Source organism: Manacus candei, unplaced genomic scaffold (genome assembly GCF_025592945.1).
Source record: "Manacus candei isolate 608988 ecotype Guabito, Panama unplaced genomic scaffold, ASM2559294v1 h1tg000298l, whole genome shotgun sequence".
Classification (NCBI taxonomy): domain Eukaryota; kingdom Metazoa; phylum Chordata; class Aves; order Passeriformes; family Pipridae; genus Manacus; species Manacus candei.
Genome location: NW_026138346.1, coordinates 1 through 125,177, shown reverse-complemented (window position 1 = coordinate 125,177; position 125,177 = coordinate 1). Strand labels below are relative to the sequence as shown.

General features: G+C 63.9%; 8 protein-coding genes and 6 long non-coding RNA genes across 73 annotated transcripts; 10 read left to right on the top strand and 4 right to left on the bottom strand.

The window, feature by feature from the left end:
* The first annotated feature begins 7,033 nt into the window (after positions 1-7,033).
* On the top strand, positions 7,034-55,430 carry NRBP2 (nuclear receptor binding protein 2). Of its 50 annotated transcripts, none has more exons than XR_007901770.1 (21): positions 7,034-7,532; positions 29,841-29,963; positions 31,055-31,156; positions 31,300-31,389; positions 32,621-32,661; positions 32,746-32,840; positions 33,869-33,892; positions 35,242-35,325; positions 38,167-38,222; positions 39,909-40,004; positions 41,397-41,529; positions 42,082-42,184; positions 42,510-42,560; positions 44,622-44,757; positions 46,481-46,534; positions 47,560-47,623; positions 53,345-53,400; positions 54,226-54,681; positions 54,715-54,778; positions 54,842-54,873; positions 55,034-55,118. XR_007901770.1 is itself a non-coding variant. In XM_051775433.1 (18 exons), the coding sequence occupies exons 1-18, from the start codon at positions 7,416-7,418 to the stop codon at positions 54,292-54,294; spliced, it is 1,494 nt and encodes a 497-aa protein (XP_051631393.1). In that variant the 5' UTR covers positions 7,034-7,415; the 3' UTR covers positions 54,295-55,124. The 50 variants fall into 50 exon arrangements, 2 of the variants coding, with proteins under 2 accessions (XP_051631393.1, XP_051631395.1); XR_007901747.1 differs by having other exon boundaries at positions 54,938-55,118; XR_007901760.1 differs by lacking the exon at positions 54,842-54,873 and adding an exon at positions 54,810-54,841 and having other exon boundaries at positions 55,002-55,118.
* Positions 18,537-20,463, top strand: LOC127464964 (uncharacterized). Of its 4 annotated transcripts, XM_051775436.1 has the most exons (4): positions 18,678-18,713; positions 18,807-18,854; positions 18,900-18,995; positions 19,179-20,463. In XM_051775436.1, exons 1-4 carry the CDS (start codon positions 18,692-18,694, stop codon positions 20,087-20,089), a joined length of 1,077 nt encoding a protein of 358 aa, XP_051631396.1. In that variant the 5' UTR covers positions 18,678-18,691; the 3' UTR covers positions 20,090-20,463. The 4 variants fall into 4 exon arrangements, 3 of the variants coding, with proteins under 3 accessions (XP_051631397.1, XP_051631396.1, XP_051631398.1); XM_051775437.1 differs by lacking the exons at positions 18,678-18,713; positions 18,807-18,854; positions 18,900-18,995 and adding an exon at positions 18,537-18,617; XR_007901772.1 differs by lacking the exons at positions 18,678-18,713; positions 19,179-20,463 and adding an exon at positions 19,044-19,079 and having other exon boundaries at positions 18,776-18,947.
* A 215-nt stretch (positions 55,431-55,645) lies between the features above and the next one.
* On the top strand, positions 55,646-58,893 carry LOC127464968 (uncharacterized). Its single transcript, XM_051775441.1, has 3 exons — positions 55,646-56,680; positions 57,888-58,080; positions 58,795-58,893. The coding sequence occupies exons 1-3, from the start codon at positions 55,812-55,814 to the stop codon at positions 58,891-58,893; spliced, it is 1,161 nt and encodes a 386-aa protein (XP_051631401.1). The 5' UTR covers positions 55,646-55,811.
* A 2,711-nt stretch (positions 58,894-61,604) lies between these two features.
* On the top strand, positions 61,605-96,521 carry PUF60 (poly(U) binding splicing factor 60). Its single transcript, XM_051775431.1, has 11 exons — positions 61,605-61,700; positions 70,909-71,004; positions 73,904-73,993; positions 74,876-74,926; positions 82,378-82,539; positions 84,536-84,628; positions 86,109-86,322; positions 87,471-87,661; positions 90,184-90,319; positions 91,804-92,039; positions 95,867-96,521. Exons 1-11 carry the CDS (start codon positions 61,674-61,676, stop codon positions 96,164-96,166), a joined length of 1,596 nt encoding a protein of 531 aa, XP_051631391.1. The 5' UTR covers positions 61,605-61,673; the 3' UTR covers positions 96,167-96,521.
* Positions 71,143-73,182, top strand: LOC127464953 (uncharacterized). Its single transcript, XM_051775428.1, has 3 exons — positions 71,143-71,974; positions 72,107-72,510; positions 72,572-73,182. Exons 1-2 carry the CDS (start codon positions 71,167-71,169, stop codon positions 72,313-72,315), a joined length of 1,017 nt encoding a protein of 338 aa, XP_051631388.1. The 5' UTR covers positions 71,143-71,166; the 3' UTR covers positions 72,316-72,510; positions 72,572-73,182.
* On the bottom strand, positions 76,678-78,512 carry LOC127464958 (uncharacterized). 2 transcript variants are annotated; one of them, XR_007901718.1, is made up of 8 exons: positions 78,442-78,512; positions 78,076-78,165; positions 77,657-77,718; positions 77,353-77,532; positions 77,174-77,293; positions 77,114-77,143; positions 76,906-77,025; positions 76,678-76,815 (listed from the first exon to the last, which is right to left on the bottom strand). It is a non-coding gene; the product is annotated as an uncharacterized LOC127464958 (long non-coding RNA). The 2 variants fall into 2 exon arrangements; XR_007901719.1 differs by lacking the exons at positions 76,678-76,815; positions 77,114-77,143; positions 77,174-77,293 and having other exon boundaries at positions 76,884-76,995; positions 77,443-77,532.
* LOC127464956 (uncharacterized) lies at positions 78,355-80,496 on the top strand. Its single transcript, XR_007901717.1, has 3 exons — positions 78,355-79,570; positions 79,661-79,729; positions 79,912-80,496. It is a non-coding gene; the product is annotated as an uncharacterized LOC127464956 (long non-coding RNA).
* On the top strand, positions 82,587-84,519 carry LOC127464952 (uncharacterized). 4 transcript variants are annotated; one of them, XM_051775425.1, is made up of 2 exons: positions 82,587-82,712; positions 83,300-84,519. In XM_051775425.1, the coding sequence occupies exons 1-2, from the start codon at positions 82,614-82,616 to the stop codon at positions 84,329-84,331; spliced, it is 1,131 nt and encodes a 376-aa protein (XP_051631385.1). In that variant the 5' UTR covers positions 82,587-82,613; the 3' UTR covers positions 84,332-84,519. The 4 variants fall into 4 exon arrangements, with proteins under 4 accessions (XP_051631385.1, XP_051631384.1, XP_051631386.1 ...); XM_051775424.1 differs by lacking the exon at positions 82,587-82,712 and adding an exon at positions 82,747-82,990; XM_051775426.1 differs by lacking the exon at positions 82,587-82,712 and adding an exon at positions 82,747-83,140 and having other exon boundaries at positions 83,310-84,519.
* Positions 86,536-87,413, top strand: LOC127464960 (uncharacterized). Its single transcript, XR_007901722.1, has 3 exons — positions 86,536-86,994; positions 87,242-87,288; positions 87,347-87,413. It is a non-coding gene; the product is annotated as an uncharacterized LOC127464960 (long non-coding RNA).
* On the bottom strand, positions 96,426-96,976 carry LOC127464959 (uncharacterized). Of its 2 annotated transcripts, none has more exons than XR_007901721.1 (3): positions 96,881-96,976; positions 96,750-96,832; positions 96,426-96,514 (listed from the first exon to the last, which is right to left on the bottom strand). It is a non-coding gene; the product is annotated as an uncharacterized LOC127464959 (long non-coding RNA). The 2 variants fall into 2 exon arrangements; XR_007901720.1 differs by lacking the exon at positions 96,426-96,514 and adding an exon at positions 96,546-96,607.
* Positions 96,977-99,502: 2,526 nt separating this feature from the next.
* On the top strand, positions 99,503-108,032 carry LOC127464954 (erythroblast NAD(P)(+)--arginine ADP-ribosyltransferase-like). Of its 2 annotated transcripts, none has more exons than XM_051775430.1 (3): positions 99,503-99,926; positions 105,945-106,758; positions 107,820-108,032. In XM_051775430.1, the coding sequence occupies exons 2-3, from the start codon at positions 106,023-106,025 to the stop codon at positions 107,906-107,908; spliced, it is 825 nt and encodes a 274-aa protein (XP_051631390.1). In that variant the 5' UTR covers positions 99,503-99,926; positions 105,945-106,022; the 3' UTR covers positions 107,909-108,032. The 2 variants fall into 2 exon arrangements, with proteins under 2 accessions (XP_051631390.1, XP_051631389.1); XM_051775429.1 differs by lacking the exon at positions 99,503-99,926 and adding an exon at positions 105,616-105,735.
* A 1,911-nt stretch (positions 108,033-109,943) lies between these two features.
* Positions 109,944-125,168, top strand: GPAA1 (glycosylphosphatidylinositol anchor attachment 1; the record flags this gene model as incomplete). The annotated part of the gene is given in 11 exon segments (XM_051775440.1): positions 109,944-110,043; positions 111,194-111,367; positions 112,219-112,330; positions 113,166-113,313; positions 114,298-114,399; positions 116,521-116,717; positions 118,463-118,663; positions 120,332-120,484; positions 121,958-122,034; positions 123,244-123,441; positions 125,143-125,168. Coding segments are annotated over 11 exon segments (1,462 nt in total), but the record flags the coding sequence as incomplete, so codon positions are not given.
* Positions 114,556-115,785, bottom strand: LOC127464966 (uncharacterized). Of its 2 annotated transcripts, none has more exons than XR_007901775.1 (3): positions 115,750-115,785; positions 115,542-115,613; positions 114,556-114,578 (listed from the first exon to the last, which is right to left on the bottom strand). It is a non-coding gene; the product is annotated as an uncharacterized LOC127464966 (long non-coding RNA). The 2 variants fall into 2 exon arrangements; XR_007901774.1 differs by lacking the exon at positions 114,556-114,578 and adding an exon at positions 114,618-114,640.
* Positions 114,681-115,437, bottom strand: LOC127464965 (uncharacterized). Its single transcript, XR_007901773.1, has 3 exons — positions 115,366-115,437; positions 114,889-114,950; positions 114,681-114,764 (listed from the first exon to the last, which is right to left on the bottom strand). It is a non-coding gene; the product is annotated as an uncharacterized LOC127464965 (long non-coding RNA).
* Positions 125,169-125,177: the final 9 nt, after the last annotated feature.

Below are 125,177 nucleotides of genomic sequence, written 5' to 3'. Positions count from 1 at the left end.
AGGAGCTGCAGGTGAGGAGCTGCGGGACAGGGGAGGTCCCAGCCCGGGGTGGGAACTCGGGTCACCCAAACAGAGCCCCGGGGAGTCCTGTGGCTGCCGCGCTGGCCCTGGGAATCCGTGGACAAACACACCGGGAGGGACAGAGCAGCGGGAGGGTGTTTGTCAGGTCCACGGAGCTGGTTTGGCACCTGAACCTTCAACCCCGACACGGTGCGAGCCGGGCAGCGACACGTGGTGTCCCCACACCCCAACCCCATCCCAACCCCATCCCAGCCCCATCCCAGCCCCATCCCAGCCCCATCCCAGCCCCTATCCCAGCCCCATCCCAGCCCCTATCCCAGCCCCATCCCAGTCCCATCCCAGCCCCATCCCAGCCCCCATGCCAGCCCCCATCCCAGCCCCCATGCCAGCCCCATCCCAGCCCCATCCCAGCCCCATCCCAGCCCCCATCCCAGCCCCATCCCGGCCTCCATCCCAGTCCCCATCCCAGTCCCCATCCCAGTCCCCATCCCAGCCCCATCCCAGCCCCATCCCAGCCCCATCCAGCCCCATCCCGGCCTCCATCCCAGTCCCCATCCCAGCCCCATCCCGGACCCATCCCAGCCCCATCCCAGCCCCAATCCCAGCCCCAGTCCCAGCCCCAGATCCCAGTCCCAATCCCCCAGTCCCCAGTCCCATCCCATCCCAGTCCCAATCCCAGCCCCATCCCAGCTCCCATCCCAGCCCCATCCCAGCCCCAATCCCCCCATCCCAGCCCCCATCCCACCCCACCCCATCCCAGCCCCAATCCCAGCCCCATCCCAGCCCCCATCCCAGCCCCATCCCAGCCCCATCCCAGTCCCATCCCGGCCCCATCCATCACACAGGGTAAAAACAGGCACACGCCAAGAGGGGCCTCCTGGCAGGGAGGGAGGGAGGGAGGAGATGAAGGTTCCCCCAGCCCTGGGCACCTCTGACCCCAGAGCCCTGCAGAGCCACTGCTCCCGGTGTGGGGTCGGTGCCATGGGGGGGTCTGCTCCTCAGGGGGCCCTGGTCCTCTGGCACAGAATTGTCAGGACGTTCCCAAAACCCCAGGGCCTGCAGAGTGTTCTGGAAGGGGATAAAAGCAAACTGACCCTGAGAGGGGCTCAGAAATCCCCCCAGACCCCGGCAAGTCAAAGTCAGAGGGCTCTGTGCCCGGGACCCACCTTAAACCAGACAAGGAGCCCCGGGCTGGCTGCACATCCCTGCAGGATAAACCCCCTGGAGCTCCGGGCTGGGAAGCAGCTCTCAGACCCCCTGTGCCCCTCCCAGCTCTGACCAACAGGCCCAAAGGTCCCAGCCCAAGTCCAGTGCCCAGGTCACCTGATGATGGGATGGCACCAGGCAGGACCCCTCTGGGTCCCAGGGATAGCAGAGCAGGAATGGGCCCTTCTCCCTTCCAGGAGGTGGAGAAGGAGAACTCATCCCCAGGAGAAAATCCCCCCCTGCCTGGCCTCCCACACACGGGAATGCTGGGTGGAAACCACGGCCTGAACCTTCAGATAAAAGGTCTCTGCAGCTGCCCCACAGCAGGGGATTCCTGATGGAAACAGCCTCATGGGGCTGGGGAAGGAAACACAGCCCCCCCCTGAGCAAGAGATACCTGGAACCATGGAATTGTTGGGGTTGGAAAAGCCCTCTGAGTCCATCGAGTCCAACCCTTCCCCCAGCACGGCCAAGGCCACCACTGCCCATGTCCACAGGGATGTTAAATCCCCCCAGGGTGGGTACTCACCCCTGTTCCAGGGCTGGACAGCCATTTCCAGGAAGAATTTTCCCATCCTGACCCTCCCCTGGCCCAACCTGAGGCCGTTCCCTCTCCTCCTGTCCCTTGTTCCCCGGGAGCAGAGCCCGACCCCCCCCCGGTGTCACCTCCTGTCAGGGGGTTGTAGGGAGTGAGAAGGTCCCCCCCGAGCCTCCTTTGCTCCAGGCTGAGCCCCCCCAGCTCCCTCAGCACCTCCTGCTGCTCCAGCCCCTTCCCAGCTCCGTTCCCTTCCCTGGACACGCTCCAGCCCCTCCATGTCCTGTACTGGGGACCCCAGAGCTGCCCCAGGACTGGAGGTGCCCCAGCAGTGCCAGCACAGGGGACAGGCTCTGCCCTGGGCCTGTGGCCACACTGGGGCTGCTACAGGCCAGGTGCCATTGCCCACCTGGGCATACCTGGGCACACCTGGGCACACCTGGGCCCACCTGGGCATACCTGGGCACACCTGGGCCCACCTGGGCCCACCTGGGCCCACCTGTGCACACCAGCAGGGCTGTGCTGTCAGGCCCTGGCCCCAGGCAGGCAGAGCCCCGGGCTCCTGGGGCAGGCCTGGAGCAGCCCGTGTGTCCCACGTTCCCAGGGCAGCAGCCCCGGGGCAGGGGCCGAGCACGGGGCAGGGTGTCTACACTTCCCAGCCCTCTGCTCCTGCCAGAATTCCCAGCTGGAGCCCCAGGGAGCAGCAGCAGGTCACGCTCAGCAGGAGAGCGCCGAGGCCACCGGGGCAGGGCCCGTTTCTCCTGCCCGTGGGTGGTGTGACCATTTCTCCTGCCCGTGGGTGATGTGACCCTTTCTCCTGCCTGTGGGTGGTTTCTCCTGCCCGTGGGTGATGTGACCATTTCTCCTGCCTGTGGGTGGTTTCTCCTGCCTGTGGGTGATGTGACCCTTTCTCCTGCCTGTGGGTGGTTTCTCCTGCCTGTGGGTGGTGTGACCATTTCTCCTGCCCGTGGGTGATGTGACCGTTTCTCCTGCCTGTGGGTGGTGTGACCCTTTCTCCTGCCTGTGGGTGGTTTCTCCTGCCCGTGGGTGGTGTGACCGTTTCTCCTGCCCGTGGGTGGTGTGACCGTTTCTCCTGCCCGTGGGTGATGTGACCCTTTCTCCTGCCTGTGGGTGGTGTGACCGTTTCTCCTGCCCGTGGGTGATGTGACTGTCGGGAAAACAGGCGGAGGAAGGAGCGTGCGAGCCCTGCCTGAGCAGGAACGGGCAGGACGGGGGGTCACTGCTGTGTCTGCAGCAAAGGAGAGCCATGGACGGACCCTGAGGGTGAGGGACAGTGGGACACCGACTGCACAGGGCAGTGAAGACGCGGGAGAGGGTCCCTGCTGTGGGAACAGCCCCTGTCCCTGCTGCCCGAAGGATCCCAGGGTATCCCACTCCAGGAATGCTGCACTCAGGGTGTCCGAGTTCGAGCAGACCCAGGGCTCAGGCAGCTCCTGCTGCTGGATGGGAGTTCTGTGCCTCAAGGGGCGTTGAGATTCCTGTTGGACCAGGGACAGGGGGGGAGCTCCAGCCCAGGACGTGCCCAGCACGTGGGGGACAACGGCAGGGACCCACGGAGAGCCCGTGAGCACCAAGCACTCCCTCTCCAGAAAGGTGGGAGCAGGGAGGGCACGGGAGCAGCTCCTCGGCTGGGATCTGAGCCCCAGCATCCCTGTTTCCTGTTCTGGCACGCTGCCAGCGGCGGATCCCGGCAGGAAGAGCGCGGGGAGCGGAGCAGGGACGGAGCAGGGTTTCACCAGCTCCTGGCAACCCACGGCTCAGGGCCTCGGGAGCCAGAGCCTGCCTCTGCCTCTCTGCTTAATAGCCCTCAATCAATTTTTCTCCCACGAAATTTGCCTAATGGCTTTTAAAATCCCTTTAACGTCTGCCCGGGGCTGCCGCAAATGCCCCGCGGCAACGAATTCCGCCGCGCGTCACCCAGGAAGGCTCACCCCGAGGAACACGCCGGGAAAGATTTCCCCCCATCCGTGCATTTTACGGCTCAGGAGGGCATCCTGAGGGCATCCCAGCTGCTGCTCCGCGTGGGATGACAGGCCCGGAATGAGCAGGCAGGACGGATCTGCTCTGCTGTGTCCTGCCAGCCAAGGCAAAGGGGGCTGCAGGAGGGGGGTGATGTGTGGGATGGGGAGGAGCCGCTCCCTCCCATGAGCTGTCCCCACGCTGTCCCCGCTCCGTCCCTGCCTGTCCCCGGCTCAGGTGTTCCCCGAGCTGAGGAACTGGTTTCACTTGAAACCTCGTCCACACCTCTGCCACCCCTCCCTGTGGCCGCAGAGCCAGCGCTGGGGCTGAGCCGCCCCGGACGCTTCGGGGTCAGCACACGCTGACAGCTCCTGGTTGGGCCCGTTTCAGGGGGGTTTGGAGGGGATGAAAGGCAGAGCTGGGTCCGAGCCCGCCCCAGGCACTGCAGGACGTGCTGTGGTCAGTAATGTTTGCGTCCCTCCGGACCTTGGGGGGACACCTGAGCCTGGCACTTTGTCCCATTCCTGTCACTGATCTGTTCTGCTGTCTGGAGAGGAGAAGGCTCCAGGGACACCTCAGAGCCCCTTCCAGGGCCTAAAGGGGCTCCAGGAGAGCTGGAGAGGGACTGGGGACAAGGCATGGAGGGACAGGACACAGGGAATGGCTTCCCACTGCCAGAGGGCAGGGACAGGTGGGATATTGGGAAGGAATTCCTCCTGTGAGCTGGCGAGGCAGCCGTGGCTGCCCCATCCCTGGAAGTGCTCGAAACCAGGTGGGACAGGGCTTGGAGGAACCTGGGAGGGTGGGAGGTGTCCCTGCCCATGGCACGGGTGGGACAGGGCTTGGAGGAACCTGGGAGGGTGGGAGCTGTCCCTGCCCATGGCACGGGTGGGACAGGGCTTGGAGGAACCTGGGAGGGTGGGAGCTGTCCCTGCCCATGGCACAGGTGGGATGGGGTTTGGAGGAACCTGGGAGGGTGGGAGCTGTCCCTGCCCACAGCACGGGTGGGACTGGGTGGGCTTCGTGGTCCCGTCCGACTCAAACCATCCCGGGACTCGACGATTCAACGATTCCTTTGCCACTTGGTTTTGAGGCAACGTCCATTTGAGGACTGTCCCCCTGTGCCACAGAGCCACGGGGAGCTGGAGCTGGCCAAGGATGGGGCACGGGAGTGCCACGGGGGCCACGGGGCCGCGGCAGGCGGGAGAGGTGCCCGGGTGGGGTGCGTGGTTCGTGTTTGGTTCCAACCCCTTCCGTTCCCCGTCCTTTAAAATTCCCAGACGAACTTTTGCCTCCGCTGTGATAAGAAACCGGGGACCGGCTTCCCTTCCAGCCCCGTCTGGCACGGGCAGGACAAGGTCACCCACCCTGGGAGCTCCTGGCACGGCACGGGCACGGAGCAGGGCGGGGAACGGGGTGGGGAGGGGTCCCTGGAGGGGGGGTAATGGGGCGGGGAGGGGGCCCTGGAGGGGGGTAATGGGGGCAGGGAGGGGTCCCTGGAGGGGGGGAAATGGGGCGGGGAGGGGGCCCTGGAGGGGGGGGGTAATGGGGGCAGGGAGGGGTCCCTGGAGGGGGGGTAATGGGGGCGGGGAGGGGCCCTGGAGGGGGGGGTAATGGGGCGGGGAGGGGGCCCTGGAGGGGGGGTAATGGGGCGGGGAGGGGGCCCTGGAGGGGGGGTAATGGGGCGGGGAGGGGGCCCTGGAGGGGGGGTAATGGGGGTGGGGAGGGGGCCCTGGAGGGGGGTAATGGGGGCAGGGAGGGGTCCCTGGAGGTGGGATAATGGGTTTGGGGAGGGGTCCCTGGAGGTGGGGTAATGGGGGCAGGGAGGGGGGGCCTGGAGGTGGGGTAATGGGGTCGGGGAGGGGTCCCTGGAGGTGGGGTAATGGGGTGGGGAGGGGGCCTGAAGGGGGGTAATGGGGGTGGGGAGGGGGGCCTGGAGGTGGGGTAATGGGGTCGGGGAGGGGTCCCTGGAGGGGGGGTAATGGGGGTGGGGAGGGGTCCCTGGAGGTGGGGTAATGGGGGCAGGGAGGGGACCCTGGAGGGGGGGTAACGGGGGCGGGGAGGGTCCCTGAAGGGGGGTAATGGGGGTGGGGAGGGGGGCCTGGAGGTGGGGTAATGGGGTCGGGGAGGGGTCCCTGGAGGGGGGGTAATGGGGGTGGGGAGGGGGTCCCTGGAGGTGGGGTAATGGGGGCAGGGAGGGGTCCCTGGAGGTGGGGTAAGGGGGTCGGGGTGGGATAATGGGTTCGAGGAGGGGTCCCTGGAGGGGGGGTAATGGGGTCAGGGTGGGATAATGGTTTTGGGGAGGGGTCCCTGGAGGTGGCCGTGGCTCGGGGGGTGACTGTGGGGCCTGGCAAGGCCAGCACGGGCTCACACACCGCTCACTGTGACACGGCCACACCGGGGGCCGACAGCGGGGGGGGGCTCGGACACGGGGACACCACGGGGGCCCTGTCACAGCGCCCACGGCAGCGCCACGGGGCCGGTGGCACCGATTTTCCCGGTGCCACGCTCAGAGGCCCGGCGGGCCCCGGTGGTGGCACTTCCACAGCAGGAAACGCCTGTGGCTCCCTCCTCCCGCGCCAGGGTGGGATGCCGCGCGGGATACCTGCTGTGCACCGCCCGTGTCACTCGCCCGGGGCCGCCCCCGCCGCGGCTCCCGCGGTCAGACCGCAGCGGCCGAAGGGGCCGAGCGGCTGGAGGGGGGGACGCCGCCCGAAGCCAGCCTGGCGCCGGTGTGGAGGAGGGTGGGACGGGGAATGGTCGGGATAAAGTAACAGGAGACGGCCAGAAAGAGGAGAAAAACATCCAGCGAGCCAGAGACTTGCCAGGGGAACGAAAACATCCGTCGGGCGCCGGGGAGGGGGGGGGGGGGGGGGGCTGGAGCGGCCGTTTCGGGGGGCGCGGGGCCCGGCGAGGGGGGTCCTGCGGGGGGTGCGGCGGGGACGTGCGGGCACGTCCGGGGACGGGGAGCGGGGGAGACCCCCGGGACGGGGACGGGGCCGGAGGGGGCAGCGGGCGGGGGGAGGCCGGGCAAGGAGGGGCCACGGGGGTGGGACACGCCCGGGAACGGGGCCCCGAAGGGTGGGACGAGCCCCGGGGCCCCGGGCGGGGGCAGCGGGTGCGGGAGGGGGACCCGCGACACGGACCCACACCGGGCGGCCCCCGACGGCGGAGCGGGGCGGCCCCGGGGCGGGCCGAGCCCGGCGGCGCATCCCGGGCCGGGGCTGCGGGGGCTGCGGGGGGTGCGGGGGGCGCCGGGGCCGCGGGGACCGAGGGGCGGGGGGGCCCCTCCCGACGGGGCGGGGCGGGGCGTGCGCGGCCGCACGTCCGGAGCGGGGCGGGACGAGAACGGGCCGGCCCCGCGCGGCCCCGGCGGAGCGCGGCGGGCTCGGTGCGGGTCGGAGCGGGGCCGTGTCCCTGGCACCGGGCAGGGAGGCTCCGCTCCCTTCCCCTCGGCTCGGCTCGGTTCCGTTCGGTTCGGCGCGCATCGGCTCGACGTGGGTCTGAGCGGCTCCGACCGGACCGGAGCGGATCAAATCGGACCGGAGCGGAGCGGCTCGGCTCGGCTCAGCACAGCTCGTCACAGCTCAGCTCGGCTCGGCTCGGCTCGGCACAGCTCGTCACAGCTCAGCTCGGCACAGCTCGGCTCGGCACAGCTCGGCTGGCGGCGGGGATGGCGGTGCCGGAGCCGGACGCGCGGCTGGCGCAGGAGAAGGAGGAGGAGAGCGAGGAGGAGAGCGAGGTGCTGGAGGAGAGTCCCTGCGGCCGCTGGCAGAAGCGCCGCGAGCAGGTGAGAGCCGGGCGCGGCGGGGCGGAATGCCGGGGACGGGAACGGGAATGCCGGGGACGGGAACGGGAATGCCGGGGATGGGAATGCCGGGGATGGGAATGCCGGGGATGTGGATGCCGGGGGATGGGGACGCTGGGGATGGGGATGGGGACGGGGACGCCGCCGGCGGGCCCTGCGGGGCCCCGGGCTGTGCGGGGCGGCCGCAGCCCCCGGGCACGTTCGGCGCGGAGGGACCCGGTGAGAGCCCGCGGGTGGCCAGGGCAGGGCGATGGCCGCGGCCGGAGGCGATGCCGAGAGCGGCTGCGGGGGGAGCGAGACGGGTGTGCCGGTGCGGGGAGCCCCGGGCTGGGTGTGCCGGTGCGGGGAGCCCGGCCCCGGGTGTGCCGGTGCGGGGAGCCCGGCCCCGGCTGTGCCGGTGCGGGGAGCCCGGCCCCGGGTGTGCCGGTGCGGGGAGCCCGGCCCCGGGTGTGCCGGTGCGGGGAGCCCCGGGCCGGGTGTGCCGGTGCGGGGAGCCCCGGGCCGGGTGTGCCGGTGCGGGGAGCCCCGGGCCGGGTGTGCCGGTGCGGGGAGCCAGGCTCGCCGTGGCCCGGAGCGGGGTGTCCGGTGCGGGGTGTCCGGTGCGGGGCTCGCCGTGCCCTGGTGCGGGAAGCCCCGGTGTGGGCATCCGGGTGCGGAGAGCTGGGCTCCATAGCAGGGGCCCAGGAAACGGGCTCATCACGCTCCGGTGTGGGAAGCCCTGGTGCAGGAAACCCTGGCGTGGAGAGCTGGGCTCTGTTGAGGGGCCTGGGAGCTGAGCTCCCCCTGCCCTGGTGCAGGGGACCCTGGTGTAGGGAGCTGGGCTCTGTTGAGGGGCCTGGGAGCTGAGCTCCCCCTGCCCTGGTGCAGGAAACCTGGTGTGGGGACTGTGCCCTGAAGGAGCAGGGCAGTCCCGGGCACATCCCGCCCCCGAGGGCTCCACTGCCCCTGGGACCAGCCGTGCTGGGCTGCCCAGAGCTGTCCCGAGGGGCTCCCAGAGCCAGTGCTGAGCCCGGCCCGGGGGTTTGGCTGGGCTGGGTCCTGGAGCTGTGGCTGGTGGCAGCAATGCAGGTCACAGGATGGTGACCCTGGCTGGGTCCTGTAGCTGTGCCCAGTGGCAGTGGTGCAGGTCACAGGATGGTGACCCTGGCTGGGTCCTGTAGCTGTGCCCAGTGGCAGTGGTGCAGGTCACAGGATGGTGACCTGGGTCCTGTAGCTGTGCCCGGTGGCAGTGGTGCAGGTCCCAGGATGGTGACCTCGGGCAGATCCTGCAGGTCACAGGATGGTGACCCTGGGCTGGGTCCTGGAGCTGTGCCCGGTGGCAGTGGTGCAGGTCCCAGGATGGTGACCCCGGGCAGCTCCTGCAGGTCCCAGGATGGTGACCCCGGGCAGCTCCTGCAGGGACAAGGACTTGCTGGGTCAGTGGTGTGGTGACAGGGCTGGTCCCCACAGCCCCCCATGGCTGGAGGACACGGTTACTCCGGAGGTTACTCCTCTCCAGAGCAGGGCATTGGTTCCCTTCAGCTCATCTTCCCGGGCCAGGGCTCAGTGGGAGGATCATCCCCTCTGAAAATGGAGCCGGAGTCTCCCTGTCTGTGCCGGGACACCCGGGAATGGGGAGCAGAGTCAGCGGGTGAATCCTGACCCCAGGCAGGGTGGGACAGGCAGAGCTCACAGCCACTGTGGGCTCCTGAAGGGGAAAAGGCCCATCCAGAGGCCAGTCTGTTCACCTGCCATTGTCTCCCCTCCCCTGTAAGGACCCGGTCCCAGCGCTCGGCTCTGCCTCTGGCTGCACTTCCCAGGCCCAGTTCCCAGTCTGGGCTTTGCCAAGGCCTTGGTAACCTGCTCCTGTCTGATAACCTGCCCCTGCCAGTGCCATCAGCACCTACCCCTCTGGCCCTCGGTGCTGCCGGGTGCTTCCACACCCACACATCCTCCCTCCATCCCCATTCCTGCTCCCCTTCCCCTCTGACAGACACCTGCCCTACACCTGCACCTGCCTAACCCTGACCCTCAAGATAAGGACATTGGGGGGCTGGAGTGTGTCCAGAGATGGGAAAGGTCTGGAGCAGCTGAGGGAGCTGGGGGGGCTCAGCCTGGAGAAAAGGAGGCTCAGGAGGGACCTTCTGGCTCTGCAAGTCCCTGACAGGAGTGGGGAGCCGGGGCATTGGGTTCTGCTCCCAGGGAACAAGGGGCAGTTCAAGGGGAAACGGCCTCCAGCTGTGCCAGGGGAGGTTTATTTGGGATATTGGGAAAACTCCTCCCCGTCTGCTCTGCCCAGATGTTGATGTTTGATGATGAGGACTTCAATTTAGCACGGGAGCTTTCTGGGGCGGTGCTGCCGTGGCTGGAACTGGCCTCGAGGTGTTCAACCCCCTGTGGGAGAAGTGAAACCCCCCCCCGGTGCCATCTCCCCACGGGTGCTGTGGGAGCTGTGCCCTGTCCTCTGCCCGCGGGGATTTTCCTGCTGGAGCGCTGGGAAGGGGGGGTTGGCCCTTCCAGGGCGGCCAGAGAGGCAGGAAGGCTCCCTGATTGCAAAGTGGAGGAAGTTCGGTGCAGGAGAGCCGTGTTTGTGTGAATTCCCAGCTGCCTCCTGACGTGCAGGAAGGGACTGAGCGGGAGCAGCTCAGCACGGGCCCCGAGTGCCCTGAGCACCCCTGGGGTCTGCACCAGCAGGGATCTTCCTCACTGCCCCGAAGATTGGTTGCAGTTATTTGTTCTCCCTGGTTTGGTTCTGGCAGAAGAGCCAAAGAGCCCCGTGTGGGGCCCGCGGGGCTGAGCCTGATCTGGGGTTGGGAGGGGGGGCCCGGGGAGGGGGGAGTGTCCCGGTGGGCAGAGCCAGCCTGGCACACCCTTGGGGCGGTGTGGGGGGCCTGCAGAGCTGACAGGACACGGGCAGGTCCCCCCTGGACCCGGGGGGCTCAGCAGGGGCTCAGCCTGGAGAAAAGGGGGCTCGGGGGGGACCTTCTCACTCCCCACGACTCCCTGGCAGGAGGTGACACCGGGGGGGTGTCGGGCTCTGCTCCCGGGGAACGGGGGGCAGGACAAGGGGAAACGGCCCCAAATTGTGCCAGGGGAGGGTCAGGTGGGATGTTGGGAAAATTCCTCCCCGGAAAGGGCTGCCCTGGGGGGGGTTAACAGCCCTGTGGACGTGGCACTTGGGGACACGGGCAGGGCTGGCCTTGGCCGTGCCGAGGGACAGGTTGGACCCCGTGGTCTCAGAGGGCTTTCCCAACCCAAACCATCCCGTCATTCCATGCCCTCCATGGGCTGAGAGGCAGGATAAGGTGCACTGACATGCCCATTTACCACGAGCACACCAGGACTGGCCCCTGTTTGCACCCAGGACCGGGCAGGGTGCAGTTCCTGCACCATGTGTCAGGTACAGGCAGGACCCGAGCGCTGTGCTGGGCCTGCCCCCGCCCCCCCAGGGAACAAATCCCTCCCTTCCACAGCCTCCTTTGCCTGTTTGTGATCACCCCTTCCCGAGGGACCCGCAGTCACAGGTTGCCACCAGCAGTTCAGGAAACAGAAGCACTCACACGGGGTGTGAGGTGTGAGGAGAGGCAGCAACGTGACCCCTGCAGAGACACTCGGGCCCCAGCCCAGCCCTGTTCTGCCCCTCTCAGGCCTTCCCAGCCCTGTTCTACTCCTCTCAGAGCTGCCCAGCCCAACCTTGCCCCTCTCAGGGCTGCCCAGCCCATCCCTGCCCCTCTCAGAACTGCCCATCCCATCCCTGCCCCTCTCAGAGCTGCCCAGTCCATCCCTGCCCCTCTCAGGGCTGCCCAGTCCATCCCTGCCCCTCTCAGAGCTGCCCAGTCCATCCCTGCCCCTCTCAGGGCTGCCCAGCCCTGCTCTGCCCCTCTCAGAGCTGCCTAGCCCTGCTCTGCCCTTCTCAGGCCTTCCCAGTCCAGCTCTGCCCCTCTCAGAGCTGCCCATCCCATCCCTGCCCCTCTCAGAGCTGCCCAGCCCATCCCTGCCCCTCTCAGGGCTGCCCAGCCCAGACTTGCCCCTCTCAGAACTGCCCAGCCCATCCCTGCCCCTCTCAGGCCTTCCCAGTCCATCCCTGCCCCTTTCAGAGCTGCCCAGCCCATCCCTGCCCCTCTCAGGCCTTCCCAGTCCATCCCTGCCCCTCTCAGAGCTGCCCAGCCCATCCCTGCCCCTCTCAGGCCTTCCCAGTCCATCCCTGCCCCTCTCAGGCCTTCCCAGCCCATCCCTGCCCCTCTCAGAACTGCCCATCCCATCCCTGCCCCTCTCAGAGCTGCCCAGCCTTGCCCCTCTCAGAACTGCCCAGCCCTGCTCTGCCCCTCTCAGAGCTGCCCATCCCGTCCCTGCCCCTTTTAGGGCTACCCAGCCCAGCCCAGCCCAGCCCAGCCCATCCCTGCCCCTCTCAGGGCTCTCCTGTTCTTTGTGAAACGCCCCTGGCGCAGAATTTTCCACGTGGGAACGCCCGGGACTCTTTCAGCTCTGCTCGGATGAGCTCATTTACCTCCCCCACCCGCCCCGGGCCGCGGGAGCAGGAGGCAGGAGGAGGCAGGAGGAGGCAGAAGGAGGCAGGAGGAGGCAGAAGGAGGCAGGAGGAGGCAGGAGGAGGCAGAAGGAGGCAGAAGGAGGCAGGAGGAGGCAGAAGGAGGCAGGAGGAGGCAGAAGGAGGCAGGAGGAGGCAGAAGGAGGCAGGAGGAGGCAGAAGGAGGCAGGAGGAGGCAGAAGGAGCTCAGGGTTCTTTTGCACCTCTGCTGGTCCGAGCAGGAGCTGTGGCCGAGCCCCGGCACCCCGTGCTGGGACCAGGCGGGTTTGTCGGGGTCTCTTTGCTCTCCCAGACCCTCCATCCATTGGGAATTCTGTGTCCAGCAGCTCTGCTGCTCAGCAGTGCTGGTCCCAGTCGGGTTTTTCCGGGTCTCTTTGCTCTCCCAGACCCTCCATCCATTGGGAATTCTGTGTCCAGCAGCTCTGCTGCTCGGCAGTGCTGGTCCCACCACGTTCCCTGTCCCGTTTTCCAGGTTCAGGCCGTGATTCCCACACCCCCTTTGTCCATCTCCAGGTGTCCCCCCCTGTAATTCCCTGTGGGAATGTCCTGGACCTGTTTTCCAGGTTCAGGCCGTGATTCCCACACCCCCTTTGTCCATCTCCAGGTGTCCCCCCTGTCAGTTCTGCTCCCTGTGGGAATGTCCTGGACCCATTTTCCAGGTTCAGGCCGTGATTCCCACACCCCCTTTGTCCATCTCCAGGTGTCCCCCCCTGTAATTCCCTGTGGGAATGTCCTGGACCCGTTTTCCAGGTTCAGGCCGTGATTCCCACACTCCCTTTGTCCATCTCCAGGTGTGTGGGTGTGTCCCCCTGTAATTCCCTGTGGGAATGTCCTGGACCCAGCGTGGCCTGTGCTGTTCCCCAGGACCTTTCCCTTTCAGTGTCACTTTGCTTTCTTTAAATTGTGCTTCAGTGTTTCCTCTCTTGATTTCTGTGACTGTTCCCTTTTCTTCCTTCTTTTCATCCCCTTGGTTTCAGAAGTCAAAGCTCAGGGTCAGAACTGCAGAATCCCAGGATGGTTTGGGTGGGAAGGGACCTCAAAGCCCACCCAGTGCCACCCCCTGCCCTGGGCAGGGACACCTCCCACTGTCCCAGGCTGCTCCAAGCCCCGTCCAGCCTGGCCTGGGACACTCCCAGGGATGAGGGTGGTTTGTGCTGGGGCAAAACTCCGCCGTGGTTCGTGGACTGAACTTTGCAGCTGATCTGGAGTTTGTCCTTCCAAGGAGCCCCAAAACTGCCTCTTGCTGGTAACTCTGGTGCTGCTCCTGACCTGGCTGCAGTGAGGGAAGGGATGGGCCGTCCAGGGGGCCCTGGAGGGGCTGCAGAGCTGGGACAGGGTGGACCTCGTGAGGCCCAGCAGAGCCAAGGGGAGGTGCTGGACGTGGGTCAGGGTGATCCAGGCACGGACACGGGATGGGGGAATGGGTGGGGAGCAGCCCCGGGCAGGAGGGCCTGGAAATGAGCCATCCCAAAACCCCCTGTGTCCTGGGCTGATCCCACAGCGGGGGCAGCAGGAGAGGGGGGGACTCTGCCCCTCTGCCCCCTCAGCTGCCTCCAGCCCTGGGAACAACACAGGAAGTGCCAGGACACAGGGAATGGCTTCCCACTGCCAGAGGGCAGCGTTAGGGGGGATACTGGGAAGGAATTAGGGTGGGCAGGCCCTGGCCCAGGTTGCCCAGAGAAGCTGTGGCTGCCCCTGGATCCCTGGAAGTGTCCCAGGCCAGGTTGGACGGGGCTTGGAGCACCCTGGGCTGGTGGGAGGTGTCCCTGCTCATGGCAGGGGTGGCACTGGGTGGGCTTTAAGGTCCCTTCCCACCCAACCCATCCTGGGATTCTACAGTTCTGACCCTGAGCTGTAACTTCTGAAACCAAGGGGATGAAAAGAAGGAAGAAAGGGGAACAGTCCCAGAAATCGAGAGAGGAAACACCGAAGCAGAATTGAAGGAAAACAGAGTGACATTTAAAAGCTCTGCCCGAGGGGGTGGGTCTGGGGTGTCCTTGCAGGTTCCCACAGGATCAGAAAAAGGGAAACAAGACATGGAAAAAAGGGTGCAAGCTCTGGGATCCCGTGGTGTGCAGGGGGTTCCCATTTTTAGGCATCAGCGAGGTCTGCAGCTGGCAGCAGGATCACCCTTCCGTGGTGGAGGAGCTGGGCAGGCTCCAGCAACGCAATATCTGCCACCAGGGTTATTTTTAAAAGCCTCTTTTGTTGCCAGCCCTGCCCAGGGACCTGCCAGGAGCTTTTCCAGCACGGGGGGGGGATCAGCTGGAGGACTTGGCTCCTTCTTTCCCTGCCACCCTTGTTTTTCCTGCCAGTCCCTGCCCCTCTCTGGGTTTGCAGCTTCTGTTTGCAGGGGGGGTTTGAGGTGACAAACCCACTTTCAGGGGGGGTTTGTGGTGACAAATCCACTTTCAGGGGGGGGTTGAGGTGACAGACCCTTTTTTCAGGGGGAGTTTGTGGTGAGAAACCCTCTTTTCAGGGGGGGTTTGAGGTGACAAACCCTCTTTTCAGGGGGGGTTTGAGGTGACAAACCCTCTTTTCAGGGGGGTTTGAGGTGACAGACCCTTTTTTCAGGGGGGGTTTGGGGTGACAAACTCTCTTTTCGGGGGGGTTTGAGGTGACAAACCCACTTTCAGGGGGGGTTTGTGGTGACAAACCCTCTTTGCAGGGCAGGTTTGAGGTGACAAATTCACTTTCAGGGGGGATTTGAGGTGACAAACCTACTTTACAGGGGGGGGTTGTGGTGACAAACCCACTTTTTGGGGGGGTTTGTGGTGACAAACCCACTTTTCAGGGGAGTTTGTGGTGACAAACCCACTTTCAGGGGGGGTTTATGGGCACAAACCCTCTTTTCAGGGGGGGTTTGTGGTGACAAACCCTCTTTGCAGGGGGGGTTTGAGGTGACAAACCCACTTTCAGGGCAGGTTTGAGGTGACAAACCCACTTTCAGGAGGGGTTTGAGGTGACAAACCCTCTTTGCAGGGGGGGTTTGGGGTGACAAACCCACTTTCGAGGGGGTTTGTGGTGACAAACCCACTTTCAGGGGGGGTTTGTGGTGACAAACCCTCTTTCAGGGGGGGTTTGTGGTGACAAACCCATTTTCAGGGCGGGTTTGAGGTGACAGACCCTTTTTTCAGGGGAGGTTTGTGGTGACAAACCCACTTTCAGGGGGGGTTTGTGGTGACAAACTCTCTTTTCAGGGGGGGTTTGAGGTGACAAACCCACTTTCAGGGGGGGGTTGAGGTGACAAACCCACTTTTTGGGGGGGTTTGTGGTGACAAACCCACTTTCAGGGGGGGGTTGTGGTGACAAACCTTCTTTTCAGGGGGATTTGAGGTGACAAACCCACTTTCAGGGGGGGGTTGTGGTGACAAACCCACTTTCAGGGGGGGTTTGTGGTGACAAACCCACTTTCAGGGGGGGTTTGTGGGGTGAGAAACCCACTTTCAGGGGGGGTTTGTGGTGACAAACCCACTTTCAGGGGGGGTTTGGGGTGACAAACCCACTTTCAGGGGGGTTTGAGGTGACAAACCCACTTTCAGGGGGGGTTTGTGGTGACAGACCCTTTTTTCAGGGGGGGTTTGTGGTGACAAACCCACTTTCAGGGGGGGTTTGAGGTGACAAACCCACTTTCAGGGGGGGTTTGTGGTGACAAACTCTCTTTTCAGGGGGGGTTTGAGGTGATAAACCCACTTTCAGGGGGGGTTTGAGGTGACAAACCCACTTTTTGGGGGGGTTTGTGGTGACAAACCCACTTTCAGGGGGGGTTTGAGGTGACAAACCCACTTTCGGGGGGGTTTGGGGTGACAAACCTTCTTTTCAGGGGGGGTTTGAGGTGACAGACCCTTTTTTCAGGGGGAGTTTGTGGTTAGAAACCCTCTTTTCAGGGGGGACTGTGGATACAAACCCACTTTCAGGGGGGTTTGAGGTGACAGACCCTTTTTTCAGGGGGGGTTTGTGGTGACAAACCCACTTTCGGGGGGGTTTGAGGTGACAAACCCACTTTCAGGGCAGGTTTGAGGTGACAAACCCTCTTTTCAGGGGGGGTTTGAGGTGACAAACCCACTTTTCAGGGGGGGTTGAGGTGACAGACCCTTTTTTCAGGGGGGGTTTGTGGTGACAAACCCTCTTTTCAGGGGGGGTTTGGGGTGACAAACCCACTTTCAGGGCAGGTTTGAGGTGACAAACCCATTTTCAGAGGGGTTTGTGGTGAGAAACCCACTTTCAGGGGGGGTTTATGGGCACAAACCCACTTTCAGGGGGGGTTTGTGGTGACAAACCCACTTTCAGGGGGGGTTTGAGGTGACAGACCCACTTTTCAGGGGGAGTTTGGGGTGACAAACCCACTTTCAGGGGGGGTTTGAGGTGACAAACCCACTTTCAGGGGGGGTTTGTGGTGACAAACCCTCCTTTCAGGGGGGGTTTGAGGTGACAAACCCTCTTTTCAGGGGGGTTTGAGGTGACAAACCCTCTTTTCAGGGGGGGTTTGAGGTGACAAACCCTCTTTTCAGGGGGGTTTGAGGTGACAAACCCTCTTTTCAGGGGGGGTTTGTGGTGACAAACCCATTTTCAGAGGGGTTTGTGGTGAGAAACCCACTTTCAGGGGGGTTTGAGGTGACAAACCCACTTTGCAGGGGGGGTTTGGGGTGACAATCCCACTTTCGAGGGGGTTTGAGGTGACAAACCCACTTTCAGGGGGGGTTTGAGGTGACAAACCCTCTTTCAGGGGGGGTTTGGGGTGACAAACCCACTTTCAGGGGGGGTTTGAGGTGACAAACCCACTTTTCAGGGGGAGTTTGAGGTGACAAACCCACTTTCAGGGGGGGTTTGTGGTGACACTGCTGAGCTGAGCTCGTCAGGGGTTCACAGCCAGGACTTGGGGGGGGGATATCCCCCGTTTTAGGGTTAATATCTGAGACTTTGGGGTTAATATCTGAGACTTTGGGGTTAATATCCTGGACTGTAGGGTTGGTATCTGAGACTTTAGGGCTAACATTTGAGATTTTAGGGTTAAGATTTGAGATTTTAGGGTTAATATTTGAGACTTTTGGGTTAACATTCTAGACTTTATGGCTAACATTCGAGATTTTAGGGCTAACATTTGAGATTTTTGAGCTAACATTTGAGACTTCAGGGCTAACATTTGAGATTTTAGGGTTAACATTTGAAATTTTAGGGTTAACATTTGAGACTTTGGAGTTAATATCTGAGACTTTAGGATTAATATCCTGGACTGTAGGGTTGGTATCTGAGACTTTAGGGCCAACATTTGAGACTTTAGGGTTAATATTCGAGACTTCAGGGCTAACATTCTAGACTTTAGGGTTAACATTTGAGACTTTAGGGCTAACATTTGAGATTTTAGGGTTAATATCAGAGACTTTGGGGTTAATACCCAAGATTTTAGGATTAATATTCTGGACTGTAGGGTTGGTATCTGAGACTTCAGGGCTAACATTCGAGATTTTAGGGCTAACATTTGAGATTTTGGGGCTAACATCTGAGATTTTAGGGTTAATATTTGAGACTTTAGGGCTAACATTTGAGATTTTAGGGTTAACATTTGAGACTTTAGGGCTAACATTTGAGATTTTAGGGTTAATATCAGAGACTTTTGGGTTAATATTCGAGATTTTAGGGTTAATATCAGAGACTTTAAGGTTAACACTCAAGCCTTTTGGGTTGATATCTGAGCCTTTGGGACAGCGAAGGCCCCACCTGGGCTGTGCTCCAGATGGGGGGGAGGGTTGAGGGGCGCCCCAGGGGCTCCTAATTGGGGATAAATCCCGAGGAAACGGGACTCCAGTGGGAAACCCTCCTGTGGGTGCTGGAAGCAGCCGGTGGAGTTCCCTGCCCAGCTCGTGCTCCGGGGGTCTGGCAGGGAACAAACCTTGGCTGTGCCAGGCTCTGAGCCCTCCCCACGGCCCTGCCCGGGGCTGCTCTGCCCGTGCCACCTTCTCCATTCCAAGAGCCTTTAATCCCTCTGGGGTGGTGCCCCCTTCTCCATTCCAAGAGCCTTTAATGCCCCTGGGGTGGTGCCCCCTTCTCCACTCCAAGAGCCTTTAATGCCCCTGGGGTGGTGCCCCCTTCTCCATTCCACGAGCCTTTAACCCCCCTGGGGTGGTGCCCCCTTCTCCATTCCACGAGCCTTTAATGCCCCTGGGGTGGTGCCCCCTTCTCCACTCCACGGAGCCTTTAATCCCCCCTGGGATCTCACCCGGCCCCGACAATCCCGGGCCTTGTTCTGCTGCTGGGCAGGGCTGACGTCAGCCCTGGGGAGGGCTGGGGCAGGATCCGGCCCTGCTCGGGCAGGGACACGGCCCTGTCTGTGTCCTGTATGGGAATCCTGGCTGCAGCTCCTTCATCCCTGTCTGTGTCCTGTATGGGAATTCTGGCTGCAGCTCCTTCATCCCTGTCTGTGTCCTGTATGGGAATCCTGGCTGCAGCTCCTTTGTCCCTGTCCATGACCTGTATGGGAATTCTGGCTGTTCCAGGTCCCTTGTCCCTGTCCGTGTCCTGTATGGGATTTCTGGCTGTTCCAGGTCCCTTATCCCTGTCCATGTTCTGTATGGGATTTCTGGCTGCTCCAGCTCCTTCATCCCTGTCCGTGTCCTGTATGGGAATTCTGGCTGCTCCAGGTCCTTAATCCCTGTCCATGGCCTCTATGGGAATTCTGGCTGCTCCAGCTCCTTTATCCCTGTCTGTGTCCTGTATGGGAATTCTGGCTGCAGCTCCCTTATCCCTGTCCGTGTCCTGTATGGGAATTCTGGCTGTTCCAGGTCCCTTATCCCTGTCCCTGTTCTGTATGGGAATTCTGGCTGCAGCTCCTTCATCCCTGTCCATGTTCTGTATGGGAATTCTGGCTGCTCCAGGTCCCTTATCCCTGTCCATGTCCTGTATGGGAATTCTGGCTGCTCCAGGTCCTTCATCCCTGTCCATGTCCTGTACGGGAATTCTGGCTGCTCCAGGTCCCTTGTCCCTGTCCATGTCCTGTATGGGAATTCTGGCTGCAACTCCTTTATCCCTGTCCCTGTTCTGTATGGGAATTCTGGCTGCAGCTCCTTTATCCCTGTCCCTGTTCTCCATAGGAATTCTGGCTGCAGCTCCTTTATCCCTGTCCCTGTTCTATATGGGAATTCTGGCTGCAGCTCCTTTATCCCCATCCCTGTTCTCCATAGGAATTCTGGCTGCAGCTCCTTTATCCCTGTCCCTGTTCTCCATAGGAATTCTGGCTACTCCAGCTCCTTTATTCCTGTCCATGTTCTGCATTGGAATGCCTCACTGCAGCTCCTTTATCCCTGTCCATGTTCTGTATGGGAATTCTGGCTGCAGCTCCTTTATCCCCATCCATGTTCTGCACAGAAATGCCTGGCTGCAGCTCCTTTATTCCCATCAATATTCCCCACAGAGATGCCTCACTGCAGCTCCTTTATCCCCATCCATATTACCCCCAGAAATTCTGGCTGCAGCTCCTTTATCCCCATCTGTATTCCCTCCAGGAATTCTGGCTGCAGCTCCTTTATCCCCATCTCTGTTCTCCACAGGAATGCCTGGTTGCAGCTCCTTTATCCCCATCCGTATTCTCCACAGGAATTGCTGGCTGCAGCTCCTTTATCCTCATCCATATTCCCCCCAGGAATTCCTGGCTGCAGCTCCTTTATCCCCATCCATATTCTCCACAGGAATTCTTGGCTGCAGCCTCTTTTATCCCCATCCCTATTCCCCCAGGAATTCTTGCCTGCAGCTCCTTTATCCCCATCCCTATTCCCCCAGGAATTGCTGCCTGCAGCTCCCATATCCCCATCCCTATCCCCCCAGGAATTCCTGCCTGCAGCTCCTTTATCCCCATCCCTATCCCCCCGGGAATTCTTGCCTGCAGCTCCCGTATCCCCATCCGTATTCCCCCAGGAATTGCTGCCTGCAGCTCCCGTGCCCCGTCCCTGCTCCCTGCCGTGCTCCGGGCAGTGCCCGTGCCCTGGATCTGCTCCCTGTCCCGGCTGGACAGGGACTCTAACCCTAACCCTAACCCTAACCCTAACCCTCACCCTCCCTGTCCCGGCTGGACAGGGACTCTAACCCTAACCCTAACCCTAACCCTAACCTTAACCCTAACCCTCCCTGTCCCGGCTGGACAGGGACTCTAACCCTAACCCTAACCCTAACCCTAACCCTCACCCTCCCTGTCCCGGCTGGACGCGGCCCGGCAGCTCCGGGGCTGTTCCCGCTGCTCCCTCCTCCAGCCGCGTTACAATCCCTGGCACCGGCCGCCTTTTCTTCCCTTTCCTGCTTTTATCCCGGCCCTTTTGGCCCCTCCCTGCCTCTCCCGTGGGGGTGCTGTTGTTGGCAGGGCCCGGACGTCGCAGCCAAGTCCCGCAGGCTCAAACCCCCTCCATGCCCCCTCCGTGTCCCCTCTGTGCCCCCTCTGTGCCCCCTCCGTGCCCCTCTGAGCCCCCTTTGTGCCCCCTCCGAGCCCCCTCTGTGTCCCCTCTGTGCCCCCTCCGTGCCCCCTCTGTGTCCCCTCTGTGTCCCCTCCGTGTCCCCTCCATGCCCCCTCTGTGCCCCCTCCGTGTCCCCTCCGAGCCCCCTCCGAGCCCCCTCCAAGCCCCCTCCCCAGGCTTTGTCACCTCCTGGGACCCTGCAGGGCTGTCCTTGAGCTGTGTCACCTCCCTGGGACCCTGCAGGGCTGAGCTCAGACTGTGTCACCTCCTGAGACCCTGCAGGGCTGCCCCCAGCCCATGTCACCTCCTGAGACCCCACAGGGCTGTCCCCGGGCTGTGTCACCTCCGGGGACCCTGCAGGGCTGTCCTTGAGCTGTGTCACCTCCTGAGACCCTGCAGGGCTGTCCTTGAGCTGTGTCACCTCCTGAGACCCTGCAGGACTGTCCCCAGACTGTGTCACCTCCTGAGACCCTGCAGGGCTGTCTCTGGGCTGTGTCACCTCCTGGGACCCTGCAGGGCTGTCCTTGAGCTGTGTCACCTCCTGGGACCCTGCAGGGCTGAGCTCAGACTGTGTCACCTCCTGAGACCCTGCAGGGCTGCCCCCAGCCCATGTCACCTCCTGAGACCCCACAGGGCTGTCCCCGGGCTGTGTCACCTCCTGGGACCCTGCAGGGCTGTCCCCAGACTGTGTCACCTCCTGAGACCCTGCAGGGCTGTCCCCAGACTGTGTCACCTCCTTGGACCCTGCAGGGCTGTCTCTGGGCCGTGTCACCTCCTGGCCCTGGGGGCAAAGCAAACACTGCTCGGTGCTGCAGGAGCAGCCTCTCCCAGGTAACAGGAACCCCGAGCAGGATCTCTCCCGGGCAGGATCTCTCCTGGGTAGGATCTCTCCCAAGCAGGATCTCTCCCATACAGGATCTCTCCCGTTCAGGATCTCTCCCGGGCAGGATCTCTCCCGGGCAGGATCTCTCCTGGGTAGGATCTCTCCTGGGTAGGATCTCTCCCAAGCAGGATCTCTCCCATACAGGATCTCTCCCGTTCAGGATCTCTCCCGGGCAGGATCTCTCCCGGGCAGGATCTCTCCTGGGCAGGATCTCTCCCATACAGGATCTCTCCCGGGCAGGATCTCTGCCAGGCAGGATCTCTCCCGGGCAGGATCTCTGCCAGGCAGGATCTCTCCCGGGCAGGATCTCTCCCGGGCAGGATCTCTCCCAGGCAGGATCTCTCCCGTACAGGATCTCTCCTGGGCAGGATCTCTCCTGGGCAGGATCTCTCCCGTGCAGGATCTCCCCTGGGCAGGATCTCTCCTGGGCAGGATCTCTCCCGAGCAGGATCTCTCCCGTGCAGGATCTCCCCTGGGCAGGATCTCTCCCGTGCAGGATCTCCCCTGGGCAGGATCTCTCCCGGGCAGGATCTCTCCCGTGCCGGATCCCTCCCGTGCCGGATCCCTCCCAGCTCTCTGGGCAGTGGAAAAGTACTCCCCTGTCACTCTCCCGGCCGTGGCAGCAGAACAGGGATGGCAGTGTTTGCTCGGCAGCTGCTGGGCAGGAGGGAAGGGCGGCCGTGGGCAGGGAGGGCAGGGAAGGTTTCCAGCCCTGCCACCCACAGCCGGGGGCACGGGCTGGACGGTTCCCAAGGAGCCAGATCCGGCTGGGAAAGGCAGGATCCCTGTGCACAGGGATCTCACAGGGACCCCCCGACTGTGGCTGTCGGGCAGGGATCCCCTGGGCAGGGACAGTGGCCTCCCAGTGCTGGAGGGCAGCGTTGGGTGGGATATTGGGAAGGAATTCCTGGCTGGGAGGGTGGGCAGGCCCTGGCACAGGTTGCCCAGAGAAGCTGTGGCCACCCCTGGATCCCTGGAAATGTCCCAGGCCAGGCTGGACGGGGCTTGGAGCAACCTGGGCTGGTGGGAGGGGTCCCTGCCCATGGCAGGGGTGGGACTGGGTGGGCTTTTGGGTCCCTTCCCACCCGAGTCATCCTGGGATTTGGTGGTTCTGTGACAGGCAGACTTCATGGGCAAGGGCTGGGAGCCGTGGATGCCCCTCCTGCCCTGGAGGGGGGAGCTCTGCCCCTGCCCATCCCGCTGCGTGTTGTCCCTGAGCGTTTCCCTCCCTGTTCTCCGTGTTCCCGGAGCACAGCTGGGGCCAGGTTGGGTTTCCTGCCTCACTGCCCAGCCCTGCTGGTTTCTGGCCCAACCCTGCTCATTCCTTCAGGCTCCTCCAGCCCAGCTCGGTGTCACTCTCTGGCTCCCCGTGGCTGTGCCAGAGCCAGAGCTCATCCTATCCTGTGCCAGAACTCATCCTGCCCCGTGCCAGAGCCAGAGCTCATCCTGCCCCGTGCCAGAGCCAGAGCTCATCCTGCCCCGTGCCAGAGCTCATCCTATCCTGTGCCAGAGCCAGAGCTCATCCTGCCCCGTGCCAGAGCCAGAGCTCATCCTGCCCCGTGCCAGAGCCAGAGCTCATCCTATCCTGTGCCAGAGCCAGAGCTCATCCTGCCTGTGCCAGAGCCAGAGCTCATCCTGCCCCGTGCCAGAGCCAGAGCTCATCCTGCCCCGTGCCAGAGCTCATCCTGCCCTGTGCCAGAGCCAGAGCTCATCCTGCCCCGTGCCAGAGCTCATCCTGCCCCGTGCCAGAGCCAGAGCTCATTCTATCCTGTGCCAGAGCTAGAGCTCATCCTGCCCTGTGCCAGAGCCAGAGCTCATCCTGCCCCGTGCCAGGGCCCGCTCCCTGCCAGCTGCTCGGGGCTGGGTTAGTGCTGGGGCCGTGGGTTCGTGAGAGACAGGATCAAATGCTTCACTGGAACCCGAATATTTTCCATCTCGTGCCTTCCCTTCACCTGCTCGTTGTGTAACAGGGCTGCAGGGGCAGAACAGGTTTGTCTGGCACCGAGGAATCCGCGGGTGGGGCTGCCCTGCCCTGGGCACCCCGGGTGTCCCCAGCCCCCTGTCACAGCCCCCTGTCACAGCCCCCTGTCACAGCCCCTGTCCCAGCCCCCTGTCACAGCCCCCTGACACAGCCCTTGGGGCTCCCGACGTGGGGACAATTCCAGCTGCTGAGGGACAGGTGGATCTGTCACCACTCAGGGCTGCTGGTGGTCCCAGTCCCACCCTGGGGACAGAGGGGCTGCTGGTGGTGGTTCCTGTCCCCTCCTTGGGGACAGAGGGGCTGCTGCTGGTCCCAGTCCCTCCCTGGGGACAGAGGGGCTGCTGGTGGTCCCTCTATCCTCCCTGGGGACAGAGGGGCTGCTGGTGGTGGTTCCTGTCCCCTCCTTGGGGACAGAGGGGCTGCTGGTGGTGGTCCCTGTACCCTCCCTGGGGACAGAGGGGCTGCTGCTGGTCCCTGTCCCACCATGGGGACAGAGGGGCTGCTGGTGGTCCCTGTCCCTCAGGACAGAGGGGCTGCTGCTGGTGGTCCCAGTCCCCTCTCTGGGGACAGAGGGGCTGCTGCTGGTCCCTGTGCCCTCCTTGGGGACAGAGGGGCTGCTGGTGATGGTCCCTGTCCTTGGGGACAGAGGGGCTGCTGGTGGTCCTTGTCCCACCCTGGGGACAGAGGGGCTGCTGGTGGTCCCTGTGCCCTCCCTGAGGGGCTGCTGGTGGTCCCTGTCCCACCCTGGGGACAGAGGGGCTGCTGCTGGTCCCTGTGCCCTCCCTGAGGGGCTGCTGGTGGTCCCTGTGCCCTCCCTGAGGGGCTGCTGGTGGCCCGGCTGGTGCTGAAGGGGCCCTGGGCGCTGGGATTGGAGCCCGGGATCCCGGCCCGTGTTGCTCCAGCCCCTGCCCGCGGGCTCTGCCTGCGCTGCCTGTCCCTGTCCCTGCCCCCCCGGTGACTGCGGGACAGGGTCCAGGGGTCCCTGACCGGGCCCTCGGCCCTCTCAGCTCACGTTTTCTCCCTCTCCTGTGTTTTCCAAAGCGATTTCTGTGTCGCAACAGCCAGCCCTGCCCTGCCCGGGGCCGCGGTGTGGGCAGGGAAGAGGGGCCTCGGTCGGGGCCGGGGGACGAGGTTTGGGGGGAGAACGGCGGGGCCCAGCACCGGCAGAGCCTGCAGGATCGGTCCCTGCTGCCCAGGGGGGGTCCCCGTGCCCTGCCCGTGGGGCACCCCCCGGTCCTGAGCCCTGGACAGAGACCTGGACAGAGCCCTGGACAGAGCCCTGGACAGCCCTCCCTGTCCCAGCCCCATCCTGTTCCCTGCTCAGCCCCATCCTGTCCCTTCTCAGCCCCATCCTGTTCCCTGCTCAGCCCCATTGTATTCCCTGCTCAGCCCCATCCTATTCCCTGCTCAACCCCATCCTATTCCCTGCTCAGCCCCATCCTGTTCCCTGCTCAGCCCCATCCTGTTCCTTGCTCAGCCCCATCGTGTCCCTGCTCAGCCCCATCCTGTTCCCTGCTCAGCCCCATCCTATTCCCTGCTCAGCCCCATCCTGTTCCCTGCTCAGCCCCATCCTATTCCCTGCTCAGCCCCATCCTGTTCCCTGCTCAGCCCCATCCTGTTCCCTGCTCAGCCCCATTGTGTCCCTGCTCAGCCCCATCCTGTTCCCTGCTCAGCCCCATCCTGTTCCCTGCTCAGCCCCATCCTGTTCCCTGCTCAGCCCCATTGTGTCCCTGCTCAGCCCCATCCTGTTCCCTGCTCAGCCCCATCCTGTTCCCTGCTCAGCCCCATCGTGTTCCTGCTCAGCCCCATCCTGTTCCCTGCTCAGCCCCATCCTGTTCCCTGCTCAGCCCCATCCTGTCCCTGCTCAGCCCCATCCTATTCCCTGCTCAGCCCCATCCTGTTCCCTTCTCAGCCCCATCCTGTTCCCTGCTCAGCCCCATCCTGTCCCTGCTCAGCCCCATCCTGTTCCCTGCTCAGCCCCATCCTGTTCCCTGCTCAGCCCCATTGTGTCCCTGCTCAGCCCCATCCTGTTCCCTGCTCAGCCCCATCTTGTCCCTTCTCAGCCCCATCCTGTTCCCTGCTCAGCCCCATCCTGTCCCTGCTCAGCCCCATCCTGTTCCCTGCTCAGCCCCATCGTGTTCCTGCTCAGCCCCATCCTGTTCCCTGCTCAGCCCCATCCTGTTCCCTGCTCAGCCCCATCCTGTTCCCTGCCCAGCCCTGTGGCCCCACAAATCCCCCCCGTCCCCAGAGCGAGTGGGGGCACGAGGGGTGGGGTGATGGGGGCACACAGTGAGTGGGGAATCCTGGAATGGTTTGGGTGGGAAGGGGCCACACAAACCCCCCTGCCCTGAGCAGCTGAAAAGCCTCTTCCCATTGCTCCAGGCCCTGCTCCTACCCTGTCCCACAGCTGCTCTCCCAGCCCCAAATCCTCACCCCTCAGCCCATCCCTGTTCCTGCCTCATCCCACAGCTACTCTCCTGACCCCAAATCCTCACCCCTGTTCCTGTTCCTGCTCCTGCCTCATCCCAAAGCTTCTCTCCTGGCCCCAAATCCTCATCCCTGAGCCCATCCCTGTTCCTGCCTCACCCCACAGCTGCTCTCCCAGCCCCAAATCCTCATCCCTGAGTCCATTCATGCTCCTGCCTCATCCCACAGCTGCTCTCCCAGCCCCAAATCCCCATCCCTGTTCCTGCCTGGTCCCACAGCTGCTCTCCTGACCCCAAATCCTCATCCCTGAGCCCATCCCTGTTCCTGCCTCATCCCACAGCTGCTCTCCCAGCCCCAAATCCCCATCCCTGTTCCTGCCTGGTCCCACAGCTGCTCTCCTGACCCCAAATCCCCATCCCTGAGTCCATTCCTGCTCCTGCCTCATCCCACAGCTGCTCTCCCAGCCCCAAATCCTCATCCCTGTTCCCATCCCTGTTCCTGCCCCGTCCCACAGCTGCTCTCCCAGCCCCAAATCCCCATCCCTGTTCCTGCCCAGTCCCACAGCTGCTCTCCCGGCCCCCCGATCCCATTCCCGTGCCCGGTTCAGCCCCGGCTGACAAGAAAATCTCAAAAGGATCGATTTATCGGGAGCTGCCACCCGACCCTCGGTCGGGCTCCAGTGCCCGGTCCCGGCGGTGGCTCCGGGCCTTTCTGGCCACGGTGCCCACCGGCAGCACCCCGGGACCGCGGGGAGGGGGGCGGGGGGTGCCCGGGGGTCCGGTGCCGGTGCCCCTTGTCCCACCGGGCCAGAGGGTGCCCGGGGGTCCGGTGCCGGTTCCCTTTGTCCGGCCGGGCCGGGGGGTGCCCGGGGGTCCGGTGTCGTGCCCCTTGTCCCGCTGGGCCAGGGGGTGCCCGGTGCCCCTTGTCCCGCCGGGCTGTCGATGTTGCCCCATTTATTCCCCCTCGGGGGCGGCCCCGGGGCTGCGGCAGCTGCCGGGGGTCGGTTTTGTTCTCCCCCCTCCCACCCCGGCACAGGACGGGGCAGGTCCGTGTCCGCACGGAGAGGGGGATGTGCCCCCCCCGCGGGCCCGCCTGCTCTTCCCACCCCCTTCCAGAGGCTCCAGAGGCTCCCGGATCCCGGCGGATCCACCGGGATGGCCCCGAGCACCGGGATGGCCCCGGGGCTCACGGGGCAGCTCGTTCGGGGCTGGCAGGGACCACCCCGGGCTCCTGCTGAGGGTCCCCGGGACGAGATGGGCTTTAGGGTCCCCCCAACCCGAACCATCCCGTGGTTCTGTGACAATTCTGTGATCCCCACTGGCTCTGTGTGCACTGGGAGGCTGCTGGGATCACTGGGAGGCTGCTGGGGTCACTGGGATCACCAGGAAGGCTGCTGGGGTCACTGAGGTCACTGGGGTCACTGGGATCACCAGGAAGGCTGCTGGGGTCACTGGAGTCACTGGGATCACTGGGATCACCAGGAAGGCTGCTGGGATCACTGGGGTCACTGGGAGGCTGCTGGGGTCACTGGGATCTCTGGGATCACTGGGAGGCTGCTGGGGTCACTGGGGTCACTGGGAGGCTGCTGGGATCACTGGGAAGGCTGCTGGGGTCACTGGGGTCACTGGGATCACTGGGAAGGCTGCTGGGGTCACTGGGGTCACTGGGGTCACTGGAAGGCTGCTGGGATCACTGGGGTCACTGGGATCACTGGGAAGGCTGCTGGGGTCACTGAGGTCACTGGGGTCACTGGGGTCACTGGGGTCACTGGGGTCACTGGAAGGCTGCTGGGGTCACTGGGATCACTGGGGTCACTGGGGTCACTGGGGTCACTAGGAGGCTGCTGGGATCACTGGGGTCACTGGGATCACTGGGGTCACTGGAAGGCTGCTGGGATCACTGGGATCACTGGGGTCACTGGGGTCACTGGGAGGCTGCAGGGATCACTGGGGTCACTGGGGTCCCTGGGGTCACTGTGGTCACTGTGGTCACTGGGGTCCCTGGGGTCCCTGGGGTCACTGGAAGGCTGCTGGGATCACTGGGATCACCAGGAAGGCTGCTGGGATCACTGGGGTCACTGGAAGGCTAGTGGGATCACTGGGGTCCCTGTGGTCCCTGGGGTCACTGGGGTCACTGGAAGGCTGCTGGGGTCACTGGGATCACTGGGATCACTGGGGTCCCTGGGGTCACTGGGGTCACTGGAAGGCTGCTGGGGTTACTGGGGGCACTGGGGTCACTGGGGTCACCAGGAAGGCTGCTGGGATCACTGGGATCACTGGGGTCCCTGGGGTCCCTGGGGTCCCTGGGGTCACTGGGGTCACTGGAAGGCTGCTGGGATCACTGGAAATGCTGTTGGGGTCCCTGGGGTCACTGGAGGGCTGTGGCCAGCGGGGCCAGCCGGGGCCGTCCGTGCTGGGCTGTGTGTGGAGCACGTGGAGCCTGTGCCGGGCAGGAGGAGGAACAGAGGGGGCTTTGTGTGCCCACGGCAGGAACTGGGCCACGAGCTGCCCGGGCACACCCTGCCAGTCAGCTGGGGGTGCTGAGCCTGCCCCGAGCCCGGGGGGGTCAGTCCCGAGGGAGGGATCAGCCCCCAGAACCGGGTGAGCCCCCAGAGCTGGGTGAGACCCCAGAACCGGGTGAGACCCCAGAACTGGATCAGCCCCCAGAGCTGGGTGAGACCCCAGAGCTGGATCAGCCCCCAGAGTTGTGTGAGCCCCCAGAGCCAGGTGAGCCCCCAGTTTGGTGAGCCCCCAGAGCCGGGTGAGCCCCCAGAGCCGGGTGAGCCCCCAGAGCTGGGTGAACCCCCAGCCCCAGCAGCAGGATGAGCCCCCAGAGCTGGGGGGATCAGTCCCCAGGGAGGGATGAGCCCCCAGCCCCAGCAGTGGGACCAGCCTCAGCAGCAGGATGAGCCCCCAGCCATGGGGGGATCAGTCCCCAGGGAGGGATGAGCCCCCAGAGCCGGGTGAGCCCCCAGAGCTGGGCGAGCCCCCAGAGCCGGGTGAGACCCCAACCCCAGCAGTGGGATCAGCCCCAGGAGCAGGATGAGCCCCCAGAGCTGGGGGAATCAGTCCCCAGGGAGGGATGAGCCCCCGGAGCTGGGTCAGCCCCCAGCCCCAGCAGTGGGATCAGCCCCAGCAGCGGGATGAGCCCCAGAGCTGGGGGAATCAGTCCCCAGGGAGGGATGAGCCCTCAGAGTTGGGCGAGCCCCCAGCCCCAGCAGCACCACCAGCCCCAGCAGCAGGATGAGCCCCTAGAGCCTGGTGAGCCCCCAGCCCCAGCAGCAGGGTGAGCCCCCAGCCCTGGCAGGGAGTGTAAGAACAGGCAGACTTTGCTCTTCCGGGGCAGGAATCGGCTTTCAGTGGGATTTATTTGTTGTTTATTCAGTCGGTTGTTGGTGTGTTCAGCGGGATTTATTTGTTGTTTATTCACTCGGTTGTTGGTGTGTTCAGTGGGATTTATTTGTTGTTTATTCAGTTGGTTGTGGGATTTATTTGTTGTTTATTCGGTTGGTTGTTGGTGTGTTCAGCGGGATTTATTTGTTGTTTATTCAGTCGGTTGTGGGATTTATTTGTTGTTTATTCAGTCGGTTGTTGATGTGTTCCCGCTGGGAACTGCCGGTCCTTCCAACAGCACCAGTGACAGGGAGGTGACTGTGCAACATTCACGGTGTGCACAGCAGAGCCCGGGGTCAGAGAGCCCTGAATGGATTCCCAGTGGTGGCTGGAGGTGGGTCAGACAGACCAGTCCCACAAACCAGTCCCACAGACCAGTCCCACAGACCAGTCCCACAAACCAGTCCCACAAACCAGTCCCACAGACCAGTCCCACAGACCAGTCCCACAAACCAGTCCCACCAACCAGTCAGGGCTGTGCCACGAGCTGCTCTTGTGCCACCTAAAGGTAAAAACAGAAAAGGGTTTTGCTTTGGGGGTTGCCTGTGGAGCAGGGGGTGCCCTCCCATCCCGGGGTCCCCCCAGACCGCCCCTGTCCCCCCAGCACGTCCCTCGGGGGGGTCTCACCCCCTCCCTGCCCGCAGGTGAACCAGGGGAACATGCCTGGCATCCAGAGCACCTTCCTGGCCATGGACACGGAGGAGGGGGTGGAGGTGGTGTGGAACGAGCTGCTCTTCACCGACAAGAAGGCCTTCAAGGCACACGAGGTGAGTGACCCCCCCGGGGGGGTTCCTGAGCCCCCCCAGCACCTTCCCCCGGTGGGCACTGCGGGCACAGCCCGGCAGGGTGGGCTCCTCCCTTCCCTGTGCCTGCCTCGTTAGCCCTCAGAGGCAGCCCCAGTGTCCTCCAGACCCCACACCAGTGTCCCTGTGACCGGGGCACAGTCCCTTCCCGGCTCTCAGGGGTGTCCTGGCACATCCCAGGACCTGCCACATCCCAGACCCTGCCCTGCCACCTCCCAGGCCCTGTCACATCCCCTGTCCTGCCACATCCCAGGACCTGCCACATCCCAGACCCTGCCACCTCCCAGGCCCTGTCACATCCCCTGTCCTGTCACATCCCAGGACCTGCCACGTCCCAGGACCTGCCACGTCCCAGGACCTGCCAATTCCCCTACCCTGCCACCTCCCCTGCCCTGTCACATCCCCTGTCCTGTCACATCCCCTGTCCTGCCACCTCCCCTGTCCTACCAGCTCCCCTGTCCTGTCACATCCCAGGACCTCCCATGTCCCAGGCCCTGCCACCTGCCCTGTCCTGCCACATCCCCTGTCCTGTCACATCCCAGGACCTGCCACCTCCCAGACCCTGCCATGACCCCTGCCCTGCCACCTCCCCTGTCCTGTCATGTCCCAAACCCTGCCACATCCCAGGCCCTGCCACCTCCCCTGCCCTGCCACATCCCGGGCACTGCCACCTCCCCTGTCCTGCCACCTCCCAGGCCCTGCCACGTCCCCTGCCCTGTCACATCCCAGGACCTGCCACATCCCAGACCCTGCCACGTCCCAGGACCTGCACCTCCCCTGTCCTGTCACCTCCCCTGCCCTGTCACATCCCAGGCCCTGCCACATCCCCTGTCCTGCCACGTCCCCTGTCCTGCCACATCCCAGGACCTGTCACATCTCAGGCACTGCCACTTCCTCTGCCCTGCCATGTCCCAGGCCCTGCCACCTTCCCTGTCCTGTCACATCCCCTGTCCTGTCCCATCCCCTGTCCTGCCACCTCCCCTGCCGTGTCCCAGGCCCTGCCACCTGCCCCCCCTGTCCCCGTGCCCCCCGACGTGCCCCCCGTGTGCCCCCAGGAGAAGATCAAGACCATGTTCGAGCAGCTGGTGCTGGTGGATCACCCCAACATCGTGAAGCTGCACAAGTACTGGCTGGACGTGAAGGACTCCAAGGCACGGGTAGGGGGGTCCTGGGGGGAACGGGGTGGGGGTCCCAGGGGTCCCGGGGGGAGCAGGGTGGGGGTCCCAGCTCCAGGCCCTGCCCCCAGCAGCCCCTGAGCCCTGCAGGGCCGGGGGAGCTGACCCTGCTGTCCCCTGCCCAGGTGATCTTCATCACAGAGTACGTGTCCTCGGGGAGCCTCAAGCAGTTCCTGAAGAAAACCAAGAAGAACCACAAGGCCATGAACGCCCGGGTGGGTTGTTGGCAGCTCTCGGGGTGTCCCGGGTGAGGGGGGGGCTCCAGCAGCACGGGGAGGGTCTCTGGGATCCCCCAAGGCAGGGCAGGGGTGGGTTGTTGCCCCCTGGGTCACCCCAGGACCCCGCTGTGGGGAGGGGGCTGGAGCAAGGGCAGAGCTGCCCCAGGAGAGCCCAGACCTGGCCCTGCTGATCCCGAGGTGGGAGCACCAAGGGTGGGGGACACTGTCCTGGGGAGCTCTGGGTGCTCCCACCACCCTCACCGGGGCTGGAACAGGGCACAAGAGACCAGTGTCACTGCAAACCCACTGCCCAGCCGTGGTGTCAGCACCTCCAGGACCCTCCAGTCCCACCCTGTGCACCAGCCCAGGGTGCTCCAAGCCCCGTCCAGCCTGGCCTGGGACACTTCCAGGGATCCAGGGGCAGCCACAGCTTCTCTGGGCACCCTGTACCAGGCCCTCACCCCCTCACAGGGAGGGATTTCTCCCCAGTGTCCCATCAAACCCTGCCCTCTGTCCATGGAAAGCCATTCCCTTGTCCTGGCACTCCAGGCCTGTGTCCAAAGTCCCTCCCAGCTCTCCTGCAGCTCTGAGCCTTTGCTGGACTCTGGGAACAGGGGGAACAGGGGGCTGCTGTGGTGGGACAGCGTGGGATCCATCCCTGAGCCTGGGCAGGGGGATGTCCTGCCCCTGGGAATGGGTGGGATCCATCCCCGAGCCTGGGCAGGGCACAGGGGGATGTCCTTTTCCCCGGGAATGGATGGGATCCATCCCTGGGCAGGGCACAGGGGGTGTCCTTTTCCCTGGGAATGGGTGGGAAGGACCCTGAGCCTGGGCAGGGCACAGGGGGATGTCCCTGGGAATGGGTGGGATCCATCCCTGAGCCTGGGGAGGGCACAGGGGGTGTCCTTTTCCCCGGGAATGGGTGGGATCCATCCCTGAGCCTGGGCAGGGCACAGGGGATGTCCCTGTCCCTGGGAATGGGTGGGATCCATCCCTGAGCCTGGGCAGGGCACAGGGGATGTCCTTTTCCTGGGAATGGGTGGGATCCATCCCTGAGCCTGGGCAGGGCACAGGGGGTGTCCTTTTCCCCGGGAATGTGTGGGAAGGACCCTGAGCGTGGGCAGGGCACAGGGGGATGTCCTTTTCCCTGGAATGTGTGGGAAGGACCCTCGGCCCGGCCGTGGGCTGCCCCGGCTGTCCCGGCTGACCCAGCTCGGTCCCTCTGCAGGCCTGGAAGCGCTGGTGCACCCAGATCCTCTCGGCTCTCAGGTACAGCCCAGCCCTCCCCCGGCGCCCTCCCCGGTCCCGGGGGGTCCCGCCTGTGCTCAGGACCCCCCCCGTGTGCCCCCCCAGCTTCCTGCACTCCTGCGAGCCCCCCATCATCCACGGCAACCTGACCAGCGACACCATCTTCATCCAGCACAACGGGCTCATCAAGATCGGCTCGGGTGGGTCAGCGCCGGCCCCGCCCGGCATCCCGCGGGAAAACTGCGGGAAAACTGCGGGAAAACTGCGGGAATGGCGGGGCTCAGCCAGCCAGGCCCGGAATGGGGGCCCGGCCACGCCGGGGGGGCTCTGGAGGGGGCGGCTTGGGGCTCCGGAGCGCCCAGGGAACAGGGGGGGAATGGGGGGAAAAGGATCTTTGGGGGCTCAGGAGCACTCAGGGAACACGGGGGGAACGGGGGGAAAAGGATCTTTGGGGGCTCAGGAACACCCAGGGAACAGGGGGGGAATGGGGGAAGGACCTTTGGGGGCTCAGGAACACCCAGGGAACAGGGGGGGAACAGGGGGAAGGACCTTTGGGGGCTCAGGAACACCCAGGGAATGAGGGGGAAAAGGGGGGAAGGACCTTTGGGGGCTCAGGAGCACCCAGGGAACATGGGGGGAACGGGGGGAAGGACCTTTGGGGGCTCAGGAACACCCAGGGAACACGGGGGGGAAAAGGGGGGAAGGACCTTTGGGGGCTCAGGAACACCCAGGGAACACGGGGGGAATGGGGGAAGGGCCTTTGGGGGCTCAGGAACACCCAGGGAACACGGGGGAACAGGGGCTCAGGACCTTTGGGGTCTCAGGACCTTTGGGGGCTCAGGAGCACCCAGGGAACACGGGGGAAAGGACCTTTGTACCACGGGGAAAGTTCAGGGTGCCCTTGGATCCCCTTGGATTCCCCTCCCCGGGAATAATTCCGGGCAAATTTGAGGGGAATAACGGGAAAGGTTCGGGCGGAGAAGTGAGGGAAGGGGCGGGAGGGAAGGGCTGTGGGGAGGGGAGGGCAGGACAGGGCAGGGGGGGCAGCGCCGGCTCCGGTCCGAGGGCTCCGAGGGGGTCTCAGGACGGGGACAGGGGTCGTGTGGGGGGGTCCCGGCTGGGCAGGAGCTCGGGGGGTCCCTCTGGGGTCCCTCCAAACCCCGGTGTTCCCCTCTCTCCTCCCGGTGCCCCCTCCCCGTCCCGCCCGGTCCGGATCGGCTCCCCCCAGTTTGGCACCGGGTCTTTGCCAACGGTGAGTGTCCCGCGGCCACCCCCGTGTGCCCCCTGCCCCGGGGGGACCCCCGAGCCCCCCCCAGGGAGGCTCCGGGCACGGGGGGGGTCCTGGGCTCTGCGAGGGGGGGGACCTACATCCCTCCGGGAATTGCTGCTCCTGTGTGGGATGGGGGTGGCCGGGGGGGACTCTGGGGGACACACACGGACCCCCCCTCAGAGCCCCCGTGGGTCGGAAGGGGCACACCCAGACCCCTCAGAACCCCTGTGGGTGGGCAGGGGCACACACAGACCCCCCCTCAGAATGGGTGGGCAGGGCACACACCCAGACCCCCCCCCTCAGAGCCCCCGTGGGTGGGCAGGGGCACAGACAGACCCCCCCCTCAGAATGGGTGGGCAGGGGACACGCACAGACCCCTCAGAGCCCTCGTGGGTGGGCAGGGGCACACACAGACCCCTCAGAATGGGTGGGCAGGGGCACACCCAGACCCCCCCTCAGAATGGGTGGGCAGGGGCACACACAGACCCCCCCCCCTCAGAATGGGTGGGCAGGGCACACCCAGACCCCCACTCAGAGCCCTCATGGGTGGGCAGGGCACACACAGACCCCCCCCTCAGAATGGGTGGGCAGGGGTACACACAGACCCCCCTGTCCCCTCAGAGCCCCCGTGGGTGGGCAGGGGCACACCCAGACCTCTCAGAATGGGTGGGCAGGGGCACACACAGACCCCCCCCCGAACCCCCGTGGGTGGGCAGGGACACACACGGACCCCCCCTCAGAATGGGTGGGCAGGGGCACACCCAGACCCCTCAGAGCCCCCGTGGGTGGGCAGGGACACGCACAGACCCCTCAGAGCCCTCATGGGTGGGCAGGGGCACAGACAGACCCCCCTGTCCCCTCAGAGCCCCCGTGGGTGGGCAGGGGCACACACAGACCCCTCAGAATGGGTGGGCAGGGACACACCCAGACCCCCCCTCAGAGCCCCCGTGGGTGGGCAGGGGCACACCCAGACCCCCCTCAGAGCCCCCGTGGGTGGGCAGGGGCACACACAGACCCCCCCCTCAGAATGGGTGGGCAGGGGCACACACAGACCCCCACCTCAGAGCCCCCGTGGGTGGGCAGGGGCACACACAGACCCCCCCTCAGAGCCCCCGTGGGTGGGCAGGGGCACACCCAGACCCCTCAGAATGGGTGGGCAGGGCACACCCAGATCCCCCTCAGAGCCCCCGTGGGTGGGCAGGGCACACACAGACCCCTCAGAGCCCCCGTGGGTGGGCAGGGGCACACCCAGACCCCTCAGAGCCCTCATGGGTGGGCAGGGGCACACCCAGACCCCCCCCAGAGCCCCCAGTGATCACGACCCCCCCCAGCCCTCCCGGACGACCTGAGGAGCCCCATCAGGATCGAGAGGGAGGAGCTGCGGAACCTGCACTTCTTCCCGCCGGAGTACGGCCGTGAGTGGGGAATGGGATGGGGTGGGATTGGGGGAAACACGGCCGGGAGTGGGGAGGGGTGAGGGGGGGAAACACGGCCGTGAGTGGAGAGGGACGGCGGGGATGGGATGGGATGGGATGGGATGGGATGGGATGGGATGGGATGGGATGGGATGGGATGGGATGGGATGGGATGGGATGGGATGGGATGGATGGGATGGGATGAGATGGGATGGGATGGGGTGGGGGGAACACAGCTGAGATGGGATGGGATGGTGGAACACGGCTGTGAGTGGGGCTGGGGGGGGACGGCTGGGGTGGGGTGGGATGGGATGGGGTGGGATGGGGTGGGATGGGGTGGGATGGGATGGGATGGGATGGGGTGGGATGGGATGGGATGGGATGGGATGGGGTGGGGTGGGATGGGATGGGATGGGATGGATGGGATGGGAATGGGGTGGGATGGGATGGGATGGATGGGATGGGATGGGATGGGGTGGGATGGGATGGGATGGGATGGATGGGATGGGATGGGATGGGATGGGATGGGATGGGATGGATGGGATGGGATGGGATGGGATGGGATGGGGTGGGATGGGATGGGATGGGATGGGATGGGATGGGATGGGGTGGGATGGGATGGATGGGATGGGATGGGGTGGGGTGGGATGGGATGGATGGGATGGGATGGGGGTGGGATGGGATGGGATGGATGGGATGGGGTGGGATGGGATGGATGGGATGGGATGGGATGGGATGGGATGGGGTGGGATGGGATGGATGGGATGGGATGGGGTGGGGTGGGATGGGATGGGATGGATGGGATGGGAATGGGGTGGGATGGGATGGGATGGGATGGGATGGATGGGATGGGATGGGATGGGATGGGATGGGATGGGATGGATGGGATGGGATGGGATGGGATGGGAATGGGGTGGGATGGGATGGGATGGATGGGATGGGATGGGATGGGGTGGGATGGGATGGGATGGGATGGATGGGATGGGATGGGATGGATGGGATGGATGGGATGGGATGGGATGGGATGGGATGGGATGGGATGGATGGGATGGGATGGGATGGGATGGGATGGGATGGGATGGGATGGGATGGATGGGATGGGATGGGATGGGGTGGGATGGGATGGGATGGGATGGGATGGGATGGGATGGGATGGGATGGGATGGGGTGGGATGGGATGGATGGGATGGGATGGGGTGGGGTGGGATGGGATGGATGGGATGGGATGGGGTGGGGTGGGATGGGATGGGATGGATGGGATGGGGTGGGATGGGATGGGATGGGATGGGATGGGGGAAACATGGCCGTGAGTGGGGGCTGGGGGGGGACGGCTGGGGTGGGATGGGATGGGGTGGGATGGGATGGATGGGAATGGGATGGGATGGGATGGGATGGGATGGATGGGATGGGATGGGATGGGATGGGATGGGATGGGATGGGATGGGATGGGATGGGATGGGATGGGATGGGATAGGATGGGATGGGATAGGATGGGATGGGATGGGATGGGATGGGATGGGATGGGATGGGATGGGATGGGATGGGATAGGATGGGATGGGATGGGATGGGGAAACACGGCTGGGATGGGGGAACAGCTGAGAGTGGGGTGGGTGGGGAAACACAGCTGGGATGGGGGGAACAGAGCTGGGATGGGGGTGAGGTGGGGGAAAACACAGCTGGGATGGGATGGGATGGGATGGGATGGGATGGGATGGGATGGGATGGGATGGGATGGGATGGGATGGGATGGGCTGGGAGGAATACAGCTGTGATGGGAGTGGGGTGAGATGGGGGCACTGGGGTGCTGGGCACGGCAGGACAGGGTTGTCAGGGCTCTGGGCACGGCAGGGCAGGGGTGGGGGGACATGGGGACAGCAGGATGGGGGCACTGGGGTGCTGGGCACGGCACAATGGGGTTGTCAGGGCTCTGGGCACGGCAGGGCAGGGGTGGGGGGACTCTGGGAATGGCAGGATAGGGGCACTGGGGTGCTGGGCATGGCAGGACAGGGGCTGTGGGATAGAGGGGACAGCAGGACGGGGGTGGTGGGACATGGGGACAGCAGGATGGGGGCACTGGGTGGCACTGGGGTGCTGGGCACGGCAGGACGGGGGCAGTGGGATAGAGGGGACAGCAGGACAGGGGCACTGGGGCTGGCAGGATGGGGGTCCCAGAGCACTGGGGGGAGCACAGTGGTGGCACTGGGACCATGGGGACAGCGGGATGGTGGCACTGGGACCATGGGGACAGTGGGATGGTGGCACTGGGGCAGCAGGGCCGGCAGGATGGGGCCAGACCCCCGGTGAGGGTGGGTGATGGGTCCCAGGTGGGTTCCAGGCCCCGGGTGAGGGCAGGTTGGGGGTCCTGGGGGGTTCCAGTCCCCAGGTGAGGGCAGGTGGGGGGTCCCAGGTGGGGTCCAGGCCCCGGATGAGGGTGGGTGGGGGGTCCTGTGGTGTTCCAGTCCCCAGGTGATGGTGGGTGGGGGGTCCGGGGGGGGTCCAGTCCCCAGGTGATGGTGGGTGGGGGGTCCCAGGTGGGTCCAGGCCCCAGGTGAGGGCAGGTTGGGGGTCCCAGGTGGGGTCCAGTCCCCAGGTGAGGGCAGATGGGGGGTCCCAGGTGGGGTCCAGGCCCCAGGTGAGGGTGGGTGGGGGGTCCCAGGTGGGTCCAGGCCCCAGGTGAGGACAGGTTGGGGATCCGGGGGGGGTCCAGTCCCCAGGTGAGGGTGAGTGGGGGGTCCCAGGTGGGTTCCAGTCCGCGGGTGAGGGCAGGTTGGGGTTCCCAGGTGGGTCCCAGGTGGGTCCCGGGTGCCCCCATCCTGACGTGTCCCATCTCCCTGTTGCAGAGAAGACGGACGGGACGGCCGTGGACATCTTCTCCTTCGGGATGTGTGCGCTGGAGGTGGGGCGGGGACGGGGACAGGGACGGGGATGGGGACGGGGACAGGGACGGGACAGGGGACAGGGACGGGGATGGGGACAGGGATGGGGACGGGGACAGGGATGGGGACAGGGACAGGGACAGGGACGGGACAGGGACGGGACAGGGACAGGGATGGGGACAGGGACAGGGACGGGGACGGGGATAAGGACAGGGACAGGGATGGGGACGGGGACAGGGATGGGGACAGGGACAGGGACAGGGACGGGACAGGGACGGGGACAGGGATGGGGACGGGACAGGGATGGGGATGGGGACAGGGACGGGGATGGGGACGGGACAGGGACAGGGACAGGGACGGGGACAGGGACAGGGACAGGGATGGGGACAGGGACAGGGGCAGGGACAGGGACAGGGACAGGGACAGGGACAGGGACAGGGACAGGGGGACAGGGATGGCACCGGGACCCTGCGGGACCTGCTGGGGGGGAAGGGCAGCTCCTGCTGGGACAGGGGTGGGCTGGGAGGATCCGGGGAGGATCTGGGCCCTTGGACTTGTCTGGGGGTGTCCCTTGTCCAAGGGTGTCGCTTGTTCGGGGGTGTCCCTTTATCCAGGGGTGTCCCATTATCCAGGGGTGTTCCTTATCCCTGCCTTGTCCAGAGGTGTCCCTTTATCCAGGGATGTTCCTTGTCCCTGCCCTACCCAGGGCTGTCCCTTATCCAGGGATGTCCCTTGTCTGGGGGTGTCCCTTGTCCCTGTCCTGACTGGGGATGTCCCTTATCCAGGGGTGTCCCTTGTCCCTGTCCTGACCAGGGATGTCCCTTGTCCAGGGGTGTCCCTTTATCCAGGGGTGTCCCTTATCCAGGGGTGTCCCTTATCCAGGGACGTCCCTTGTCTGGGGGTGTCCTTTATCCAGGGGTGTCCCTTATCCCTGCCCTGTCCAGGGGTGTCCCTTATCCAGGGACGTCCCTTGTCTGGGGGTGTCCCTTTTTCCAGAGGTGTCCCTTGTCTGGGGGTGTCCCTTATCCCTGCCCTGTCCAGGCATGTGCCTTATCCAGGGGTGTCCCTTATCCAGGGATGTCCCTTGTCCAGGGGTGTCCTTTATCCCTGCCCTACCCAGAGGTGTCCCTTGTCCAGGGCTGTCCCCTGTGCCTACCCTGCCCGGGGGTGTCCCTGGGCAGCCCCCCTGGATCCCCCTGGCTCTGTGTCCTGTCTGGGGGTGTCCCTGGGCAGCCCCCCTGGACCCCCCTGGCTCTGTGCCCTGCAGGGGTGTCCCTGGTTAGCCCCCCTGGACCCCCCATGCTCTGTGCCCTGTCTGGGGTGTCCCTGGGCAGCCCCCTGGATCCCCCTGGCTCTGTGCCCTGTCTGGGGGTGTCCCTGGGCAGCCCCCCCTGGACCCCCCATGCTCTGTGCCCTGCAGGGGTGTCCCTGGGCAGCCCCCTGGACCCCCCATGCTCTGTGCCCTGCAGGGGTGTCCCTGGGCAGCCCCCTGGACCCCCCTGGCTCTGTGCCCTGCAGGGGTGTCCCTGGGCAGCCCCCTGGACCCCCCTGGCTCTGTGCCCTGCCATGTCCCCTGGGCAGCCCCCCCTGGACCCCCCTGACTCTGTGCCCTGCAGGGGTGTCCCTGGGGAGCCCCCCTGGCTCTGTGCCCTGCAGGGGTGTCCCTGGGCAGCCCCCCCTGGACCCCCCCTGCTCTGTGCCCCCAGATGGCCGTGCTGGAGATCCAGACCAACGGGGACACGCGGGTGTCGGAGGAGGCCATCGCCAGGGCCCGGCACTCCCTGGACGACCCCAACATGAGGGTGAGCGGGGCTGGGGGGGCCTGGGGGCCTGCTGGGGGTCAGGCAGCCCTGCTGGGGGGAGATCCCTGTCCTGCATCCTTCCTGGGGGGAGATCCCATCCTGAATCCCTCCTGGGGGGAGATCCCATCCTGAATCCCTCCTGGGGGGAGATCCCTGTCCTGCAGCCCTCCTGGGGGTAAATCCCAGTCCATCCTTCCTCTGGGTGTAAATCCCAGTCCATCCTTCCTCCTGGGTGTAAATCCCATCCTAAATTCCTCCTGGGTGCAAATCCCACCCTGAATCCCTCCTGGATGTCAATCCCACCCTGAATCCCCCCTGGATGTAGATCCCATCCTGAATCCCTCCTGGGGGTAAATCCCATCCTGAATCCCTCCTGGGTGTAAATCCCACCCTGAATCCCCCCTGGGTGTAGATCCCATCCTGAATCCCTCCTGGGAGTGTAAATCCCATCCTGAATCCCTCCTGGATGTAAATCCCACCCTGAATCCCCCCTGGGGGTAGATCCCATCCTGAATCCCTCCTGGAGTGTAAATCCCATCCTGAATCCCCCCTGGGTATAGATCCCACCATCCTCCCTCCTGGGTGTAAATCCCACCCTGAATCCCTCCTGGGAGTGTAAATCCCATCCTGAATCCCTCCTGGATGTAGATCCCATCCTGAATCCCTCCTGGATGTAAATCCCATCCTGAATCCCTCCTGGGAGTGTAAATCCCACCCTGAATCCCTCCTGGGGGTAAATCCCACCATCCTCCCTCCTGGGTGTAAATCCCATCCTGAATCCCTCCTGGGGGTAAATCCCAATCCATCCTCCTTCCAGGGGTAAATCCCATCCTGAATCCCTCCTGGATGTAAATCCCACCCTGAATCCCCCCTGGGTGTAGATCCCATCCTGAATCCCCCCTGGGAGTGTAGATCCCATCCTGAATCCCCCCTGGGAGTGTAGATCCCATCCTGAATCCCTCCTGGGTGTAAATCCCACCCTGAATCCCTCCTGGGTGTAAATCCCACCCTGAATCCCTCCTGGGTGTAAATCCCATCTTGAATCCCTCCTGGGTGTAGATCCCATCCCGAATCCCTCCTGGGTGTAGATCCCATCCCGAATCCCTCCTGGATGTAAATCCCAGTCCATCCTCCCTCCTGGATGTAAATCCCACCCTGAATCCCCCCTGGGGGTAGATCCCACCCTGAATCCCTCCTGGGAGTATAAATCCCATCCTGAATCCCTCCTGGATGTAAATCCCATCCTGAGTCCCTCCTGGGTTTAAATGGCAGGGGATGTCCCCACTGCAGATCTGGGAGCAGGGATTGCAGGGGGTGTCCTGCAGTCCCCCAGGAGCAGGGGCTCTGGCAGGGGCTGTCCTGCCCCACTGCAGCCCCCCCTGTGCCCCCCAGGAGTTCATCCTGTCCTGCCTGACCCTGAACCCCGACCGGCGCCCCAGCGCCCACAACCTGCTCTTCCACCGCGTGCTCTTCGAGGTGCACTCCCTGAAGCTGCTGGCGGCCCACTGCTTCATCAACCACCAGTGTGAGCCCTGCACACCCCCCGGGGGGGCTCTGGGGGGGGGCTCAGCCCACCCAGCCGGGCTGGGAGAGCTGGGGGGGTTCACCTGGAGAAGGGAAGGCTCCAGGGAGAGCTGAGAGCCCCTGGCAGGGCCTGAAGGGGCTCCAGGAGAGCTGGAGAGGGACTGGGGACAAGGCATGGAGGGACAGGACACAGGGAATGGTTTTAACTGCCAGAGGGCAGGGAGAGATGGGATATTAGGAAGGAATTCTTGGCTGAGGCCCTGGCACAGGGTGCCCAGAGAAGCTGTGGCTGCCCCTGGATCCCTGGAAGTGTCCAAGGCCAGGTTGGACGGGGCTTGGAGCAACCTGGGCTAGTGGAAGGTGTCCCTGCCCATGGCAGGATGGCATTGGATGGGCTTCCAGGTCCCTCCCCACCCAACCCATCCCGAGATCCCTCGTGCAGGGCCGGGGAGGAGGAGGAGGAGGCAGTGGCTCAGCCCTTCCCTGGGCTCTGGGCAGCAGCTCCCAGCTCACAGGACCCCCCCAACCCACCCCCCCTCTGCCTCTGCCCCAGATCTGATGCCAGAGAATGTGGTGGAGGAGAAGATAAAGGAGCTGGACCTGAACATGGTGATGGCCGAGATCCGCAGGGAGGGTCGGCCCGGAGCCCAGTGGAGGTGAGGAGGGGGAGATCCCAGGGGTGTGCTCCCAGGCTGGACATCCCAGGGCTGTGCTTCCAGACCGGACATCCCAGGGCTCTGCTTCCAGACTGGACATCCCAGGGCTGTGCTCCCAGACTGGACATCCCAGGGGTGTGCTCCCAGACTGGACATCCCAGGGCTGTGCTCCCAGCCTGGACATCCCAGGGCTGTGCTTCCAGACTGGACATCCCAGGGCTCTGCTCCCAGCCTGGAGATCCCAGTGCCAGGTGCTCCCAGGCCTGGAGATCCCAGTGCCAGGGCCCAGCAATCCTTCACATCCCTCCTGCTTTCCTTCTCCCAGGTACTCAGAGGTTTCCTTCCTCGAGCTTGACAAGTTCTTGGAGGATGTCAGGTGGGTTGGACGTGGTTCTGGCTGTGCTGTGTCTGCCCAGCTCTGCTCCCAACTCTGTTCCCATCTCCATTCCCAGCTCCGTTCCCATCTCCATTCCCATCTCTGCTCCCATCTCCATTCCTATCTCCATTCCCATCTCTGTTCCCATCTCCATTCCCATCTCCGTTCCCATCTCTGTTCCCATCTCCATTCCCATCTCCACTCCCATCTCCATTCCCATCTCCATTCCCATCTCTGCTCCCATCTCCACTCCCATCTCCATTCCCATCTCCATTCCCATCTCCATTCCCATCTCCATTCCCATCTCCATTCCCATCTCCACTCCCATCTCTGTTCCCATCTCCACTCCCATCTCCATTCCCATCTCTGTTCCCATCTCCATTCCCATCTCCACTCCCATCTCCATTCCCATCTCCATCCCCATCTCCATTCCATCTCCACTCCCATCTCTGTTCCCATCTCCATTCCCATCTCCATTCCCATCTCTGCTCCCATCTCCATTCCCATCTCCATTCCCATCTCCATCCCCATCTCCATCCCCATCTCCATCCCCATCTCCATTCCCATCTCTGCTCCCATCTCCATTCCCATCTCCATCCCCATCTCCATTCCATCTCCATTCCCATCTCCATCCCCATCTCCATTCCCATCTCCATTCCCATCTCCATCCCCATCTCCATTCCCATCTCCATTCCCATCTCCATTCCCATCTCCACTCCCATCTCCACTCCCATCTCTGCTCCCATCTCCATCCCCATCTCCATTCCCATCTCCATTCCCATCTCCATTCCCATCTCTGCTCCCATCTCTGCTCCCATCTCCATCCCCATCTCCATTCCCATCTCCATTCCCATCTCCATTCCCATCTCCATTCCCATCTCTGCTCCCATCTCCATTCCCATCTCCATCCCCATCTCCATTCCCATCTCCATTCCCATCTCCATCCCCATCTCCATTCCCATCTCCATTCCCATCTCCATTCCCATCTCCATTCCCATCTCTGTTCCCATCTCCGTTCCCATCTCTGTTCCCATCTCTGCCCTCGGCTCCCCTGGTCCCTGGAGCCCAGCTGGGCACACGGGGCGTGTCTGTCCCCCCTCAGAGGTGCTGGGTGTGGTGTCCCCTCCATGATGTCCCCTCCATGGTATCCCCCAATGCTGTCCCTCCATGGTATCCCCTCCATGGTGTCCCCTCCATGATGTCCCTCCATGCTGTCCCCTCCATGCTGTCTCCTCTGTGCTGTCCCTCCATGGTGTCCCCTCCATGCTGTCCCCTCCATGGTGTCCCCTCTATGATGTCCCCTCCATGGTGTCCCCTCCATGGTGTCCCCTCTGTGGTATCCCCTCCACGGTGTCCCCTCCATGATGTCCCTCCATGATGTCCCTCCATGCTGTCCCTCCATGATGTCCCCTCCATGCTGTCCCCTCCACGATGTCCCCTCCATGCTGTCCCTCCATGATGTCCCCTCCACGATGTCCCCTCCATGCTGTCCCCTCCATGATGTCCCCTCCATGATGTCCCTCCATGGTGTCCCCTCCATGCTGTCCCCTCCTCTGTGTCCCCTCCACGATGTCCCTCCACGATGTCCCTCCACGATGTCCCTCCCTGGTGTCCCCTCTGTGCTGTCCCCTCCATGATGTCCCTCCCTGATGTCCCTCCATGCTGTCCCCTCCATGCTGTCCCTCCATGCTGTCCCCTCCGTGGTGTCCCCTCCATGCTGTCCCTCCATGCTGTCCCTCCATGCTGTCCCCTCCATGATGTCCCCTCCATGCTGTCCCCTCCATGCTGTCCCTCCACGATGTCCCCTCCATGCTGTCCCCTCCATGATGTCCCCTCCATGATGTCCCCTCCACGATGTCCCTCCACGATGTCCCTCCATGATGTCCCCTCCATGGTGTCCCCTCCTCTGTGTCCCCTCCATGATGTCCCTCCATGATGTCCCCTCCTCTGTGTCCCCTCCCCGGTGTCCCTGTGCTGTCCATCCCTGCTCCGTGCCCTCCCAGGGCTGTGCCATGGCCTGTGCCAGGGCTGAGCTCTTTGTGCCCCCCGTGTGTGCCCCAGGAACGGGATTTACCCCCTGATGAACTTCGCCGTGTCCAGACCCCACGCCCTGCCCCGGGTGCTGTCCCAGCCCCAGGAGGACCCCCAGAAAGCCAAGACTCCCACCCCGGAGCCCTTCGACGTGGAGACCAGAAAGGTGAGGGCAGAGCCGGGGCAGGGGCGGGAGCAGGGCTGGGCTCCATCCCATCTCCATCATCTCCTGTTATCCTGGGCCCAGGGCAGAGCCGGGGCAGGGGCGGGAGCAGGGCTGGGCTCCATCCCAACAGGAATTGCTCTCCTGTTATCCCGTTATCCAGGGCAGAGCTGGGAGCAGGGCCAGGCTCCATCCCAATGGGAATTGCTCTCCTGTTATCCCGTTATCCAGGGCCAAGGCAGGGGCCGGGAGCAGGGCTGGGAGCAGGGCTGGGCTCCATCCCATCTCCATCATCTCCTGTTATCCCGTTATCCAGGGCAGAGCTGGGAGCAGGGCTGGGCTCCATCCCATCTCCATCGTCTCCTGTTATCCTGGGCCCAGGGCAGGGGCCGGGAGCAGGGCCGGGCTCCATCCCATCTCCATCATCTCCTGTTATCCCGTTATCCAGGGCCAGGGCAGAGCCAGGGCAGAGCTGGGAGCAGGGCTGGGCTCCATCCCGGCAGGAATTGCTCTCCTGTTATCCCGTTATTATCCAGGCCCAGGGCAGGGGCCGGGAGCAGGGCCAGGCTCCATCCCATCTCCATCATCTCCTGTTATCCCGTTATTATCCAGGCCCAGGGCAGAGCCGGGAGCAGGGCTGGGAGCAGGGCCTGGTCTCCATCCCAGCGGGAATTGCTCTCCCATTATCCCATTATCCCAGGCCCAGGGCAGAGCTGGCAGAGCCCCCGTGGGGCAGGGCTGGAGCTCCTGAGCTCCATCCCCGGGACCCTCCGGAGCAGCCCCAGTGCCTCGGGCACTGCCAGCCCTGCTCCTGCTCCTGCTCCTGCTCCTGCTCCTGCTCCTGCTCCTGCTCCTGCTCCTGGCCTGCCCTGCTGGGATGGGGAGGGGCTGCAGGGCCAGCCCTGGGGACACTGCACTGCCCTGGGGACATTGGTACTGCAGGGCCATCCCTGGGGACATTGGCACTGCAGTGCCATCCTTGGGGAGGGATAAACTGGGATATGGACACGGGAGGGATCCATTGGGATACAGACATGGGAGGGATCCCAGGGGGTTTTTGTCACCGTGGTGGAACAGAGGGTCAGGGCAGAGGCAGGTCGGGGATCTCCCTGGAGATTTAAACCAGCTCCAGAGGAGGAACAGCCCGGGCTGGATTCCCTGCCGGCCTCCTTTGGAGCAGGGAATTGGACCAGAAACCCCCCCTGGGTTCCCTTCCCACCCAATGGATCCCTGGGAGAGACACGGAGAGCAGGGGGCACCAGTGGAAACTCCCCCTGGAAAGGGCTGTCCCTGAAAGGGGCTGTCCCCCTGAACGTGGGGAGCAGGGGATGGCCAGGCTGGCAGCTGGAATTAAGGGATTCCAAAAGGGAATGTGGGAAGCAGGGGATGGCCAGGCTGGCACTGGAATGACGGGATTCCAGCAGGAATGTGGGAAGCAGGGGATGGCCAGGCTGGCAGCTGGAATGACGGGATTCCAGCAGGAATGTGGGAAGCAGGGGATGGCCAGGCTGGCAGCTGGAATTAAAGGATTCCAGCGGGAATGTGGGAAGCAGGGGATGGCCAGGCTGGCACTGGAATGACAGGATTCCAGCAGGAATGTGGGAAGCAGGGGATGGCCAGGCTGGCAGCTGGAATGTCGGGGTTCCAGCGGGAATTCCGAAGCCCTGCTCAGTGACAGGGAGCTGGGGGGGCCGTGCCCAGGCTGATCCCGGATTTCCCTCTCCAGGTGGTGCAGATGCAGTGCAACCTGGAGCTCAACGAGGACAAGTCCCAGTGGCACGTGAGTGTCGGCCCCGGGGGGAGGCTGGACCCTGCTCCCGTTGGACTGGGAAATGGGAATGGGAATGGGAATGGGGAATCTGGGATGGCTGACTGGGAAATGGGAATGGGAATGGGAATGGGGAATCTGGGATGGCTGACTGGGAAATGGGAATGGGAATGGGAATGGGGAATCTGGGATGGCTGACTGGGAACTCTGGCTGGGATATCTCACTGGGAAATCTGGCTGGAAAGTCGGACTGGGAACTGGGACTGGGATATTGGACTGGGAAGCAGGCCCAGGAAATCAGACTGGGAAATGGGACCGGGGTATCTGACTGGGGTGTCTCACTGGGAAGTCTGTCTGGGAAATGGGACTGGGAGACCTGACATGGAATGTTGTGGCCTCGGCCCATTCCTGCACCCGGATCCCCCACTCCTGTCCCTGTACAAGGAGCACAAATCCACCAATCCTCGGCCTGTGGGACACGGGGGCTGGAGCCTCTGGATGGCTCTGGAATTCCCTGGATATCTCTGGAGCCTCTGGATGGCTCTGGAATTCCCTGGATATCTCTGGAGCCTCTGGATGGCTCTGGAATTCCCTGGATATCTCTGGAGCCTCTGGATGGCTCTGGAATTCCCTGGATATCTCTGGAGCCTCTGGATGGCTCTGGAATTCCCTGGATGTCTCTGACTCCGCAGGGGTCAGGCTGGGAAGGGTTTCCCGGGATGTGAGGGGTTTTCCCGGGATGTGAAGGGTCTCCCAGGATGTGAAGGGTTTTCCCAGGATGGGAAGGGCTCTCCCGGGCTGGGAAGGGTTTCCCGGGCTGGGAAGGGTTTCCCGGGATGTGAAGGGTTTCCCAGGATGGGAGGGTTTTCCCGGGATGTGAAGGGTTTCCCGGGATGTGAGGGGTTTTCCCGGGATGTGAGGGGCTTTTCCAGGATGTGAAGGGTTTCCCGGGATGTGAAGGGTTTCCCAGGATGTGAAGGGTTTCCGGGATGTGAAGGGTTTCCCGGGATGTGAAGGGCTCCCTCCTCTCTCCCCAGCTGACGCTCCTGCTCATCCTGGAGGACAAACTGCACCGGCAGCTCAGCTACGACCTCCTGCCCTGTGGGTTGGGGCAGGGAATGGGGAGGGATGGGGGGATCCCTGGGGATGGGGGGGATCCCTGGGCAGGGAATGGGGGCTGTGGATGGGGGGGATCCCCATGGCCTTGTCAGGATCAGGCTCAGAGTGTGTTGGACACTCAGTGTGTTCATGGCCAACTCTCCTCTCCTTTTTCCTTTTCTATTCATTTCCTTTCCTTATTCCTTGGCTTATTCCCTTCCCTTCCCTTCCCTTCCCTTCCCTTCCCTTCCCTTCCCTTCCCTTCCCTTCCCTTCCCTTCCCTTCCCTTCCCTTCCCTTCCCTTCCCTTCCCTTCCCTTCCCTTCCCTTCCCTTCCCTTCCCTTCCCTTCCCTTCCCTTCCCTTCCCTTCCCTTCCCTTCCCTTCCCTTCCCTTCCCAAACCTTCCCTTCCCTTCCCAAACCTTCCCTTCCCAAACCTTCCCTTCCCAAACCTTCCCTTCCCAAACCTTCCCTTCCCAAACCTTCCCAAACCTTCCCAAACCTCCCTTCCCAAACCTTCCCAAACCTCCCTTCCCAACCTCCCAAACCTTCCCAAACCTTCCCAAACCTTCCCCAAACCCTCCCTTCCCAAACCTCCCAAACCTCCCTTCCCTCCCTTCCCAAACCTCCCAAACCTTCCCAAACCTCCCAAACCTTCCCTTCCCTTCCCAAACCTTCCCTTCCCTTCCCAACCTTCCCTTCCCTTCCCAAACCTTCCCTTCCCAAACCTTCCCTTCCCAAACCTTCCCTTCCCAAACCTTCCCTTCCCTTCCCTTCCCTTCCCTTCCCCCTTCCCTTCCCTTCCCTTCCCTTCCCTTCCCTTCCCTTCCCTTCCCTTCCCTTCCCTTCCCTTCCCTTCCCTTCCCTTCCCTTCCCTTCCCTTCCCTTCCCTTCCCTTCCCTTCCCTTCCCCCTTCCCTTCCCTTCCCTTCCCTTCCCTTCCCTTCCCAAACCTTCCCTTCCCAAACCTTCCCTTCCCAAACCTTCCCTTCCCAAACCTTCCCAAACCTTCCCAAACCTTCCCAAACCTTCCCAAACCTTCCCAAACCTTCCCTTCCCAAACCTTCCCAAACCTTCCCAAACCTTCCCCAACCTTCCCTTCCCAACCTCCCTTCCTTCCCCCTTCCCTTCCCTTCCCTTCCCTTCCCTTCCCTTCCCTTCCCTTCCCTTCCCTTCCCTTCCCTTCCCTTCCCTTCCCTTCCCTTCCTTCCCTTCCCTTCCCTTCCCTTCCCTTCCCTTCCTTCCCTTCCCTTCCCATCCCATCCTTCAAACCTTCCCTTCCCTTCCCAAACCTCCCTTCCCAAACCTTCCCTTCCCTTCCCAAACCTTCCCTTCCCAAACCTTCCCTTCCCTTCCCAAACCTTCCCTTCCCTTCCCTTCCCTTCCCTTCCCTTCCCTTCCCTTCCCTTCCCTCCCTTCCCTTCCCTTCCCAAACCTTCCCTTCCCTTCCCAAACTCCCTTCCCAAACCTTCCCATCCCAAACCTTCCCTTCCCAAACCTTCCCTTCCCAAACCTTCCCTTCCCAACCTTCCCTTCCCTCCCTTCCCTTCCCTTCCCTTCCCTTCCCTTCCCTTCCCTTCCCTTCCCTTCCCTTCCCTTCCCTTCCCTTCCCTTCCCTTCCCTTCCCTTCCCTTCCCTTCCCTTCCCAAACCTTCCCTTCCCAAACCTTCCCTTCCCAAACCTTCCCTTCCCAAACCTCCCTTCCCAAACCTTCCCAAACCTTCCCAAACCTTCCCAAACCTTCCCAAACCATCCCAAACCTTCCCTTCCCAAACCTTCCCAAACCCTTCCCAACCTTCCCAAACCTTCCCTTCCCAAACCTTCCCTTCCCTTCCCTTCCCTTCCCTTCCCTTCCCTTCCCTTCCCTTCCCTTCCCTTCCCTTCCCTTCCCTTCCCTTCCCTTCCCTTCCCTTCCCTTCCCTTCCCTTCCCTTCCCTTCCCTTCCCTTCCCTTCCCTTCCCTTCCCTTCCCTTCAAACCTTCCCTTCCCTTCCCAAACCTTCCCTTCCCAAACCTTCCCTTCCCTTCCCAAACCTTCCCTTCCCAAACCTTCCCTTCCCTTCCCAAACCTTCCCTTCCCTTCCCTTCCCTTCCCTTCCCTTCCCTTCCCTTCCCTTCCCTTCCCTTCCCTTCCCTTCCCTTCCCTTCCCAAACCTTCCCTCCCAAACCTTCCCTTCCCAAACCTTCCCTCCCAAACCTTCCCTTCCCAAACCTTCCTTCCCTTCCCAAACCTTCCCTTCCCTTCCCTTCCCTTCCCTTCCCTTCCCTTCCCTTCCCTTCCCTTCCCTTCCCTTCCCTTCCCTTCCCTTCCCTTCCCTTCCCTTCCCTTCCCTTCCCTTCCCAAACCTTCCCTTCCCTTCCTTCCCTTCCCTTCCCTTCCCTTCCCTTCCCTTCCCTTCCCTTCCCTTCCCTTCCCTTCCCTTCCCTTCCCTTCCCTTCCCTTCCCCTCCCTTCCCTTCCCTTCCCTTCCCTTCCCTTCCCAAACCTTCCCTTCCCTTCCCAAACCTTCCCTTCCCAAACCTTCCCTTCCCAAACCTTCCCAAACCTTCCCTTCCCAAACCTTCCCAAACCTTCCCTTCCCAAACCTTCCCAAACCTTCCCTTCCCAAACCTTCCCTTCCCTTCCCTTCCCTTCCCTTCCCAAACCTTCCCTTCCCAAACCTTCCCTTCCCTTCCCTTCCCTTCCCTTCCCTTCCCTTCCCTTCCCTTCCCTTCCCTTCCCTTCCCAAACCTTCCCAAACCTTCCCAAACCTTCCCTTCCCTTCCCTCCCTTCCCTTCCCAAACCTTCCCTTCCAAACCTTCCCTTCCCTTCCCTTCCCTTCCCAAACCTTCCCTTCCCTTCCCAAACCTTCCCTTCCCTTCCCTTCCCAAACCTTCCCAAACCTTCCCTTCCCAAACCTTCCCTTCCCAAACCTTCCCAAACCTTCCCAAACCTTCCCAAACCTTCCCAAACCTTCCCAAACCTTCCCTTCCCAAACCTTCCCAAACCTTCCCTTCCCTTCCCTTCCCTTCCCTTCCCTTCCCTTCCCTTCCCTTCCCTTCCCTTCCCTTCCCTTCCCTTCCTTCCCTTCCCTTCCCTTCCCTTCCTTCCCTTCCCTTCCCTTCCCTTCCCAAACCTTCCCTTCCCTTCCCTTCCCTTCCCTTCCCAAACCTTCCCTTCCCTTCCCTTCCCAAACCTTCCCTTCCCAAACCTTCCCTTCCCAAACCTTCCCAAACCTTCCCTTCCCAAACCTTCCCTTCCCAAACCTTCCCAAACCTTCCCAAACCTTCCCAAACCTTCCCAAACCTTCCCAAACCTTCCCTTCCCAAACCTTCCCTTCCCAAACCTTCCCAAACCTTCCCAAACCTTCCCAAACCTTCCCTTCCCTTCCCTTCCCTTCCCTTCCCTTCCCAAACCTTCCCTTCCCTTCCCTTCCCTTCCCTTCCCTTCCCTTCCCTTCCCTTCCCTTCCCTTCCCTTCCCTTCCCTTCCCTTCCCAAACCTTCCCAAACCTTCCCAAACCTTCCCAAACCTTCCCAAACCTTCCCTTCCCTTCCCTTCCCAAACCTTCCCTTCCCTTCCCTTCCCAAACCTTCCCTTCCCAAACCTTCCCTTCCCAAACCTTCCCTTCCCTTCCCTTCCCTTCCCTTCCCTTCCCTTCCCTTCCCTTCCCTTCCCTTCCCTTCCCTTCCCTTCCCTTCCCTTCCCTTCCCTTCCCTTCCCTTCCCTTCCCTTCCCTTCCCTTCCCTTCCCTTCCCTTCCCTTCCCTTCCCAAACCTTCCCTTCCCTTCCCAAACCTTCCCTTCCCTTCCCTTCCCAAACCTTCCCTTCCCAAACCTTCCCAAACCTTCCCTTCCCAAACCTTCCCTTCCCAAACCTTCCCAAACCTTCCCAAACCTTCCCAAACCTTCCCTTCCCTTCCCTTCCCTTCCCTTCCCTTCCCTTCCCTTCCCTTCCCTTCCCTTCCCTTCCCTTCCCTTCCCTTCCCTTCCCTTCCCTTCCCTTCCCAAACCTTCCCAAACCTTCCCAAACCTTCCCAAACCTTCCCTTCCCTTCCCTTCCCAAACCTTCCCTTCCCTTCCCTTCCCAAACCTTCCCTTCCCAAACCTTCCCTTCCCAAACCTTCCCTTCCCAAACCTTCCCTTCCCAAACCTTCCCTTCCCAAACCTTCCCTTCCCTTCCCTTCCCTTCCTTCCCTTCCCTTCCCTTCCCTTCCCTTCCCTTCCCTTCCCTTCCCTTCCCTTCCCTTCCCTTCCCTTCCCTTCCCTTCCCAAACCTTCCCTTCCCTTCCCAAACCTTCCCTTCCCTTCCCTTCCCAAACCTTCCCTTCCCTTCCCAAACCTTCCCTTCCCTTCCCTTCCCAAACCTTCCCTTCCCAAACCTTCCCTTCCCTTCCCTTCCCAAACCTTCCCTTCCCTTCCCTTCCCAAACCTTCCCTTCCCAAACCTTCCCTTCCCAAACCTTCCCTTCCCAAACCTTCCCTTCCCTTCCCAAACCTTCCCTTCCCAAACCTTCCCTTCCCAAACCTTCCCAAACCTTCCCAAACCTTCCCAAACCTTCCCTGGGAGCTGCTGCTTGCCCAGCCCCTCGTGTTTTCCACGGCCCCGTGCCCTGGTGCTTCCCCTGCCAAACGAACTCCCCGAGTGAAATGTCACCCAGAGCTGTCTGGGAGGTTGGGAAGGAGCTCCCTGCCCAGTTCCCTGCCCAGTTCCCTTCCCTGTTCCCTGCCCAGCTCCCTGCCCAGCTCCCTGCCCTGCTCCCTGCCCAGCTCCCTGCCCAGCTCCCTGCCCAGTTCCCTGCCCAGTTCCCTGCCCAGTTCCCTTCCCTGTTCCCTGCCCAGCTCCCTGCCCAGCTCCCTTCCCTGTTCCCTGCCCAGTTCCCTGCCCAGCTCCCTTCCCTGTTCCCTGCCCAGTTCCCTGCCCAGCTCCCTTCCCTGTTCCCTGCCCAGCTCCCTGCCCAGCTCCCTGCCCAGCTCCCAGCCCAGCTCCCTGCCCAGTTCCCTGCCCCATTCCCTGCCCAGCTCCCAGCCCAGCTCCCTGCCCAGCTCCCAGCCCAGCTCCCTGCCCAGTTCCCTGCCCCATTCCCTGCCCAGTTCCCTGCCCAGTTCCCTGCCCAGTTCCCTTCCCTGTTCCCTGCCCAGTTCCCAGCCCAGCTCCCTTCCCTGTTCCCTGCCCAGTTCCCTGCCCAGCTCCCTTCCCTGTTCCCTGCCCAGCTCCCTGCCCAGCTCCCAGCCCAGTTCCCTGCCCCATTCCCTGCCCAGTTCCCTGCCCAGCTCCCTGCCCAGTTCCCTGCCCCATTCCCTGCCCAGTTCCCTGCCCAGCTCCCTGCCCAGTTCCCTGCCCCATTCCCTGCCCAGCTTCCTGCCCAGTTCCCAGCCCAGTTCCCTGCCCAGCTCCCTTCCCTGTTCCCTGCCCAGCTCCCTGCCCAGCTCCCTTCCCTGTTCCCTTCCCAGTTCCCTGTCCAGCTCCCTTCCCTGTTCCCTGCCCAGCTCCCTGCCCTGCTCCCTGCCCAGCTCCCTGCCCAGCTCCCAGCCCAGTTCCCTGCCCAGTTCCCTGCCCCATTCCTTGCCCAGCTCCCTGCCCAGCTCCCTGCCCAGCTCCCTGCCCAGCTCCCTTCCCTGTTCCCAGCCCAGCCCATGCCCTGTTCCCCCGGGATGGGCAGTCCCTTTGCTCTGGGCTGGGAGTGGCTCTTCCAGGAGCTCCAGGAGCTGCCCCAGCATCCCTGTTCTCCCGCTCCCTGTCTCCACAGCTGACAACTCCAAGGATCTGGCCACAGAGCTGGTGCATTACGGATTCATCCACGAGGTGAGGCCCTGCCCTGTGCCCCTGCTGTTCCCAAACCCCTGGGACACCTGGGAGCAGCCACAGCTCCTCCACCACCCGCCCCTGGCAGCCTCTCCTGGGGTTCCCTTCCCTCTGGACTCTGCTCCTGCCCGGCTCCAGGGGCTGCCCCAAGGGGACAATCCCACCGTGGGGTTAATTACAGGGATCCTAAATGATTGGGAGTGTGAGGAGCAGGGGAAGCCCCAGGGCTCATTCCCTCCTTAAGGAATCACGGAATCATTTGGGTTGGAAAGGACCTCCAAGGCCCCCCCTGCCCGTGTCCCCCAGTGCCACATCCACAGGGCTGTAAAACCCCCCCGGGATGGGGACCCCACCCCTGGGCCAGGCCTGGGCAGCCTTTTCCAGGAAGGAATTTCCCCCCGTCCCACCCGACCCTCCCCGGCACAGCCCGGGCCCGTTTCATCCTGTCCCCTGTTCCCTGGGAACAGAGCCCGACCCCACCTCGTGTCACCTCCTGGAGCCCCCCCCGACCCTCCTTTTGTCCAGGCTGAGCCCCCCCAGCTCCCTCAGCCCCTCCTGCTGCTCCAGCCCCTTCCCAGCTCCCTCCCCTTCCCTGGACACGCTCCAGCCCCTCCGTGTCCTGTTCCCGGGGACCCCAGAGCTGCCCCCGGGATTTGGGATTTGGGATGCCCCGGCAGTGCCAGCACAGGGACGGGCTCGGGACGGGCTCGCGGGAGGCCGGAGGTGCCCGGAGGTGTCCGGAGGTGCCCGGAGGTGCCCGGAGGTGTCCGGAGGTGCCCGGGACAGCCCAGCGAGGGGAGCTGTCGGCCCGTTTTTGGCTTTCAGGACGACTGCGAGAAGCTGGCCGCCTTCCTGGAGAGCGCCTTCCACAAGCACCGCTCCCCGCTGCTGTGAGCCCGCGGGACACGGACTGACCCCCCCGGGCAGGGATGTGCCGGACTGGGGGGTCCGGGAGCTCCCGGGCCACCTCCCCGCGGCAGGACTGAGCCCCGGGCCCCGCCCGAGCCCGGGGGGCTTCCCCCGAGCCGCGCCCCGGGAGCCGGCGGAGCAAACGCCGGGAATTCCATCAAACGCCGGGAATTCCATCAAACGCCGGGAATTCCGTCAAACGCCGGGAATTCCGTCAAACGCCGGGAATTCCATCAAACGCCGGGAATTCCGTCAAACGCCGGGAATTCGAACGCCGGGAATTCCATCAAACGCCGGGAATTCCGTCCCGGGGCGTCGGGAGGAGCCGCGGCCGAGGGAGGTGTGGGGCAGCGGGCAGCACCCCTGAGGGAGGTGTTGGTCAGTGGGCAGCACCCCCCGAGGGAGGTGTGGGGCAGTGAGCAGCACCCCTGAGGGAGGTGATGGTCAGTGGGCAGCACCCCTGAGGGAGGTGATGGTCAGTGGGCACCGTCCTGAGGGAGGTGTTGGTCAGTGGGCAGCACCCCCGAGGGAGGTGTTGGTCAGTGGGCAGCACCCCTGAGGGAGGTGATGGTCAGTGGGCAGCACCCCCGAGGGAGGTGTGGGGCAGCGGGCAGCACCCCTGAGGGAGGTGATGGTCAGTGGGCAGCACCCCTGAGGGAGGTGATGGTCAGTGGGCAGCACCCCTGAGGGAGGTGATGGTCAGTGGGCAGCACCCCCGAGGGAGGTGATGGTCAGTGGGCAGCACCCCTGAGGGAGGTGATGGTCAGTGGGCAGCACCCCTGAGGGAGGTGATGGTCAGTGGGCAGCACCCCCGAAGGAGGTGTTGGTCAGTGGGCAGCCCCCCCTGCGGCCCCTTCCTGCGGGACCCCCCGGACGGATCCCTTTCCCTCCGGGAACGATCGGCTGTTCCCGCCGCGGGTCCCAAAGCTGGTTTTCCCCCCGCTTTGCCACCCGGTGGAACTTGCTGAGGGGAGGAGAGGGGAGGGCTCGGAAAGCTCCGGGGCAGCTTCCCATCTCTGCCACGTTCCACTCCCGATCCCAAATTTGTGCCGTTTAAGGTTTCCCCCGAAGCCCCGGGGTGGGCTGGGAGGGGGCTGTGTGAGCTGGGAGGGGGCTGTGTGAGCTGGGAGGGGGCTGTGGGAGCTGGGAGGGGGCTGTGGGAGCTGGGAGGGGGCTGTGGGAGCTGGGAGGGGCTGTGGGAGCTGGGGGGGGGCTGTGGGACCTGGGGGGGGGGGGCTGTGTGAGCTGGGGGGGGCTGTGTGAGCTGGGAGGGGGCTGTGGGAGCTGGGGGGGGGCTGTGTGAGCTGGGGGGGGCTGTGTGAGCTGGGAGGGGGCTGTGGGAGCTGGGAGGGGGCTGTGGGAGCTGGGGGTGACACGGCTCCAGAGGCGATCCCAGAAATCCCGACCCCACCCGCTGGATCAGCCGGAACCTCTGCAGAACCCTCGTCATTCCCCTCCCAGAGCTTCCAAAATCCCTCGGCACCCTCGGGGGGGAAGCCCTGATGCCTCTTCCTGCCCTTTGTCCCGCGGTGCCGCGGAATGTCAGTCCGGGGAGATGGGAATTGCTGCCCTCACCCCCTCAGTGCTGCCCTCACCCCCTCAGTGCTGCCCTTGGCAGAGGGGCTGGTTTGGGGAAAAGTGCAAATAGGAACTGGTTGTGTCCGAGAGGCCGGGGGGGGGCTGCTCCTGCTGTGCCAGGGAAAACCAGCTCTGGAATCCTGCCCCGTGCTGTGCCAGGGAAATCCAGCTCTGGAATCCTGCTCTGTGCTGTGCCAGGGAAATCCAGCTCTGGAATCCTGCCCCGTGCTGTGCCAGTGCTGCTCCTGCTGCTCCTGCTGTGCCAGAGGAATCCAGCTCTGGCCTCCTGCTCTGTGCTGGTGCTGTTCCTGCTGCTCCTGCTGTGCTGGTGCTGCTCCTGCTGTGCCAGGGGAACCTGGCTCTGGCCTCCTGCTCTGTGCCAGTGTTCCGTGCCAGTGCTGCTCATCTGCTCCTGCTGTGCCAGGGGAAACTGGCTCTGGCACGAGCTCTGCTCTGTGCCAGCATTCTGTGCCGGTGCTGCTCCTGCTGCTCCTTCTGTGCCAGGGGAAACCGGCTGTGCCATCGTGCTGTGTGCTGGTGCTCTGTGCTGTGCCAGTGTTCTGTGCTGGTGCTGCTCCTGCTGTGCCAGGGGAAACCGGCTCTGGCCTCCTGCCCTGTGCTGTGCCAGTGCTGCTCCTGCTGCTCCTGCTGTGCCAGGGGAAACTGGCTCTGGCCTCCTGCTCTGTGCCAGTGTTCCGTGCCAGCGCTGCTCATCTGCTGCTGCTGTGCCAGGGGAAAACTGTCCCTGGCATGAGCTCTACTCTGTGCCAGTGTTCTGTGCTGGTGCTGCTCCCTCTGTGCCAGGGGAAACCGGCTCTGGCCTCCTGCTCTGTGCTGTGCCAGGGAAAACCAGCTCTGGCATCCTGCTCTGTGCTGTGCCAGTGATGCTCCTGCTGTGCCAGGGGAACCTGGCTCTTGCCTCCTGCTCTGTGCCAGTGTTCCGTGCCAGTGCTGCTCATCTGCTCCTGCTGTGCCAGGGGAAAACTCTCTCTGGCGTGTGCTCTGCTCCGTGCCAGCGTTCTGTGCTGGTGCTGCTCCCTCTGTGCCAGGGAAAGCTGGTCTGGCATCGTGCTCTGTGCTGTGCCAGCATTCTGTGCCGGTGCTGCTCCCTCTGTGCCAGGGAAAGCCAGCTCTGGCATCATGCTGGGTGTGATGCCAGCGTTCTGTGCTGGTGCTGCTCCCTCTGTGCCAGGGAAAGCCAGCTCTGGCACCGTGCTGGGTGTGGTGCCAGCGTTCCATGCTGCTGTCCTGTGCTGGTGCTGCTCCCCCTGCCCGTCCTGTGCCGGGGGACAGCGGCTGTGCCACCCTGCCCTGTGCCACTGCGCCGTGCCAGCGCTGCTGCTGCTGCTGCTGCTCCCACTGTGCCAAGGGAAACTGGCTCTGGCACGCTGCTGTGTGCTGGCTGTGCCAGAGCTCTGTGCCAGCACCCTGTGCCAGTGTTCTGTGCTGGTGTTCTGTGCTGTGCCAGAGCTCAGTGCTGTGCCAGAGCTCCGTGCCAGTGTTCTGTGCCATGCCAGAGCTCTGGGCTGGTGTTCTGTGCTGTGCCAGAGCTCTGTGCCAGTGTTCTGTGCTGTGCCAGAGCTCCGTGCTGTGCCAGAGCTCTGTGCCAGAGCTCCGTGCCAGTGTTCTGTGCCGTGCCAGAGCTCTGGGCTGGTGTTCTGTGCTGTGCCAGAGCTCAGTGCTGTGCCAGAGCTCTGTGCCAGTGTTCTGTGCCATGCCAGAGCTCTGTGCCGGTGTTCTGTGCTGTGCCAGAGCTCTGTGCTGGTGCTGCTTCTACTACTTCTGCTGTGCCAGGGGAATCTGGCATCCTGCTGTGTGCTGTGCCAGTGCCCTGTGCTGGTGTTCTGTGCCGTGCCAGAGCTCTGTGCTGGTGCTGCTCCTGCTGCTTCTGCCGTGCCAGGGGAATCTGCCATGCTGCTGTGTGCTGTGCCAGTGCCCTGTGCTGTGCCAGCGTTCTGTGCTGTGCCAGCGTTCTGTGCTGTGCCAGTGTGCTGTGCTGCTGCTGCTCCCTCTGTGCCAGGGCACTCTGGCTCTGCCATCCCGCTCCGTGCTGTGCCACCGTTCCGTGCCATGCCGGTGTTCTGTGCTGGTGCTGTGCCTGCTGTGCCAGGGCAGTCTGGCTCTGCCCCGTGCTGGTGCTCCGTGCTGTGCCGTGCCCTGCGCTGTGCCAGCCTCGCTCTGCCCGGTGCCAGGGTGCTGTGCCAGCGCTTCCCCCTGTGCCAGAGCTCTGTGTCAGTGTCACACTCTGTGCTGGTGTCACTCCGTGCTGGTGTCACTCTTTGTATCAGTGTCACACTCTGCCCAGTGTCACTCTCTGTGCCGGTGTCACTCCGTGCTGGTGTCACTCTCTGTGTCAGTGTCACTCTCTGTGCCGGTGTCACTCGCTGTGTCAGTGTCACACTCTGTGCCGGTGTCACTCGCTGTGTCAGTGTCACACTCTGCCCGGTGTCACGCTCTGTGCCGGTGTCACGCTCTGTGCCAGATCCCGGGGTCACTCCGGCCGGATCCCGCCGGGATTGTGTCCGCGCTCGGGTGCTGCGCTGCCACCTCGTGTTGCATTCCCTGCCTGTGCTCCATTCCCAGCCCGTGCTCCATCCCCATCCCATGCTCCATCCCTATCCCATATTCCGTTCCCGGCTCGTGCAGCATTCTGGGTTCGTGCAGCATTCCCAGCCCATGCTCCATTCCCATCCCATGTTCCATTCCCATCCCAGGCTCCATTCCCAGTCCAGGCTCCATTCCCAGCCCATGCTCCATTCCCATCCCATGTTCCATTCCCATCCCAGGCTCCATTCCCAGTCCAGGCTCCATTCCCAGCCCATGCTCCATTCCCAGCCCATGCTGCATTCCCAGCCCATGTTGCATTCCCAGCCCAGGCTCCGTTTCCATCCCGTGCTCCATTCCCAGCTCATGCAGCATTCCCGGTTCGTGCAGCATTCCAGAATCGTGCAGCATTCCCAGCTCGTGCAGCATTCCGGGTTCATGCAGCATTCCGGGCTCCTGTAGCATTCCCGGTTCATGCAGCATTCCCGACTCATGCAGCATTCCCGGCCCGGGCTGCTTTTCCAGCTGTGCCCCCGTTCCCACCCGACAACCGAATAAAGCCGACGGCAGCAGCTGATCCCGTGGGAACGACCCGCGCCGACCCTCCTCATTCCTCCCGGGAGGTTTGGAATCAGATTCCCAGAGTTCCACAGGCCCCCGGGCACGGGAGGGATCCGGGGAACATCCCAGCTGCTGATTCCCAAATCCCCGTGCCCAGGGCAGGCCCCAGGCCCCGCAGCCTGGGACATTCCAGCCCATCCCAGCCCAGCCTGGGACATCCCAGCCCATCCCAGCCCAGTCTGGGACATCCCAGCCCATCCCAGCCCAGTCTGGGACATCCCAGCCCATCCCAGCCCAGCCTGGGACATTCCGGCCCATCCCAGCCCAGCCTGGGACATCCCGGCCCATCCCAGCCCAGCCTGGGACATCCCAGCCCATCCCAGCCCAGCCTGGGACATTCCGGCCCATCCCAGCCCAGCCTGGGACATCCCAGCCCATCCCAGCCCAGCCTGGGACATCCCAGCCCATCCCAGCCCAGCCTGGGACATCCCAGCCCATCCCAGCCCCTCCTCGTGGCTCCCTGAGCACCCACCGGAGAATCCAGGGATTAAGGGGATTGAACACCCTCCTCCCGCCCCGGAATTCCCCGCACAGGAATTCCCAGGGCATTCCCAGCACCCACGGGACGTTCCCAGTACATCCCAGTACCCCCCGGGCTCTCCCGGAATGGAGCTGGGTGGGATCACTGGGGATCCGGGATGTCCCTTCCAGCCCCGTGGGATGTGTGGGATGTGTGGGATCCTCCAGGGCCCCAACCCTGTCCAGCCACTCAGACAAACCCCAACACGTGTTCCCACTTTCCAGTGGAATTTCCTGGTCTAATCAGAATTCCTGGTCTGCCCAGAGAAAGGGGATGGAGTTCCTGGTCTAATCAGTTCCTGGTCTGCCCAGGGTATGGGGATGGAATTCCTGGTCTGATCAGAATTCCTGGTCTAATCAGAATTCCTGGTCTAATCAGAATTCCTGGTCTGCCCAGAGAATGGGGATGGAATTCCTGGTCTAATCAGAATTCCTGGTCTGCCCAGAGAACGGGGATGGAATTCCTGGTCTAATCAGAATTCCTGGTCTAATCAGAATTCCTGGTCTGCCCAGAGAATGGGGATGGAATTCCTGGTCTAATCAGAGTTCCTGGTCTAATCAGAATTCCTGGTCTGCCCAGAGAATGGGGATGGAATTCCTGGTCTAATCAGAGTTCCTGGTCTAATCAGAATTCCTGGTCTGCCCAGAGAATGGGGATGGAATTCCTGGTCTAATCAGAATTCCTGGTCTGATCAGAATTCCTGGTCTGCCCAGAGAAAGGGGATGGGATTCCTGCCCACGCTGGAATTCCCTTTCCCTCCCGGGGGTGCTTTGGGAGCACGAGGCCCTCTCCCCACAGGCAGGTGTTCAGTCCCCTTTGGCGGCCCCAACTCCCGAAATCCTTTATAAAACCCGTGGGATCCGTGAATTCCTCCTGGTTTTTCCTCGTCCCTGCGGCTCCTCCCCGGAGGGGACTCGAGATCCCGGGGCTGGTTCCATTCCCGAGGTGCTGGATGTGGCACCACCCGGGTCCTGCTGAGGCTCCTTGTCCTGGATCCAGCTGGGCAGGGACGTCTGGGACGTCTGGGGGGTCATTCCAGAGCCCCACTTCCATCCCCTGGCACAGAACCATGGAATTCCGGGATGGGTTGGGATGGAGGGACCTCACAGACCCCCCAGAGACAGGGACACCTTCTGCTATCCCAGGGGGATCCAACCTGCCCTGGGACACTCCCAGGGATCCAGGGGCAGCCACAGCTCCTCTGGGAATTCCATCCCAGCCCCTCCCCACCCTCCCAGCCAGGAATCCCTTCCCAATATCCCACCTAACCCTGGGAAGCCATTCCCTGGGTGCTGTCCCTCCAGCCCTTGTCCCCAGTCCCTCTCCAGCTCTCCCGGAGCCCCTTCAGGCCCTGGAAGGGGCTCTCAGCTCTCCCTGGAGCCTTCTCTTCTCCAGGGGAACATTCCCAGCTCTCCCAGCCCGGCTCCATCCCCGGGGTCTGACCTCGGCCCTGGAGTTAAATTTGGGCACCAGGGATTGGATCCCCTGGGAAAGAAGCAAGAGAAGGGACAGGCTGGGGACGCTGGGATGGGGACATTTCTCTCCGGTTCCCAGCAGACGATCCCGATCCGCTCTCCCGGGGCTCATCCAGCACCTCCCGGTGCCCACGGCCGGTACCGGCGGCTGCCCGGGGCTCTCCCCTCCGGCTGCGACCAAGGGCCACCCGGTACCAGGCGGGCCCGCGGGTTTGGCCCGGTTTATCCGGCTTTATCCCGCTTTATCCGGGTTTATCCGGTTTTATCCGTTACGGCCCTGCCCGTGCTTTGGACCTTCCGGAGGCCTCCGGCTCTGCCGCCTCCAGTCCCAGCGTCCCAGCACCGACCCAGCGACGCTGAGGCCGCAGTAGCCGAGCCGGGGTCCAGCCGAGATCTCCCGGGGACCCCCAAACTCCCGGGGTGTCACACGGGGACCCCTCGGGCCGGTCCCGGTTCAAGCGACGCCCGCGCCTGGGCGGCGCCATCTTGCCACCCGCTTCGGTCACATGACTCCCTGCCCCGAACTCTCGCGATACCTTCCCCCGCGAGGTTCCCGCCTCCCGGTTTCCCGCGCGCGCGCCGCCGGAGCTCTCGCGAGAGCCGCGCGCGGAGCCGGGGAGGACAAGATGGCGGCGACAACGCCGATGGCGCTGGTGAGGGAGCGGCGGGGCCGGGCCGGGCCGGGGCGGCTCCTCGGGGGCCCCCGCGGGGCTCACGGGGGTCCCCGCGGGCCGGGGCAGCGGGATGGGGAGGCGGGAGAGCGAAGGGGCGCGGCCGAGGCGGCGGCCGAGGGTTCCCCGCCCGGGCCGGGCCCGCGGGGGAGCGGCGGGGCCGCCGCGCTCTGAGGGGCCCTGAGGGGAAGGGCAGGGGGAGGAGAAGAAGAGAGGGGTCTGCGCCGCGCCGGGGCCCCCGCGCCGCCGCCCGCCGCCCTCCGTGAAGGGCGGGTGCCGGTTCCTTCCTTCCCTCCACCGGTCCTGGGCGACCACCCCAACGGGAACGGGAATGGGAACGGGAATGGGAACGGGCATTCCAGGGGTGTGCAGGGAACGGGATCCCTGGGTGTGCAAGGAACGGGAACGGGCATTCCAGGGGTGTGCAGGGAACGGGATTCTGGGGATGTGCAGGGAACGGGATCCCTGGGTGTGCAGGGAACGGGATCCCTGGGTGTGCAGGGAACGGGATCCCAGGGGTGTGCAGGGAACGGGATCCCGGGGTGTGCAGGGAACGGGAACGGGCATTCCAGGGGTGTGCAGGGAACGGGATCCCCGGGGTGTGCAGGGAACGGGATCCCGGGGTGTGCAGGGAACGGGACCGGGATCCCCGGGGTGTGCAGGGAATGGGAACGGGCGTTCCAGGGGTGTGCAGGGAACGGGATCCCCGGGATCTGCAAGGAACGGGATCCCCGGGGTGTGCAGGGAACGGGATCCCCGGGATCTGCAGGGAACGGGATCCCCGGGATCTGCAGGGAACGGGATCCCCGGGATCTGCAGGGAATGGGATCCCCGGGGTGTGCAGGGAACGGGATCCCGGGGAACTGCAGGGAACGGGCATTCCAGGGTGTGCAGGGAACGGGATCCTGGAGATCTGCAGGGAACGGGATCCCGGGGTGTGCAGGGAACGGGATCCTCGGGGTGTGCAGGGAACGGGATCCCGGGGATCTGCAAGGAACGGGATCCCGGGGTGTGCAGGGAACGGGGATCCCCCGGGTGTGCAGGGAACGGGATCCCGGGGATCTGCAGGGAACGGGAGCGGGATCCCCGGCCATTTTTCTGCGAGGGGCCGCGCCTGGCGCTCCTTTTGGGCCACTGTTCCCAAATCCAGTCGTTTAAACGCTCCCCTGTGGCCCGCTGTTCCCAAATCCGCCTGGATGGAGTTCGTAGGAGTTCTCTCTGCGTTCTGGGGCGGTTTTAGATGTCCGGGAGTTTTCAGATGTTTGGATCCTTCCCCGGCTGAGCCGCTGGTGGGAGGGAGCAGGAGGACGGTGATTCCCGTGGCCGGTGGTTTTCCCGGGATTCACCCTGGAATCCAGCAGTGGAAGTGCTTCCCCGGGGCTGCTCGGCTGGTTCCTTGGGAATTGTGTGCTCAGGGGAGGGGCCTGGGAACGCCCGGGGATCCCCCCATCCCATGGAATGCTGGGTGGGACCCACAGGGGTTTGTTGGTGGCTCTGTGTTCCCTCCCAAAACGTGGGATTTCTCTGAGGAACGGCTCCAACTCCAGAGCTGCTCTGCCTTTGCTCCAGGGGGCTGATTTGTGTCCCTGAACAAACGCTGTGTCCTGGGATTCCTTTGGGGGATCCCCGGGTGTGAACGGGGGGGTGAACACAAACCACTCCCACTTTGTTTCCTGCCTCACATGTCCCTAATCCACTGGACTGGGAGGTTTCCCAGGGGAACGCTGGGAATGGGGGTCAGGACTGGAGCCCGTGGGGTGTGTGTGGCTGTCTGAGATCCAGGCTCAGCCCTGCTGGCTGTGGGATCTGTTCTCCCAGCCTGGAGCAGGTGAGGGAAGTTCCCTGGAGGTTTGTGAGGGGCAGGGAAGGTCCATTCCAGACTCCCCACGTTCCCTCTCTCCTCCTGATCCAGAGGAGTTCAGGAAACAGAACCAGCTCCTCGTTCCTGGGCTGCTGCTCTGGGCAGGAGAGGTCTGTGCTGTGGGACAGGGCAGGGCCCAGGGAATCGTGCCTGGAATTCCCATGGGATCTCTCCGTTCCCGGGGTCGGTGTTGGCAGAGGAATCACCTGTTGGAGCTGATCCAGCCCGTGCCCTGCAGGGCCCTCAGTCAGCCCTTGTTCCCTCACACCCCTCTGCCAGTGCCTCTCCTCCTCCTGCATCCCTAAATCATCAGCCCTTGTCCCTCACACCCTGGGCTCCTCTGCCAGTGCCTCTGCTCCTCCTGCATCCCTAAATCATCAGCCCTTGTCCCTCACACCCTGGGCTCCTCTGCCAGTGCCTCTGCTCCTCCTGCATCCCTAAATCATCAGCCCTTGTTCCTCACACCCTGGGCTCCTCTGGCAGTGCCTCTCCTCCTCCTGCATCCCTAAATCATCAGCCCCTGTTCCCTCACACCCCACACCCCTCTGGCAGTGCCTCTGCTCCTCCTGCATCCCTAAATCATCAGCCCCTGTTCCCTCACACCCCACACCCCTCTGCCAGTGCCTCTCCTCCTCCTGCATCCCTAAATCATCAGCCCCTGTTCCCTCACACCCCACACCCCTCTGCCAGTGCCTCTGCTCCTCCTGCATCCCTAAATCATCAGCCCTTGTCCCTCACACCCTGGGCTCCTCTGGCAGTGCCTCTCCTCCTCCTGCATCCCTAAATCCCAGCTGGGCTGTCCTTCCCTGCCCCATCAGGAGCCTCAGTGGAATTCCCTTGGCCTGTGCCCTCTGGGAGGAGCCTGGCAGGGTCAGTCAGGGAATCCCGGAATCCCAGCCCGGTTTGGGATGGGAGGGATCTGAAATCTCATCCAGTTACACCCCGTACCCTGTCCCTGGAAGGGCCCAAGGCCAGGCTGGAGCAGGAGGTGTCCCTGCCCAGGGCTTTGAGGGCCCTTCCCACCCCAACCATTCCATGATTCCAGGATTCTGGAGCCTCTGGCTCCCGAGGTGCTGCAGGAACACCCCGTTTTGGGGGGATTTGATCCCTGCCTGTCTCTGGGAGGGCAGGGAGAGCCCGTGGGTGTGCCCCGTGCTCCGGGGGCTGCAGGAGCCAGCAGTGCTGCTCCAGGTGGGAAGGAGCATTCCAAGGGGTTGCTGGAGGAGCAGTGAAGGTCACTGTGCCCAGAGGGGCTCCCAGAGTTCCAGCTGGATCCACGGGGCCTGGGTGGTCTGTAGGGACAAACAGGACGTGGTGGATCCGCCAGGAAGGGCCTCTCCTGGACACTCCCCTGCTGGGGAGGAATTTCCTCATGGAAAGGTGCTCAGGCCTTGGAAGGGGCTGCCCAGGGAGCTGGTGCAGTCCCATCCCGGGGGGTGTCCAGGGAATTCTGGACCCAGTGCCCTGGGCTGGGATGAGGTGGGCACTGGGCACAGGTTGGACTCTGGTGCTGGAGGCTTTTCCAGCCTCAGGAATCCCGGGATTGGGTGTTCTGGCTGTTCCAGGGGATGCTCTCCAGGGAGCATGGAGGGACAGGGAATGGGGGTGTTCCTTGGGAAAACGCTCCTTGGGGAGGGATGTGTGCTGAGGAATTCTGTGGGAGCCATGGATCAGCCCTGGGTTCTTCCTGGGGATGTGTGCTGAGGAATTCTGTGGGAGCTGTGGATCAGCCCTGGATCACCCCTGGATCCCTGGGTTCTCCCCAGGGATGTGTGCTGAGGAATTCTGTGGGAGCCATGGATCAGCCCTGGGTTCTTCCTGGGGATGTGTGCTGAGGAATTCTGTGGGACCTGTGGATCAGCCCTGGATCACCCCTGGATCCCTGGATCAGCCCTGGATCTCTGGGTTTTTCCCAGGGAATGTGTACTGAGGAATTCCTGTGGGAGCCATGGATCAGCCCTGGGTTCTTCCCAGGGGATGTGTGCTGAGGAATTCTTGTGGGAGCCGTGGATCACTCCTGGGTTCTTCCTGGGGAATGTGTGCTGAGGAATTCCTGTGGGAGCCATGGATCACTCCTGGATCCCTGGATCAGCCCTGGATCCCTGGGTTCTTCCCAGGGGATGTGTGCTGAGGAATTCTGTGGGAGCCATGGATCACTCCTGGATCCCTGGATCAGCCCTGGATCTCTGGGTTCTTCCTGGGGAATGTGTGTTGAGGAATTCTGTGGGAGCCATGGATCCATCCTGGGTTCTTCCTGGGGATGTGTGCTGAGGAATTCTGTGGGAGCCATGGATCACTCCTGGATCCCTGGATCACTCCTGGATCCCTGGGTTCTTCCCAGGGGATGTGATCTGAGGAATTCTGTGGGAACTGTGGATCAACCCTGGATCCCTGGATCAACCCTGGATCCCTGGATCAACCCTGGATCCCTGGGTTCTTCCCAGGGGATGTGTGAGGAATTCTGTGGGAGCTGTGGATCACTCCTGGGTTCTTCCCAAGGGATGTGTGCTGAGGAATTCTGTGGGAGCTGTGGATCAGCCCTGGATCACTCCTGGATCCCTGGATCACTCCTGGATCTGTGGGTTCTTCCCAAGGGATGTGTGCTGAGGAATTCTCTGGGAACTGTGGATCAACCCTGGGTTCTTCCTGGGGATGTGTGCTGAGGAATTCCTGTGGGAGCTGTGGATCACTCCTGGATCCCTGGATCACTCCTGGATTCCTGGGTTCTTCCTGGGGAATGTGTGTTGAGGAATTCTGTGGGAGCCATGGATCACTCCTGGGTTCTTCCCAGGGGCTGTGTGCTGAGGAATTCTTGTGGGAGCCGTGGATCAGCCCTGGGTTCTTCCTGGGGAATGTGTGCTGAGGAATTCCTGTGGGAGCCGTGGATCACTCCTGGATCCCTGGGTTCTTCCCAGGGGATGTGTGTTGAGGAATTCTGTGGGAGCCGTGGATCACTCCTGGGTTCTTCCCAAGGGCTGTGTGCTGAGGAATTCTGTGGGAGCTGTGGATCACTCCTGGGTTCTTCCCAAGGGCTGTGTGCTGAGGAATTCCCGTGGGAGCCGTGGATGACCCCTGGATCCCTGGGAATTACACTGCCCAGCACTCAGGGGCTGGATTTTGGGGGATCCCAGCGGGTTAGGATCCAGGGAGTGGCTGTTCCCTTGTGGGGGGTTCCATCTGTCAGCCCTCCATCTGCTCCTCTCCTCCCAGTTCCCACAGCCCCTGGACTGGGATAACTGGGGGGTTTAAAGCTGGAGGGAACAGGGAATGTGATCCCATTTCCAGTTTGGGGTTGGCCCGTGGATTTGTGGGTTTTGTGCTCCGGAGCTCCCCAGTTTGCAGTCCCAGCCCCCTCTGCTCCCTGTCAGCTCCCTGCTGTTCCCTCATCCCGGTGCTCCATGGATTTATGGAGGGGTCAGGGAAGGACCTGCAGCTCTGGGGGCTGCTCAGGCACCTGGAGAGCAGGGATTTGTGTCTGCCCCGTGGTCACTGATCCTGGGAAAGGCTCCCATGGGGAACTGGGGGCTGCACAGATCCTGGAGTCTCCCTGCTCCTGTAAAACAGAGCCAGGATTGGGGATCTGTCCCGGGATTGGGGATCAGAGCCAGGATTGGGGATGTATCCTGGGATTGGGGATCTGTCCCAGGATTGGGGATGTATCCCAGGATTGGGGATGTATCCCAGGATTGGGGATGTATCCCAGGATTGGGGATCTGTCCCAGCATTGGGGATGTATCCCAGGATTGGGGATCTGTCCCAGCATTGGGGATGTATCCCAGGATTGGGGATCTGTCCCAGGATTGGGGATGTATCCCAGGATTGGGGATGTATCCCAGGATTGGGGATGTATCCCAGGATTGGGGATCTGTCCCAGCATTGGGGATGTATCCTGGGATTGGGGATCTGTCCCAGGATTGGGGATGTATCCCAGGATTGGGGATGTATCCCAGGATTGGGGATGTATCCCAGGATTGGGGATGTATCCCAGGATTGGGGATGTATCCCAGGATTGGGGATCTGTCCCAGCATTGGGGATGTATCCCAGGATTGGGGATCTGTCCCAGCATTGGGGATGTATCCCAGGATTGGGGATCTGTCCCAGGATTGGGGATCTGTCCCAGGATTGGGGATCTGTCCCAGGATTGGGGCTGTATCCCAGGATTGGGGATCTGTCCCAGCATTGGGGATGTATCCCAGGATTGGGGATCTGTCCCAGCATTGGGGATGTATCCCAGGATTGGGGATCTGTCCCAGGATTGGGGATCTGTCCCAGGATTGGGGATCTGTCCCAGGATTGGGGCTGTATCCCAGGATTGGGGATCTATCCCAGGATTGGGGATCTGTCCCAGGATTGGGGCTGTATCCCAGGATTGGGGATCTATCCCAGGATTGGGGATCTATCCCAGGATTGGGGATCTGTCCCAGGATTGGGGATCTGTCCCAGGGTTGGGGATGTATCCCAGGATTGGGGATGTATCCCAGGATTGGGGATCTGTCCCAGGATTGGGGATCTATCCCAGGATTGGGGATCTGTCCCAGGATTGGGGCTGTATCCCAGGATTGGGGCTGTATCCCAGGATTGGGGCTGTATCCCAGGATTGGGGATCTGTCCCAGGATTGGGGATGTATCCCAGGGTTGGGGATCTGTCCCAGGATTGGGGATCTATCCCAGGATTGGGGATCTGTCCCAGGATTGGGGATCTGTCCCAGGATTGGGGATCTGTCCCAGGATCCCGGGATGGGCGGGGTGGGAAGGGAAGGGGAGCTCTGCCTGCCCCTGGATCCCTGGGAGTGTCCAAGGCCGGGTTGGAGCAGCCTGGGGCAGTGGGAGGTGCTTTGAGGTGCTTCCAAACCATTCCACGGGTCTGGGGTTTGGGAAAGTGTCAGAGGAGGATCCGAAAAGGGCACTTGGAAAAGTGGGAGTGGCGGAGCCGGGAGGGAGGGGAGCGTGGCTGGGGACATGGAATTGGAGCTGTTGGTGTGAGCCAGGAGTGGGGTTATCCCAGTGCCTGATCCCTGGAAACGTGGTGCTTGGGGAGCTCTGGGAGTGCCCAACATACCCACAGTCTGTGGGATTGCTGGGATGGCTCTTCCCACAGGGATGTGAGCCAGGAATGGGGTTATCCCAGTGCCTGATCCTGAAAACGTGAACTCTGAGTGCCCAGCACACCCACAGTTTGTGGGATTGCTGGGATGGCTCTTCCCACAGGGATGGTGTGAACCAGGAGTGGGGTTATCCCAGTGCCTGATCCTGAAAACGTGGTGCTTGGGGAGCTCTGAGTGCCCAACAGTCTGTGGGATTGCTGGGATGGCTCTTCCCACAGGGATGTGAGCCAGGAGTGGGGTTATCCCACTGCCTGATCCCTGGAAACGTGGTGCTTGGGGAGCTCTGTGAGTGCCCAACACACCCACAGTTTGTGGGATTGCTGGGATGGCTCTTCCCACAGGGATGTGAGCCAGGAGTGGGGTTATCCCAGTGCCTGATCCCTGGAAACGTGGTGCTTGGGGAGCTCTGAGTGCCCAACAGTCTGTGGGATTGCTGGGATGGCTCTTCCCACAGGGATGTGAGCCAGGAGTGGGGTTATCCCACTGCCTGATCCCTGGAAATGTGGTGCTTGGGGAGCTCTGTGAGTGCCCAACACACCCACAGTTTGTGGGATTGCTGGGATGGCTCTTCCCACAGGGATGTAAACCAGGAATGGGGGTTATCCCACTGCCTGATCCTAAAAACCTGGTGCTTGGGGAGCTCTGTGAGTGCCCAACAGTCTGTGGGATTGCTGGGATGGCTCTTCCCACAGGGATGGTGTGAGCCAGGAATGGGGTTATCCCAGTGCCTGATCCCTGAAAACGTGGTGCTTGGGGAGCTCTGAGTGCCCAACACACCCAACAGTCTGTGGGATTGCTGGGATGGCTCTTCCCACAGGGATGTGAGCCAGGAGTGGGGTTATCCCACTACCTGATCCCTGAAAACGTGGTGCTTGGGGAGCTCTGAGTGCCCAACACACCCAACAGTTTGTGGGATTGCTGGGATGGCTCTTCCCACAGGGACAGAGGGGAACACGAGCTGCTTTCCCCGACTCACCAGCGGGTTTGGGGAGGGTTTTTATCCAGCTGGGACATCCTGACCCGAGGTGCTCTGGGCTCTGGGGAGGCAGGGCCGGGTCCCTGCCCCTGGGGACAGTTTCCCAGGAGCACTTTGTGTCCCAGGTGGCCAAGAAGGCCAATGGATCCTGGCCTGGCTCAGGAGCAGTGTGGCCAGCAGGAGCAGGGCAGTGATCCTGCCCCTGTACTCTGCTTTGGTGAGGCCACACCTTGAGTATTGTGTTCAGCTCTGGGCCCTCAGCTCAGGAAGGACATGGAGGGGCTGGAGCAGGAGCAGAGGAGAGCAACGAGGCTGGGGAAGGGACTGGAGCACAAGTGCTGTGAGGAGAGGCTGAGGGTTGTTTAACCTGGAGAAGAGGAGGCTCAGAGGTGACCTCCTCACTCTCTACAACTCCCTGAAGGGAGGTTGTAGCCAGGCGGGGGTTGGTCTCTTCTCCCAGGCAACCAACAACAGGACAAGGGGACATGGGCTCAAGCTCTGCCAGGGGAGGTTTAAGTTGGATATCAGGAGAAAATTCTTTACAGAGAGAGTGATCAGGCATTGGAATGGGCTGCCCAGAGAGGTGGTGGATTCACCATCCCTGGAGGTGGCCCTGAGTGCCATGATCTAGGAATTGGACTGGACTTGGACCAAGGGCTGGACTCCATGATCTCGGAGGTCTCTTCCAACCCAAACGATTCTGTGATTCTGTGATTCTATGGCAAGGGGACATGGGCTCAAGCTCTGCCAGGGGAGGTTTAGGTTGGATATGAGGAGAAAATTCTTTGCAGAGAGAGTGATCAGGCATTGGAATGGGCTGCCCAGAGAGGTGGTGGATTCACCATCCCTGGGGTTTTTTAAAAAGAGATTGGACGTGGCATCAGTGCCATGATCTAGGAATTGGACTGGATTTGGACCAAGGGCTGGACTCCATGATCTCGAAGGTCTCTTCCAACCCAAACGATTCTATGATTCTATTCTGTGATTCTATGACAAGGGGACATGGGCTCAAGCTCTGCCAGGGGAGGTTTAAGTTGGATATCAGGAGAAAATTCTTTACAGAGAGAGAGTGATCAGGCATTGGAATGGGCTGCCCAGAGAGGTGGTGGATTCACCATCCCTGGGTTTTTTAAAAAGAGATTGGATGTGGCATCAGTGCCATGATCTAGGAACTGGAGTTGGATCAGGGGTTGGACTTGATGATCCTGGAGGTCCTTTCCAACCCAACCTGTTCTGTGGTTCCTCAGGGGACGGAGTCCATCAAGATGGAGAACGGGCAGAGCACGGCGGCCAAGCTGGGGCTGCCCCCCCTCACCCCAGAGCAGCAGGAGGCTCTCCAGAAGGTGAGTAAATCCAGGGATAGGATTTGTCTGCTCTGGGGGGGCTGTTGGCTGGGTTTGAGGAGCCTCTGCCACCCCTGGGGCCGAAGGGAACAGGGATTGGGGTGGGATCGGGGCCCTCCTGGCTGTGCCCAGGGATTGCTGGTCCTGCTCTGGGGCTCAGGGATGGTTTTGGGGTTCACTGGAGGGGTTGGGAGAGTGGGTTTAGGTCAGGGAAGGAATAGGATCAGGAGAGTGAGTCAGGGACAGTGTGTGAGTGCCACAGGGGAGCAACCAGGGCTGGGATTGGGGTCTGCTCCAGAGCCCAGAATGTCTGTGTTCCCTTCTATCCCAGAATATATATCCCAGAATATCTGTATTCCCTTCTATCCCAGAATGTCTGTGTTCCCTTCTATCCCAGAATGTCTGTGTTCCCTTCTATCCCAGAATGTCTGTGTTCCCTCAAATCCCAGAATATATGTGTTCCCTTCTATCCCAGAATATCTGTGTTATATCCCAGGATATCTGTGTTCCCTCATATCCCAGAATATCTGTGTTCCCTCATATCCCAGAATATCTGTGTTCCCCTATCCTAGGGAGAATCCATGTGGGAAGAGCTCTATCCTGAGGAGAATCCATGTGGGAAGAGCTCTATCCTGGGAGAATCCATGTGGGAAGAGCTCTGTCCTGGACAGAATCCATGTGGGAAGAGCTCTATCCTGGGGAGAATCCATGTGGGAAGAGCTCTGTCCTGGACAGAATCCATGTGGGGAGAGCTCTATTCCAGGGAGAATCCATGTGGATGTGCCCCTGCTGTCCCAGGGATGTTCAGGGAGCAGATCCAGGGCAGAGCTGGGATGTTCAGGGAGCAGATCCAGGGCTGGGATGTTCAGGGAGCAGATCCAGAGGGGAGTTGAGATGTTCCTGGAGCAGATCCAGGGCAGAGCTGGGATGTTCAGGGAGCAGATCCAGGGCTGGGATGTTCAGGGAGCAGGTCCAGAGGGGAGTTGGGATGTTCCTGGAGCAGATCCAGGGCAGAGCTGGGATGTTCAGGGAGCAGATCCAGGGCAGAGCTGGGATGTTCAGGGAGCAGATCCAGGGCAGAGCTGGGATGTTCAGGGAGCAGATCCAGGGCTGGGATGTTCAGGGAGCAGGTCCAGAGGGGAGAGCTGGGATGTTCAGGGAGCAGATCCAGAGCAATCCAGGCGTGCTGAGGGAGCAGATCCCAGTGCAGGGGTGTCTGGGGTGGGGTGGAGGCCCTTCCCTTCTCTGTGCAGCCGCTCCCTGGGAGCAGAGCCCTGGAGGAGCCGTGTCCCACCCTGGGCCCGCAGGTAAGGGGCTGGGGTGGGACATGGGGGGAGGAGGGACAGTGAAACCAGTGCATGAGGGTCCCCGGGCTCCCAGCCCGCCTGTCCCGGCTCCAGGGTGTGGGGAGCTGGCTCTGGAGTGTGGGGAGCTGGCTCTGGGGTGTGGGGAGCTGGTTATAGAGTGTGGGGAGCTGGTTATAGAGTGTGGGGAGCTGGCTCTGGGGTGTGGGGAGCTGGCTCCAAAGTGTGGGGAGCTGGATCTGGAGTGTGGAGCTGGTTCTGAGGTGTGGGGAGCTGGTTATAGAGTGTGGGGAGCTGGCTCCAGAGTGTGGGGAGCTGACTCCAGAGTGTGGGGAGCTGGCTCTGGAGTGTGGGGAGCTGGTTCTAGAGTGTGGGGAGCTGGTTCTAGAGTGTGGGGAGCTGGTTCTAGAGTGTGGGGAGCTGGTTATAGAGTGTGGGGAGCTGGCTCCAGAGTGTGGGGAGCTGGTTCTAGAGTGTGGGGAGCTGGCTCTGGAGTGTGGGGAGCCGGCTGCAGGGTGTGGGGAGCTGGCTCCAGGGTGTGGGGAGCTGGCTCTGGAGTGTGGGGAGCTGGCTCTGGAGTGTGGGGAGCTGGCTCTGGAGTGTGGGGAGCTGGATCTGGAGTGTGGGGAGCTGGTTATAGAGTGTGTGGAGCTGGTTATAGAGTGTGGGGAGCTGGCTCTGGAGTGTGGGGAGCTGGCTCCAGAGTGTGGGGAGCTGGTTATAGAGTGTGGGGAGCTGGTTATAGAGTGTGGGGAGCTGGCTCCAGGGTGTGGGGAGCTGGTTCTAGAGTGTGGGGAGCTGGCTCTGGAGTGTGGGGAGCTGGCTCTGGAGTGTGGGGAGCTGACTCCAGAGTGTGGGGAGCTGGTTCTAGAGTGTGGGGAGCTGGTTCTAGAGTGTGGGGAGCTGGCTCCAGGCTGTGGGGAGCTGGCTCTGGAGTGTGGGGAGCTGGTTTCAGGGTGTGGGGAGCCAGCTCTGGGGTGTGGGGAGCTGCCTCCAGGCTGTGAGGATCTGGCTCCAGGGTGTCAGGATCTGGCTCCAGGGTGTCAGGATCTGGCCCCAGGCTGTGGGGAGCTGGCTCCAGGGTGTCAGGCTCTGGCTCCAGGCTGTGAGGCTCTGGCCCCAGGCTGTGGGGAGCTGGCTCCAGGGTGTTAGGATCTGGCTTCAGGGTGTCAGGCTCTGGCCCCAGGCTGTGGGGAGCTGGCTCCAGGGTGTCAGGATTTGACCCCAGGCTGTGGGGAGCTGGCCCCAGGGTGTCAGGATCTGAACCCCCAGGCTGTGGGGAACTGGCCCCAGGCTGTGAGGATCTGGCTCCAGGGTGTCAGGCTCTGGCCCCAGGCTGTGGGGAGCTGGCTCCAGGGTGTCAGGATCTGAACCCCCAGGCTGTGGGGAGCTGGCTCCAGGGTGTCAGGCTCTGGCTCCAGGGTGTCAGGATTTGGCCCCAGGCTGTGGGGAGCTGGCCCCAGGGTGTCAGGCTCTGGCCTCAGGCTGTGGGGAGCTGCCAGCAGCGCTGGGGGCCGGTCCCTGTCGGGCTCTGTGCCCCCAGCAGTGGGTGCAGGAGCCGCCCCGGCCCCCACAGCCGCCCCGTTTCCCCGCAGGCCAAGAAGTACGCGATGGAGCAGAGCATCAAGAGCGTGCTGGTGAAGCAAACCATCGCCCACCAGCAGCAGCAGCTCACCAACCTGCAGGTGAGGGCCCCCCCGGGCCGAGCCCCCCGCCTCGTGCTCCCCCCGACACCGTGGAGTCCTCAGGGCCCTCGGAACCAGAGCACAGCCCCGAGCCTGCACAGCCCCGAGCCTGCAGCTCGCCAGGGCCCCCCCACCTGCTCCAGTTGCCCCCAGAGGGAGGAGATGGTGGGTTCCTCCCCTGTCGATGGCCCTTGCTGAGGTACGAGGGGCCAGAGGCTCCGCCCCGGGCCTCACTTCCCGCTCGTTGAGGTGGTGAAGCCGGAGGGGATCCTGGGAACAGTGTCCTGTCACCGCGTCCTGTGCTCGAGGGAGGGTCCCTGTGCCCCCTGCCCGTGTCCCAGCCCTGCCCCCTTTCCCTCCCCTGCACTCAGGTGCTCTCTCTCAGTCCCGGAGAGGTTCCGCTGGCCGTTCCCGCTCCCGCTGGAATGCCCGTGCCAGGAGAACCCTTACCTGGGGTTTAACCTCCCCTCCTTCAGAGGCTTCTGGAACACGTCTGGCCGCCTTCACTCCGGGTCAGGGAGCCCCGACTGACACAGCTCTGCCCGAGGACTCCCCGCGGATGTGCTCCGAGGCCGCTCGGGGCCGTGCCTGGTTCTGAGGGGCTGCTCTAGCTCAGGGGCTCCTCTAAAGGCCGGGGGTGAACCGACGCCGGCGGTTGCAGAGGTCTCTATTGCCTTGAGTCCCCCCTGGGATCCCACCCTGCTTCCCCAGGCAGTGGCAGCAGCAGAGCCCAGCCCGGGCTCGGACAGTCCTGGGGCAGCGAGGGCCGAGGAAGGAGAGGCCTCTCCGCAGGTGCCCCTGCGCCGCCCTGCTCGAGTTTGTGCGACAGCCTCAGTAATGCTCAGCTCCAACAGACTGAACTCTGTCTTTACTGTCTTTCAGATGGCAGCAGTGACAATGGGCTTTGGAGATCCTCTCTCACCTTTACAATCGGTCAATAGACATATTCACTTCTTCTGGGGCATTGTCTTAGTCAGGGCCTAGCGTGGGGACGTTCCTAGTGGTGCCAGTGCTCTTGTCCCACCTCCCCACCCGTGCCGGACACGCCCCGGAGCAGAGCGAGGTGTCCCTGCCCCGAGAAGACCCCAGGCTGGTGCAGTCTGCGGGGACACTGGCACTCGGGGGCACAGACAGCTTTAGATTTCCACCAGTTCTGAACACACAACCCCTGCCATGGTGGGAGCTGCATTTCTAGGGACGCTGCAGTTCTGAGGTCCCCGACCTAAAACTAACGGCCAAGGTAACGCACGGAGGGGCGACTTGGTGTGGAACGGCCTCCCAGCGGGGCCGGGGAGGGCAGAGCGGGCCGTGGCCCAGGGGCCACTCTCTCCTTCCTGTGGCACCTTCCCAGTGCAGCAGAAGCAGGAACGGAGGGGGCAGAACCCCAGGAATGCCCAGGGAACCCCCGCCCTCCTCCGGGCCGGCGCTAACCAGAGGCCACGAGGAGCTGAGGGAGCGAAGGAATGACCCGGGGTGATCCGTGCCCTCCTTTCTCTCCTAGAGGACAAAGTGCCCTGTGACTCCTCAGCTGTAAATCCCTTTGTGAATGCCTCCCCCCTCTCGCCGGGGCCTGTGCCTGGGGTCAGAGCAGCCGGGGGTCCGTGCCCCGGGGCAGGAGGGCACCGAGGGGGCATCCCTGCTCTCCCTCCCTTGGCAGCGGGCGGTGTGGCAGCGGGGAGCCAGAGGGGGTGTTCTGGGCAGGGGGCGAGTTTGGAACGGGCTGGATGGATCTGGCAGAGCTGGTGTCTGAGCCCTCGTGCCCAGGAGTGCCCCCTGTCCGTGGGGCTGCTGCCCCACAGCAGGACTGCAGCACTTTGGGGGTTGGCTCGTCCTTCCCGGCTGGGCACGGCCCAGGCAGGGCCACAGGAGAGGGTTAATGGCTCCTTGTCCCCAGGGCACAGGCTGTGAGCCCTTTTCCTCAGGCATTCCTCCTTCAGGGAGTCAGAGGCTGCTGCTGGGCACGGCCCAGGGGCAGGAGTTGGGGACTGGGCCCTGGTGCAGGTCAGAGCAGTCAGGACACCCCTTCCTCCAGAGCTGCTTCCTCCCAGAGCCCACTGGGAACGCACAGACAGTCTCTGTGCAGACCCTTCCCGTGACCAGCTGTGTCCCCAGTCCCCCTGGGGAGGCAGCACAGCCTGAGCCCTCTGTCCCCGTGGGCTCAGTGTCCTCCCTCCTGGCACAGCACAGGGTTCCCCCTCCCTTCCCCTTCCCTGGCTCGTGGTGTCACAGTCGGTGTGAGGGTTGTGCATCCCCTGCTGTGGTTAGAGGAGCACACCCAGGGTGCTGGTTTGGCCTGTCCTTAAAACAACCCCCCAGGTGCCCTCAGGGCAGCATCACACAGCTGGGAGCTGCTGCCTGGCCGAGGCTGCAGGGGCCTGAGCTCGGGTTTTAGGAGGAGAAAGAGCAAAACCAGCTCTGTGGGACGGTGAGAGCAGGGAGGTTTGAGGGCAGGAGTCCCTGACTCCGACCTGTGCTGAGCTCAGGGCATCACCCCCCTCCTGCAGGCTCCACAGACACCCCAGGCCTGCCCCTTGCAGGTCCGAAATCCCGGGATCACTGGGGTTGGAAAAGCCCTCTGAGGTCATGGAGCCCACCCTTGTGCCCAGCCCAGAGCACTGAGTGCCACATCCAGGCATCCCAGGGATGGGGCTTCTCCTCCTCCTCCTCCCTGGGCAGCCCCTTCAGTGCCCCACAGCCCTTTCTGGGAAGGAATTCCTCCCCATGTCTGAAAATCCCAGTCCTCTTCACTTCCCCACCTGGTCTTTAGGGTCCCTTTGGGGTAAGGGGGGGTTTCCTCCTGCAGAGTGTGGGGTTAATGTCACCTCAGGAGCAGAGTATGGGGTTACTGTCACCTCAGGAGCAGAGTATGGGGTTAATGTCACCCCTGGAGCAGAGTGTGGGGTTACTGTCACCTCAGGAGCAGAGTGTGGGGTTAATGTCACCTCAGGAGCAGAGTATGGGGTTAATGTCACCTCAGGAGCAGAGTATGGGGTTAATGTCACCTCAGGAGCAGAGTATGGGGTTAATGTCACCTCAGGAGCAGAGTATGGGGTTAATTCACCTCAGGAGCAGAGTGTGGGGTTAATTCACCTCAGGAGCAGAGTGTGGGGTTAATGTCACCTCAGGGGCAGAGTATGGGGTTAATGCCACCTCAGGAGCAGAGTGTGGGGTTACTGTCACCTCAGGAGCAGAGTATGGGGTTAATGTCACCTCAGGAGCAGAGTGTGGGGTTAATGTCACCTCAGGAGCAGAGTGTGGGGTTAATGTCACCTCAGGAGCAGAGTGTGGGGTTAATGTCACCTCAGGAGCAGAGTGTGGGGTTAATTCACCTCAGGAGCAGAGTGTGGGGTTAATGTCACCCCTGGAGCAGAGTATGGGGTTAATGTCACCTCAGGAGCAGAGTATGGGGTTAATGTCACCCCTGGAGCAGAGTATGGGGTTAATGTCACCCCTGGAGCAGAGTATGGGGTTAATGTCACCTCAGGAGCAGAGTATGGGGTTAATGTCACCCCTGGAGCAGAGTATGGGGTTAATGTCACCTCAGGAGCAGAGTATGGGGTTAATGTCACCCCTGGAGCAGAGTATGGGGTTAATGTCACCCCAGGAGCAGCAACTGGGGTTTTAATGTCACCTCAGGAGCAGCAGCTGGGGTTTTAATGTCACCTCAGGAGCAGAGTATGGGGTTTTAATGTCACCTCAGGAGCAGAGTATGGGGTTAATGTCACCTCAGGAGCAGAGTGTGGGGTTAATGTCACCCCTGGAGCAGAGTATGGGGTTAATGTCACCCCTGGAGCAGAGTATGGGGTTAATTCACCTCAGGAGCAGAGTATGGGGTTAATTCACCTCAGGAGCAGAGTATGGGGTTAATGTCACCTCAGGAGCAGAGTATGGGGTTAATGTCACCTCAGGAGCAGAGTGTGGGGTTAATGTCACCCCTGGAGCAGAGTATGGGGTTAATTCACCTCAGGAGCAGAGTGTGGGGTTAATATCACCTCAGGGGGAGAGTATGGGGTTAATGCCACCTCAGGAGCAGAGTATGGGGTTAATGTCACCCCTGGAGCAGAGTGTGGGGTTAATGTCACCCCTGGAGCAGAGTATGGGGTTAATGTCACCCCTGGAGCAGAGTATGGGGTTAATGCCACCTCAGGAGCAGAGTATGGGGTTAATGTCACCTCAGGGGCAGAGTGTGGGGTTAATGTCACCCCAGGAGCAGAGTGTGGGGTTAATGTCACCTCAGGAGCAGAGTGTGGGGTTAATGTCACCCCTGGAGCAGAGTATGGGGTTAATGTCACCCCAGGAGCAGCAACTGGGGTTTTAATGTCACCTCAGGAGCAGCAGCTGGGGTTTTAATGTCACCTCAGGAGCAGCAGCTGGGGTTTTAATGTCACCTCAGGAGCAGAGTGTGGGGTTAATGTCACCTCTGGAGCAGAGTGTGGGGTTAATGTCACCTCAGGGGCAGAGTATGGGGTTAATGTCACCTCAGGAGCAGAGTATGGGGTTTTAATGCCACCTCAGGAGCAGCAGCTGGGGTTTTAATGCCACCTCAGCAGAGTATGGGGTTAATGTCACCCCTGGAGCAGAGTGTGGGGTTAATGTCCCCCAAAGGCAGCCCAGGGTGAGGCCATCCCTGTTTGCAGTGTCCTGTGTGCAGTGTCAGGAGCTGAACCCCCAGTTTGTTCCCTCAGGCACAGTCTGTGCCCTGGGGGTGGCTGTGCCAGGGGAGCCCTCCTTCCCCTCGGGCTGCACAGCCCCGGGCAGAAAATCATCCTCCTGAAGGCCCTGAGTGCAGCCCCTGTGCCCCAGGGTCCTCAGACAGGGCAGGGCACCCCAAAAATCATCCTCCTGAAGGCCCTGAGTGCAGCCCCTGTGCCCCTGGGGTCCTCAGACAGGGCAGGGCACCCCAAAAATCACCCTTGGGAAGGCCCTGAGTGCAGCCCCTGTGCCCCTGGGGTCCTCAGACAGGGCAGGGCACCCCAAAAATCACCCTTGGGCAGGCCCTGAGTGCAGCCCCTCTGCCCCTGGGGTCCTCAGACAGGGCAGGGCACCCCAAAAATCACCCTTGGGCAGGCCCTGAGTGCAGCCCCTGTGCCCCCAGGGTCCTCAGACAGGGCAGGGCACCCCAAAAATCACCCTTGGGCAGGCCCTGAGTGCAGCCCCTTTGCCCCCAGGGTCCTCAGACAGGGCAGGGCACCCCAAAAATCATCCTCCTGAAGGCCCTGAGTGCAGCCCCTGTGCCCCAGGGTCCTCAGACGGGGCAGGGCACCCCAAAAATCATCCTCCTGAAGGCCCTGAGTGCAGCCCCTGTGCCCCCAGGGTCCTCAGACAGGGCAGGGCACCCCAAAAATCATCCTCCTGAAGGCCCTGAGTGCAGCCCCTCTGCCCCCAGGGTCCTCAGACAGGGCAGGGCACCCCAAAAATCATCCTTGGGAAGGCCCTGAGTGCAGCCCCTGTGCCCCTGGGGTCCTCAGACAGGGCAGGGCACCCCAAAAATCACCCTTGGGAAGGCCCTGAGTGCAGCCCCTGTGCCCCCGGGGTCCTCAGACAGGGCAGGGCACCCCAAAAATCATCCTTGGGAAGGTCCTGAGTGCAGACCCTTCAAGCCAGGGTTCCCCAGATGCAGCAGAGCTCCTGTGATTGTTGAGGCATCCCAAAAACCATCCTCTGAAGTCCCTGAGTGCAACCCCTTCAATCCAGACAGGGCAGAGCTTTTGTGCCCCCCAAAAACCTGCTGGAGAAGTCCCTGGTTGCAACCCCTTTGCCCCGGGGGTCCCCAGACATGGCAGAGCTCCTGTGCCCTTTACAGCACCCCAAAAATCAGCCTTGTGGGGGCCCTGGTTGCAGCCCCTCCAATCCAGGGGTCCCCAGACACGGCAGAGCTCCTGTGCCCTTTACAGCCCCCCAAAAATCAGCCTTGTGAGGGCCCTGGTTGGAGCCCCTTTGCCCCAGGGGTCCCCAGACATGGCAGAGCTCCCGTGCCCTTTACAGCACCCCAAAAATCAACCTTGTGAGGGCCCTGGCTGCAGCCCCTCCAATCCAGGGGTCCCCAGACACGGCAGAGCTCCCATGCTTGTTAAGGCACCCCAAAAATCGTCCTCCTGAAGGCCCTGAGTGCAGCCCCTCTGCCCTGGGGGGTCCCCAGACATGGCAGAGCTCCTGTGCCCTTTACAGCACCCCAAAAATCAGCCTTGTGAGGGCCCTGGTTGCAGCCCCTCCAATCCAGGGGTCCCCAGACACGGCAGAGCTCCCGTGCTTGTTCAGGCATCCCAAAAATCTTCCTCCTGAAGGCCCTGAGTGCAGCCCCTCTGCCCTGGGGGCTCCCCAGACATGGCAGAGCCCCCGTGCTCCTTAGGGCACCCCAAAAATCATCCCTGAGAGGTCCCTGTTTGCAGCCCCCCTGCCCCCGGGGGCGGTGGGGAAGGGAGGGGGTGCTCTGAGCTCCGTCGGGGGTGTGGGGCAGGGCCAGAGGCACCCCCAGAGCCCCTCTCTGCCCGGGGGTGTGGGGCAGAGCCAGAGGCACCCCCAGAGCCCCTCTCTGCCCGGGGGTGTGGGGCAGGGCCAGAGGCACCCCCAGAGCCCCTCCCTGCCCGGGGGTGTGGGGCAGAGCCAGAGGCATCACTACATGCCCTGCTCCAGCCCTTCCCTGCCCGGGGTGTCCCCCTGTCCCAGAGCCATCCCCACACACACAGGCAGTGGCTGATCCAGAGCCCCGATCCAGCCCCATTCCCAGACCTGGGCACGTCCCTGGGCAGCAGCAGCAGCTCCAGAGCTGCCCTGGGGGTGCCAGCCCCAAGGGACACGCCGTGCCCTGCTTTGGGGTCCCTGCTTTTGGGGTCCCTGCTTTTGGGGTCCGTGCCGTGAGGGCTGGCTGCTCTGTCTGGCAGGCAGGGGGGGCCCGGGCAGGTTTAGGGGCCGGTAGCACAGAGCCCCTCCGAGCAGCACCCCGGCCTTGGGGCTGCCAGGCAGGGCTGAGAGCTGGCACCACACCCTTCCCAGGACCCCACCGAGCCGTGGGAGTGGTGCCCAGTGCTGGGGGAAGAGGTGCCCGGTGCTGGGGGAAGTGGTGCCCAGTGCTGGGGGAAGAGCTGCCCGGTGCTGGGGGAAGAGGTGCCCAGTGCTGGATCTCGGAGTGTCGGGGTGGGGTGGCTGGAGGGAGCAGGGAGGAGGTTCCCAATCCCAAATCCCAGCCCCTTCGCTGCGGGGGGTGGGGGTGAGGCTGGATCTCTGTGGGGGGAGTGGGAGGGCAGAGCCCAGAGCTGAGCCCTTTGCTGCCTGGAAGGGCAGGGGAAGGGATTCCCTCCTCTGGAGATGTGATCAGGCTGGGGGGACACCCCACCAGTGGGGCTGGAGATGTGTGTGAGCCGGGCTTGAGCTGCTCCTGAGCCGGGCTTTATTCTGGGAGTGAGCTGGACTTGATCCACTCCTGCCCTGGGACTGAGCTGGACTTTATCTGCTCCTGCCCTGGGACTGAGCTGGATTGATCCAGGACTGAGCTGGGTTGATCCAGGACTGAGCTGGATTGATCCACTCCTGCCCTGGGACCGAGCTGGACTTTATCTGCTCCTGCCCTGGGACTGAGCTGGGTTGATCCAGTCCTGCCCTGGGACTGATCCAGTTGTGCCCTGGGACTGAGCTGGATTGATCCAGGACTGAGCTGGATTGATCCAATCCTGCCCCAGTCCTGTCCTGGGATTGATCCAGTTGTGCCCTGGGACTGATCCAGTCCTGCCCTGGGACTGAGCTGGATTGATCCAGTCCTGTCCTGGGACTGATCCAGTCCTGCCCCAGTCCTGCCCTGTGACTGCCCCAGTCCTGCCCTGTGACTGATCCAGTCGTGCCCCAGTCCTGCCCCAGTGGTGCCCCAGTCGTGCCCAGGACTGATCCAGTCCTGCCCCAGTGGTGCCCCAGTCCTGCCCAGGACTGATCCAGTCCTGCCCTGTGACTGATCCAGTCCTGCCCCAGTCGTGCCCAGGACTGATCCAGTCCTGCCCTGTGACTGATCCAGTCCTGCCCCAGTCGTGCCCAGGACTGATCCAGTCCTGCCCTGTGACTGATCCAGTCCTGCCCCAGTCCTGCCCAGGACTGATCAGTCCTGCCCCAGTCCTGCCCCAGTTGTGCCCAGGACTGATCCAGTCCTACCCCAGTGGTGCCCCAGTCCTGCCCAGTGGTGCCCCAGTGGTGCCCAGGGCTGATCAGCCGTGCCCCAGAGTGACCCGGGCGGATCCGCTCCAGCCCCTGGTCAGCGGGCAGGGAACTCCCCCCTTGTGGCCGCGGTGTGGCCGAGCTGCAGCGGCCGGAGCTGTGCCGGGGTGGTGCCGGGAGGGCAGGGGGGGGTCAGGGGGTCCCGGTGCCCCCGCCCTGACCGGGCAGCCCTTGTCTCGCTACAGATGGCGGCTCAGAGGCAGCGGGCACTGGCCATCATGTGCCGGGTCTACGTGGGCTCCATCTACTACGAGCTGGGCGAGGACACCATCCGCCAGGCCTTCGCCCCCTTCGGGCCCATCAAGAGCATCGACATGTCCTGGGACTCGGTCACCATGAAGCACAAGGTGGGACGGGGCGCTGGGGCTTCCCACAGGGTGGGACAGGATGGGTTTTGGGGTGTTCTCCCCCCCCACACACCATGCTGGGGTTTGGGAGCCCTGCACAGAGCCTGGGGACTGTCCTGGCAGGGGCTGGTGCTGATGCCCCAGGGATGGGGCGTTCTGGATGTTCCCACAAGGTGGGATCAGAGGGTTTTTGGGGTGTTCTCCCACACACCATGCTGGGGTTCGGGAGCTCTCACAGATCCTAGGGACTGTCCTGGCAGGGGCTGGTGCTGATGCCCCAGGGATGGGGCGTTCTGGGGGTTCCCACAGGGTGGGACCGGGTGGGTTTTGGGGTGTTCTCCCCCACACACACTGTGCTGGGGCTCGGGAGCTCTCACAGAGCCTGGGCACTGACCTGGCAGGGGCTGGTGCTGATGCCCCGGGGATGGGGCGTTCTGGGGGTTCCCACAAGGTGGGACCGGACGGGTTTTGGGGTGTTCTCCCCCCACACATCATGCTGGGACTCGGGAGCTCTCACAGAGCCTGGGGACTGTCCTGGCAGGGGCTGGTGCTGATGCCCCAGGAATGGGGCGTTCTGGGGCTTCCCACAGGGTGGGACCGGGTGGGTTTTGGGGTGTTCTCCCCCACACACACACCGTGCTGGGGTTTGGGAGCTCTGCACAGAGCCTGGGCACTGTCCTGGCAGGGGCTGGCTTCCCGTGTGGCAGCAGCAGCTGGTGCTGATGCCCCGGGGATGGGGCGTTCTGGGGCTTCCCACAAGGTGGGACCAGAGGGTTTTTGGGGTGTTCTCCCCCCCACACACACCGTGCTGGGGTTCGGGAGCTCTCACAGAGCCTGGGCACTGTCCTGGCAGGGGCTGGTGCTGATGCCCCAGGGATGGGGCGTTCTGGATGTTCCCACAAGGTGGGACCGGGTGGGTTTTGGGGTGTTCTCCCCCCCACACACACCATGCTGGGGTTCAGGAGCCCTGCACAGAGCCTGGGGACTGTCCTGGCAGGGGCTGACTTCCCGTGTGGCAGCAGGAGCTGGTGCTGATGCCCCGGGGATGGGGCGTTCTGGGGGTTCCCACAAGGTTGTTTCTCTCGGCCACGTATCCCTAAGCACAAAGTATCCAGCTTGGACGGGATACTGGGAAGGAATCCTTCCCTGGGAGGGTGGGCAGGCCCTGGCACAGGTTGCCCAGAGAAGCTGTGGCTGCCCCTGGATCCCTGGAAGTGTCCCAGGCCAGGTTGGACGGGGCTTGGAGCAACCTGGGACAGTGGAAAGTGTCCCTGCCCATGGCAGGGGTGGGACTGGCTGGGCTTTGAGGTCCCTCCATCCCAAACCATTCCATGATTCCCAGCCCTCGAGGGATGTGTGTCCTCTTGTGTCCAAGGCCTTCCTGATGCAGCCAGGAGAGGGAAGGGCCTCTGTGCTGCTTTTAGCTCCTGGGGTGAATGTCTGCAGCTCCCTGCTCTCCCTGGGGCAGGATTCTGTGCTGGGAGCCTGGGGAGGGGTGCAGGGAATCCCGGGGTCACTGAGGCTGGAAAGGAGCTCCCAGGTCATCACACCCACCCTGTGCCCAACGCCCACCTTGTCCCCAGCCCAGAGCACTGAGTGCCACCTCCAGTCTCTCCTTGGGCACCTCCAGGGATGGGGACTCCCCCACCTCCCTGGGCAGCCCCTGCCCATGTTTAACAGCCCTTTCCAGGAAGAAAAATTCCTCCTGGTGTCCAACCTGAAGCTCCCTGGAAGGGGCCAACCAGGCCCAGCCCTGGGTGAGGTGGGGCTTTGCTGTGGGGTTTTCCTCTGAGTCCAGGAGGCTCCGGGGTCGGGTGCCCTTGGTGGGATCTCTGCAGGCCCTTTTTTGCCCTGATAAAAACCTGCTCCGAGGAATCTTCTGAGGCCACGAGCAGGAGCCAGCGTGGTGGGGGTCAGTTCCACAGGGGGGGCTCTGTGGGAAGCCCTGGCTGCATCAGCCTGGCCCGGGGGGATTCACAGTCTCCTCCCGTGCCAGGGCTTTGCCTTCGTGGAGTACGAGGTGCCCGAGGCCGCCCAGCTGGCCCTGGAGCAGATGAACTCAGTCATGCTGGGGGGCAGGAACATCAAGGTGAGTACCAGCAGTGCCCTCAACCTTCCTGCTCCCTGGGAATAGCAGGGTCCTGCCTGGAAATGCTCCCCACGGCCCCGGGGAAGGGGCCTGCAGTCTGTTCCCTGCTGGACCTTGGGGTGGGTCAGGGTGGGTGTGGGTCCCTGCTGGACCTTGGTGTCCAGTGTGGGGCTCAGGGTGGGTCTGGGTCCCTGCTGGACCTTGGTGTCCAACGTGGGGCTGCTCTGGGTCCCTGCTGGACCTTGGTGTCCCACGTGGGGCTCAGGGTGGGTGTGGGTCCCTGCTGGACCTTGGTGTCCCACGTGGGGTTCAGGGTGGGTGTGGGTCCCTGCTGGACCTTGGTGTCCAACGTGGGGCTCAGGCTGGACCTTGGTGTCCAACGTGGGGCTCAGGGTGGGTCTGAGTCCCTGCTGGACCTTGGTGTCCAATGTGGGGCTGCTCTGGGTCCCTGCTGGACTTTGGTGTCCAAGGTGGGGCTCAGGGTGGCTCCAGGTCCCTGCTGGACCTTGGTGTCCAACGTGGGGCTCAGGATGGACCTTGGTGTCCCACGTGGGGCTCAGGGTGGACCTTGGTGTCCCACGTGGGGCTCAGGGTGGCTCTGGATCCCTCCTCTCCGAGGAGAAACCCCCATCCTGGCAGCCCCAGCTGGGCCTGGCTCTGGGGCCCTGGCTCAGGTTCTCCCACCCACACACGGGAGTGTCTTGAGGACAAAACAAAGGTGGTTTTTTGGATGGTGTCTCTGAGACCCTCTGCAGGGTCCGGTGGCTGAGGGGCTTTGGGAGCCCCCAAAAGAAGGGTGCAGGAACAGTGGGATTTGCTCTCAGAATCCTTCTCAGTCCCTGGAAGTTGGTCCTTGGCAGGCCAGGGAAGGTAAAGGGGGGAGATACAGTGAGGAGGGAGCAGAGTCTGCTCTGGCTCTGTATTCCTGGGATTGTGTATTCCTGGGATTGTGTATTCCTGGGATTCCTAGTGCAGGTTCCCAGAGCCAATCCCTATGCCAGGGGAGGCCCTGAGTGCCTGGGGGCTGCCCTTGGACACTGCATGGGTTGTGTCACAGAATCCCAGGGTCACTGAGGCTGGAAAAGACCTCCAAGGTCGAGTCCCCCCTGTGCCCAGTGCCCACCTTGTCCCCAGTGCCCACCTTGTCCCCAGCCCAGTCACTGAGTGCCACAGCCAGGCCTTCCTTGGACACCTCCAGGGCTGGGGACTCCACACCTCCCTGGGCAGCCCCTGCCCATGTTTAACAGCCCTTTCCATGCAGAAATTCCTCCTGATGTCCCACCCGACCCTCCCCTGGCCCAGCCTGAGGCCGTTCCCTCTCCTCCTGTCCCTTGTTCCCTGGGAGCACAGCCCGACCCCCCCACCCCGGCTCTCCCCTCCTGTCAGGGGGTTCCAGAGCCAGAAGGTGCCCCCTGAGCCTCCTTTTGTCCAGGCTGAGCCCCCCCAGCTCCCTCCCACCCCTTCCCTTCCCGTCCCTCAGGTGGGCAGGCCCAGCAACATCGGGCAGGCGCAGCCCATCATCGACCAGCTGGCCGAGGAGGCCCGAGCCTTCAACCGCATCTACGTGGCCTCGGTGCACCAGGACCTGTCCGACGACGACATCAAGAGCGTCTTCGAGGCCTTTGGGAAGATCAAATCCTGCACCCTGGCCAGGGACCCCACGACAGGGAAGCACAAAGGCTACGGGTTCATCGGTAATGGCCCGGCTGGATGTGGGGTGGGGAGAGGGGGGGTGTCCTCGGCTGGAGGGGGGCTTCGGGGTTGGGTGTCCCACCCCGGGGGGGGAAATGCATTAAGGGATGGATTTGGGGCAGGTTGAGCTTATCTAGGATGTCAGATATATCATTTATAGCAGTGGTGAGGCACAGGCACAGGCTGGAGCCCTCTGCTCCAGAGCCAGGCTGGGAGAGCTGGGAATGTCCAGCCTGGAGAAGGGAAGGCTCCAGGGAGAGCTGAGAGCCCCTGGCAGGGCCTAAAGGGGCTCCAGGAGAGCTGGAGAGGGACTGGGGACAAGGGCTGGAGGGACAGGACACAGGGAATGGCTTCCCAGTGCCAGAGGGCAGGGAGAGATGGGATATTGGGAAGGAATTCCTGGCTGTGAGGGTGGGGAGGGGCTGGGATGGATTTCCCAGAGCAGCTGTGGCTGCCCCATCCCTGGGAGTGTCCAAGGGCAGGTTGGATGGGGCTGGGGGCAACCTGGGACAGCAGCAAATGTGCCATGGCAGGGGGTGGCACTGGGTGGGCATGAAGGTCCCTCCATCCCAAAGCCTCCCATGAAGGTCCCTCCATCCCAAAGCATTCCATGAAGGTCCCTCCATCCCAAAGCATTCCATGAAGGACCCTCCATCCCAAAGCATTCCATGAAGGTCCTTCCATCCCTAAGCATCCCATGAAGGTCCTTCCATCCCTGAAGGTCCCTCCATCCCCAAGCATCCCATGAAGGTCCCTCCATCCATGAAGGTCCCTCCATCCCAAAGCATCCTGTGAAGGTCCCTCCATCCCCAAACCATCCCGTGAAGGTCCCTCCATCCCAAAGCATTCCCTGAAGGTCCCTCCATCCATGAAGGTCCCTCCATCCCAAAGCATCCCGTGAAGGTCCCTCCATCCATGAAGGTCCCTCCATCCCAAAGCATCCCGTGAAGGTCCCTCCATCCCTGAAGGTCCCTCCCTCCTGAAGCCTCCCCTGAAGGTCTCTCCATCCCCAGGCATCCCATGAAGTTCCCTCCATCCCAAAGCATCCCCTGAAGGTCCCTCCATCCCCAAGCCCCCCCTGAAGGTCCCTCCCTCCCTGAGCCCCCCGACCCCGAGCTGGGCCCTCAGAGCCGCTGTGCCCTCCCCGCAGAGTACGAGAAGGCGCAGTCGTCGCAGGACGCCGTGTCCTCCATGAACCTCTTCGACCTGGGGGGTCAGTACCTGCGGGTGGGCAAGGCCGTGACCCCCCCGATGCCGCTGCTGACCCCGGCCACGCCCGGCGGGCTCCCCCCGGCCGCCGCCGTCGCCGCCGCCGCCGCCACCGCCAAGATCACCGCACAGGTCAGGGGGCACGGGGGCATTGACACAGCAGGGCACGGGGACAGCAGGGCACGGGGACAGCAGGGCACGGGGACACAGCATGGCACAGGACAGGGGGGCACGGGGACAGCAGGGCACGGGGACAGCAGGGCACAGGGCAGGGGGCACGGGGACAGGGGGGCACGGGGCAGGGGGGCACTGACACAGCACGGCACAGGGACACAGCAGGGCACAGGTCAGGGGGGCACGGGGCAGGGGGGCACAGGGCAGGGGGACAACAGGGCATGGGGCAGGGGGGCATGGACACAGCAGGGCACAGGGACACAGCAGGGCACAGGGACACAGCATGGCACAGGGACACAGCACAGCACAGGGACACAGCATGGCACAGGACAGGGGGACACGGGGACAGCATGGCACAGGGCAGGGGGGCACAGGGGCATTGACACAGCATGGCACAGGGACAGCATGGCACAGGGGCACGGGGCAGGGGGGCATTGACACAGGGACACAGCATGGCATGGGGCAGGGTGGCATTGACAGAGCATGGCACAGGGACACAGCACAGGGGAGGGCTGGCACAGGGGAGGGCTGGCACAGGTCAGGGGGGCACGGGGACACAGCACGGCACAGGGACAGAGCTGGCACAGGGGAGGGCTGGCACAGCTCAGGTGGGGTACAGGGACAGCCAGAGCATGGCACAGGGGAGGGGCTGACACAGGGACAGAGCATGGCATAGGGATAGAGCACGGCACAGGGGAGGGTGGCACAGGGAAACAGCACGGCACAGGTAAGGGAGGCACAAGGGAGGGCTGGCACAGGGCAGGGCTGGCACAGGGACAGAGCATGGCACAGGGGAGGGCTGGCATAGGGGAGGGCTGGCACAGGGACAGAGCACAGGGGAGGGCTGGCACAGTTCAGGTGGGGTACAGGGACAGCCAGAGCACAGCACAGGGATAGAGCATGGCACAGGGACAGCATGGCACAGGGGAGAGCTGGGGTACAGGGACAGCCAGAGCATGGCAGAGGGGAGGGGCTGACACAGGGACACAGCAGGGCAGGGCTGGCACGGGGGAGAGCTGGCACAGCTCAGGTGGGGTACAGGGACAAAACATGGCACAGAGACAGAGCATGGCACAGGGGAAGACTGGAAACTCTGGTTGGTTACAGGGACAGCCAGAGCATGGCACAGGGAAGGGGCTGACACAGGGACAGCCAGAGCATGGCACAGGGGAGGGCTGGCACAGGGACAGAGCATGGCACAGGGGAGGGCTGGCACAGGGACAGAGCATGGCACAGGGGAGGGACAAAACCCTGGAATTTCTTTGCTGTCCATGTCAGGAGCCCCCTGAAAACAAGGAAGAGAAGGCTGGGGGTGATTAACTCGGGGTGTAATGACCTGGAACACCACAGCAACCAGCACCATTGGCATCCTGGGCTGCACCTTGGGCACATTATTGCCAGTGGTCTTGTGGAAGTGTCTGTGGTTTAACTGGGTGTTCATCCCGGATTTTGGAATCCTGGGCATCTGAATCAGGGCGTTTACTGGGATTTGAGTTCCAGGGGAATGTTTTTATTCCAAGGCTTGGTGGCTCGGGGTCTCCCAGCCGGGCTGGTGACACCTTTGTGGTGCCCAGCAGCTCCAGGAGCTGGGGATGGACTGTCTGGTGTGTCTCCAGTGTGGAACAGCTGGGGTTCCTGAACAGCTGGGGTTCCTGAACAGCTGGGGCTCCTGAACAGCTGGGGTTCCTGGGACAACTGGGGTTCCTGAACAGCTGGGGCTCCTGAACAGCTGGGGCTCCTGAACAGCTGGGGTTCCTGAACAGCTGGGGCTCCTGAACAGCTGGGGTTCCTGAACAGCTGGGGTTCCATGGAACAGCTGGGGTTCCTGAACAGCTGGGGTTCCTGAACAACTGGGGTTCCTGAACAGCTGGGGTTCCTGGGACAGCTGGGGCTCCTGAACAGCTGGGGTTCCTGAACAGCTGGGGTTCCTGAACAGCTGGGGCTCCTGGGACAGCTGGGGTTCCTGAACAGCTGGGGTTCCTGAACAGCTGGGGCTCCTGGGACAGCTGGGGCTCCTGAACAGCTGGGGTTCCTGAACAGCTGGGGTTCCTGGGACAGCTGGGGCTCCTGAACATCTGGGGTTCCATGGAACAGCTGGGGTTCCTGAACAACTGGGGTTCCTGAACAGCTGGGGCTCCTGAACAGCTGGGGCTCCTGAACAACTGGGGTTCCTGAACAGCTGGGGCTCCTGAACAGCTGGGGTTCCTGAACAGCTGGGGTTCCTGAACAGCTGGGGTTCCTGGGACAGCTGGGGTTCCTGAACAACTGGGGTTCCATGGAACAGCTGGGGTTCCTGAACAGCTGGGGTTCCTGGGACAGCTGGGGTTCCTGGGACAGCTGGGGCTCCTGGGACAGCTGGGGTTCCTGAACAGCTGGGGTTCCATGGAACAGCTGGGGTTCCTGAACAGCTGGGGTTCCTGGGACAGCTGGGGCTCCTGGGCAGGACTGACCTGGCTCCCTGTTCTCCCCGTGTCCCACAGGAGGCCGTGGCAGGAGCTGCAGTTCTGGGCACTCTGGCGACACCAGGACTCGTGTCCCCAGCCCTGACCCTGGCCCAGCCCCTGGGGGCTCTGCCCCAGGCTGTGATGGCAGCACAGGCCCCTGGAGTCATCACAGGTGGGGTCCCCTTCCCCTGGCACCTGTGTGTGTGACACCTTCCTCCTGTCACTGGTGTGTGTCTCCTTCCTGCTGGCACCTGTATCACCTGTCCTCCTGTCCCCTTCCTCCTGGCACCTGTGTGTGCTCTTCCCTTGTCACCTGTATCACCTGTCCTCCTGGCACCTGTCCCCTTCCTCCTGGCACCTGTCCCCTTCCTCCTGGCACCTGTGTGTGCTCTTCCCTTGTCCTCTGTGTGTCCCCTCACCTTGCCCCCTCTGTGTAAGGGGTGGGACAGGGCCGTGGATTCCCAGGAGGAACACATGGCACTGAGGGAAAAGCTGGATAATGGGCACTCTGGGCTGGATAATGGGCACTCTGTGCTGGATAATGGGCACTCTGTGCAGAATCCCATGGCCCAGCTGTCCCTGTCCATCCCAGCTGTCCATCCAGCTGTCCCTGTCCATCCCCAGCTCCCCCTGTCCATCCCCAAGGTGTCCCTATCCATGTCCAGCTGCCCCTGTCCATGTCCAGCTGTCCCTGTCCATCCCCACATGTCCCTGTCCATCCCCAGCTGTCCCTCTCCATCCCCAGGTGTCCCTGTCCATGTCCAGCTGTCCCTGTCCATGTCCAGGTGTCCCTGTCCATCCCCACGTGTCCCTGTCCATCCCAGCTGTCCCTGTCCATCCTCAGCTCTCCCTGTCCATCCCCAGCTGTCCCTGTCCATCCCCCATGTCCCTGTCCATCCCTATCCATCCCCAGCTGTCCCTGTCCATCCCCAGCTGTCCCTCTCCATCCCAGCTCCCCCTGTCCATCCCCAGCTGTCCCTGTCCATCCCAGCTGTCCCTGTCCATCCCCATGTATCCCTATCCATCCCCAGCTGTCCCTCTCCATCCCCAGCTGTCCCTCTCCATCCCAGCTGTCCCTGTCCATCCCAGCTGTCCCTGTCCATCCCCGTGTATCCCTCTCCATCCCAGCTGTCCCTGTCCATCCCCGTGTATCCCTCTCCATCCCAGCTGTCCCTGTCCATCCCCATGTATCCCTATCCATCCCCAGCTGTCCCTCTCCATCCCCAGCTGTCCCTGTCCATCCCAGCCATCCCTGTCCATCCCTCTCCATCCCCTGTGTCCCTGTCCATCCCAGCTGTCCCTGTCCATCCCAGCTGTCCCTGTCCATCCCCAGCTGTCCCTGTCCATCCCCAGCTGTCCCTCTCCATCCCAGCTCCCCCTGTCCATCCCCAGCTGTCCCTGTCCATCCCAGCTGTCCCTGTCCATCCCCAGCTGTCCCTCTCCATCCCCTGTGTCCCTGTCCATCCCAGCTGTCCCTGTCCATCCCAGCCATCCCTGTCCATCCCTCTCCATCCCCTGTGTCCCTGTCCATCCCAGCTGTCCTTGTCCATCCCCACGTGTCCCTCTCCATCCCCACGTGTCCCTGTCCATCCCTCTCCATCCCCTGTGTCCCTGCCCATCCCAGCCCTCCCTGACCGCCGTCCCTGTTCTCTCCAGGTGTGACCCCCGCCCGGCCGCCCATCCCGGTGACGATCCCGCAGGTGGGGGTGGTGAACCCCATCCTGGCCAGCCCCCCGGCGCTGGGGCTGGTGGAGGTGAAGAAGGAGAAGGAGGAGGAGGAGGTGTTCCAGGAGTCGGAGCGGCCGGAGATGCTGAGCGAGCAGGAGCACATGAGCATCTCGGGCAGCAGCGCCCGCCACATGGTCATGCAGAAGCTGCTCCGCAAGCAGGAGGTGGGTGCCGGGGGTATCCCGGGCTTGGGGTGGCACAGGGACACCCTGCAGGGACCTCCCAGCTCGGGGGGCCCTGCTCTGCCCTCGGGATCTGCTGCCAGGGGACAAGGGAGTGATTCCCACTGCCAGATGGACAGTGGGAATGACAGGTGGGATATTGGGAAGGAATTCCTCCCTGGGAGGGGGGGAGCTCCTGGCACAGGTTTCCCAGAGAAGCCGTGTTCCAGGCCAGGTTGGAGCAACCCGGGCTAGTGGAAGGGATGGGGAAGAACCTGGGATGCCCCAGGTGTGCCAGGGCTGGGATGGGGAAGAACCTGGAATGCCCCAGGTGTGCCAGGGCTGGGCTGGCGAAGAACCTGGAATGCCCCAGGTGTGCCAGGGCTGGGCTGGGGAAGAACCTGGGATGCCCCAGGTGTGCCAGGGCTGGGCTGGGGTGGAGCCTGGAATGCCCCAGGTGTGCCAGGGCTGGGATGGGGAAGAACCTGGGATGCCCCAGGTGTGCCAGGGCTGGGATGGGGCAGAGCCTGGGATGCCCCAGGTGTGCCAGGGCTGGGATGGGGAAGAACCTGGGATGCCCCAGGTGTGCCAGGACTGGGCTGGGGCGGAGCCTGGAATGCCCCAGGTGTGCCAGGGCTGGGCTGGGGCGGAGCCTGGAATGCCCCAGGTGTGCCAGGGCTGGGCTGGGGCGGAGCCTGGGACGCCACAGGTGTGCCAGGGCTGGGCTGGGGAAGAACCTGGAATGCCCCAGGTGTGCCAGGGCTGGGCTGGGGAAGAACCTGGGATGCCCCAGGTGTGCCAGGGCTGGGCTGGGGCAGAGCCTGGGATGCCCCAGGTGTGTGACCCACCTGTGTGTCCTGTCACAGCACCTGGGGAGTCCTTTGGCTCTGCTGGGAGGGGAGATGTAAAACCAGACAGGGTGTGACGGTGGTGGCGAGGGGAAGCCGAGAAGTGCCCGGGTAGCAGCAGCACAGGGGCAGTGGCAGCAGTGGCAGCAGTGCCCAGGCCCCTCGTGCCTCCAGGGTGTGTCCCAGGAAAGCCCAGGGCGTGGGATGTGGCACTGCCCACCTGGGCCACGGGGCTTGGGATGCCTGGGAAGGGAACTTGGGAGCCATCCCTGAGCTCCCGGGCCGTCAGTGCCCTGGGACGTTGTGCTGGTTTAAAGGTGAACCAGCAGGGGAATGAACTCAACCCAAAGAGAGATTGTAAGTCAGAACAACAATTTAATAAAATAACACAATAAGTAGGATTATACAGACAAACAATAGGTTTTAACCCACAAAACCCAAATGTGTAACCCAGCACCCTGGGGCATGAACAGAGAGGTGTTCCTTGGGCCCCCTGAGTCCAAAGGAAAGGGAGAGGGGAAAACCTGTAGGTGGGAGTGGTGGTCACAGTCTGGTTGAGAGTGGTGGTCACAGTCTGGTCAAGAGTGGTGGTCACAGTCTGGTCAAGAGTGGTGGTCACAGTCTGATTGAGAGTGGTGGTCACAGTCTGGTTGAGAGTGGTGGTCTCAGTCTGGTTGAGAGTGGTGGTCACAGTCTGGTCAAGAGTGGTGGTCACAGTCTGGTTGAGAGTGGTGGTCACAGTCTGGTCGAGAGTGGTGGTCACAGTCTGGTTAAGAGTGGTGGTGCAGTCTGGTTGAGAGTGGTGGTCACAGTCTGGTTGAGAGTGGTGGTCACAGTCTGGTTGAGAGTGGTGGTCACAGTCTGGTCGAGAGTGGTGGTCACAGTCTGGCTGAGAGTGGTGGTCACAGTCTGGTTGAGAGTGGTGGTCACTGGTTGAGAGTGGTGGTCACAGTCTGGCTGAGAGTCGTGGTCTCAGTCTGGCTGAGAGTGGTGGTCACAGTCTGGCTGAGAGTGGTGGTGCAGTCTGGTTGAGAGTGGTGGTCACAGTCTGGTTAAGAGTGGTGGTCACAGTCTGGTCGAGAGTGGTGGTCACAGTCTGGCTGAGAGTGGTGGTCTCAGTCTGGTTGAGAGTGGTGGTCTCAGTCTGGTTGAGAGTGGTGGTCACTGGTTGAGAGTGGTGGTCACAGTCTGGTCAAGAGTGGTGGTTGCAGTCCAGTCAAGAGTGGTGGTCACAGTCTGGTTGAGAGTGGTGGTCACTGGTTGAGAGTGGTGGTCACAGTCTGGCTGAGAGTCGTGGTCACAGTCTGGCTGAGAGTGGTGGTGCAGTCTGGTTGAGAGTGGTGGTCACAGTCTGGTCAAGAGTGGTGGTCACAGTCTGGTCAAGAGTGGTGGTCACAGTCTGGTCGAGAGTGGTGGTCACAGTCTGGTCGAGAGTGGTGGTCACAGTCTGGTCAAGAGTGGTGGTGCAGTCTGGTTGAGAGTGGTGGTCACAGTCTGGTCGAGAGTGGTGGTCACAGTCTGGTTAAGAGTGGTGGTGCAGTCTGGTTGAGAGTGGTGGTCACAGTCTGGTTAAGAGTGGTGGTGCAGTCTGGTTGAGAGTGGTGGTCACAGTCTGGTTAAGAGTGGTGGTCACAGTCTGGTTGAGAGTGGTGGTCACAGTCTGGTTAAGAGTGGTGGTCACAGTCTGGTCAAGAGTGGTGGTCACAGTCTGGTTGAGAGTGGTGGTCACAGTCTGGTTAAGAGTGGTGGTGCAGTCTGGTTGAGAGTGGTGGTCACAGTCTGGTTGAGAGTGGTGGTTGCAGTCTGGTTGAGAGTGGTGGTTGCAGTCTGGTTGAGAGTGGTGGTTGCAGTCTGGTTGAGAACAGTGATCTGCAGTGTTCCTCTGGATCCCATGAGTGGTATAAAAAAGTCCCAAGACTCCAAGATTATCTGTCCTCCAGTTCAGGCAGGAATGCCCAGTGCCTCCCTCAGGGCAGGGAGTTTCACACGGGGTGTGAGGAACAGGGAGGCACCTTCTGTCTGGCAGAACAGGGAGGCACCTTCTGTCTCACAGGCCTCTTAGCACCCAGTTCATAGCCTGAGGAGTCAGGCTGTATGTGCAGATGGTGTAAATGGTTTATTGATACCAGTTTCTGGGAAATGGCATGGAGGGCTATAGAATACCCAGGTTTGGGTTACACCCAGCCAGGGATGAACTGGGCCCAGCTGTTCTAACCAGGACATTATCTGGAATGAGCAGACCTGGTGCTTGTGCAGGGCTCTGTCAGTGCCAGGGGGTGTCTGCAGTGACCACGTGCAGGGCTGTGGGCTGTCAGTGGTGTGGGATTTGTGCAATGACCACATGCAGGGCTCTGTCAGTGCCATGGGATTTGTGCAATGACCACGTGCAGGGCTCTGTCAGTGCTGTGGGGTGTCTGCAGTGACCACATGCAGGGCTCTGGGCCATCAGTGCTGTGGGATTTGTGCAGTGACCAGTGCAGGGCTCTGTCAGTGCTTGTGGGATTTGTGCAGTGACCACGTGCAGGGCTCTGTCAGTGCCATGGGGTGTCTGCAGTGACCACATGCAGGGCTCTGTCAGTGCCAGGGGGTGTCTGCAGTGACCACATGCAGGGCTCTGGGCTGTCAGTGCCATGGGGTGTCTGCAGTGACCACGTGCAGGGCTCTGTCAGTGCCAGGGGGTGTCTGCAATGACCAGTGCAGGGCTCTGGGCCTTCATTGCCGTGGGATTTGTGCAATGACCACGTGCAGGGTTCTGGGCTGTCAGTGCTGTGGGATTTGTGCAATGACCACGTGCAGGGTTCTGGGCTGTCAGTGCCGTGGGATTTGTGCAATGACCAGTGCAGGGCTCTGGGCCTTCATTGCCGTGGGATTTGTGCAATGACCAGTGCAGGGTTCTGGGCCGTCAGTGCCGTGGGATTTGTGCAGTGACCAGTGCAGGGCTGTCCATCTCCACGCCCTAATCCCCGCTCCCTTCCCTCGCAGTCCACGGTGATGGTGCTGCGGAACATGGTGGATCCCAAGGACATCGACGACGACCTGGAGGGGGAGGTGACGGAGGAGTGCGGGAAGTTCGGGCGGGTGAGCCGGGTGATCATCTACCAGGAGAAGCAGGGCGAGGAGGAGGACGCCGAGATCATCGTCAAGATCTTCGTGGAGTTCTCGGAGGCCGCGGCCACCCACCAGGCCATCCAGGCGCTCAACGGCCGCTGGTTCGCCGGCAGGAAGGTGGTGGCCGAGGTCTACGACCAGGAGAGGTTCGACAACAGCGACCTGTCGGCGTGAGCCGCGCCGGGAACCGCCGGGAACCGCCGGGAATCGCCGGGAACCGCCGGGCCGGGGTCGGGGTGACCCCCAGCTCGGATCCGGCCCCTCTGGGATCCTGGGAACCAGCCCGGCTCGGGTCTGATGGTGGGCCCAGCTCTGATCCTGGGAACTGGCACAGCTTGGATCTGGGGCATCAGCTCAACTCCAGTGCCGGGGATCAGCCTGACTCTGATCCCAAGAATCAGCCAAGCTTGGATCTGGGGACTGGCCCAGCTCTGATCCCAGGAATTGGCTGAGCTCAGATCCAAGGGACTGACCCAACTGATCCCAGGAACTGGCTGAGCTCAGATCCATGGACTGACCCAACTGATCCCAGGAATTGGCTGAGCTCAGATCCCAGGGACTGACCCAACTCTGATCCCAGGAATTGGCCGAGCTCAGATCCATGGACTGGCCCAGCTCTGATCCCAGGAACTGGTTGAGCTCAGATCCATGGACTGCCCCAACTGATCCCAGGAATTGGCTGAGCTCAGATCCCAGGGATTGGCCCAGCTCTGATCCCAGGAATTGGCCGAGCTCAGATCCCAGGGACTGACCCAACTCTGATCCCAGGAACTGGTTGAGCTCAGATCCCAGGGACTGACCCAACTGATCCCAGGAATTGGCCAAGCTCAGATCCATGGACTGACCCAACTCTGATCCCAGGAACTGGTTGAGCTCAGATCCATGGACTGACCCATCTCTGATCCCAGGAATTGGCTGAGCTCAGATCCATGGACTGACCCAACTGATCCCAGGAATTGGCCGAGCTCAGATCCCAGGGACTGACCCAACTGATCCCAGGAATTGGCCGAGCTCAGATCCCAGGGACCAGCCTGACCAATCCCAGGGCTCGGCTGAGCTTGGATCTGGGGTCCCAGCCCAACTCCGACCCCAGGGCTCGGCTGAGCTCAACTCCAGGGGATCAACCCAGCTCTGCTCCAGGGGATCAACCCAACCCAGCTCAGCTCCAGGGGATCAGCCCAGCTCTGCTCCAAGGAACTGTCCCAGCTCTGCTCCAGGGGATTGGCCCCGCTCAGCTCCGAGGGATCAGCTCCGAGGGATCAGGGATCAGCTCCGAGGGATCAGGGATCAGCTCCGGGACTGGCCCCGCCCCCTCTGCTTCCCGGGATTTTTGTAGCCGTGTGCAAAGGACATTCCAGGGTGGGATCCAGGGGGATCCGAGGGGATCCGGGGGGATCTGGGGGGACCTGGGCTCCGGGGCGTTGGGATAAAAGCTCAAACAAAGTCGGTGTCACCTGTGTGTGTGTGTGTCTGTGGCGGGGCTGGCACTGGGATGGCACCTCCTCAGACTGGGATGGCACCAGTGTGGCACTGGGATGGCACTGGGCTGGCACTGGGATGGCACCTCCTCAGACTGGGATGGCACCAGTGTGGCACTGGGATGGCACTGGGCTGGCACTGGCCACCCCCTGGCCAGTGCCCCTGCCCGCCCTGTGCCCCTCCAGCCCCGCTCAGGAGCAGCCCCTTTTCCTCCAGGATGGGCCTCGAGGGCTTGGGATGGAGCCGGGGAGGGTCTCAGGAGGGTCTCAGGAGGGTCCCACCCTTGGGGCTGCTCGGGGACGGGCTGGGGGGGCTTGGAGAGAGCCCTGATCCTGATCCAGAGGGAGCCCTGATCCAGAGGGAACCCTGATCCCAATCCAGAGGGAACCCTGATCCAGAGGGAACCCTGATCCCAATCCAGAGGGAACCCCAATCCAGAGGGAACCCTCATCCAGAGGGAACCCCGATCCAGAGGGAACCCCAATCCAGAGGGAGCCCCGATCCAGAGGGAGCCCTGATCCAGAGGGAACCCTGATCCAGAGGGAACCCTGATCCAGAGGGAACCCTGATCCAGAGGGAGCCCTGATCCCAATCCAGAGGGAACCCTGATCCAGAGGGAACCCTGATCCAGAGGGAATCCTGATCCAGAGGGAACCCTGATCCAGAGGGAACCCTGATCCAGAGGGAGCCCTGATCCCAATCCAGAGGGAACCCTGATCCAGAGAGAACCCTGATCCAGAGGGAACCCTGATCCCGATCCAGAGGGAGCCCTGATCCAGAGGGAGCCCTCATCCCGATCCAGAGGGAGCCCTCATCCCGATCCAGAGGGAGCCCTGATCCAGAGGGATATGGGGTGCTGGGCCTGGAGCCCTGATCCAGAGGGATGTGGGGTGTTGGGCCTGGATTCCCGATCCAGAGGGATGTGGGGTGGGCCTGGAGCCCCGATCCAGAGGGATGTGGGGTGTTGGGCCTGGATTCCCGATCCAGAGGGATGTGGGGTGGGCCTGGAGCCCTGGGAGCAGGAACTGGGAGCTGAGCCTGCAGCTGAGGGTTGCCCCTGAGCTTGGGGGGTCCTGCAGCAGTGTGGGGGAATCACCCGGGGCTGGAGTCACAACCAGGAGCAGAGCCGGGATGTGGGGGAGCCAGGCCGGAGGGATGATGGGATGCAGGGATTTTGGGATGTTGGGATGCAGGGGTGGTGGGATGCAGGGATTTTGGGATGCCAGAATGAAGGGATGATGGGATGCAGGGATTTTGGGATGTTGGGATGCACGGATGTTGGGATGCAGGGGTGGTGGGATGCAGGGATTTTGGGATGTTGGGATGCTGGGATGTTGGGATGCAGGGGTGTTGGGATGATGGGATGCAGGGGTGGTGGGATGCAGGGATGCAAGGATGCTGGGATGTTGGGATGCCGGGGTGTTGGGATGCTGTGTCCATGGCACCTGTGGTGCCTTGATTCCATGTCTTTGGCATCCCTGAGGTTTGGGGAGCAGCCCTGCCTGGTGGCTCCTGTTGGAGGAGGCTCTGGGATTTAGGGAAAATGCCCCCAAAATGCTCGGGGAAGGACGGGACCTTTTCCTCTGCGGGGACCTCAACAACTGCTCCTGGGTGGGGGCAAAGGGGGACACGGGTGGGGGACACAGAACCCCCCCGGCTGCCCCTCCTGTCAGGGGCTTGCAGAGAGCCAGGAGGTGCCCCCTGAGCCCCTTTTCCCCAGGCTGAGCCCCCCCAGCTCCCTGGGCCTTTGTCTTTTGGAGTAGCCCTTCCACGGGCTGCATTCCCACTCTCTGGGCCGTGGCCGGACATCTCCTGTGGGATGGGAGCAGAGAATCAAATCTTGGGGTTGTTTTTCTCCTTTTCTCGTGCGACTTTACTCCCTGAAACCACATCTCAGCCTCGGCCACATTGATCACCTTAACTGGTCTACTCTGGCCTCAAACTGGGAGGCCTGGAGTCACCCCATCTATAACACTGCCCTCTGAGAAGGCAGAGGATCACTCTCCAGGGGAAAAGACAACGCAGAGAGAATCGTGTCCTGCCGAATGCACCACCTGAGGAGTCTTCCTGCTGTGCCTTTGGCCATTGGGGATGTCTGTCTCGTGTTGGCCTCATAAGTCACCAGAGTGCCTGTAACAAACGTGGATAGAGCCTTCCCAAACCTTCCTACACGAAGCCAGGCCATGATGAATGAATGACTGACTGACTGACTCGTGCAACTTTCAGCTTTTGCTTTTGGTTTCACTGAATTATCTCAGCCCCCCACAGCTGGGTGGGAGCAGAGGGGGTTTATCAGGGGGCTCCTGCCCGTCCCTGGGGGGGCACTGGGAGAGAATCTGGAGCCAGGCCCAACCATCCCGGCTATAAAAAGCCGGAGCAGCCCCGTGTCCCCTGTGCAGGAGCTCAGTGGGGGCCGGGAGCAGCACCCAGACCCCACAGCCAGCGCAGGGCACAGGTAACACTTGGGGCCGGGGTCCCGGGGTGACGCCGTGGGGCTGCGGGGGCCGGGGCCGGGGTGCTGGGCACGGGGGGCGACGGCCCGTGGGACCAGGGTGGGGGTCGGGGCAGTGCTGGGCCGTGGCCGGGGGGCTCCTGGCCGGGGGTGCGGCCGGGGGTGTCCCCCTCTGCCCGGGCTGACCCCGCTCCCCCTCCCCACCTCCCCAGTCCCTCCCAGAGGAAGCGGCCGCGGCCCCGCCTGTGTCCTCACAGTGTCTGGGGGTCCCTGCGGAGTCTCTACCCACCATGAAGTGCTGTGTGGCGCTGCTGCTGATGCCGTTCGTGCTGGGGCTGCTGTCCACTGGCATCTACTACTGGTGGCACCATCACATCAAGGAGATGGCACCGGACCTTGCCCCCAACTCCCTCGGTGACCAGAACTCCCTCGATGACCCGTACCGGACGGGCTCCTCCCTGCAATCCGGGCCCGGGATGTTGTTCCCCCAGAGCCGCGATGACTCCACTGCCGACTCTGCCGCTGCGGACGAGGACGAGGATGAGGATGAGGATGAGGACGAGGACGAGGACTGAGGAACGGAGCCACCGGTGTCCCCAGGACGGCAGGACGGGCCGGGGGGGTTTAATGATTATTTGCAATTAAAAGTTCCCCTCTCCCAGTACAACTCCTGCCGATTTTTAAAGGGAAAATCGCAAAACTGCGGGGGATGGGTGAGGAACCAGAGTAAATCCATCAGAACCCCGCAGCTCGGGCTGCGCTGACGGTGGGATCTGGGGGGGAACGAGCAGTTTTGGGGGGGGCGTGTGAGGGTCAGCGATTCCCAAATGCCCGCGGGAAGAGCCCGGAGTTGGGGCCGTGCAGAGTTTGGGGTTTTCAGGCGCTGCCCTTCCCCGCTCCCGGGTTTTCCAGCCGCTCCCCCCGGAGCGCCGCGTTTGGGAGCCGCGGGAACGGGAACGGGGAAGGATCCGATCGATCGGGATCCCGTTCCCTGGGAAACCCCGGCTGCGACCCTCCTGCGGGGGGGCCCGGGGGGGCCGGGGGGTGCAGGGGGGTCCTGTGGAGTGCCGGTGGGTGCTGGGGGGCACCGGGGGCTCCTGGGGGTCCTGGGGGGGCCCGGGGGGGTCCGGTGGGTGCTGGGGGGCACCGGGGAGCGCTGGGGGGTTCAGGGGGCTCCTGGGGGGGTCACGGAGGTTTAGGGAGTGTTGAGGGGCACTGAGGGGTCCCGAGGGGTCCTGGGAGGTGCTGGGGGGGGCTCCGGGGGTTCCCGGGGGGTTTAAAGGGTTTAGGGGGTGCTGGGGAGTGCTGGAGGGCACTGAGAGGTCCCGGGAGGTCCTGGGAGGTGCTGGGGGGGCTCTGGGGGTTCCCGAGGGGTTTAGAGGGTGCCGGGGGGGTTCAGGACCCGAGGAGGCCGTGGCAGAGGGTCCGGGGTGCCCGAGATGCCCGGGGGGGGGGGAGGACACACGGCCCCCTCCCCGCCCAGCCCGTGGGCACCCGTGGGAAGGCTTGGAAATCAAAGTGCCCTGAGGAAAACACGAAGGGAGGCGTCGGAAATCGGGACGGGGGGGCTGCGGGTCCCAAGTTGGTCCCACGGGGGGGGCTGAACCCCAGCAAAGAGCAGCTGGGGGGGCACTCGGGGCAGGGACACATCTGGGGACACATCTGGGGACACATCTGGGGACACGTCGGGGTCTGACGTGGAACACAAAGGGACCGAAGCTCCCGGGGAGCTCCGGAGCTGCTGGAAAAGCCCGTCCCGGTCCCCAGCCCTCGGTCGGGGTGTCCCGGGAGTCACGGGGTGGGAGCAGTGACCGCAGCCCTCGGGGGCACTCGTGAGGCTGCGCTGCGGGACTGCGGCTGCAAACGGGATTTTAGAGGGAAAGGGAGGACAAAGGGGGGCAAACGAGGCTTCCGGGAAAGACTCTTGAAAGCCCCGAAGGAGGGGAAATGCTGGAAAATCTTTAGTTGTAACAAACAGTGTTTAAGGCTCGTGAGTTCCTTCAGCCTTAACAAACAGGGCTCGGTCCTCTGTTCACCCATCTGGTTAATTAACGTGTGCAGGGGGATATCTGAGCCTGGAGAATAAAGGCTGGGCCTGGGCAACGCTGATAAGAAGGTGAACCCGGGCCAGACCACAGAGCTGGAGTGCATTCGGGGAGAAGAAACTGGTTTTTTAGAGGCTTGTGACCCTAAAACCATAATTTGAGAAATGGGGTGTTCCCCAAACGAACCCCAGAGGCCACCAAGTGCCCCCCACCCTGACTGAGCTCTGTTCTTCCGACCCCCAAATGTGGAATTGGGACAAAGTGGTCACTGCAGTGGTTTTTGTGGGAGCCAGACTGGCCAGGGCCCTGAGCAGGGAGGGACGCTCGGAGCGAATCAGAGGCACAAAACTCTTCCCAGGGAAGGGAAAATAAAAGTTCCCAGCCCTGAAAGGGAGGCTGTGGGAGGTTTTTCCATCACCTGAACCATCGGGAGGAGAAATCCTGGCTGGGCAGGAAAGGAGGGTGTTCCCTGGGAATGGAAATGGGGGTGTTCCCTGGGAATGGGCTCTGGATGTTCCCTGGAATGGGCTGTGGGTGTTCCCTGGGAATGGGCTGTGGATGTTCCCTGGGAATGGGTTCTGGATGTTCCCTGGGAATGGGCTGTGGATGTTCCCTGGGAATGGGCTGTGGGTGTTCCCTGGGAATGGAAATGGGGGTGTTCCCTGGGAATGGGTTCTGGATGTTCCCTGGGAATGGAAAGGGGGGTGTTCCCTGGGAATGGGCTGTGGGTGTTCCATGGGAATGGGCTGTGGGTGTTCCCTGGGAATGGGTTCTGGATGTTCCCTGGAATGGGCTCTGGATGTTCCCTGGGAATGGGCTGTGGATGTTCCCTGGGAATGGGCTGTGGGTGTTCCCTGGGAATGGAAATGGGGGTGTTCCCTGGGAATGGGTTCTGGATGTTCCCTGGGAATGGAAAGGGGGGTGTTCCCTGGGAATGGGCTGTGGGTGTTCCATGGGAATGGGCTGTGGGTGTTCCCTGGGAATGGGTTCTGGATGTTCCCTGGAATGGGCTCTGGATGTTCCCTGGGAATGGGTTCTGGATGTTCCCTGGGAATGGGTTCTGGATGTTCCCTGGGAATGGGCTCTGGATGTTCCCTGGGAATGGGCTGTGGGTGTTCCCTGGGAATGGAAAGGGGGGTGTTCCCTGGGAATGGGCCGTGGATGTTCCCTGGGAATGGGTTCTGGATGTTCCCTGGGAATGGAAAGGGGGATGTTCTCTGGGAATGGGCTCTGGATGTTCCCTGGGAATGGGCCGTGGGTGATCCCTGGAAGGGGCTCTGGATGTTCCCTGGAATGGGCCGTGGGTGTTCCCTGGAAGGGGCTCTGGATGTTCCCTGGAATGGGCTGTGGGTGTTCCCTGGGAATGGGCTCTGGATGTTCCCTGGAAGGGGCTCTGGATGTCCCGGGATGCCCAAACCCGACAGAACCCGTGGGGGTGCCACTGAAACCCAAAGCCAAAGCAGGGAGGCAGAACCAAGGCCCCAAAACCCAGCGGGAAGAGGGGTTGGAAACGTGAGGGATTTGTTTCCATGGCCTGGAGGGTTGGAGGACCCACGGGGGGAGGGTGGGGACGGGGACCTGCTGAGGTGACACGTGTGAGTGTCCCCCCAGTGCTGGGGAAGGGCTGCACCCACCTGCAGGGGGTGGGGACACGGGGGGACGGTGTGTGTGTGTGCCCTTGTGTCCCCATGTCCCTGTGTCCCCGTGTCCCTGTGTCCGTGTGTCCCTGTGTCCCCATGTCCCAGTGTCTGTGTGTCCCTGTGTCCCTGTGTCTGTGTCCCTGTGTCCCTGTGTCCCTGTGTCTCTGTGTCTCTGTGTCCTTGTGTCCTTCTGTCCCTGTGTCCCTGTGTTCCCATGTCCCTGTGTCCTTGTGTCCCAGTGTCTGTGTGTCCCTGTGTCCCTGTGTCCATGTGTCTGTGTCCCTGTGTCCTTGTGTCTCTGTGTCCTTGTGTCCTTCTGTCCCTGTGTCCCAGTGTCCCTGTGTTCCCATGTCCCTGTGTCCTTGTGTCCCTGTGTCCGTGTGTCCATGTGTCCCCATGTCCCTGTGTCCCTGTGTCCATGTGTCCCTGTGTCCCTGTGTCCATGTGTCCCTGTGTCCCTGTGTCCCTGTGTTCCCATGTCCCTGTGTCCCTGTGTCCTTGTGTCCCTGTGTCCCTGTGTCCATGTGTCCCCATGTCCCTGTGTCCCTGTGTCCATGTGTCCCTGTGTCCTTGTGTCCCTGTGTCCCTGTGTCCCTGTGTCCCTGTGTTCCCATGTCTGTGTGTCCCTGTGTTCCCATGTCCCTGTGTCCTTGTGTCCCTGTGTCCCTGTGTCCCTGTGTCTGTGTCCGTGTGTCCCTGTGTCCCTGTGTCCCTGTGTCCCTGTGTCCCTGTGTCCCTGTGTCCCCATGTCCCAGTGTCCTTGTGTCCCTGTGTCCATGTGTCCATGTGTCCCTGTGTCCCAGTGTCCGTGTGTCCCTGTGTCTGTGTCCGTGTGTCCGTGTGTCCATGTGTCCCAGTGTCCGTGTGTCCCTGTGTCTGTGTCCGTGTGTCCCTGTGTCCATGTGTCCCAGTGTCCGTGTGTCCCTGTGTCCGTGTCACTGTGTCTATGTCCCCAGGTCCCTTTGTTGCCATGTGCCCCTCTGTCCAAGTGTCCAGATATCCCTGTGTCCCCCTGTGTCCCCATGTCCACGTCTCTGTGTCCTTGTGTCTGTGTGTCCCTGTCGCCCTGTGTCCATGTCTGTGTGTCCCTGTCACCCTGTGTCCATGTCCGTGTGTCCCTGTGTCCCTGTGTCCCTGTGTCCGTGTGTCCCTGTCCCACCTGTGTCCATGTCCCTGTGTCCCCATGTCCCTGTCTCCCTGTCTCCCTGTGTCCATGTCCGTGTGTCCCTGTGTCCCTGTGTCCATGTCTCCCTGTCTCCCTGTGTCCCTGTGTCCATGTCCGTGTGTCCCTGTGTCCCTGTGTCCATGTGTCCGTGTGTCCCTGTGTCCCTGTGTCCCTGTCTGTGTGTCCCTGTGTCCCTGTGTCCATGTGTCCTTGTGTCCCTGTGTCCCTGTGTCCCTGTGTCCGTGTGTCCCTGTCTCCCTGTGTCCCTGTCCGTGTGTCCCCTGTCCCAGCTGACACCAACCCCTGTGACCTGCAGCTGCCCCTGGTGCTCTGCTGGCTCCGGGGGTCCCGGCAGTGCTGGGCTGGGTGGTGACACCGTGTCTGTGTCCGTGTGTCCCCATGTCCGTGTGTCCCCATGTCCGTGTGTCCATGTCCGTGTGTCCATGTCCGTGTGTCCCTGTTCCAGGCCGTGCCACCATCCGTGCTGTGCAGCTGACCCTGCTGCCCCCCCGGCCCCCCTCCTGTCAGGGGCTTGCAGAGAGCCAGGAGGTGCCCCCCGAGCCCCTTTTCCCCAGGCCGAGCCCCCCCAGCTCCCTGGGCCTTTGTCTTTAGGAGCAGCCCTTCCACGGGCTGCATTCCCACCCTCTGGGCCGTGGCCGGACATCTCCTGTGGGATGGGAGCAGAGAATCAAATCTTGGGGTTGTTTTTCCCCTTTGCTCGTGCAACTTTCAGCTTTTGCTTTTGGTTTCGCCGAATTATCTCAGCCCCCCACAGCTGGGTGGGAGCAGAGGGGGTTTATCAGGGGGCTCCTGCCCGTCCCTGGGGGGGCACTGGGAGAGAATCTGGAGCCAGGCCCAACCATCCCGGCTATAAAAAGCCGGAGCAGCCCCGTGTCCCCTGTGCAGGAGCTCAGTGGGGGCCGGGAGCAGCACCCAGACCCCACAGCCAGCGCAGGGCACAGGTAACACTTGGGGCCGGGGTCCCGGGGTGACGCCGTGGGGCTGCGGGGGCCGGGGCCGGGGTGCTGGGCACGGGGGGCGACGGCCCGTGGGACCAGGGTGGGGGTCGGGGCAGTGCTGGGCCGTGGCCGGGGGGCTCCTGGCCGGGGGTGCGGCCGGGGGTGTCCCCCTCTGCCCGGGCTGACCCCGCTCCCCCTCCCCACCTCCCCAGTCCCTCCCAGAGGAAGCGGCCGCGGCCCCGCCTGCGTCCTCACAGTGTCTGGGGGTCCCTGCAGAGTCTCTGCCCACCATGGAGCTCCTGCTGCTGGTGCTGCTGGCCGTGACCTCGGCCACTGGCATCAAGGAGCTGGCACTGGACGTGGCCCCCAACGCCTTCGATGACCAGTACCGGGGCTGCCGGGACGAGATGCTGCAGAAGCTGCCGAGGCTCAACCGCTCCGAGTTCACCAACCGAGTGTACTCCAGAGCCTGGGCCGGGGCCGCTGCCCGCTGGGGGCGATCCCGGGGGTCCCTCCTGCGGCAGGACCAGGCCATCGCCCTCCGGGCGTTCGCGCTGCACGCGGAGCTGTACGAGCAGTTCAACAGGGCTGTGCCCGGGGCCGGCCGCTCCCCCCAGCAATATCTGCAGAGATTCGACTTCAAGGTGCTGCATTTCCTGCTGACCACGGCCCTGGAGGACCTGCGGGATGCCCCGACCCACCCCCGCTGCCTCCACGTGTTCCGGGGCGTGGACTGTGCCCGCTTCGCTGCCCAGCCCGGCCACATCGTCCGCTTCGGCCACTTCGCCTCCTCCTCCCTCAACAAAACAGTGGCCGAGCAGTTCGGCACCGACACCCTCTTCGAGGTGCACACCTGCCACGGCGCCAACATCCAGGAATTCTCCGACCACCCTAACGAGGAGGAAGTCCTCATCCCGCCCTTCGAGACCTTTACTGTCATCAGTGTCACCCACCAAGGGGACAAACCCCACATCCTGCTCCGCTCCCTCGGCGTGTACAGCAAATACAACTGTGCCTTGTTCTCAGGTGACAGCCCTGGGTGGGGACACTCGTGGCAGGGTGTGGGGACGGGGCTGGGGTGGCACCAGGGCACCGGCTCTGCTGGGAGAGGGGGGTCGGTGGTGGGGCAGGGGATGGGGGTGGTGGGGCTTGGGGCATCACACAGCTCCAGCTGCTCTCCTGGGATGGGGTGGGATGGGATGGGATGGGATGGATGGGATGGGATGGGATGGGATGGGATGGGATGGGATGGGATGGGATGGGATGGGATGGGATGGGATGGGATGGGATGGGATGGGATGGATGGGATGGGATGGATGGGATGGGATGGGGTGGGATGGGATGGGATTGATGGGATGGATGGGATGGGATGGATGGGATGGGATGGGATGGGATGGGATGGGATGGGATGGGATGGGATGGGATGGGATGGGATGGATGGGATGGGATGGATGGGATGGGATGGGATGGGATGGGATGGGATGGGATGGATGGGATGGGATGGATGGGATGGGATGGGGTGGGATGGGATGGGATTGATGGGATGGATGGGATGGGATGGATGGGATGGGATGGGATGGGATGGGATGGGATGGGATGGGATGGGATGGGATGGGATGGATGGGATGGGATGGGGTGGGATGGGATGGGATGGGATGGGATGGGATGGGATGGGATGGGATGGGATGGGATGGGATGGGATGGGATGGGATGGATGGGATGGGATGGATGGGATGGGATGGGGTGGGATGGGATGGGATGGGGTGGGATGGGATGGGATGGGATGGATGGGATGGGATGGGATGGATGGGATGGATGGGATGGGGTGCGGTGGGATGGGATGGGATGGATGGGATGGGATGGGATGGGATGGGATGGGATGGGATGGCATGGCATGACATGGCATGGGATGGGATGGGGTGGGATGACACAACACAACGTGGCAGGACTTGACTTGTTGTGGGACAGCTGGTCTGGTGGGAAACCCTCCAACTGCCCCAACCTGCCCTTGGATCCTCCAGATACCCCCTGACTCCCCCTGAGCCCCCTGACAGCTCATCCTGATCCCCTTTCTCCTGTCCCCACAGTGGTCAGCAGTGGCCAAAGGGACCCCCCACAGCTCGGGGGGCTCCTCCTGGCAATGCTGGCCCTGGCAGTGGCCACCAGCACCCCCTGAGCCACGAGGACACCGCTGTCACCTCTGCCACCGTGCCCGGCCAGGACGAGGGCTCAGGAACGGAGCCACCGGTGTCCCCAGGACGGCAGGACGGGCCGGGGGGCACGGGGACCCCCCGCTGCAGGGGGACACTGGACAAGCCCAGGGGAGACCCCCTGAGCCATGGCTGGGGGGTTGGGGTGCAGCTGAGTGGGGGCACGGGGGGGATTGGTTTCTCTTTGAGGGCGTTTTTTCTCTCTCGCACTGTTTTAACTTTGCTTTCCAATCATTAAAGTGGCTTTGGCACAACCCACCAGTTCCCTTCTCACTTTAACCCACCTGATCCTTCTGGAACTCGGGCAAGGGCCTGGAGCGACAGGACAGGGGAATGGCTTCCCATGGACAGAGGACAGGGTTAGATGGGATATTGGGAAGGAATTCTTCCCTGGCAGGGTGGGCAGGCCCTGGCCCAGGTTGCCCAGAGCAGCTGTGGCTGCCCCTGGATCCCTGGAAGTGTCCCAGGCCAGGCTGGACGGGGCTTGGAGCAACCCGGGCTGGTGGGAGGTGTCCCTGCCCCTGGCAGGGCTGGGCCCGGCGGTGCTTTCCTGTCGCTCCCCCCGGCCGTTCCCGGTCCCCCCGGTGCCGGGGTGGGGCGGACGCTCCGCAGCGGGATCGGCCCGCGCTGTGCCCGGGCTGCAGCCTGGGAACTGCCCCGGGGGAGGCGCGGCCGCCGCGTCGCTTTTCCCCGGGACATCCTGAGAACCCCAAAATCCTGAGCACCCCCAAATCCCGAGCACCTCAAAATCCCGAGCACCCCCAAATCCCGAGCACCCCAAAGTCCCGTGCATCCCAATACCCTGAGAACCCCCAAATCCTGAACCCCCCAAAATCCGGAACACCCCAACATCCTGAGCACCCTGAAATCCCGGTCACCCCGCCTTGTCCCCCCTAAAACCCCCTTTGTGGCCCTCTTACCCCTCCCTTTGCCCCCCCTTCAGATCCCCCCTTTGCCCCCCCTGTGTCCCCCCTTTACACTCCCCTCTGTTCCCCCAAAACCCCCCTTTGTCCCCCCTTACACCCCATTTTCACCCCCCTTTGCCCCGCCCCTTCCCCCGCCCCTTTCAATTTGCCCCGCCCCTTTCCCCGTGCCCCGCCCCCTTTCCCTTTGCCCCGCCCCTGTCCCGCCGCTCGATCGATGTGTCGGCGCTCCGCCCCCCGCCCTGGGCCGCGGCTCCGGCAGCGATTGAGCGGCCTGGCCGGGCCGCGCTGCCCCAGGTTGGGGGGATTTGGGGCGATTTTGGGGGGGGTTGGGAGGTTTTTGGGAGGTTTTGGGGGGTCTTGAGGGGGTTGGGGGGGTCAGAGAGGGGCGGGGGAGCAGGGTCGGGCCCGTGTGGGGCCGCGGGGTGCGGGGGGAACGCGGGATAGGGCCGTGGGGTGGTGGGGCAAGGGCTGGGCCTTGGGGGGCTGTGGGGTGGGGAGGGGGCTGTGGGAGGGTCTGTGGGGTGGGGAGGGGGCTGTGGGGTGAGGAGGGGGCTGTGGGAGGGTCTGTGGGGTGGGGAGGGGGCTGTGGGGTGAGGAGGGGGCTGTGGAAGGGTCTGTGGGGTGAGGAGGGTCTGTGGGGCAGGGACGGGGTGGTGGGGTCTATGGGGTGGAGAGGGGGCTCTGTGGGGTCCAGGGAGTGGTGGTGGGGGGTTCCTGAGTGGGGTGGGGAGGGGGCTGTGGGGTGAGGAGGGGGCTCTGTGGGGTCCAGGGAGTGGTCGGGGGGGTTCCTGAGTGGGGTGGGGAGGGGGCTGTGGGGTCTGTGGGGTGAGGAGGGGGCTCTGTGGGGTCCAGGGAGTGGTCGGGGGGTTCCCGAGTGGGGTGGGGAGGGGGCTGTGGGGTGGGGAGGGGGCTGTAGGTGGGTCTGTGGGAGGGTCTGTGGGGTGGGGAGGGGGCCGTGGGTGGGTCTGTGGGGCAGGGCCAGGGTGGGATCATGGCGGGCCGGGGGGTCCCGGCTGGGTCAGGGGCACCCCTGGTTCCCCCCTCATGCCAGTTGACCCCCTGTCCCCCCCCCCAGACCCCCCAAAACCCCCCGGCCCCCCCATGGGGCTGCTGTCGGACCCCCAGTGCCGGCGGGCGCTGGCCCGGCTGGTGCTGCGGCTCAACACCCCCCTCTGGTGAGTGGGGGGCTTGGGGGGCTTTGGGGGGCTCAGGGGGGGCTTGGGGGGGGGCGGGAGGAGATTTGGGGGTGCCCCTGACCCCCTCCTCCCCCGCCCAGTGGGCTGGGAGAGCTCGGGGTTGTTTTGGGGTGTCTGGGGAGGTTTGGGGGACACAGGAGGATTTGGGGGGCTCAGGGAGGTTTTGGGGGGCTCAGGGAGGGTTTGGGATCCCCCCTGACCCCCCCGTGCCCCCTGCCCAGTGTGCTGAGCTACCTGGGGGGACTGGGAGAGCTCAGGGTTGTTTTGGGGTGTCTGGGGAGGTTTGGGGGGGACACAGGAGGATTTGGGGGGACTCAGGGGGGTTTGGGGGGCTCAGGACGATTTGGGATGGTCCCCCCTGGCCCTCCCCGTGCCCCCCCAATCTGTTGAGTTGTCTCTTGGGGCTGGGGGGGATCAGAGGGGTTTTGGGGGCTCAGGGGGGTTTGGGGTGTCTGGGGAGGTTTGGGGGGCTCAGAAGGGTTCGGGACCCTCCCTGACCCCCCCGTGCCCCCCTGCCCAGCGTGCTGAGCTACCTGGGGGGGCTGTGCTGGTTCCTGCCCCTCACATACCCAGGGGGGTTTGGGGTGTCTGGGGAGGTTTGGGGAGCTCAGAGAGGGTTTGGGACCCCCCCTGACCCCCCCGTGCCCCCCTTGCCCAGCGTGCTGAGCTACCTGGGGGGGCTGTGCTGGTTCCTGCCCCCCACATACCCAGGGGGGTTTGGGGGGGTTTGGGGGGCTCAGGGAGGTTTGGGGGGCTCAGGGAGGGTTCAGGACCCCCCCTGACCCCCCCGTACCCCCCCTGCCCAGCGTGCTGAGCTACCTGGGGGGGCTGTGCTGGTTCCTGCCCCTCACATACCCAGGGGGGTTTGGGGGGGTTTGGGGGGCTCAGGGGGGTTTGGGGTGTCTGGGGAGGTTTGGGGAGCTCAGGGAGGGTTCAGGACCCCCCCTGACCCCCCCGTGCCCCCCTGCCCAGCGTGCTGAGCTACCTGGGGGGGCTTGTGCTGGTTCCTGCCCCCCACATACCCAGGGGGGTTTGGGGGGCTCAGGGGGGTTTGGGGTGTCTGGGGAGGTTTGGGGGGCTCAGAAGGGTTCAGGACCCCCCCTGACCCCCCCGTGCCCCCCCTGCCCAGCGTGCTGAGCTACCTGGGGGGGCTGTGCTGGTTCCTGCTGCTGCCCGCGCTGGCCCCCCGCACGTACCTGTCGGAGAACGCCATGGGCTCCACCATGGTGGAGGAGGGGTCCGACCTGGGCGGCCGCGCCCTCGGCTACGCCCGCGACTTCGGGGGGCACAGGAAGAGAGCGGGGTGAGCCCCCGGGGGGGTTGGGGGGCTGTCCCTGGGGTTCGGGGCTGTCCCAGGTGTGTCCCTGACCCCAATGTCCCCCCTCGGGTAGGGGGCTGTCCCTGTGGGTTGGAGGGTGTCCCGGGGGCTGTCCCTGACCCTGCTGTCCCCCCCCCGGTCAGGGGGCTGTCCCTGGGGTTTGGGGGTGTCCCTGACCCCAGTGTCCCCCCCCGGGCAGGGGGCTGCCGGTGGCGTGGCTGTCCCAGACCATGTGGTCCCTGGGGCTGGAGGTCCCTGTGGGTTGGGGGCTGTCCCGGGGGCTGTCCCGGGTGTGTCCCTGACCCCAATGTCCCCCCCTCGGTCAGGGGGCTGTCCCTGTGGGTTGGGGGCTGACCCTGTGGGTTGGGGGCTGTCCCAGGTGTGTCCCTGTGGGTTGGGGGGCTGTCCCAGGTGTGTCCCTGACCCCAGTGTCCCCCCCGGGCAGGGGGCTGCCGGTGGCGTGGCTGTCCCAGACCATGTGGTCCCTGGGGCTGGAGGTGCCTATGGGTTGGGGGCTGTCCCAGGTCTGTCCCTGACCCCAATGTCCCCCTCCCCGGGCAGGGGGCTGTCCCTGTGGGTTGGGGGGTGTCCCTGTGGGTGGCGTGGCTGTCCCTGTGGGTTGGGGGCTGTCCCTGTGGGTTGGGGGCTGTCCCGGGGGCTGTCCCAGGTGTGTCCCTGACCCCAGTTTCCCCCCCCCCGGGCAGGGGGCTGTCCCTGTGGGTTGGGGGGCTGTCCCTGTGGGTTGGGGGTCTGTCCCTGTGGGTTGGGGGCTGTCCCTATGGGTTGGGGGGCTGTCCCAGGTGTGTCCCTGACCCCAATGTCCCCCCCCCGGGCAGGGGGCTGCCGGTGGCGTGGCTGTCCCAGACCATGTGGTCCCTGGGGCTGGAGGTCCATCGCCAGCCCTTCTCCAGGACCCTGCCCTTCCCCGACGAGGCCCACGAGAGATACGTCAGTGGGGGACCCCCGGGGGGGCACGGGGGGGTCCTGGGGGGCACCTGAGCCCCTGGGGAGTACCCTGGGGTGGTGGGGGACCCCTGGGGTGGTGGGGGTCCCCTGGGGTGATGGGGGTCCCCTGGGGGCTGGGGGGTGTCCTGGGTGGTGATGGTCACCTGCCATGGGGGTCACTTGGGATGGGGGGTCCCCTGGGGTGATGGGGGGGTTCCTGAGGTGATGGGGGGTCCTCTGGGGGTGGTGGGGGTCCCCTGGGGGCTGGGGGGTCCTCTGGGGGGCTGGTGGTCACCTGCCATGGGGGGGTACCTGGGATGGGGGGTCCCCTGAGGCGATGGGGGGTCCTCTGGAGGGCTGCTGGTCACCTGGGATGGGAGGGCCCTGGGGTGATGGGGGGTTGGTGGTCACCCTGCCATGGGGGGCACCTGGAGACCTGAGGGTCCCTTGAGGTGATGGGGGTCCCCTGAGGGGCTGGGGCTGTGCTGGGCAGGGACTGGGGGGGTCCCTGGGGCTGGGGGGTCCCTGGGGGTGCTGTGGGTCCCCTGGGGGTGATGGGGGTCCCCTGAGGGGCTGGGGCTGTGCTGGGCAGGGGGCTGGGGGGGTCCCTGGGGCCGGGGGGGGTCCCTGAGGGTGATGGGGGTCCCCTGAGGGGCTGGGGCTGTGCTGGGCAGGGGGCTGGGGGCTACCTGGGGCTGAGGGGGTCCCTGGGGGTGCTGTGAGTCCCCAGCCCCCCGGGGCTGGCAGGGGGTGTCCCCGAGGGGCTGTGACCCCCCCCGAGGGGCTGTGACCCCCCCCGAGGGGCCGTGACCCCCCCTGACCCCCCCGTGCCCCCCAGCTGGTGCGGGGCACCAACGTGTACGGGATCCTGCGGGCCCCCCGCGCCGCCAGCACCGAGGCCCTGGTGCTGCTCGTGCCCCTGCCCGAGGGCACCCGGAACAACCAGGCCGTGGGGCTGCTGCTCGCCCTGGCCGGCTACTTCAGGGGTGGGCAGGGGGCCAGGGGCGGGGGGGGGGCAGGGGGGGCACGGGGGGGGTCCCACGGGGGACAGAGATACCCTGGGATGATCCTTGGGGGAGCTGGAGGGGCACCCTGGGGGGCTGGGGGTGCATCTTGGGGGGTCTCTGGGGGAGCTGAGGGGTCACCTGGGCTGGGGGGGCACCTTGGGGGTCCCTGGGGAGCTGGGGGGGCACCCTGGGGGTCTCTGGGGGGCTGAGGGGGCAGCTTGGGGGTCTCGGGGGGGCTGAGGGGGCAGCTTGGGGGGCCCTGGGGAGCTGAGGGGTCATCCTGGGCTGGGGGGGCACCTTGGGGGTCCCTGGGGGGCTGGGGGGGCATCCTGCGCTGGGGGGACACCCTGGGGGTCCCTGGGGGAGCTGGGGGGGCATCCTGGGCTGGGGGGACACCCTGGGGGTCCCTGGGGGAGCTGGGGGGTCCCTGGGGGGCTGAGGGGGCATCTTGGGGGGTCCCTGGGGAGCTGAGGGGTCACCTGGGCTGGGGAGGCACCCTGGGGGGTCACCTGGGCTGGGGGGGCACCCTGGGGGTCCCTGGTTAGCTGGGGGGTCCCTGGGGGCTGAGGGGGCATCTTGGGGGGTCCCTGGGGGAGCTGAGGGGTCACCTGGGCTGGGGGGGCACCCTGAGGGTCCCTGGGAAGCTGGGGGGGCACCCTGGGGGGTTTCTGGGGAGCTGAGGGGTCATCTGGGCTGGGGGGGCACCCTGAGGGGGTCACCTGGGCTGGGGGGGCACCCTGAGGGTCCCTGGGAAGCTGGGGGGGCATCCTTGGGGGGTCCCTGGGGAGCTGGGGGGTCCCTGTGCCCTGGGGGCCCCTGCCCAGGGGGAGTGTGAGGGGTGGGAGTGAAGGGCACCCGGGGGGGGGGCAGCACTGCCAGGGGTCCCACTGGGCACGGACTGGAGCGTGCTGGGCTGCACTGGGCCCCTCCCAGTACACCCCCAGCAGCCCAGTTACCCCCCAGGCCAGATCTACTGGGCCAAGGACATCATTTTCCTGGTCACTGAGCACGACCTGGTGGGCACCCAGGCCTGGCTGGAGGCATACCATGATGTCAACCTGACTGGTGAGACTGGGGGCACTGGGAGGGACTGGGACTGACAGGGTACCATGATGGGAACCTGACTGGTGAGACTGGGGGCACTGGGAGGGACTGGGACTGACAGGGTACCATGATGTCAACCTGACTGGTGAGACTGGGGGCACTGGGAGGGACTGGGACTGACAGGGTACCATGATGGGAACCTGACTGGTGAGACTGGGAGCACTGGGAGGGACTGGGACTGACAGGGTACCATGATGGGAACCTGACTGGTGAGACTGGGAGCACTGGGAGGGACTGGGAGGGACTGGGTACCATGATGGGAACCTGACTGGTGAGACTGGGAGCACTGGGAGGGACTGGGAGGGACTGGGTACCATGATGTCAACCTGACTGGTGAGACTGGGGGCACTGGGAGGGACTGGGACTGACAGGGTACCATGATGGGAACCTGACTGGTGAGACTGGGGGCACTGGGAGGGACTGGGACTGACAGGGTACCATGATGGGAACCTGACTGGTGAGACTGGGAGCACTGGGAGGGACTGGGACTGACAGGGTACCATGATGTGAACCTGACTGGTGAGACTGGGGGCACTGGGAGGGACTGGGTACCATGATGTCAACCTGACTGGTGAGACTGGGGGCACTGGGAGGGACTGGGACTGACAGGGTACCATGATGGGAACCTGACTGGTGAGACTGGGAGCACTGGGAGGGACTGGGAGGGACTGGGTACCATGATGGGAACCTGACTGGTGAGACTGGGAGCACTGGGAGGGACTGGGAGGGACTGGGTACCATGATGTGAACCTGACTGGTGAGACTGGGGGCACTGGAGGGACTGGGTACCATGATGTCAACCTGACTGGTGAGACTGGGAGCACTGGGAGGGACTGGGGGTGAGGGGGGGTACCATGATGTCAACCTGACTGGTGAGACTGGGGGCACTGGGAGGGACTGGGAGGGACTGGGTACCATGATGGGAACCTGACTGGTGAGACTGGGAGCACTGGGAGGGACTGGGTACCATGATGGGAACCTGACTGGTGAGACTGGGAGCACTGGGAGGGACTGGGACTGACAGGGTACCATGATGTCAACCTGACTGGTGAGACTGGGAGCACTGGGAGGGACTGGGAGGGACTGGGTACCATGATGTCAACCTGACTGGTGAGACTGGGAGCACTGGGAGGGGCTGGGAGGGACTGGGGGTGAGGGGGTACCATGATGGGAACCTGACTGGTGAGACTGGGGGCACTGGGAGGGACTGGGAGGGACTGGGACTGACAGGGTACCATGATGTCAACCTGACTGGTGAGACTGGGAGCACTGGGAGGGACTGGGGGTGAGGGGGGGTACCATGATGTGAACCTGACTGGTGAGACTGGGAGCACTGGGAGGGGCTGGGAGGGACTGGGACTGACAGGGTACCATGATGTCAACCTGACTGGTTAGACTGGGAGCACTGGGAGGGACTGGGAGGGACTGGGTACCATGATGTGAACCTTACTGGTGAGACTGGGAGCACTGGGAGCACTGGGGGGTGCTGGGAGCCACCCTTACTGGTGAGACTGGGGGCACTGGGAGGGGCTGGGGGGTGCTGGGAGCCACCCTTACTGGTGAGACTGGGAGCACTGGGAGCACTGGGGGGTGCTGGGAGCCACCCTTACTGGTGAGACTGGGGGCACTGGGGGGGCAGGGCCCATCCTGGGCACCGTGGCTGGAGCTCAGCAGTGACAGGGGGGTCCTGGGGGGGTTCTGTGTCCATGGGGGGGGTCCCGGGGGGGGGTCTGTGCCCATGGGGGGTCCCGGGGGTGGTCCCGGGGGTACCATGGAGGGTCTGTCAGGGGTGTTGCCCCCCCAGATGTGCAGTCGGGGGGCACCCCGGACCGGGCAGGGGCCATCCAGGCCCTGGAGCTGAGCTGTGACCTGGGGGGTCCCAGGGGGGGGTCCCATGGGGGTCCCACATGTCCGGGGTGCCCTGATGGGGGTCTGTCCCCCCCAGACGTGCAGTCGGGGGGCACCCCGGGCCGGGCATGGACCATCCAGGCTGTGCTAGCCCTGGGGCTGAGCTGTGAGCTGGGGGGTCCTGGGGGGGTCCCAGATGTCCGGGGGTGCCCTGATGGGGGTCTGTCCCCCCAGACGTGCAGTCGGGGGGCACCCCGGGCCGGGCAGGGGCCATCCAGGCCGCGGTGGCCCTGGAGCTGAGCACGGACGTGGTGACCAGCGTGGACGTGGCCGTGGAGGGGCTGAACGGGCAACTGCCCAACCTGGACCTGCTCAACCTCTTCCACTCCTTCTGCCAGAAGAACGGGCTGCTCTGCACCCTCCAGGGAAAGGTGGGGGCCAGGGGGGACCCCCTCTGTGTTGGGGGGGGCCGGGGGGACACCCTCTGTGTTGGGGGGGGCCGGGGGGACCCTCCCTGGGGGCGTTGGGGGGTGCTGGGGGGGTCCCCTGCTGCTGGGAGAAGGGGCTGCTCTGCACCCTGCAGGGCAAGGTGGAGGTCGGGGGGGGCCAGGGGGGACCCCCTCTGTGTTGGGGGGGGCCGGGGGGACCCTCCCTGGGGGCGTTGGGGGGTGCTGGGGGGGGTCCCAGGACCTCGTCCTGATGCTGGGGGGGACAGGGACCCCCCCCCCCCCCGGGGAGGTGAGGAGACCCCAGACCCCCCTGGGACCCCCACCCTGACCCCTGGGACCTCCCCATCCCCTATGGGACCCCCATCCTGACCCCCGGGACCCCCCATCCCCTCTGGGACCCCCATCCCCTATGGGACCCCCACCCTGACCCTTGGGACCCCCCATCCCCTCTGGGACCCCCCCATCCCTATGGGACCCCCACCCTGACCCCTGGGACCCCCCCATCCCCTCTGGGACCCCCCATCCCCTATGGGACCCCCACCCTGACCCCTGGGACCCCCATCCTGACCCCTGAGACCCCCATCCCCTCTGGGACCCCCCCCATCCCTATGGGACCCCCACCCTGACCCCTGGGACCCCCATCCCCTCTGGGACCCCCCCATCCCTATGGGACCCCCACCCTGACCCTTGGGACCCCCATCCCCTCTGGGACCCCCCCATCCCTATGGGACTCCCATCCTGACCCCTGGGGGGCATGGGGGGAGTCAGGGGGTCCTTCTGGGGGGGGCTGGAGGTCCCCCCCCCTGGGGGCTTGGGGTGCTCTGGGGGGGTCTTTCCCCAGGGTGGTGGGGGAGCTGAGGGGGGTCCCTTTGGGTGACACTGGGACTGTCTGGGCAGGGCTGGGGGGCACTGGGGGGACATGGGGGGCTCCCTTTGGGGTGGGGGGGAACTGAGGGAGGGGTCCCTGGGGCAGGGGGGTACCAGGGGGGGTCTCTCTGTGAGGTGGGGGGGTTATTGGGGGGTCTCTCTGTGGGGTGGGGGGTTATTGGGGGGTCTCTCTGTGGGGTGGGGGATGCTGGGGGGGCTCCCCACTGAAGTGGGGAGGTACCAGAGGGTCTCCCTCGGGGGGGGGGCATTATGGAGGGGGGTCTCCCCCTGGGGGTTTGGGGTTATTGGGGGGGTCTCCCCCTGGGGTGGGGGGTTATTGGGGGGTCTCTCATTGGGATGGGGGCTTATTGGGGGGTCTCCCCCTCGGGGTTTGGGGTTGTGGGGGGTCTCCCCCTGGGTGGGGGGTTATTGAGGGGGATCTCTGTGGGGTGGGGGGTTATTGGGGGGTCTCCCCCTCAGGATTTGGGGTTGTGGGGGGTTCTCCCCCCAGGCTGGGGGCTTATGGTGGGGGGGTCTCCCCCTGGGGTTTGGGGTTTGGGGGGTCTTCCCCTGGGGTGGGGGATTATGGTGGGGGGGGTCTCTGGGGTGGGGGGTTATTGGGGGGTCTCTCTGTGGGATGGGGGGTTACTGGGGGGTCTCTGTGGGGTGGGGGGTTATTGGGGGGTCTCTCATTGGGATGGGGGGTTATGGTGGGGGGGTCTCCCCCTGGGTGTTTGGGGTTGTGGGGGTCTCTCCCCCCGGGGTGGGGGGGTCCCTGTGCTGTCCCTCCCTGGCACGGGGGCTGCCCGGGTGACCCCCCCCTCCCTTGTCCCCCCTTTTTTTGCCCTGTCCCCCCCCAGCTGCCCCCCCCGGAGGGCCCCTCGGGGCCGGGCTACGGGCAGAGCCTGCAGACCCTGGGGCTGATGGTGCTGGGCCAGGCCGGGGGGGGGCCCGGGGGGGCCCACGGGCTCTTCCTGCGCTTCAGGGTGGAGGCCCTGACCCTGCGGGGCATCAACAGCTTCAGGCAGCACAAGTTCGACCTGGGGGCGCTGGGCAGGTGGGCTGGGGGGCCTGGGGGGGCCTGGGGGGGTCTGGGGGGGCCTGGGGGGGTCCTGGGGGTGTTTGGGGGGGTCTGGGGGGTCCTGGGGGTGTCTGGGGGGTCTGGGGGGTCCCTGACCCTGCGGGGCATCAACAGCTTCAGGCAGCACAAGTTCGACCTGGGGGCGCTGGGCAGGTGGGCTGGGGGGCCTGGGGGGGCCTGGGGGGGCCTGGGGGGGTCCTGGGGGGGTCTGGGGGTGTCTGGGGGGTGTTTGGGGGGTCCTGGGGGGTCCCTGACCCTGCGGGGCATCAACAGCTTCAGGCAGCACAAGTTCGACCTGGGGGCGCTGGGCAGGTGGGCTGGGGGGCCTGGGGGGGCCTGGGGGGGTCTGGGGGGGCCTGGGGGGGTCCTGGGGGTGTTTGGGGGGGTCTGGGGGGTCCTGGGGGTGTCTGGGGGGTCTGGGGGGTCCCTGACCCTGCGGGGCATCAACAGCTTCAGGCAGCACAAGTTCGACCTGGGGGCGCTGGGCAGGTGGGCTGGGGGGCCTGGGGGGGCCTGGGGGGGCCTGGGGGGGTCTGGGGGGGTCTGGGGGTGTCTGGGGGGTGTTTGGGGGGTCCTGGGGGGTCCCTGACCCTGCGGGGCATCAACAGCTTCAGGCAGCACAAGTTCGACCTGGGGGCGCTGGGCAGGTGGGCTGGGGGGGCCTGGGGGGGGTCTGGGGGGGTCCTGAGGGGGTCTGGGGGGGTCTGGGGGGTCCTGGGGGGGTCTGGGGGGTCCCTGACCCTGCGGGGCATCAACAGCTTCAGGCAGCACAAGTTCGACCTGGGGGCGCTGGGCAGGTGGGCTGGGGGGGCCTGGGTGTCTTGGAGGTGTCTTGGGGGGTGTCCTGGGGGTGTCTGGGGGGGCTGGGAGGAGTCTGGGGGTGTCTGGGTCCTGGCTGGGTTCTGGGGGGTGTTTGGGGGGTCCTGGGGATGTTTGGGATGTCCTGGGGGGGCTTGGGATCCTGGGGATGCTTAGGGGGTCCTGGGGATGATTGGGGGGTCCTGGGGGGGGGTTGGGGGGTCCTGGCAGTGTTTGGGGTGTCCTGGGGATGCTTGGGGGGTCCTGGGGGTGTTTGGGGGGTCCTGGGGGGGGCTTGGGGGGTCTCTCCCCTTCCCCTGCCCCATTCCCAGCACCCTGCAGGGAACGTTCCAGAAGCTGAACAACCCCCTGGAGCAGCTCTGGGGTCCCTGCCCGGGCTGGGGGGACACTGGGGGGACACTGGGGGGACACTGGGGGGGTCCCTCCCCCAAACAGGGGTCTGTGTGTGTGTGGGGGGGTCTCCCCTGACCCCACTCCCATTGCCAGGACCCTGCAGGGAATGTTCTGGAAGCTGAACGTCCCAGAAGCTCTGGGGTCCCTGCCCGGGCTGGGGGGTGCCCAGGGGACACAGGGGGGGTGCCCAGGGGACACTGGGGGGTCCCTCCCCGGACAGGGGGCTGTGTGTGTGTGGGGGGTCTCCCCTGACCCCGCTGCCGTTGCCAGGACCCTGCAGGGAATGTTCTGGAAGCTGAACGTTCCAGAAGCTCTGGGGTCCCTGCCCGGGCTGGGGGGTGCCCAGGGGACACTGGGGGGACACTGGGGGGTCCCTCCCCAGGACAGGGGGCTGTGTGTGTGTGGGGGTCTCCCCTGACCCCGCTGCCGTTGCCAGGACCTGGAGGGAATGTTCCGGAAGCTGAACAACCTCCTGGAGCGGCTGCACCAGTCCTACTTCCTGTACCTGCTGCCCTCCCTCGCCAGGTTCGTCTCCATCGGCTCCTACATGCCCGCCCTGGGCCTCATCCTGCTCGTGCTGGCGCTCAGGATATCCTGGGGGGGGTCTGGGGGGTCCTGGGGGGGGATCTGGGGGGTCCTGGGGGGTCCTGGGGCTCATCCTGGGCCTCATCCTGCTGGTGCTGGCGCTCAGGATATCCTGGGGGGGTCCTGGGGGGTCCTGGGGGGGGATCTGGGGGGTTCTGGGGCTCATCCTGGGCCTCATCCTGCTCGTCCTGGGGCTCAGGATATCCTGGGGGGGTGCTGGGGGGGGATCTGGGGGGTCCTGGGCCTCATCCTGCTGGTGCTGGGGCTCAGGATATCCTGGGGGGGATCTGGGGGGTCCTGGGGGTCATCCTGCTCGTCCTGGGCCTCATCCTGCTCGTGCTGGCACTCAGGATATCCTGGGGAGGGGTCTGGGGGGTCCTGGGGGGGGATCTGGGAGGTTCTGGGGCTCATCCTGGGCCTCATCCTGCTCGTCCTGGGGCTCAGGATATCCTGGGGGGGGTCCTGGGGGGTCCTGGGGGGGATCTGGGGGGTCCTGGGGCTCATCCTGCTGGTGCTGGGGCTCAGGATATCCTGGGGGGCTCCTGGGGGGTCCTGCATGCCCGCCCTGGGCCTCATCCTGCTCGTCCTGGGGCTCAGGATATCCTGGGGAGGGGGGTCCTGGGGGATGTTCTGGGGCTCATCCTGCTGGTGCTGGGGGGTCCTGGGGGGTCCTGGGGCTCAGGATATCCTGGGAGGGGTCCGGGGGGGGTCCTGGGGCTCATCCTGCTCATTCTGGGGCTCAGGATATCCTGGGAGGGATCTGGGGGGTCCTGGGGGGTTCTGGAGGGTGTTCTGGGGCTCATCCTGCTGGTCCTCAGGCTCAGGATATCCTGGGGGGGGGGTCCTGGGGGGTCCTGGGGCTCATCCTGCTCATTCTGGGGCTCAGGATATCCTGGGGGGATCTGGGGGGTCCTGGGGCAGGAATTGGGGGGAAATGGGGGGGAAAAGAGGGGAATGGGGGGGACTGGGAGGTGAGAAGGGGGAATTGGGGGGTAAAAGGGGATGTTTGGGGGGTAAAAAGGGGGGATTGGGGGAATTTGGGGGGGACTGGGAGGTGAGAAGGGGGAATTGGGGGGTAAAAGGGGATGTTTGGGGGGTAAAAAGGGGGGATTGGGGGAATTTGGGGGGGACTGGGAGGTGAGAAGGGGGAACTGGGGGGGAAAAGGGGGGGGTTTGGGGGGGACTGGGAGGTGAGAAGGGGGAACTGGGGGGGAAAAGGGGGGGTTTGGGGGTCAGGAGGAGAGAATTGAGGGGGGGGAAAAAGGGAATTGGGGAATTTGGGAGCCGGGGGGGGAGTGTTGAGACAAGGGGGCGATTGGGGGACAAGAAGGGGGTAATTGGGGGTCCCAAGGGGGGCCTGGGGGGTCCCAAGGGGGGTCTGGGGGGTCCCAAGGGGGGTCTGGGGGGGGGCCTGGGGGGGACCTGGGGGGTTCTGGGGGGGTCCAGTGTCCTGGTCTTTTCCTTGACCCCCCCCCACGCCCTGGACCTGTGGATGCGGCTGAGCCGGAGCGAGGGGGGGGGCTGAGGGGGACGGGGACCCCCCCCCCCGGGGAGGTGAGGAGACCCCAGACCCCCTGGGACCCCACCCTGACCCCTGGGACCCCTGATCTCACCCCTGGGAGCCCCCCATCCCCTTTGGGACCCCCACCCTGACCTCTGAGACCCCCACCCTGACCCCTGGGACCCCCACCCTGACCCCTGGGAACCCCCCATCCCCTTTGGGACCTCCACCCTGACCTCTGAGACCCCCCATCCCCTTTGGGACCCCCATCCTGATCCCTGGGACCCCCCCATCCCCTCTGGGACCCCCACCCCTGGGACCCCCCATCCTCTCTGGGACCCCTGATCTCACCCCTGGGACCCCCACCCTGACCCCTGGGACCCCCATCCTGACCCCTGGGACCCCCCATCCCCTATGGGACCCCCATCCTGACCCCTGGGACCCCTCCCCAACCCCTGGGACCCCATCCTGACCCCTGGGAACCCCCCATCCCCTATGGGACCCCCATCCCCTCTGGGACCCCCATCCTGACCCCTGGGAGCCCCCATCCCCTATGGGACCCCCCATCCCCTATGGGACCCCCACCCTGACCCCTGAGACCCCACCCTGACCCCTGGGACCCCTGATCTCACCCCTGGGACCCCTGATCTCACCCCTGATCTCACCCCTGGGAGCCCCACTCTCACCCTGACACCCCTGATCTCACCCCTGGGAGCCCCACCCCGACCCCTGAGACCCCACCCTGACCCCTGGGACCCCTGATCTCACCCCTGATCTCATCCCAGGGACCCCTCCCCAACCCCTGACACCCCTGATCTCACCCCTGGGACCCCCATCCTGACCCCTGAGACCCCACCCTGACCCCTGGGACCCCTGATCTCACCCTGATCTCATCCCAGGGACCCCTCCCCGACCCCTGACACCCCTGATCTCACCCCTGGGACCCCCATCCTGACCCCTGAGACCCCACCCTGACCTCTGGGACCCCTGATCTCACCCCTGGGACCCTGACCCGACCCCTGGGACCCCACCCTGACCCCTGGGACCCCCCCATCCCCTATGGGACCCCCGACCCGACCCCTGACACCCCTGATCTCACCCCTGGGACCCCCACCCCGACCCCTGGGACCCCACCCCGACCCCTGACACCCCTGATCTCACCCCTGGGACCCCTGATCTCACCCCTGGGACCCCCCCCCGACCCCTGTCCCCCCCCGCTCCCCCCTGAGTGCCCCCTCCCTGACCATGCCCTGTGCCCCCAGGCGCGGGGGGGGGTCCCTGCTGTCCCTGGTGCCCCCCGTGGTGGTGTCGGGGGGCGCGGGGGCCGCCCTGTACCTGCTGCCCGTGCGGGGCCAGGCCGTGGCCACCCAGCACTTCCCGGTGGGCGAGGCCGAGGCCGTGGTGCTGGCCCTGATCGGGATCTACGTGGCGGGGATGGCCCTGCCCCACTCCACGCACAGGTACGGGGGTCCTGGGGGTCCCTAAGGGGGGTTTATGGGGGTCTGGGATGGCCCTGATCGGGATTTATGTGGCGGGGATGGCCCTGCCCCACTCCACGCACAGGTACGGGGGGCTTGGGGGGGTTTGGGGGGGTTTATGGGGGTCTGGGATGGCCCTGATCGGGATCTACGTGGCGGGGATGGCCCTGCCCCACTCCACGCACAGGTACGGGGGTCCCTAAGGGGTCCTGGGGGTCCCTAAGGGGGGCTGGGGGCTGGCCCTGATCGGGATCTACGTGGCGGGGATGGCCCTGCCCCACTCCACACACAGGTACGGGGGATTGGGGGGGTTTGGGGGGGTTTATGGGGGTCTGGGATGGCCCTGATCGGGATCTACGTGGCGGGGATGGCCCTGCCCCACTCCACACACAGGTACGGGGGGCTTGGGGGTCCCTAAGGGGGGTTTATGGGGGTCTGGGATGGCCCTGCCCCACTCCACGCACAGGTATGGGGGGCTTGGGGGTCCTGGGGGTCCCTAAGGGGGGCTGGGGGCTGGCCCTGATCGGGATCTAGGTGGCTGGGATGCCCTGCCCCACTCCACGCACAGGTACGGGGGGTTGGGGGTCCCTAGAGGGGTTTGGGGGTCTGGGATGGCCCTGATCGGGATTTATGTGGCGGGGATGGCCCTGCCCCACTCCACACACAGGTATGGGGGGTCTGGGGGTCCCTAAGGGGGGTTTATGGGGGTCTGGGATGGCCCTGCCCCACTCCACGCACAGGTACGGGGGGCTTGGGGGTCCTGGGGGGGTCTGGGGGGGGTCTGGGATGGCCTGCCCCACCCCACACACAGCTATGGGGGGGTTGGGGGTCCTGAGAGGGTCTGGGCTGGCCCTGCCCCACTCCCTGGGCCGGTCCAGGGGTCTGGGGGAGTCTGGGGGTCCCTGAAGGGCTCCAGGACCATCCTGCCCCCCCCAGCACCCCCCGGCACGAGGGGTTTGGGGGGTCTCAGGGCTCTGGGGGGGTCTCTCAGGGCTCTGGGGGGTTATCTCAAGGGTCTAGGGGGTCTCTCGGGGTTTGGGGGGGTCGCTCTGGGGGGGTCTCTCAGGGCTCTGGGGGCTCTCTCGGGTCTCTGGGGGGGTCTCTGGGGGGTCCCTCTGGGCTCTGGGGGGGTCTCTGGGGGTCCCTCATGTCTCTGACCCCCGTTCTTTGCCCCCAGGGCCCTGTCCAGGGGGGGTCTCTCAGGTCTCTGGGGGGTCTCTCAGGTCTCTGGGGGTCCCTCGTGTCCGTGACCCCCGTTCTTTGCCCCCAGGGCCCTGTCTGGGGGGGTCTCTCAGGTCTCTGGGGGTTCTCTCAGGTCTCTGGGGGGTCTCTCAGGTCTCTGGGGGGGTCTCTGGGGGTCTCTCAGGTCTCTGGGGGGTCTCTGGGGGTCTCTCAGGTCTCTGGGGGGGTCTCTGGGGGTCCCCTCGTGTCCCTGACCCCCGTTGGTTGCCCCCAGGGCCCTGTCCGGGGGAGTCCCTCGGGTCTCTGGGGGTCTCTCAGGTCTCTGGGGGGTCTCTGGGGGGGTCTCTCAGGTCTCTGGGGGGGTCTCTCAGGTCTCTGGGGGGGTCTCTGGGGGGTCTCTCAGGTCTCTGGGGGGGTCCCTCGGGTCTCTGGGGGTCTCTCAGGTCTCTGGGGGGTCTCTGGGGGTCCCTCGTGTCCCTGACCCCCATTCTTTGCCCCCAGGGCCCTGTCCGGGGGGGGTCTCTCAGGTCTCTGGG

Coding starts and splice junctions, on each gene's coding strand:
- NRBP2 (XM_051775433.1), top strand. CDS start 7,416: ATGGCGGTGCCGGAGCCGGACGCGCGGCTGGCGCAGGAGAAGGAGGAG. Junction 44,758..46,480: donor TCGACGTGGAGACCAGAAAG/GTGAGGGCAGAG, acceptor TTCCCTCTCCAG/GTGGTGCAGATGCAGTGCAA. Junction 47,624..53,344: donor CAGCTACGACCTCCTGCCCT/GTGGGTTGGGGC, acceptor CTGTCTCCACAG/CTGACAACTCCAAGGATCTG.
- LOC127464964 (XM_051775436.1), top strand. CDS start 18,692: ATGGGAATTCTGGCTGCTCCAG. Junction 18,855..18,899: donor GGGAATTCTGGCTGTTCCAG/GTCCCTTATCCC, acceptor TTCTGGCTGCAG/CTCCTTCATCCCTGTCCATG. Junction 18,996..19,178: donor GGGAATTCTGGCTGCTCCAG/GTCCTTCATCCC, acceptor TTCTGGCTGCAG/CTCCTTTATCCCTGTCCCTG.
- LOC127464968 (XM_051775441.1), top strand. CDS start 55,812: ATGCCTCTTCCTGCCCTTTGTCCCGCGGTGCCGCGGAATGTCAGTCCG. Junction 56,681..57,887: donor TTCTGTGCTGGTGCTGCTCC/CTCTGTGCCAGG, acceptor GTGCTGTGCTGC/TGCTGCTCCCTCTGTGCCAG. Junction 58,081..58,794: donor TCGCTCTGCCCGGTGCCAGG/GTGCTGTGCCAG, acceptor CTCCATTCCCAG/CTCATGCAGCATTCCCGGTT.
- PUF60 (XM_051775431.1), top strand. CDS start 61,674: ATGGCGGCGACAACGCCGATGGCGCTG. Junction 61,701..70,908: donor CGACAACGCCGATGGCGCTG/GTGAGGGAGCGG, acceptor GTGGTTCCTCAG/GGGACGGAGTCCATCAAGAT. Junction 73,994..74,875: donor AGCAGCTCACCAACCTGCAG/GTGAGGGCCCCC, acceptor ACTGTCTTTCAG/ATGGCAGCAGTGACAATGGG.
- LOC127464953 (XM_051775428.1), top strand. CDS start 71,167: ATGGTTTTGGGGTTCACTGGAGGGGTTGGGAGAGTGGGTTTAGGTCAG. Junction 71,975..72,106: donor CTGGGATGTTCAGGGAGCAG/GTCCAGAGGGGA, acceptor TTCAGGGAGCAG/ATCCAGGGCTGGGATGTTCA.
- LOC127464952 (XM_051775424.1), top strand. CDS start 82,823: ATGGGGCGTTCTGGGGGTTCCCACAGGGTGGGACCGGGTGGGTTTTGG. Junction 82,991..83,299: donor GTTCTGGGGGTTCCCACAAG/GTGGGACCGGAC, acceptor GCTTCCCACAAG/GTGGGACCAGAGGGTTTTTG.
- LOC127464954 (XM_051775430.1), top strand. CDS start 106,023: ATGGAGCTCCTGCTGCTGGTGCTGCTGGCCGTGACCTCGGCCACTGGC. Junction 106,759..107,819: donor CAACTGTGCCTTGTTCTCAG/GTGACAGCCCTG, acceptor CTGTCCCCACAG/TGGTCAGCAGTGGCCAAAGG.